This window comes from Punica granatum, chromosome 6, assembly GCF_007655135.1.
Source record: "Punica granatum isolate Tunisia-2019 chromosome 6, ASM765513v2, whole genome shotgun sequence".
NCBI classification, from domain to species: domain Eukaryota; kingdom Viridiplantae; phylum Streptophyta; class Magnoliopsida; order Myrtales; family Lythraceae; genus Punica; species Punica granatum.
The window spans coordinates 17,969,323-18,091,011 of NC_045132.1; the positions used below are offsets into that span (position 1 = coordinate 17,969,323).

The 121,689-nt window shown below is 37.2% G+C and overlaps 11 protein-coding genes and 1 long non-coding RNA gene across 19 annotated transcripts; 9 read left to right on the forward strand and 3 right to left on the reverse strand.

Annotated features, from left to right (window-relative positions):
• Positions 1–1,659: 1,659 nt before the first annotated feature.
• On the forward strand, positions 1,660–5,039 carry LOC116210292 (CBS domain-containing protein CBSX6). The gene is made up of 3 exons (XM_031544149.1): positions 1,660–2,264; positions 2,360–2,713; positions 3,827–5,039. Exons 2-3 carry the CDS (start codon positions 2,370–2,372, stop codon positions 4,782–4,784), a joined length of 1,302 nt encoding a protein of 433 aa, XP_031400009.1. The 5' UTR covers positions 1,660–2,264; positions 2,360–2,369; the 3' UTR covers positions 4,785–5,039.
• Positions 5,040–18,676: 13,637 nt separating this feature from the next.
• Positions 18,677–21,344, forward strand: LOC116210313 (auxin efflux carrier component 5-like). The gene is made up of 5 exons (XM_031544174.1): positions 18,677–19,678; positions 20,103–20,188; positions 20,362–20,519; positions 20,952–21,028; positions 21,131–21,344. The coding sequence occupies exons 1-5, from the start codon at positions 18,915–18,917 to the stop codon at positions 21,198–21,200; spliced, it is 1,155 nt and encodes a 384-aa protein (XP_031400034.1). The 5' UTR covers positions 18,677–18,914; the 3' UTR covers positions 21,201–21,344.
• A 10,177-nt stretch (positions 21,345–31,521) lies between these two features.
• Positions 31,522–34,542, forward strand: LOC116210142 (auxin efflux carrier component 5-like). The gene is made up of 5 exons (XM_031543959.1): positions 31,522–32,306; positions 32,389–32,474; positions 33,190–33,347; positions 34,023–34,099; positions 34,205–34,542. The coding sequence occupies exons 1-5, from the start codon at positions 31,606–31,608 to the stop codon at positions 34,275–34,277; spliced, it is 1,095 nt and encodes a 364-aa protein (XP_031399819.1). The 5' UTR covers positions 31,522–31,605; the 3' UTR covers positions 34,278–34,542.
• A 4,263-nt stretch (positions 34,543–38,805) lies between these two features.
• Positions 38,806–43,163, reverse strand: LOC116211675 (zinc finger CCCH domain-containing protein ZFN-like). 3 transcript variants are annotated; one of them, XM_031546146.1, is made up of 7 exons: positions 42,779–43,163; positions 41,742–41,902; positions 41,401–41,463; positions 41,053–41,172; positions 40,678–40,968; positions 40,154–40,483; positions 38,806–39,408 (listed from the first exon to the last, which is right to left on the reverse strand). In XM_031546146.1, the coding sequence occupies exons 1-7, from the start codon at positions 42,855–42,857 to the stop codon at positions 39,127–39,129; spliced, it is 1,326 nt and encodes a 441-aa protein (XP_031402006.1). In that variant the 5' UTR covers positions 42,858–43,163; the 3' UTR covers positions 38,806–39,126. The 3 variants fall into 3 exon arrangements, with proteins under 3 accessions (XP_031402006.1, XP_031402008.1, XP_031402007.1); XM_031546148.1 differs by lacking the exon at positions 42,779–43,163 and having other exon boundaries at positions 41,730–41,869; XM_031546147.1 differs by lacking the exons at positions 41,742–41,902; positions 42,779–43,163 and having other exon boundaries at positions 41,301–41,425.
• A 13,987-nt stretch (positions 43,164–57,150) lies between these two features.
• Positions 57,151–58,575, forward strand: LOC116211408 (tyrosine-protein phosphatase DSP3-like). 2 transcript variants are annotated; one of them, XM_031545774.1, is made up of 5 exons: positions 57,151–57,402; positions 57,572–57,665; positions 57,770–57,827; positions 57,982–58,025; positions 58,169–58,575. In XM_031545774.1, exons 1-5 carry the CDS (start codon positions 57,236–57,238, stop codon positions 58,427–58,429), a joined length of 624 nt encoding a protein of 207 aa, XP_031401634.1. In that variant the 5' UTR covers positions 57,151–57,235; the 3' UTR covers positions 58,430–58,575. The 2 variants fall into 2 exon arrangements, with proteins under 2 accessions (XP_031401634.1, XP_031401635.1); XM_031545775.1 differs by having other exon boundaries at positions 57,154–57,402; positions 57,982–58,071.
• A 173-nt stretch (positions 58,576–58,748) lies between these two features.
• LOC116211406 (probable WRKY transcription factor 20) lies at positions 58,749–62,494 on the reverse strand. The gene is made up of 5 exons (XM_031545771.1): positions 61,882–62,494; positions 61,612–61,779; positions 60,386–61,218; positions 60,130–60,288; positions 58,749–59,723 (listed from the first exon to the last, which is right to left on the reverse strand). The coding sequence occupies exons 1-5, from the start codon at positions 62,176–62,178 to the stop codon at positions 58,991–58,993; spliced, it is 2,190 nt and encodes a 729-aa protein (XP_031401631.1). The 5' UTR covers positions 62,179–62,494; the 3' UTR covers positions 58,749–58,990.
• Positions 62,495–65,563: 3,069 nt separating this feature from the next.
• On the reverse strand, positions 65,564–68,006 carry LOC116211407 (isopentenyl-diphosphate Delta-isomerase I). The gene is made up of 6 exons (XM_031545773.1): positions 67,655–68,006; positions 67,296–67,351; positions 67,112–67,203; positions 66,647–66,749; positions 66,391–66,528; positions 65,564–66,211 (listed from the first exon to the last, which is right to left on the reverse strand). The coding sequence occupies exons 1-6, from the start codon at positions 67,948–67,950 to the stop codon at positions 65,958–65,960; spliced, it is 939 nt and encodes a 312-aa protein (XP_031401633.1). The 5' UTR covers positions 67,951–68,006; the 3' UTR covers positions 65,564–65,957.
• A 19,387-nt stretch (positions 68,007–87,393) lies between these two features.
• LOC116212215 (E3 ubiquitin-protein ligase RING1-like) lies at positions 87,394–88,008 on the forward strand. The gene has a single exon (XM_031546783.1). It carries the CDS (start codon positions 87,394–87,396, stop codon positions 88,006–88,008), a length of 615 nt encoding a protein of 204 aa, XP_031402643.1.
• A 4,967-nt stretch (positions 88,009–92,975) lies between these two features.
• On the forward strand, positions 92,976–94,254 carry LOC116210467. Its single transcript, XR_004157502.1, has 2 exons — positions 92,976–93,141; positions 93,941–94,254. It is a non-coding gene; the product is annotated as an uncharacterized LOC116210467 (long non-coding RNA).
• Positions 94,255–96,545: 2,291 nt separating this feature from the next.
• On the forward strand, positions 96,546–98,245 carry LOC116210062. 5 transcript variants are annotated; one of them, XM_031543865.1, is made up of 3 exons: positions 96,546–96,707; positions 96,797–97,004; positions 97,936–98,245. In XM_031543865.1, the coding sequence occupies exons 1-2, from the start codon at positions 96,644–96,646 to the stop codon at positions 96,958–96,960; spliced, it is 228 nt and encodes a 75-aa protein (XP_031399725.1). In that variant the 5' UTR covers positions 96,546–96,643; the 3' UTR covers positions 96,961–97,004; positions 97,936–98,245. The 5 variants fall into 5 exon arrangements, with proteins under 5 accessions (XP_031399725.1, XP_031399728.1, XP_031399727.1 ...); XM_031543868.1 differs by lacking the exon at positions 97,936–98,245 and adding an exon at positions 97,359–97,815; XM_031543867.1 differs by lacking the exon at positions 97,936–98,245 and adding an exon at positions 97,428–97,815.
• A 5,832-nt stretch (positions 98,246–104,077) lies between these two features.
• Positions 104,078–108,439, forward strand: LOC116211226 (protein krasavietz-like). The gene is made up of 8 exons (XM_031545508.1): positions 104,078–104,239; positions 104,773–104,796; positions 105,411–105,516; positions 105,622–105,690; positions 106,213–106,706; positions 106,995–107,256; positions 107,509–107,717; positions 108,157–108,439. Exons 1-8 carry the CDS (start codon positions 104,235–104,237, stop codon positions 108,221–108,223), a joined length of 1,236 nt encoding a protein of 411 aa, XP_031401368.1. The 5' UTR covers positions 104,078–104,234; the 3' UTR covers positions 108,224–108,439.
• Positions 108,440–113,794: 5,355 nt separating this feature from the next.
• Positions 113,795–117,585, forward strand: LOC116212470 (riboflavin biosynthesis protein PYRR, chloroplastic-like). The gene is made up of 9 exons (XM_031547101.1): positions 113,795–114,211; positions 114,389–114,523; positions 114,639–114,738; positions 114,859–114,984; positions 115,066–115,379; positions 115,692–115,811; positions 116,094–116,339; positions 116,430–116,555; positions 117,018–117,585. Exons 1-9 carry the CDS (start codon positions 113,846–113,848, stop codon positions 117,297–117,299), a joined length of 1,815 nt encoding a protein of 604 aa, XP_031402961.1. The 5' UTR covers positions 113,795–113,845; the 3' UTR covers positions 117,300–117,585.
• Positions 117,586–121,689: the final 4,104 nt, after the last annotated feature.

Here is a 121,689-nt window from a genome sequence, read left to right on the forward strand (position 1 = left end):
TTATAACTTTTACACTTCATAACTAAACATATATTTATGGAAGGGATATCATAATTTTTGTAAATAGAAATATATAGATTTTTTCCACCCAAAATTAGAATAAGAAAGTATTCGCTCGTTGAGAAGTGTCACGTAACAATCATAACTTTGAATGATGTTCCGATGCGGTATCCTGTTTGAGTCCATAAAACCGATGACTAGTCTGTGAATAGGAATTCTGGTATTATTAGTTTTCTATCTTTATCTTGAGGAGATTGTATATAACTGACTTTAACAAAAAAAAAAAATTTGTGCACCAAAGAAATTACTAAAGGAAGAAAAAGAAAAAGTGAATAGAGTATAATGTAATGACATGTTTTCCTCATATTTTATTTCATGTCAATTATCATTCTCACTAGTAGGATTATTTATACTCTTTGTTTAAAATATTATTTTTATGCTAAGTGTGTATCTCATTTATAATTGAAAAAAGGACCAAAAAAATCATCAAAGGAAGTAAATAAAATGAATATTATATATAATTGAAATATAAAAAAAAAGACTTAGGTGGTATTGGCTTCAACTTAAAATTAATTGTTGAAAATTAAGGGCGAAATTTTATGCACCTAATAAAATAAGTGCTTAAATAATTAAATTAATTTTGTTTCATGAGATAAGTTTGAAAAATTTTACATCATTTGAGAACCTTTTTACATATAATTTTTTTTCAACTTTAAGCCCAATTTCTTTTTTACGAAGCAAATTTTTTTTAAAAAAAGAAATTGATTGAGCTAATTGAGAAGAGGAGGGAGATGGTGTGGCCTCGACGACAGCAACTACTGACTCAAGCAAGTTTCGTGGGCGACCTTTGGGCGGGAATGGCCGTCTATGAGGCCACCATTGCATATAATCTTCTCCTTTTTCCTCTTCTTTCTAAAAAAAATTTAATAAAATACTTCCTATTGGGCCACCTGCACGACTTATAATAAGATCGACCTGTCTTGGATGGTGTTCATGTCGATCGGGGATTAATCAAGCAAATCCCGAAATTTCTCATTGTAAAAAAAAAAAATGCAGAAAGAGATTGTGGTTGCCAACTAACGTATGCCCCGTGGTTGGCAAGATGCCCCGTGGCTTCTATCTACCTCTCTTTCTTTGAAAGAAAAGGGAGAAGGAGATGATTCTGGGTGGTGGTAGTTCCAACGATCTTGCCTTCGAAGGTGGTAGCCAGTGTCGAGGCCTTCACCTCCACCTCCTTAGGTTGTCACTCTCTCCCTCTAGCCTTGACTGGTCCTATGCAAAAATGAACTCATTTTGCAATTTTTAAAACTTTAAGGTCACGTTGTAAATATATAAAAAAATGTAGCTTAGTGGTTAAAGAAGATAAAAAGGTAATTTTTGAGTTATGTAATCATCAATAACTTCTTATTAAGGTAAGTATATAAATTTTTTACTTTACCAAATAATCTGTAATCAGCACTTAATTTGAGTAATTAAACCACGCTTACTAAATTGAGAGCATTTATTTAATAATTATTATTAAAGAAAAAAATGGATTTTTTGGGACTTTCCTTTCATGAATATAAAAATTAAAATTAAAAATAGAAAACTCAAAAGGAAAAAAAACCAATAATTCACCATTTTACTTGTTCTTCTTCTTCATCTTCTTTGATCCGTCTACTCTCGTCCACAATCCTGTCTCTCTCTCTCTCTCTCTCTCTTTGACTCTCTCTGTTTCTCGCTGACTATCTCTCTCACCCAATTCTCTCTCCTCAATCTCCCACCTTTCAAGCTCCATTCGCCGCCCCAACATCCATCGGACGGAAAACACAGACCGAGACAGAGAGACAGAGAGAGAGAGACAGAGAGAAGCTCTGCCTTCGATCTGTGTCGAACTCTGACCATCACCTTTGATGGGCTTTAACTCCTCCTCGTCCCCCGACATCCTCAATGGCCAAATCTCTCGGACTTAGCCGCAGCATCGGCATCGCCTCCCTCCTCCTCCGCCTCCTCATCGATTCCATCCTCCCCATTACCGCCATTAACCTCCTCCTCATCCTCCTCCATTCCCTCTTATAACTCTCGCTCCTCCTCCCACCGGCTCCTTGGGTTCCCTCAGCCTCCCCTCCGATTATTCTATTGGGTCGTCCCTTTTGAATATTCAATTCAATTCTGAAATTCCGCCGCTTCCGTCTCCTCCCTTGTTTAGTTTAATCTGCAATATCTCCTCCTCCTCCTCTCTTGCTCAGGCAAACCTCCGATTCCATCGGACCGTCTTGCCCCTGGTGAGTGAAATTGTCGGGTTTGGTTCTGCGATGGCGATTCTTGATGCTGACTTTTGAAAAAAAAAAAATTCATTTTGTTTTTGTTTTTTTTTTAGGTCAGGAAGCATGGCGTCGGTGTTTATACACCATGTGGTGGGTGATCTGACGGTGGGGAAGCCCGAGCTGGTGGAGTTCCTCGAGACGGACACAGTGGAGTCGGCCATCCGGGCGATCGGGGAGTCCACGGAAGGCGGGATCCCCGTGTGGAAGAGGAGATCGCATCTGGGCATGGTGGAGAACAGTGAGATGAGGCAACAGAGGTTTGTGGGCATCCTCGATTCTCTCGATATCGTCGCCTTCCTGTCGAGGAGCGAGTGCCTGCAGGATCAAGAGAAAGCCATGAAGACCTCTGTCTCCGAGGTTGTCGTTCCCAACCATTCCTTGCTCAGACTGGTTGATCCTGGAACCAGGTTTGGATGCTGCCTACGAGATTCCTCGTATTCTCTCTGAATTTTATGTCCTTGTCGGAATAGAAGTATATTCGTGTGCTGAAATCAGTTTGTTGTAGCTATTAGTAGCTCCTTATTCGTGAATCGAGAATATGCCAGGAGGGGCATCGGATGCCAGACGGAACCAGAAATCTTTTATCTTCCATATATAGGTTGTACAAACTATTTGATTTCGGATAGTTTTTTCTGAGGTTGATTTGTTATGTCGATAGTTTCTGTTGCTAATTGTCTTTTGCCTTACGTTTCATCCTTTCCTTTGGAGACCCAATCCTTCCATGTGCTATTGCCTTTTCTCTGTTACGTTTTGTATCAATTGATACAATCGGGTTTTAACACCTCAACTTAAGCATGCGTTTAGGTATCAGAACCCGGCTTTGAAATGCAAGAATTGCAGATTTTTCGATGTCTGTTAGTTCTTACTAAAAGCTTGGGGACTCTTGCGGAAGTGTAATTTGGAATTCGTTTTATGTGTTTTTGTGGAGATATAAAATGGGACTCACCATTGCGACATTGTTACGGCGTTGAGAAGTGCTTGCGGTCTATTCTAGCTGTAAGAGCTATTTGTCCACAGTTGCGCATTCTATGGGTGGTTCTCATCCAATATTTATGTTGCTCGTGACTTTCACACAGTAGCTCCTTTTCTGCAATTCTTTTATATGCTTGCCTACAGTAGTTTGGAGAAAAACCGAGCTGACAATTACGAATGGAGTATGTTGAACTATGTTCTATACACAGCTTCAGATGCGTGGGTTTTCTCATACTCTTTTACTGAGAAAATGTGGTGGAAGAGATACAAAATGCCCACAGGACTTTATGATGGAAATGGGTTCTATAAATCTTATAATCAGGAAAGAAAACAGAGACAGCTGTGATATGAATTTATCCTGTCAAATACTATCAACAGTCTACAAATGTTTCCTTCACTATGATTTTTAGGAGGTTGTGTTTGATAAATCAGCCCCTCTTTTGGGAGCATTGTCGAAAGATATAAAGCTCAATCTGTGATATGTTGCTGATTATTTTTACTTTCTTTCCCTCTTTCTTCCTTTGCTAATTCTTCTGTTACTGTGGAAGATTGATAGATGCCCTTGAGATGATGAAGCATGGTGTGAAACGGCTCCTTGTCCCAAAGAGTGTTGTGTGGAAGGGCATGAGCAAGCGGTTCTCTATCCTCTACAATGGCAAGTGGCTCAAGAACATTGATACCTCGAACAGCAGCAACAATAATCTCCTTATAAACACAAATCGCCCCTCATCATCTAATTCCACAGCCACAACCTCGCTCAAGGACAAGTTCTGCTGCCTCTCCCGGGAAGATGTGATCCGATTTCTCATAGGTTGCCTTGGAGCACTCGCCCCTCTCCCCCTCTCCTCCATCTCCTCCCTCGGAGCCATCAACCCGAACTACTACTCCATTGAGGCCTCTCTCCCTGCCACCGAGGTGACCCAGAAACGCCCAGAAGACCCTCGAGCTGTTGCTATTGTAGAGCCCTCTCCGGAGGGTCAGTATAAGATTATTGGCGAGATCTCGGCGTCAAAGTTATGGAAGTGCGATTATGTAGCTGCAGCGTGGGCCCTAGCAAATCTCTCAGCTGGCCAGTTCGTGATGGGGGTGGAAGACAATGTGAGTCTGAGGACACTCCCCGAGTTTCAGGTCAATTCAACAGCCACTGGAAATAATGGAGTGGTCAATTGGGGAGGAGTTGGGTCTAACAGGCCAAAGAAGTTCAGCAGCCGGAGCGTCGGGTTCTTCAGCAATAAGAGCCCAAGCCTCAGTCCAAGTCGGAGCATGTACAGAGGCCGAAGCGCTCCCTTGACTTGCAAAGTCACGAGCTCTTTGGCAGCAGTCATGGCTCAGATGCTCTCTCACAGGGCGACTCATGTATGGGTTACTGAGGAGGAGAATGAAGAAATACTCGTGGGCGTGGTGGGCTACTCAGATATCTTGGCCGCCGTGACAAAATCGCCGGCCTCCAGCATTCCTCCAAACCAATCTGTGGAGACGCTCGCAACGACAGAGATTCAGAGTTGAAGAATCTTGGAAGATGGATTCCTCCTTTTCTTTTCTTTTTGGTTATTTTCATAGAACATGTATGTATGGAGACACCTTCAGTTCGGTCCTGGTCTATTCCAAACAGGGTGGAGTTGGAGTGGAACTGTGATGAGACTTGGAGTTTAGGGTCATTCTCGGTCTTCTTTTCAATGCGTTTTCATGTGTATAAGATTAATTTTGGATTGTACTAATAAAGACTAAGCAAGTCATGCCATTGGATTGCTTGATGTGTAAGTACCCCTACAACTACTTGTTCTTGAAGCAATCATCTCAGATCGGGTCGATCCATTGCTCCCCATGTTCTTCAGTTAGATGATCAACATTGATTTGAAGGCTCTGAGAGGATTAAGCTCGATCATTGCTACACGATTTATTGGATTTTATGCAAGAATCTCCCTAGCCGGATGCTTTCTAGAGATCTCGGTTTGACAGGAGACTTAAATGGACTTTTGGAGTAGCTCTGGAATAATGGCCGTTGTTTGCCGTCCATGTCCATCGGAATGGAGGTATTGGATATAAACTAATGGCCCAATACTGTTATATGGGCTTTAAGATGCTTGAGAATTGATGCTCATACCATATTTTCTTTAATAAAAATAATGAGAAAATAGGGACGTAGAGTGGTCCACGTTTTCACCCAGGAATCAAGATGTTTTATATTTGATTCTCGTTAGTGGGATTGATGGTCAATAAATTGTAAGAGCAAGACAATAGCAGGATCCTCCTGGGCTATAACAGAGAACAGGAAAACTCATGTGAAGACCGCCTTGAAACAAGTTTATGTTCTTAGTCCCAAACTTCATTCGAACTTGATTTTTGATTAATCCGCTTGTTCAAACTTACAAAACACTTGAAAAATGCAGTTTTTTTAATTAAAAATTTTAATTTATTATTAATTTGATCCATAATCTATATATAATAATAAAATACGGGCCAACTCATAGGATGATGCCAAGTAGGACGAATCTTAACTTTGGTTGAGTGACTTTTTGAGTCACGACCTATGAAAATTGGACAAATGGCACAATGTTGTGATTCCATGTCATTTATAAAATTCGAAAAGTCTCTTAATTTACAAAAGTCGAAAAGTCACTAATGCACGAGATTCTAAAAGCCTCTAATCCATAACTCAAAGTAGTTGAAAAGTGTCTAGTTTAGGGTAGTCCAAAAATCTATAAATAGTAGACATATACCTCTTAGTTATTACTAGATGAAAATATATTTTCTCTCTGAGTTTTCGTAATTGTAGACCTACTGCTATAAGATTTTCCAATGCCTTTGTACCAAAGAAGGTTGGTAGCAGTGAGAGTTCTGAACAACTTTAAGGTAATAAGATTAGGATTTGCTCCCCTCATGTTGAAGGTTGCTTTTGCAAGTGAATGTGCCATACAGGAAATCGCTTTCTCCAATCGTTGTTGTTACATTTCCATGTTTTGAGTTTGTGGTATACTGATAAAATTAAGGTGATTCATGATTTTCTTATTGAATAAAAGTGATATTCTAATAGCATATACAGTAGTTGTGCGATTCAAGAAACAATATGGAATATGTTTGAGTTATTTGTTGATATTATTCATGCACTATTGCACTAATATGTTCAGGTGATGACATAACTTAAATTTGGGTAAATAACACAGTACATCAAACCCATATGAGGTTTTACCATGAGCGGGTTGTATCCATTGGACAAATATAGGTTGGATCAAGATTTGTTTCTCCGGAGTACTAAAAGCAAGCATGACATCATTATGAACAAAAAGTCCCAAAGTATGGAAACTCAGAAAGATGCTGACCCAACTTAACTGGGATATGATAGCTTCTTTATGATCTAACATTCTTGCCAATACATCACGTTTTTTTTTTAGATTTCCATAGCATGTCATATTTCTTAATAATTTCACAATATGTCTCGGATTGTTTTTTCACGCCATGTCGTTCCGTCAGCATTCCATCAAATGTTAGATGTGATGCTGACATGGCTGTGTTTTGAAGCCAACCCTTCTCTATTATCCTTTTCTGTTTTCCTTCCGGCCTCTAATGTCTTTCCTTCTTCTATTTTCTTCCTTCTCCCCCCTTCTTTTATTTGCAGACAGAACAAGGCTGTTTCTCCCCGAGCATGAATTTGCTTCTTCTTCTTCTTCTTCTTCTCCTTTTTCGACTTCTATGAGTCATACCACCAAACAAACATTCAATAACCAAAATATCATCCCATACTTTATAACTTACTCGACAAACATTAGATAAGCAAAATACTATTCCATAAACTTATAACCAAATATGTTCTATAGGTCTTACAATTATTTGAAGATACCATTCCATATCCTGACAACTTATACTACTGTATCAATTTGTAGTTTTTCCACAAAATCCAATCTCACCATCCACCATTCACAGTTAATATATACCAAAAAACAATCTCAACTAGTACTGGTCTAGTCCCAAAAAGCATCACCATCAGCAACTACCACCATCACATCTGATTCTTCTTGTTCTCTCTGTGTTGGTCATGGCTTCTTGGGTTCTGTGAAGTGCTCTCAGCTATGCTCTTATTCGAGGCTTGACTTCTCGCTACACTTGTTGGCCTCTTGGGGTCTCTTGGTGGAATGGAGTACTGAACTGTCCTCCATATGTACCCATGTAATATGTCTTGAATGGTTGATCAGGTCTCTGAACATCTATGCATATTATTAAGCACAAGCTAGTAAAAAACAGTATCCATGTATTGACCTAACGAAATGACACGGCTGAAAAAAAAATGTCTGAGACATATTGTGAAATTAGTGGGAAATATGACATGAAAAAAGTGACATAAGGTGTTATTTACCCTTTAAATTTCATATACGATGTTCAATTAATTGTGGAATTTCAATTGCATCATATATAAACATAGTTTTATAGGTTAGGTTGTATATCAAGAGGAACTACATTGGTAAAATATTATTTCAATTCTCATATAAGCTATCCTAACTATATATTATATCAACGTTTCTAATAATGATTATCGATTAATTTGTTATCACAGTATAATTCTAATCCGCACATACGCGCAGCCTATTAGAATCCCCGTTCTTAGTGAAAGATTCTGATTTTGAGGTCACCTCCGTTGTCGTAGGAGTGGATACCTCAACGGGGCTTTGCTTACGTGCAGATGGACGTAATTGATACGTCCAGTGTCTTCTCGACACAAGAAATGACAGCTCCTTTGCGGCCACACACTCAGTTTCAAGTTAGGGAAATTTTCATGATGGGCTGTTCATGAGATTATGATATGCATTGATTCTATAGCCATCAAGATCTCGCGAATACATCATGCATGAACCGCAAACTTTCTGTCGAGGAATAGTATTTCCTAAAACATCACATGTCCATGCGAGTTGACCTTGGCAGGAAGCAGTTAAACATCGACAAGTATATAGGAACTATTTAAGACGGGCTATGTGTCGTTGTAGCGTTGTAGGTACTATTTTGATTATGCTATAGGTTCGCGTCCTTCGTTGATTGATTTTTCAATCGAGCAATCATTCAAATCAATGAAAATCGAGGATGACCGGAACTGCCTGACCAGTAAACAATAACTATTTTGGAGCGATGAATGTTCGAATAGTAGTCCTCACGTCTCATCTCCGGGAGCAATAGTACCCCTCATGTATGCGAATACATCATTTGCTCTGTTGTCTTCCTCTCCGTTGATCTGAAACTGAAGGTCTGAAACACACCTATCTTTCTCCCTTTCCGGTTTTCTCTCTACCGCGCTCTGCTTATTGTGGGAAACCATATGATCGTGGAGAATACGCAAAATACATGAAAATAAATTTTACACAAATAATTACACGTCCTTATGGAAATCACAATTACGAAAAATCAAATTTGTAAAACACATCAAAATAAGAGATTGAATATGATGGAAATCACAAACCGTCGGAGATCTCAAAATCAATTGGCTCACAAAAGCAATTTTGTATCTCAGTGCACCAAAACTTTCGTAAAGCCTCGGATTTATATAGGAAATGAACTTTAAAGTTACACCATTTGAAATTATAAATGAATTCATTTCAATTCGTTTCGATTCAATTCAATTCAACCGTAAACTAATTATATATGTTATTTGGAATGTCAATGGATTTAATTGAAATGAATTAAATAATATTGGGATGCATTTTAAAACGCACTAATTTATCGAGGAATTTGAGATCTATATATAAAATGAAACTTTTAACAATCAATTGAATTGAATTTTAACCAAAATTTGTTGATTTTGGCCCGATTTCAAATCCAACACAAAATCTTACCTTTTTAATCTAATTCTTATATCTTTTATAATTAGTTCAAACAACAGAAAGTTCAATTAAGTTCTTGTCAAATGGATTGAATTCCTATATGAACGGGGATTCCGGACGGACTTGGTATTTAAAATAAAAATCAGTTGTATACCAAAGTCAATTGATCAAAAAATTGACGGTAAGCAATAAAGAAAGATTAATATAATACATAGACAGCGGCAACTTAAAACTCGTTATGAAATAATTTATATATTATCAGTAAATATTCAATAAATAAAATTTATACAGCACTGTCCATCTCAATAACGAAAAGATAGTATTATTATATAATAATTCAGATGCTGGAAGAGATACCGAAATATTCAAAGGATGAAAAATAAAAAATTAAATAAAAAAAGTTGAATGATTCATCTAGGCATCTTTGAGGTGTTATTCGAATCAGATCACAACTCTGATATCATGTATATAAAGCTAAACATGAACGTCCCCTATGTTTCAATGGTGGGATCCTGAGATCTTCCATATGTAAAATGTGCAGGTTAATGTTAGGCAAAGTAGCTAGGGAAGGGCATGCTTCATATGTCGACTCAGAATCGATTAAATCCTAAAAAACTCCTATGGATGTGCCTTTTTTTTTTCTTGGAAATATTACTCTTAATGGATGTGCCTCTTTTTCCGCAGAAAAACTACACGTAATAAAACGCCATTTGAAAAAAGTTTTTGTTACTCTCTCAAATTGTCATTTCAGAAGGCTCTCGGAGGGAGGATACACTGGAGATTCATAAGGAGAATATAGAAAAATCCTAAATTGAGAAAGAATTATTTCCCAAAAGAGTGTGTAGCGTAGTGGCGCATGATCATGTCGGATAATCAAGATATTCAAGATTCGATATTCAGTAAAACTACTTATGCTCTTTTATTAGTTATTAGGGTTTCTATCATATTAGGTCTACATGTCTCCCTTTTAACCATTTCTGCCTTAGGTTTAAAACAAAGAATGAGAACGTCAATTTATCAATAGTGGTTCTGCACTTGCTCCACTTATAATAAGGTTTTGGAGTAGAGTCTCTTATAATAGATCAGAAAGTTCACGATTGTGAGAGTTAGCTTCTCTAATCAAGTAGTTGATTCAACTTGAACCTGAATCAATCGGTACTCATTGGATTCCCGAATTTTATATATGGTGCAGACATACTGGGGGCGCTCTTGCAATTCAACTGGGATTTTGCAACTTTCGACATATATAATATTTAACCCTAACTTTTTGGGGATTGGAACAATGAGTGGGATTGTGCAGCTCCCTGGAAAATTCAATTTAGTAAGTGCTCTTTCAATTCAATTAGCATTCAACTTTCACTAATTCGCTCTCTCATAAGTGGAGCTCCAGCAAATACTTATGCAGGATATTTGGGGAAAAAAAAAAACAAGAAGAAGACTAGGATGTCTCATAATATCATAATCTTACGACAATACATGGCCACACGAATGGACAGTAGTATAGATTGGGATATAATAAACTCCTTTTACTTCTCTCCATGAATACGAGGAGCCGATGAAATTTGGGGATTAGCAAGTGCGAGTGTGCAGGTAAGGTACCAGTAGGCCGAATATCCTTGCTAGGTACATCGGAAGGTGGTCAAAATAATTGACCTCGGCTGGCCATTAGAGGTTTGTTCGACTAAGACCATAATCGTTTGGGAGTACCGCTGGCGTTTGTATAAGTCCATCAATGGCCACGATGGTTGCCAACTATGGTGGGAGGGTGGAAAGGCGGAGGTAGCTATGGTCGCACGATGATCCTCATCCAGCCCTATAATTTTTGTTGTTAATTCCATGTCGGCAGCTCAAATTTTAATATGACATATTCAAGGAAATCAGTGTTGTTAATATATTACACGGTTAAAAGAAAAAATACTGTTAGCATGGGTACGTTCATGTGGTTCAGTACATTTTCTTTTATTTTGGATTCAAATTTTATGAATGGAGAAAATTTATATTTGAGAGATCTTTACTCCTTAGTAGGTCTATTAAGTTTGAACTTAGTTGGTGAATATCAAACTTCCAAATAATAGGTGATGTAGATCTAAAAGTAACTTTTCTGGTTACAAAGTGATCCAACTAAGCCTAGAAAGTGAAAGGGGATGGGGAATCGAAGGAACAAGAAGAATTTTGCGGATGAAAATCAAAATTTTAATGGAAACGAATGAGAAGGTAACAAGGATCCGAGATATGTATATATAAATATATATATATATATATATATATATTATAATTTGTTATAAACAAAACGCGGTATCCATCCATCTGTTGCCATATTAGAATAGGAGACTTTACGTAGTGCGAGGATCCTTTTTTAGTTCGTTTCCATTGCATGATTATATCACCACAACATATGCTGTTGGTAACCTCGTCTATCAACTAATAATCTTGATACCATGTAATTTATATTTATATGATCAAAGCATCTTAAGTTACTTCTCCATCGCACTTTCCATGCATGTCTGCCGCATGACCGCAAGCTCTACTCTTCATAGCATTAGCTTATTAGCAATGGGGATCTCAGCCGTGCATTATTTGAGGGGTACGAACGCAAGGTCATTGGACGCAATTAGAAACACGAGCTAAGACCATGTAACCTAACATGCATTAGCTGATCGTACGCAATATGCTTCTTTTGATTCCCCTATGTTGTAAAGTGGTGCCTTAGTAATAATTAAGTAGTCTACCTGACGACGATACTAACGATACTAACCCGCACCACTGGTATGACCAAGTATAGGTGATTAGATTCTCTTACTTACTGCTATCATTAATAACTTGTGGTGTTTCGTGATGAGACATGATCATCTAACATCTTCTTATAGATTAGTGGGCTCCTATGTTGCTCTTGACTGTAATTAAATAAAGTCAAAATGTGATACTATGGTTGGTTTCCCGGTGAACTAAAAGGACAGGTAGCCCAACGCAGGTAGGTTCAAGCGGCTGGGCACCTCTTTCTTAAAGCAAAGTTTTAGTTTTAATTATATGAATGGAGAAAATCTACGATCATGAGAGTTTTATGCTTTTTAGTTTGCTGATTTGGTTCAAACCTGAATTAATCTGGGCTCACTGAACTCCCGAATACAGGTGTTGCAGACTAAAAGAGAATCTGCCTCAGGAAGTTATTGGGTGATCCTACATCGTCACATGGCATGAGGAAGCACCAATTAAATTGTATGAAACTAGGAACGTAGTACTAATCACTCGGATAATTGCTATAATTATTTTTCATTAATAAATTCTTATTGACTTTTTCTCACCACGTCATTTAAGGTAGGATATCTAAATTTTTTCACGAGGAAGGGACGAGAAATATTAAGTGGAGTAATCGTTGGACAGCATTAAAACAATGGTCAATATTTTCCATAATACGAACTATAAGTTCCCAGAACGTCAACACGGCAAGTTGATTGTCAAAAAGATTGTACTTTTTTTTTTGGTTAATGACCAAAAAGTATGAATTTTGACCACATTTTAAATTTTGGGAGAGAGTTTATTTTTTAGCAAAAAAAGGTACGAACTTAATTTTCTCGTTAAGTAAGACATCTGTGTCATTTGCATCCATTTTGCTGATGCAACGAAAAATGGTGCATACATGGCAAACAGTGTCACTCCATGTTAGCAAAAATAATGAAAATATAAAAAGATAAGAAAAGAGAGAAATGCTTTGATCGGAGAAACGGTGAGGGCCTTGGCTAGCCACCATAACCTCGATTGGGGTCGTCGGTGATCTCAGAGGGCATCGACCGGAGAGTGGTGACCAGGATCGATGCCCTATCTGCCAAAATCGAGATAATCCCCGAGGGTAGCGTCTGGAATTGAGGCCCTACCCACCGAAATCAAGAAAACTCATAATTTGATGATTCTCCCGATTCCGGCGGGTAGGTCCTTGATTTCGTCCACCACTTCCTTGATTAGGATCGTCTTTGCCCTTTAGGGTTGATCCTAAACGACCCTAAAGGGCACCGACAACTCTAATTTGGGGGCGATGGCCCACTGTTTCTCCGATCAATGCCTTTCTCTCTCTGTTTTTTTTCCCTTCAATTTTTTAAAATTTTTGCTGAAGTAGCAAGACACTGTTTACTACGTAGACTCCATTTTTTGCCTGTCAGCAAAATGAATGAAAAATGACACAGATACCTAACATAACAAGAAAATCAAAGTTCGTGTCTTTTTTTGTCAAAAAATAAAGTTCGTGCCAAAATTGAAAAATGGATCAAATTTTTTTTTTGGGTCAGTAACATCCTTTTTTTTTATATAGTTGTCAAAAAGATCGTATTTTCCTACTAATGAGTCCATCAGGCCCGTCTATTACAGCAGCCTTTCCCCTTTTGTTTCGAATAAAACAACCGCGGCTTAACGTGCTTTCTGTTTTATACTATCTCGAGTTGTCCTCTATCACTTGAAACTTTATTATCTTGAGTTGTCCTCTATCAACTGTGGCATTGCCTTGCTCTAACGAGAAATTCTTTGTTGATTTTATCTATTCAAGTGGCGTGAAAAAGAACTAATTAGAGATCAGCAAACTCATAAATGGGGTGTTAATCACATGAAGAATTGTTATAATTGTCGCTAATGGTAAGAATTCTATTGAATCTTTCTTATCACATCATTCATTATCAGTTATGATCATTTAAAAATTTCTCAGTCCCAACGCAAACTATTTTGGGTGGATTTTGAATTACTCCACTACAGGTTATAAACTCCGACCGCTAACAACTCAATTTGCCAACTAACACCTTACATCCCGTGTGGTTATCAAATATAGCATTTTTAGAATGAGAGCTTTTTCCATGAATTTGTCTATCATATATAGAGTAAAGAGCCCTTTCCAATTTCCATAGAAACTGGTGTATAAAGTACTTTCAAATGAAATTCAAACTCATCCACCATGATTATAGGTTATCACTAACCTCATATATATATATATATATATATATATATTTACTGGGGGGCAACGGTTCTAGGGTATCACTAACCTCGAATTACTTAGTTATCTCTTGATTATTAATTTAATTATTGATCAAATCGCCTTTAGTTCTCAGCCTCACTTTCCATGTCTACTGACGACAAGCTCAACTTTCTAAAACCACTAGTAGTACTTAGAATCAAAACATAAAGCAGATCAAAGATTCAAAAACACCTTACCTGCGCGAGAGCAAGTGGATTAAGCACTGGAGAGCATAAAGAACGACTAGTATTTTTTGCCATAAAGAAAACTAGAACTGATCAGAATTCTCAACAGGGCAAGTTGATCGATTATAATATGATATGGGGGCGTATACAAAGATTCCTGGTACTCTCTAAGCTACTTCTTGACCGTTATGTACAGCACTGTATGGGTCGACCATATATTGTGCGTCGAACATAATCCTTTTACACGAAACTTGAGAGATTAAACAATTGGTATTCATGTACGTGAAGAAGATCTTCTGAGAAAGATGAGTTAGATTGGTAAGATGGGCGCGGTCGTATTCTTGAAATGTGATGCGAGTGCACTACGCTTTGGTAAGACATCATCACTGAGACCAACTTTAGATCTTCTTTATGAATTATAAATGTTTTAGATATATTCTTTAATAGAATATCTTCTTCACTTTTTTCAATAAAACTCTAACTATATCTATTTGTAAATATAGAACTATAGAAAAGGTAAAGAACTCAAGTAATATTGTAGTTTCATATTACAAATCGATCAAACACTAAATTCTTGTTATTTTGTTTTATTATTTTTATACTGGATAAGTTGGTTCTTTTTATTTTAACTTGTTCAATAATTTGTGGCGGGATGAACTGAGCTCTACCATTATCTTAACATATTATATACTTCAAATAATTAAGAGTCAGGTATGGTTTTGTTCCTTAAAAGATATCAAAACCTTGGATTTGGTCCCTCAAAAATTTTTGCCGGTGTTTTCGTCCCTCAATCTCCATTCTATCTGATATTTTAGTCACGCCGTTAACTTGCGCGTGCCAACTATGACGGAAATCTTACGTGGCGGATGAGCTGGATCTAACTCCGTTAACCACCCCCCAAATTATCAAAAACGACGTCGTTATCTTTCTCGATCGAATCCAACGGTTAATATCGCTTAAAGGAAATGACAAATGCATCCAACGGTTGAATTCCATCCATCAAGTCCTGTTCATCGTCTCCTTCCTTCTTCCATTTCTAGGGTTGTTCATCAATGGAGTCCGAAGACCACCGCCACTTTCCCAGGTCCCCTCGCACCTCAACCTCCGTTGACGACTGCACCGACACCGCGCAGGGCTTCCCCGGTATCTCCCCGCCGCTGACCTACCACCCCATCAGTGCCCTGGCCATCAACCTCTCCCCGGAGTCACTCCAATGGACATCCTTGAGTCTGCTGCTCTCATCTTGTCTATGACTATGATTCTACTGAGTTGTTGGCCGGTGTAATCGGAGCCGATCTAGGACAAGGAGGCCCTCCTCGAATTCCTCAACTAGATCCCTCACTCCCCCCGCCTCAACTGGACCGTCTTCTCCTCCACCTGCGAATGGGTCGGCGTCGGATGCGATTCCAACCGGTCCTCCATCCTTATCCTCCGCCTCCCCGGAGCTGACCTCATGGGCCCCATCCCTCGCCCCGCCCCCCCACCCCCAACACCATCAGCCGACTCACACAGCTTCAGGTCCTCAGTCTCCGCTCCAACTGCCTATCCGATCAAGTCCCCAACGACTTCTCCAACCTCACTCTACTCTGCAATTAGGGCTTCGAATTTGGGGGTGCACAATTGCAATTAGGGCTTGTAATTGGCAGACAACGACGCCGTTTTTGGCATTTTTGGCATTTTTGGGAGGTGATTAACGGCGTTACGTCCAGCTTATCCGCCACGTGAGATTTCCATCATAGTTGGCACGAGCAAGTTAATGGCAGGACTAAAACATCAGACGGAATGGAGATTGAGGGACAAAAACCATGGCAAAATTTTTTGAGGGACCAAACCCTTGGCACTGGTATCTTTCAGGGACCAAAACCATACCTGACTCAATAATTAATTATCAGAAATAAGAAAACGGTTTCAAACATCATCAAATAGTATTTAATCTTCCAAATCAGTATATTACATAGGGAAAAGTATATATTTGGTCCTATAATTTTAGTCACTTTTCTATTTTCATCCTATTTTTATTTTATTTTTGCTATTTCAATCCTTTAACTTTCTCAGCTTTTATGTTTTCATCCTTCTGTTAGTTTGACTGGTAAGTTTGCTGACATGGAATCCAATTAAATAGCTCAATTGACACATGGACGCCAAAAATAGGAGATGAATATGTGGCAAAAAGGAGAAAAAAAAAGAAAAAAATGATAGTAATATTTTGTTTAAAAGAAGAAAATATATATATTTATGGAGGTTGCTGAGCATCTCGCCTATGTGGATCACCACTGGAGTAGGAGAAAGGAAGATCATAAATCGAAGAAAAAAGAGTATAAGAAAATAGATCTCCTTCACGGTTTTCACCACGAATGATTCAAAATTTGATGATCATATGTCCGAAAATTAATTCAAAGTTGCTTCTTTCTACTTAAACAAAATATGGGATGCTCTTAATATGAATTTCTATCCAATCAAAATTTTGATAATATTCAACTCTTATTTCACATTAGTATGCTCTTATGTATGAGGTATAGACAAATATATAAAAGAAAAATCCTAAATTTGGAGATTTTACTGGAATAATCCGTATATAAGTTTAAATTTTCACTCTAACACAGAGGATTACAACTCCCATCCACATATTATTCAAGGTTTTATCGGAAAAAGACCCAATTTGTGGGTTTCGAATCAAAAGAGGATGCGCGAACCCAACCCCACGAGTCGCGGCAGGGAGCATGGGACGGTGTTGCATGCGATTGTCCTCGGATCGATGTTGGAGGCATTGTTGCGAATCTCTTCTTCTCACCTCTCTTTCTCTCTCACTGTCCTGTTCATCGGCTTGGACATGGAGCAAATTAGGTGGGTGAAGAAGAAGAAAGAAAATGGAATATTATTTTTCATATTTCTTTCTTTTGTAATATTTATTTTGTAGATTTTGGGGTGAAATATATTTAGTTGTTGATTTATCCTTTCTTTATAGATAACGTTGCATCAAATAAATTCCATGTTAGCAAACGTAACAATCAAATTAACGGGAGGATGAAAACAGAAAAGTTACGAAACGTAAGGATGGAAATAGAAAAAAATAATAGAAATAGGATGAAAATAAAAAAGTGACTAAACCTACGTGACTAAATATATACTTTTCCCTATCACAGATCTAAATTATTTTAACTGTCATAATCACAATATATAAAGTAATTATTTTAGTATCAGTGCTCGTATTTTTTCGGTATTTGAAATGAAAAGGAATATTCCTACACCATGTAAGAATTCCTCACCATTAACTACCCACGTTGCATTCACCAAGTAAATATTGTTGGCTAGTTTGTTCAAACGTTTTGTTGGGTATCCCTCCAATTTGGAGGAAATTGGGCTCAAATCATATTGGGATTTTATTGGGCTTTAATAGGCCCAATGACCCAGTTTAGTTAGGGTTAATTTTCAGCTAAATTCGCTGGGTAAGAGGCGGCAGAATTGAGCAGCAGATCAGCATAGAATAACAGAGGGGAACAGAGCAGAATTCGGATCAATAAGGGCAGCGCGCAGCTGGAGATCAAACCTCGATCGGGACGTCAAACGAACTCTGATTGGGACGAAATTTTGACAGCAGCTTCACAACATGTGGGGCTAAGTTCTGAACGGTCAGAATTTCTATTCGAGCTCTGTAGGTACTGTTTCAGCTGACTTTGTGAACCACCCGGTGTGGGTGACGAATTTAGTGTTTGGGTGATCCAAGAGAGTGTTTCTCTTGAGTTTGGTGATCCAAGGGTTTACCCTTGATGAAAGACATTGTATAACCTTCATTTATGGTGGGTCGTTGATTCGGAGTTGGTCCCGTGATTTTTCCCTACATCGGGGTTTTCCACATAAAATTCTTGGTGTTCTTTTACTTTACTGCTTGTTGGTTGATTTGATTAGTTCCTATCTCAATTACACTAGTAGGGGAGGAAGATTAATCGCTGCGTTATTGTTTGATTGAGTACATCCCTTCCCAACATGTTTACCCCACGTAAAAATAATTTACAAAATAACAACTCTCTGATATATATATATATATATATATATTCCCCCGTAGGGACTCTTCTGATATAATTTAGTGAGACATTAATAGTTAATACATATATATTTGACCATAACATAAATCATAAAATATTCACACTCATTTACCTTGGTTTGCCTTGTCTTTTTTCGTTTTTGTGAAAATGAAAATTTTCATAGGCTCTATGGGAACAAAAAGGAAAATGCAAAATGAAGTGTCATGGAAGATCTTACAATTAAACCGAAGACTTTCTCATGATATCTCTTAAATCCAAATCGAAAAATAAATTCCACAGCATTAAATCTCCCCGGCTCACTTTAATTTGCTCTCCATGTGCTCTCCCGTCATCATCGCACTCAGTTTCACTTCAAAACATATTCCCGTTCCATTTCCGAAACCATACATTGCATGGTTTAAATGCCTTCAACCATTTTCCTCGAAGGTCAACTATGCCACTAATTAAGTTTATCAAAAATTTCCAATAACTCAAATCTCATTCTCAGAGAACTTTAAATAGCACCTCACGTTGAGATATCTCACCACACATTTTCCCACAAAATACACTCTTTGCGTGTAGTTTTTCTGACCCAAAAATCACAAAAGTGTGCTAGCAGCTAGAGATATAGTATGATCGGGTTTGAAGATATATCGAAGGTGGTGGTGGGTATGGTCCCACTCTACGTGGCCCTACTACTTGGTTATGGCTCGGTGCGCTGGTGGCGGCTCTTCACTCCTGAGCAGTGTGATGGCATAAACCGTTTCATTTGCCTCTTCATCTTCCCGCTCTTCAGCTTCGACTTCACCGCCAATGTCGATCCTTTCCTCATGAACTACCGGCTGATTGCCGCCGACGCTGTGTCGAAGGTCATCACAATCATGGGTTTTGCGCTCTGGTGGGCTTGGGCCCGGTTCGGCGCCGGTGGACCCAGGCCTTCGGGAAGCCTGAACTCGTGCGTGACCGGCTTCTCCCTTAGCACACTGACCAACTTGCTCGTCGTAGGTGTCCCTGCGATGAGCCCAATGTACGGCCCACTGGGCATGGACCTTGTCATCCAACTCTCGGTCGTGCAGTCGCTTGTGTGGTTCCCGCTGCTCCTGATGTTCCTGGAGTTCCGAAAGACGAGGATGGAGAGTTTGCAGATGGCTTCATCAGGTGGTGTGGGCGCCAACTCGACCTCGAGTGATGATCATCGGCATGATCAGACGAATGAGAGAGACATAGAGGGAACGGGTAATCTGGAGGCAGACAACATGAATCCTAATGTCATTGCCGAGAGATCGGATAGTTCCAGCAGGTGGGGTTTCATGAGAGTGGCAGGAATTAAGCTTGCCATGAATCCTAATGTCATCGCCGTCGTCCTCGGTGTTGCTTGGGCTTTGGCAGCACACTGGTAATTAATATATATTAATATATATCGACATGCATACATACACGTATGCATGACACGCATATTTATATGCTTCCTTTTTTTTTTTTTTTCTTGAAATATTTATATGCTAACTTATTATTTTACATATATACAATCGTTATAGAAATTGAATTACAAGTTCAGTTTAAGGCCTACACTTAAAAATTGAAAGATCTTGCTGTGAAATCTCAACTTAAGTTGATTCCCTCGAGGCCTCTCAATCTCTTGGAGATGAATAGGACATGAGAACTTAGAATAGGAGGAATTTATTTATTTAGTTATTTTATTTTATTTTCTCTTTTGGTTCAAGGAGGAATTTATATGCTTTTCGAGTTAAAAGAGACACCGAATTAAACTAATATTGGTATATTGATAACTAGTTGTTTTTGTATGTGATACTTGGTAGGTTGAAATTCAAGATGCCAGGTGTGATAAAAGGGTCCATCTCGATCCTTTCGCGCGCTGGGACGGGCACCGCTATGTTTAACATCGGTATGTAACTTTTAAGATCATCACTTACTGACTTCATTGTAGAGGATATTGGCAAGACAATTTTAATTACTGAGAATACTAATTAACCCCAATTGCATAATTGAACTAACTCGATCTCTTTCATCATCTGACATGTTCTGTTGTTCACTTGTTCTTATGAACTCTGTGTGAAGGTATATTTATGGCAACCCAGAAGAAAATAATAGCGTGTGGGAAGGGGCCCACGGCGTTGGGAATGATCCTAAGATTCATTGTTGGGCCGGCTGTTATGGCCTTCAGTTCTTTTGTCATGGGCTTGCATGGCGACCCGTTTCGTATTGCCATCATCCAGGTAATTTTTTTTTCTTTTTCCCGGTTACAATCATTCAGGTAATTTAGGTTGTCTCTGTTATGGATTTCTTGTTTCAAACTTTCCGCTGTTTGTATCGAGAAAACATCGAAAAATGAAGGAATTGAATTCATCCACAGCCAATTAGTGAAAAATAAGTTATAAACTTTTCAAAAAAAAGATGTATGGGTTGGTAAAATCTGGACTAGGGTGATCAGATGGTATTAGAAAGTTCCTTTTAAATGTTAGTTGTAAAGTATGTCTTAAACGACTCACGAAAGGTCCACTATACATTGGCATTGGGTGTCCCGATGATGAGATCGGGAGTATCACATCGAATTTAAACAAACAGATTTCAAATGACTTGTCATTTTAGATATGAAAATCATGGCTTTTGATGAAGTCTTTCTTATAACGACTTACATTTTCTTGCAGGCGGCGCTTCCCCAATCAATTGCTTCTTTCGTCTATGCTAAAGAATACGGATTGCACGCAAACGTAATTAGCACCGCGTGAGTACTCTGATCAAATCCAGTCCATCCATTAACCCGCCATGGATATGAGTTAATTTTTGCACTCTGCCTAACTTGTGCCTTGTTCTAATGATATTGCAGGGTGGTATTTGGAACGTTGGTGTCCCTCCCACTGTTGATCGGTTACTATGCAGCTTTGCAGTACTTATAAGATCTATGAATAATCAGCTTATATTAACTAATTGTAATTCTACACTTAGCAATGAAGGATGGACGAATAAATTCGATATCAGCAAGGTCTTATCTTTGTAACGTTCGAGAATATTATGATAAATCCTGGGAGTCTTTATATTTACCTAATCAAACGTATGCAACAGTTTTTTTGTCAAAAGCCTTTTTTTTAATCAAAGCATGAAGATCACCCATTTGATTTCAGTGGTAACTGAATTGTAATTGCAATGGGCCTCCTTTATAACAAAAAGAAAAAAAAAACAGAATTATAATTGCAAAAGAAATGAAAACCATTCCATAATCTCATCAACATACACCGGCACTAGTAGTATATATTTGCCCATGTTGATTTGGGAGGAGATGCCTTCTCCTTTCATATAGACACAAATAGGACGTTTGTTTGTGTTCATGTCAGCATTATTTAATGATCAGTCACAATTTAAACCATAAGCACTTAACGGAGCAAACATTTTAGAATTGAAAAAGTCAGAATAAAACTTATAGAACTCGATTTCAGGAAAAAAAAATGCTTACAAGCAGGGGCGGAGTTAGGATTTTCATCAAGAGGGGGCAAAAATGTTACTTAATAAAAAAAAAATTCGGGGGGACAAAATACTAATTTTACATAAAAAAAAAACATTCTAAGTTCAGGACCCCTAACTATACATTGGCTCTGCCCCTGCTTACAAGACCATTTTTGTAATTCTCCAATTTCAACCCTACGAACTCATATCATATACTCCCGTTCATCTTTGCTGCACTCTCAAACCTACCTCCTCGTCACACTTCCTTTTCTCAACCCCCCCATTCATAAACTTCGTCTATTTCATCAATTCCTGGGACAAAAGCACGTATAGTACAAATGAGGGTACTTATATCTATTATTCCATTTATTTGTAACAATACAACATTTCTGTAGAAATTTACATTGCCATATTGAAATTGTATTTTTCATCGATCCTATATATATATATGTGTGTGTGTGTGTGTGTGTGTGTGTTGTAGGTGTTATTTGATGTGGATTGATCGTGGTATGTGGTGGACCCATAACTATATATATTAACAGTCTTTTAATATGCCCTATAAGTGTTTGACAAATATTTTTATTTGGTATATATTCTCTTATTCAACTCTTTTCATAATTTTACATCCTTCTTGAATACGAAATGAGATATATCATTCGTTACTTTTACATAAAATGGATAAAAGTTGGGTCGATGCAGCGATATATAGCCTGACTTATATGAACGGAATAGCAAGTTTAATTATTAATCTTGATGTTTCCATGCATTACGCAAATCAGGAAGGCCACACGTACCGAGTCAGGGGGCACTCTGCTGCACGGCCTATTTTTATGTGGTGGCCAGCTCAAGAAGATGTTTGTTATTTCTGGAAATGTCCAATCCACTTAAAATTTTCTTTTTGTAATCAATAATTTAACAGCTTAATGCACAATCTATTTTCTATCTATATTGTTTTTCCTTTTTTTTGTCTTTTATATATATATATATATGTATATATATTTCGAACTTTTGAAAAAAAGAAAAGGTATTGAACGAATTTTGTCACCCGCAAGTTAAAGACACACGACTAATGAAACATCATTGATCGTCCGACCAAGAATATTATATATACCTTGTGAGATTTTAGAGAAAAGATACACTGACCGTCCGAGCTTGTAATTCAAGCCTAACTTTTGTGGAGGTGTAACTGAGCTGTTCAATGTAAGATTCGTGAAAGCGAGAATCTTGTTGACATGTTAACTAAGGTTGTGACCTTAGAGAAGTTGAAGCTATGCATGGCTTCAACTGGCCTTGGAACTTGAGGAGTTCGAGGATTGGCGTCGCCGTCATTTATGGATTATTTGTTGACTATGAAAATGAAGAGATAATTACATTCGTGTTCAGTCTCCAGGTAGGAGATTGTTGAGTTATGAAGCCTGAAGTACTGTGAATTCGGATCGAGATCGGCGATCCAACTGGTGATGTAATTAGGGTTGTTCCCTTTATAAACAGCAATTTATATCTCTTGTAACCCTAACTAAAAAAAAAAGTAGAATACCTAGCTTGACGGCACCCCCAGACGTAGTCAGAATTTCTGACGAACTGGGTAATCAATTTCGTGTGTCCTTTCTATTTTTCGTTCATATTGTCTTCCACTATCGTATATCAGTCGCAACAATTATGTCCTATGGAGAAAAAGGTAGCAAGTGATGAGTGTCTTTTGGGAGTTATTCTGATTACAACAATCTCAGCCATTTCTTCTGCTCTTGCTTGATTCAGTGTGACAAATGGACATGACCACGAAAAGCCAAAAGGAAAGAAAAAAAGGTATTTTGCTTGGATATTTATTTATTTTCCACACAGGCTCCCAATTTATGCTCCTCCAATCAGTAGGAATTTCATTTTCTAGAACAAAACTGGATGCCGAAACGTTGGTCCTATTATAGTTTTTCCCTCTCTTATTTTTTTTTCCGAGGTGTACCACGCTATCTAAAAGCCTAATGGATTTAAATTAATTCAGTTTGAGTCGGGTTGGTCCACGAAAGCGTAAAACTATCTCAGTATGGATTTTTTTTCATTCACAAGACTCCCAGCATCTTGTTTAAGCGGATGAAGTGTCGAACCGCTTAAAACAACCCACGTAGGTTTCTTGTTATTGTTTTTCTTATCTTCCACCTTTTTCGATGTGTACCCCAATTTTCGAAAACCTAACGGATTAGTTTGAGCTAGGTCAGCGTACTAAGGATGTAAAACTCTCCCAACATGAATTTCCTCGATTCACAATACTCGAACTGAGATCTTCAATTAAAAGGAACAAGCGTTGAACTGTTTTCACCAACCCATGTTGATTCTCTTCCTCCTTTTCTCTGCCATAACAAAACTCGGTATTCTCGAAGGAAATTTTCAGCAGGAATTTACGATGGATTTCCAATTTATTGCCAACAGAATTATGTCGAAAAATTTAGAACATTAAATTTATTTTCGAGGAATTTCAACCAAAATACCCTCTCTGAAATTTTTAAAAAACAAAATTATTTTACCAGTGATATTCCCTCAAAAATTTCTTAAGAAATATTTTAAAAAATCAAAATTATTTTTGAGGGAATTTTTTCAAAAAACTAAAAGAGAAATTCTTAAGGAATATTTCCGGGGAGAAAGCGTAAATAGACCAAAGATTATAGACAATGGCAAAGGTTCTAAATGATAGTCTCTTAAGGTAGATGTTACCCCGCAGGCATAGAATTATCGTATACGAATACTGTGGATTATTTCTAATTGTTGGGAAAGTGCGCCGATTCAAGGAATTTAGAATGAGAAGAGAGAAGAAATACCATCGAGATACACGTGGTAATATCCTCAAGGCGAGGGAAACATGTACCGATAAAGCAGGAGATTTCACTAGATCGATAAACTGGATATTACAACCTCGAGACCATACTCATGTTTCTTGGCCCCATTGCAAGACCCAATTCGAAAAGACTCCAAGAGAGTAAACTCGAGAATTTTCAGGAAGATTACCTATAATTCTCACACAACATGTTATCCTAATACAAAACTCTCTCCCCTTTAAAAAAAATACAATACATTCCCAATATCTCAAAAATATCCTAATATAATCCTAGGATATTTCCTCATTTGAAATATTTTAAAGATATTCTAGAATTATCTCTAACATCCCCTAGAGATAATTTCGCTATTTAAATATCTAAGAAATACAACGAAATCCATACAAAATAGGAAATATAATCTCAGTATAATCTGAGGTCTTGCCCATTCCTTTTTCGTGTGATCTCATTAACGCTCTGGTCTTCAGATTCTTCACTGAATACGAGACATACTCAACACTATTTATTATGTCAAATTATGAGCCACCAAATATGGAATATGTTCTTTACAAGCATTGTTATCATAACCAGACCGGACCAGCCGGTTCAACCGGTCGAACTGGGAACCGGCACCATGTTCGGTCCGATTCGCCTGAAAACCCAAATTGTAGATTTGAACCGTTGGACCCATTAAACCGGCTGGTTTTGAGTAAAATTCCATTGAACCGGGCAATTTATGGGTTTTATTGGTTTTTTATTTAGTGTAAAAATTGTTTGATTGTGTAAAGATTTGAACTCATGACCTATTACTTCCCATACCAAAATACTACGAACCAAGCCACCACTACTTTCATATTCCCTCTACTTTTAAGTACTTATTAAAATTCAATATTTATTTTGGCGTAAGAAATATTAAATATAGATATTTTCTTACACTATTATTATATTTTTTAAAAATCATCATACTTCTATCTTAATTATCATAATTTTTTAATAATATGAATATTTATTTTATTTTAATTAAACGTGCGGTCTGACCTATCGAACCCCCAGGTTGGACTCATAAACCTATGAATTCATACCCCTTCCGGTTCATCATCCGGTCCGGTTCTAATAACACTGCTTACAAGTTCTCCAGTATTACTGAAATGAAAAAAAAAAAAAAAAATATATATATATATATATATATAGAGGCTTTTGTACAATTGATGAGTTCCTTGCCACTAAATGTTTGCCCATATAAGTATCTGCAAGTGCACAAATTATGTGGTTCAAGCTGACAGATTTTTTAAGGAATATGTTAGAGGAATATTAAAAGAGTGCAAAATCTGTATATAATTTTTTATGCTTCTCTTCGCAAAGAATATAATCTTTATGTTCAGAGCCGTACTATTATTATTGAATATATGGATGCAAAAACATTACTCAGAACATTTTCGTGAATTTGCATGTCAGAACATCTTTAGGTGCAACTAGGTAAAGCATGGGTTCGTGGCATTTATTTCAGAAACTAATTAAAGAAAACTTGTTATATTTAATTGAAATTTTCAACATATAATTATCAAATCTCATAATTTTGTTAAGAATAAAATAATTAAAAAATCAAGAGATTTCGTAGATTCTGATAATAATTGAAATAGAGATCTCTCGTCTACAACATAGATGAAAATAAGTGTGAATATAAACAAACAGGAAAACCTAACGGAAAACTTAAAATTAGCTATAAACAAAACAATTTGGAATATAATAATTTAAATTTACAACAAGTGTCATTTTTATCTATATATAAGGAGAGAGGGTAAAATATATGCTTTATTAGAACTAACTCTAAATATATTAGTAAGATTGTAGGGGGAAAAATCAAGGACAATATATCGTTTTATACTGTCATTATACTATGACAGAAGTTTTTTTAATAATATATTTATTTAAACCATATGATACTAGAGTTAATGTTATAGATATAAAGACAAAAAGGAATTGATTGTGTTAATATATAGCGAAAATAATACCATACAACATGGATTTTTTATTTTCGATTTTCACATAGTAGCACAAATTCAAATAATTTTATGAACAACACAATTTTCTTTTTCACCGCACAACACGCCGTCGGTATTCCGTCATAAATTGGACGAAATGTTGATGTGGCGCTTGTAACAATTTTGCACAGAATGCAATTTTAGGGACCTAAAATAAATCAAATAAAATAAAAAATAATTTTAAAAAAGTAAAGGGCTGGTTGGGATCGGGAAGGAGGTCAAAGGCACCCCTGCTGGCCACCCACCTCCGATCGGGGTCGCCCACTGGCTAAGACCACATCTGCAACCTCAATCTGGGGGTCGGTGGCTGCAGGGGTGTTCCAACCTCCCAATTTGATAACGTGGGCTAACTAGAGACGATTAGTTAAATTTAATCTAAATAAAATATACATGGAAATTCATTCGACTTAAGAAAAATAAAACGGTAAAGACACATAACATAGAGATGAGAGTTTGCTAATTTAGTTTAGACAGTCGCATCATCGTTTCCGTCTTCAACTTTCATGCATTATAATTGATTATTATATGATGCAATCGTTTTGTAATTCGTTCGATAATTAATTATTCATGCATTCATTCATTCATTTTATCTATTAATAATAAGAATTCACCGATTTAAAAGAAAAAATTATACAAAAAACTAATTGCACCATAGAGTTTCATGCTTTGAGGAACCCCTGTCTGTGAAGAGCCAAGGCCTATATGAAGGACAAAAAAGGGCGAAGTGCCATGTTTAAGTGTTTCGGTTCAATATTTAATATTCGTAGACAAAAAGAAAGATGTTGTTTCAATATTCCGAGGTTTATTCTTCCTCAATTCCTTTTTCTTAGAAAGTATATAGTACAGTATAGTAATTAAATGATGGATCAGCAATTTGTTATTATGAGTAAGCAATCACCAAGTACGGCTGCTATATATTGTCTTGCACACGTACTTGGGCTTCTAAAAGGCTATATATTGAACCGCATAGAACATTCTGCTAGTAATTTGATCTAATCTTTCTGGGTGATTAATTAATTAATTTGACGCAACGTTGTGCACTAAACGTTGATGTCCATTGTGCATATTACATAGAAACTTATATATTATGAATAATAAAAACATGATCATTCCCCTTATGCAAAATCTTGGATTCAAATTTTATGAATAGATAAAATTTATATTGAAAGAGTTTTACCACTTAGCGGGTCGTACCGGTTCAAACTATATTCGTCGAGGCTTTTTGGGTTCAGAAAATCAGGGAACACACCATAAAAAATTCATACTCTAGCGCCTTATTTTCAAGATTATGTCCCTATATGTAAATCATTCAGATTCATAAGATATGTTTCGCGAGACTGGTACATGGTATTGCTATAAAGATTATATTTTCTGTGAGCCTACGGCTATGTACACCTTATTATGATCTCACCATATTAATGAAGAATTATGATTCTCTTTGTAGTTCAATACCATAGAAGGAGCTTATGGGCTCACACATAAAGGATTATGATGGGTTGGAGTTCTGAACATTGAAATGTCCTTGTGATATTAAACGATTGGGACTCACCACTACAGAAAAACAGGCCTCACCCGATGTTTTTGGCCCAACGAAAAGCAAAACGTTGGGAAAAATTGCCTAGAAAGGGTTTATTCAGACGTTTTTCAAAACGTCGGGATTGACCACCTTTTAGCTGACATTTTGAAAAACGTCGACCTTTGTTAACAATATGCGAACATTTTTAAGTTTAGCCGACGCAAAAAAAAAAGAGTAAAATGTAATTTGCCCCCTGACCTTTGAGCCTAGCGGCAGATTGCCTCCCGACTTTAAAAAGTTTGTAGAATACCCCCTAACCTATTTAAAATGAAGCAAATTGCATCCCCGGCTCCTTCTTTGGTCATTTTCCGGCCAAAAGATAACTTATTAGCAATTTATTAATTTGGGAACTAAGAAAATAGTTATAAAAACTAAAAAAATGGGAATTGTTAAAAAATAATCGAGAGAAAGGAGGCAGAGAAGGAGACGGTGGTGGGGGCAAAGATGGTGACATCAATAGCGTGGAGAATCTTTTGGTGGGGGCCAATGGAGGTGGCGACACTGATTTGGTCAAGGAGACAGCGACCACCGAAGGAGGAAAGGAGGAGATGTCTGAGGTGGTGGGGAAGGAGGGGAAGGGGCAGAAAGTTCAGGTGGGTCAGCATTGGGCTGATAAAGAGGGCAACTTGGCGGGGGAGAAGAAGACGGCGTAGCGGAGGGGAGGGAGAGGGCTTGGCGACTGGGGAGGGGACACAGTGGAACAAGAGGAAGCAGGGGTTAGTGAGACAATAAACATTTTTCAGTCAGCAAAACAAGAGCAAACAACGCAATCTCCATGAATGAATTTATCGCAGTCTCCATAAAAAAGATCTCTCTTATCACCTTCCTTACATTTGCCACTTAATCAAGAAAAGCCCAAATTCTAAGCGCACAAACATCCCCCCCTCGTCTTTATTTGGACATTCTTCTACCTTTTCTTTTTCAATTTTTTCATTTTTAAAATTATTTTATGAATTTAAAATTAATAAATTAATAAGAATTTTACTTTTGGCCGGAAAATGAATGGAAAAGTAATAAGAGGTGCACTTTATTTCATTTTAAATAGGTGATGGGGCATCTCGCAAAATATTAAAAGTCAGAGGGCGATCCGCCACTAGGTTCAAAGGTTAGGGGGTAAAGTGCATTTTACTCAAAAAAAAAAAGCCGCCTTTTGTTTAGCCTATCCCGACATTTTTGGAACTTTTCCCAACTTTTCAAACGTCGGTCTTTGTCATGGATGTTATTAAAGTCTGTCAACAGAATATCATTTCGCCACTAGATATTGCCAAATGTGTTGTCAAAGTACAAAAGTATAAGAAGCAATACGCTGTCACCTTATTATACAATTTGTTGTCATTGGTATTTGTGACTCATAATAGAAAGAGTAACGTGTTATTTCTTTTTGAAAATATGTTATCATATAACACAAGATATTATCGAGGATGATGTTGATAAAATAAATCTTTGAGATTAAGTTTACATTGGTCTTTAATAGTTATCGATGGACCCAAATTCATAGTTGTTCTTTATCGAAATACATATTTACTTACGAAGAATGTTTCAAAATAAAATTGGGGTTTTTACCTAAAATGACACATGGTTTACTCGTTTTGTCAAATCTATCACATGATTTACTTTTTGCATCAAATCTATCCCGGTATTATCTTTTCCGTCAACATATTACGGCCGTGCTGACGTGGCACATGGAGAGATAGTGGGCCACACTTGCCACGTGGGCGCCACGTCAGCACATCCGTTAGATGTCGACGGAAAAAATAACGCCGGGATAGATTTGATGCAAAAAGTAAACCATGTGATAGATTTGACAAAAAAAAAACATATGATAGATTTGACAAAACGAGTAAACCATTGGCCATTTTAAGTAAATTCCCCAATAAAACTTGAATATGTTCTATTGAGGAAACTATATGGCTTCCAGCCTTTTTATGAGATGACAATTTCGACTATTGGATCACAATTGATGCCATAAAAGATGGGAATAAATTATTGAGCGGAGTTTGGTCGGTTCGTACGTGCAGTGCGCAACTAATTAGTTTGAACTGAAAAATCAATTGCATGGATTACGTCATCTATGCCGACTTTTAATCTTTAGGAATTGATTCTCAATTATCATTTATGCGGCTTACGGCACTCAAGATTGAGGGACAATATAAATTCAGGGCATTCGCCTTTGCTGATAGTATAACCAAATTACTTATATAGGTCGAATATTTTGCATCATATTGCGAACCGGCACGATGAAAAAAATACTTCCTTACGCAAGTCCTGGCCATGAATACATCAAAGTACATGATAGTTTACCAATTTGATCATAGAACTACATAAAGTTCTTAAAAATGTATGTCAAAACGTTGGATGAAACTTGAAGTAAAACAAACATAAATAGTCATTTTGATTAATGCTTCTAGAAATTATTGGATAAACTGAATTAAATTAATGCCACATATATTTTCTTGTAATTCTTTAAAAAATTCGTAATTTTTTTATACGACTCCTAAATATTATAATTTCACTAAATAATAAAAATTCTGGAAAAATTTAGAAAATTTATGATTATAATTCAAACAAAATTGTTATATTTAATGATTCAGCTTAAATCGTATTTACGTGTACTCTTACGTCTCCGCAAATGGCTGGCCAAGACAAGCAAATTAATCTAGGCCGGACGAGTCGATTAAAGTTGCAGGCAAGATTGGTCAATTAAATTGAGTAAATATATATGGGAATGCAAATTATCAATTATAAAGATATAAAAGAAATATATTGTAAAATGATGGAAAATGTAATTTCAAAAAATACAATGGCAAAAAATAAAAACCTATTTGCAGAGGGTGATGGCTGGAATAATCGCTGCACCTTATTCTATATTCTATATAGAGAGATTTTATCATTCGTGCATTAAGACCCCAACGGGACATGAAAGCAACCCTACCCCTTCCATGCACCGATCGCAGCAAAAAAACTAATATCATATATTCTCCAAGGTATTCCCAATAGTGCATAGAGAATCCTATACACTTCCACTTAGAAGCCCTTTGTCTCCCTAATTCAAATACTAATAAATTATTCTAATTGAGAAAAAGGCTTGGGTGCAGTGGTACAAATCGTTGACTCATGGTAAACCATGAGGTTCAAGATTAAATCATCATTAGAGGAATTTCCATGACCCTTTACTTGGTTTTCGCTATTTTTGTGCTATGCCATATAGGCTTCCTTCTAATTAGAAGAATTAATTATTCCAATTAATGAGATGTATTATTTACAATAAAAATAATAACATCAGCTTTAATTTGTCTTTCGACCCTTCATGCAATATAAATACCCTCCTCAACATTCTCATTAACATCTCAACGTTCCCAGTGTCACTATTTCTTGGAAGAACTTGAATATATATTTATTGATAGCTCCTAAGAAGAACCAGAAGAAGCAAGAGCAGAGAATGATAGGGTGGGGAGATGTGTATAAGGTAATTGTGGCCATGGTGCCTCTCTATGTTGCCCTATTGATGGGCTACGGCTCGGTGAGGTGGTGGCGCATATTTAACCCTGAGCAGTGCGATGCAATAAACCATCTCGTATGCTATTTCACGCTGCCTCTGTTCGCGTTCGAGTTCACCTCCCATGTCGACCCCTTTGAGTGGAACTTTATGTTCATCGGGGCGGATGTCATCTCTAAAGTCATAATTGTGGCGGTGCTGGCGTTCTGGGCCAAGTTCAGTACCAAAGGGAGCTACGGATGGTCCATCACGAGCTTTTCCTTGTGCACCTTGACGAATTCGCTCGTTGTCGGGGTGCCCCTTATTAAGGCTATGTATGGCCAGATGGGGGTCGACCTCGTGGTGCAGTCATCGGTCGTGCAAGCGATCATATGGCTCACAATCCTCTTGTTCGTCCTAGAGGTCAGGCGTGCGGGGCTCGATATCTATTCCTCTTCTTCTGAATCTTCACCGGTGCCGAGTTCTCAAATTATATCAACAACTAATCCGGTGAAGGACTTGGAAGGTAGGAACGAGGTTGAAATGAGTAGCTCAAAAGCACGGTCCTTCTGGTACTTGATGCGTGTCGTCGGGCTAAAGCTCGCCATGAACCCAAACTCATATGCCTGCATTATCGGCATCATTTGGGCTCTCATTGCGAATAGGTATACCTACATGCGTTTATATTTATGTATCGGCGTGTCTCTTTCTATATGTTATGTTATATCGGATTAATTTGTGATGCAGGTGGCATGTTGAGATGCCAAGTATTATGGAAGGATGTGTGTCGATCATGTCAAAAGCTGGAACTGGCACTGCCATGTTTAGTATGGGTGAGACACCAGCTTAAATACCTTTTTGCTGAATTCCACCTTATATACCTCTTAACGTATACAGAACCATGCACAAATATATATGTATATGTTTTTCAAAACTGAAATCTCTTAATTCTACCAACGTGAATTGGTTCAAACAATTCGCTACTTGTTCTCTTTAAATAAGGTCTTAAGTTCGAGTCTTGTAAATGAAAAAAAATCCATGTTGTGAGAGTTTTACCCCTTAGTGAGCCAACTCGATGCGGCTGGATTAATCGGGGAACAATTAGGCTTTCATATACTAATGCTTTGTTTGGTTTCACAATGTGATTTTAAAATCACACTTTAACTTAATTCTACCCACAATAAAATAAAATAACTCATACAAAGTCAAAGGGTAGACCCCATTTATACCACTCTTTTTCCACAACAAAACAAAATAACTCATACAAAATCAAATGGTAGACTCTATTTATACTACTCTTTTTCAAAATCAAAATCTGATTTTAAAATCATCTTTTGAAACCAAACGCAACATAAAGTTCATGCCAAAAAAAATTTCTTAATTCTTAAATCAGAGCATATCATTGCACTATTTTCCTTTCGAAAGAAACAACTAATTAAATTATATCATCATGTCCCGTGAATAATCGTTTAATTTTTGGATCGACCTTGACGCAATATGTACACACCCATATATGCGTGTGTATTGGAATGGCATTCCATTTTGCAGGCATCTTCATGGCCTTACAGGAGAAGTTGGTGGCATGTGGGACCAGCCTGACCATATTCGGGATGGTACTTAGGTTCATAGCGGGACCGGTCGCTCTTGCCATTGGGGCCATAGCCGTGGGCTTGCACGGCGATGTTCTCCGAGTCGCCATCATTCAGGTACCTATTACATGCATGATCCTCGGGTGTATAGTATTTTTTTTTCATATTATTATTTAAGGAAGAAGTTTATTTTATAACTGTTTTAAATTTTCTATAGTTTTAACTTATTATATAACCATTTTTCAATTTATTCTTCTACTTTTAAGAAATTAAAAGAATTTTACGAAAAAATGAAAAATTCTTATATATACATATATATATATATATATATAATTGGCAAGAACCGTACCACCCCACAAGTGTTGCTTACACAGTCATTTCCACGGAAAAATGGGCAACTAAAAGAAATCACTTTCACCGGCAAGTGAAAAGATAATTAAAAAAAATGCACATCTAATATATATATATACACACACACTAATGAACGATATTATCAATCACTATGAAGGATTATAAAAATAGTTTGTGAGATAATTGTTTTGCACAAACACCAAAGGTCCGTGCGTACGTGCGGAAGGACTACAATATATAGTATACAAAATATATTGTATCCTCAAAAATTATAATTATAGTTATAAGAAAGAATATCACGACGCTTTTGTCTAAAATAAAATAAAAACGAATTTTCGTATGAGTTTGACAGTGATCTCTTCAAAAAATTTCTTCATAATCTACTTATTAATCAGAGCCCCTCAAGCACGTATAATTTGTTTCATTCATCCGATCATGCAGGCGGCATTGCCACAATCGATCACGTCCTTCATCTACGCCAAAGAATATGGATTGCATGCGGATGTGCTTAGCACGGCGTAAGCTCTTTTTCCCACATATATGATCAGTCAATTGCCGTAACTGATCGAATATAGGCTATTTCAAACGAGTCGGGGTCTCATTCCATGTTTACCTGATGACAGGGTAATATTCGGCATGATGGTGTCCCTCCCAGTGTTGATTGCTTACTATGCAATCCTGGAGTTCGTACACTGATATACCGATGTAGACAGAGATTTCACCAAGATGCCGAAGAGATTCTTCATGTTTAGTCGTCCTAATTAATTTAGTTTCCATCATATAATTGATATTTTCAACTTCTTCTTTGTTGTACCATTTTTGTTACCCTTTGCTGTGTTCAGTCTTAAAAAGTTAAGCATCGATCTCATGGAAAAACAATGATGACACATTCCCAACAAATCTTTAATTAATTTGAAATGTGTATAAATGGGCCTTTTTGAAGGTCTGAGTCATCAACTCATGAACTTTGAGCACTCATACGGTATGTTTATTTTATTTTATGACATATATGTCAAATGCATATTTAAATTAAAGAAACAAGTGTTCAGGTCAGTTGCTCTTTAATTCCCATTACTCTCATAAACTTTGGTGCTAAAGAAAAAAAATTAAACTCATGAACATTCATTTATAACTAAAAAGTTTATACATATAAAATATGCTCTATGATTTATCATTTTTCTTCGGTGTGCTCTGCTTGGTATATGGGAGTCTAATGGCTTCTAGGTAATTCAGATTCGAGTTGGGTCAGCCCCTTAAGAAGTTAAGCTCTTACAATCGTGAATTTTCTTCATTAACAAAACTCAAAATCGGGACTTTTTTGCTAAATTAAGGATAGGAGGTATTGAACCATCTAAATCAAGCCACGTTGCTTGATTTGTCCATAACAAGATTAGACTTTCCATACATTCAACTTAATAAACCAAGTGATCACCGGCGACACAATCACACTTTCTAAGCATAGGTGTATGCATCAATTCCATCGAAAAAGATCCCATGAATTGATACAAAATAATTTATCCGAGAAACTCTATGAACCTTGATGTTACAAAATACTCATTAAACTAACTGCCCGTTGGGGCGGATTAATTTCACGAAAGGATTAATATCTGAGTTCACAATTAAATTGTAATTTAACTCAAACTTGTCATTCAAAAAAAAAACAAGAAGAAGAAACTCAGACTAGTCATATTTTTTCTTAAAGTATTTTTTTTTTATTATAATGGAGGCTTATCGTATAGTACAAGAACAATGAAAGCTAAATAAAAGGATAAGAAAGTCTCACTGACGAGGCTCAAATCCAAAATCTTATGGTTCCAAGTGGATGACTTGAACCACTACACGAAGCCCCCTCCCTCTATTTTACATATCTGGTTTTTGTATTTTTGTTTCCTTCGAGATTTCTTTCTTCAGTTAGCTATGTACATATATATGTAACATATTATAGTTTTTAGATAGTAAAATAATATTAAATTAATTAAAAACCTTTTTATCAAAATATTAGATAGAAATTAATAAGTAAAATCATTTATTAAATGAACAAAAGTGAATAAGACATCATACGGATTTATGTGATATGATTCTCACATGAATAAAGATTATCATGGTTTAATAAAAGAAAATTTATGTTTTTCAACCTAAGTTATTCATATGTGGCGGAGAGAGAGTGAAAGAGAGGAAGGAGATGTAAAAAAAAATTTTAAATGATTTATTTATTTATTTTAATTGAAATTTTAGAAAATGACTTTTTTATTATATTATCCGAGCCATAGCACGACAAATGACACATCATTTGCTACGTTCATAATAAGTTACATTGTCAATCCAAAATTAAGAGAATATATCTTATTGTTACCTTTTTTCAAACTTTTGTATCGTTCATATAAACTTTTTATATCAATCATGGTACATTTCAAAATATTTTGTATGGCTAGTGCAATTTTCCCAAAATTTTATATTTAAAAAGAAATTATCAGAAAGATCTTCAAGAAAAAAGAAGTGAGATATCCAACGGAATATCCATTTAAAAACTAGATGAAATCCACGAAAAAAATGAGACTACACTAGCCATTAAAACAAGGTTAAACATTTTGTTATGAATTTATAAAGTATTAGTTATAGTCATGCATAATAATAGAATAAATTTTAATTCTTATTTCATTAATATATCGTACTATACGTGCAATGTACGCGCTTGCCTTCTAGTATGAATAAAAAGAAGAAAATCGGTCGTTGCACCACTTCGCAATCAAAGAGGAAATAACCTTTGAAGAAGGAGTTTTGGTGCTGTGACACAAGACGCCACCTGGAATCAAGAAGTCCTAGATTGGATCCTCACCGATGGAACTTATATACCCATTTATTTAGTTTTATTTCATTTCCTTAAACTAGGCTTATATACCTCTATTATTACCAAAAAGAAAAAGAAAAAAAAGGAGGGGTAATCTTTTGTACCTTCCTTTTTTTTCTTTTTTCTCCCCTCCAATGAAGGATCCGGAGCCCATTGTAAATTAAATGAATTAAGCAATACAAAACTGGGGTATGGGAATACCCACCAATGATACTATTGGAAAGTAGGGATTGAACGTATAAATTAAGAAATACAAAAGTGAGAGTATGCTTTCCAATGCATAAGGAAAAAAAACATGAAGTCCCCAAGAGAGGCTGAGTACCTTTAGAGCAATTCAATCAGCGAAAATATTTTCCCTCCTAAATGTATGAATGACATAGACCAGTTATTCCTTAGATTAGAGCCAAGGGGTGGCGTACATAAGAGACTACAGCGGAGAAGGTTGGAAGCACATCCTCTCCGCTACTATAAAGGCATCGAACAATTTCAGAGTCGATTTCCACGTCCTATCTGCTTTTGTATCTCTTCTTTAGTTTATAGAAAAAGAGATACTAACAAAAGAGATATATTAATGGGACATCAAAAATTCTAAGAAAATGAAAAAGAGATATGAGAAAAATAGTGTTGATAGGGGAAATGATTTTCTCGATAATTAAAATGATAGTATCAGCTTATTGCACAAGTCTAGCATATGTACCGTGAAAAATTCTAAAATGATGCATGGTGTTACCATGACTCTATGCCCCCTCAGCCATTGAATCCACGAAGTGGAGATGCAACGCTGGTGATGTGACGCTATTCGAAAGTTGCATTTAAATGCAACACGATCAAACAATGACGATCGTGTGCCATGGTGACCGCAAGTCATTGTAGAAGTAAATGAAAAAATCCACATGGTGAGTCTCATATTCCTTCTTTTCTTTCTCTAAAGAGGCACATATACCAGGTCACGTCCCATGCAACTCGACTCACGCTTAATTCAGTCAACATAAATGTGGCAAACATGCGAATAAATAGTAAAGGAAAAATTCACTTTCGGCCCTCAATCTTATGCTATTTTTTCACTTTCATGCTTTTTTTCTTTTTTCATTCTTATCTTTAATGCTACATAATTTGTTCACTTCAATTCTACTGTCAATTTTTCCACCAGAAACTTACTTTTCCATCCAATAAATTTTAATATTTATTATTTTATTAAAAACAAATTTCAAAAATATTAAAAATCAAATAAATAAATAAATAACTAGGGAATCAAAAGATGCCGATCGACTAGAATCTCTCAATTCCATGGGAGAAGGAGGCCCATCAATGGCCACCTCACCCCCACCTAGAAGGTTCTGGAATGGCCACCGGTGGGCCCTATCCCCTCAGAATTGAGAGATCCCAGTTCGATTGGGATCTCTCTATTCCACCGGAGGGGGCACATCTCTAGGGCCGTTGGCAACCGCAAAGGGGGTGGGGGCGACTACCGGCAGGGCGCCAGCCGTCAGAATTGAGAGATCGTAATTCTAGCTTGTCTGCAACTTCAGAGGCCTCCAGCGACTTCATCAGGCCGATAGTTTGAAAAAAGTTTTGGGTGGAAAAGTAATCTTTGGATGGAAAAGTTGAAGGTAGGACTAGAGTGAATAAAAATGTGTAACGTTAAGATATGATTGAAAGAAAAAGAAAAAAGATTTAGAACGGAAGTGAAAATGCAACGCAAGATTGAGGATCAAATTTGACATTTGCCTTAGAGATAGATAAATAGATAACCAAATAAATAAAGATTGCTCTTCCAACAGCCGGCGAAACAAAAAAAGATCGCCCTTACAACGAAGGAGATTATTATCCCCCTTCTTTTGGGTAATACAATGTTCTTTTTTTCACGGAGAAATGATGGTGGAGTGTTTTACTCATGGTTAGCTCAATAGTATTTAACCAAAAAAAAAAAATCTAATACTTCATATAATCACGGATCACCGCCTCATTATAGTAGATTTTCAACGTTAATTTCTTGGACTGTACATGGTATGACGGAGACATAGACTTCTATGAGTTGGAGGTTCCGTAACATGTTCTGAACTAATTTCATATAACGGGAATTCTAATGGTACATAGTATTTCAGCTCCTCCATACCTGACATTGGATGATTTTTCGCACTCCTCGAGATCAGTGCAGCAGAAGTTCTCGTACCTTAATCCCTGCAGCCTGCAGCAAGCAAAACTTCGAAGGCTGAGGAAATTATATAATGTTCAAACAGCAACAGTAATTCAGAAGCAAGTGTTGCAGATGTTAAGACCTAAGTATCGAAGATTTCCAATAAGAAACCACGCGATTTCATGCGGAAATTAGTAAGTAGAAGTCGACCTTATCAGTGTGCAGAAAACATCAACATATGAGCAAAAAGATGACGGGCTTGAAACAAAAGTAGTCAGTTGAATTCAAATCGGATACATTGGATTCTTCCAAGCAGATGAAATGAATGTTACGCATCAGGCTTTCCAAATGTGACACACTCTTAAATTTACAGATCAGCAAATCAGGATATTTCGGGCAGTTAAATTTGCCGCCCAAATCGCAATATCGGGAAGAAACAAAACTCGACCCGACAAGAGCAGCTGTACATCTCAATCGGTGTGATCACCACTAATAGATTATAACTCCTCCTCTCTGTCCTCTCTCTACCCTCCAAAACTTCTCTCGAGGGGTGTCGATATTTATCCCTCGGTGTCAATGGAGTCATCATTCGGTGGCATCTGCCTCGTCTCTGACAACGAGAGTCTCCTGGGCCTTCCCTGGCCTGCATCGACAAGCCCATCTGACGATAGGGCTAATGCAGTAGTTCCTGGGGATGATGCAAACAGCAGTCGGAGAGGGGAAATAGAGGAAGAGGATGCGGAGAGGTTGTTCCCAAAGATACCCATAGGGTGGTCGAACTTGCAACTCGGGCCGAACTTGCAGATACCATAACGGGAATAAAAGATGCACAGAGGTTCTCCCTGTTGGAAACACGAAAACAGTACTCAGTATTGATAACGAATGACAAACAGAGCAATGCATTCGTGATATTTCCTTATCATTATCTAGGATAGAATCAGGTTCTCATTATCTAGGATGGAATCTGTACTCACTTCTATAGTAACTTCAAATAAATGCCACTGGAAAATCCGAATACGATATAAATTTTGGCACGAAATCCCAACAGAACACCAGTGATTACATTGAATTAATCACCATGTCGCAGTGCTGCTTAAAGTTAGAAAGTGCAGATCAGTTTTGCACCCTGAAGCTTTACATCCACATCAGTTCGTATTCTGCACGTTGACACATATTTGCACCCAATAGTTCCAAGTGTGGGACCACTTATAGACTCGGAAGTTTTAAATTATCACTAATTTGCTCCTACTTTTACCTTTGTTTTACTAATATGTATACAATGCCTAAAGCAGAGAGAAAATTATATCTTTCACACTATTATATACATGAGTGGTCCATCGGTGAAAAAGGGATGAACCACAGCATTAAAACCAGGGTATTTATTCAGTTTGGATAAGGCATCAGCCAAGGGGTTCTATCGAGATTTTGGGTTGTTCTAGTGGTCACTAAAAAGTGGAATCTAATTAATGCTCTTCATTGACATATCATCGGTCTTGTGGAACAAAGTGGTCTACAGGTGAAATCTCAGCATGGAAAACAAATAATTGGCACATAAGTCATTTCTTGAAGTAACACCATCATACTAACCGGACGTAAAGGAAGGCCAATGGGGCTTAAGAGGCAGTCAGGAGGAGGGATCAGTCTTTCTCTAGGATGATGAAACTTGCAAACTGCACCGAACTTGCAATCGCCCGTCTTCATGTAGAATTGGCATTCTGGCTGACCTGCTCTCTCTGGAAAGATATTCTCCCGCTGCAAGGCATAGAAACCGAGCGGGACCGATCTCGATCTGTAAGGAGAGAACGGCCCCTGAGATCCTGCGCTCATCGTGTCGCTCTGATGTGAAGTTCCATACATCTGATTGCTTCCTGCCATTTTAAGCTGGTTATCTGGTGACGAGACAGTCCCTAATTGGCCCTGGAAAATTAAGCAATCTAAATGTATCATACAAAATGTATTAGAAAGAAGTTCACAACCAGTGAAAATCATAATAATGAGCAAACCCAAGGCAAACAAAACGTGTTACAGGATGTGCCAAATAACATGAAACCCGAATCCCCCGCAAACAGAAGAAAATGGGATTGTGAAACAATGTCCAGGTAAAGGCTTACGCTGTACGTATTCCAGCTTGGAACAGAAACCATGCTCTGGGGGAGAATGAGGGGAGCATAGCTTGAAGGGCCTTGCCAACGAGGACTTGCAATGAAAGATGCTCTCGACCAATTTGTGACTCCTCCCAAGTACGACTGCTGACTCGGAGTTGTAGGAGAGTGGAGAGAAGGGTAGACAGGAGACCCTCGTAATGAAACCATCATGTTAACAGGCTGAGGATGGTGGAACTTGCAGGTGCTACCAAACTTGCACTGCCCCGTTCTTAAATAATAAGCACACTCCATCTCATTCTGCAAATAAACAAGTACTAAATTAATAAGTAGGTAGTTAATAATAGCTTGTATAAGCATGTATTGACAGTGAAGTGTACGAACCGGACGAACTGGATAGCCTATAGCATTTAAGGAAACTTTTCCTGCAATACCCGCCTTATCTCTAGGATGGTGAAATTTGCAGGTGGCTCCAAATTTGCAGGTCCCTGTCTTCAGGTAATACTGTGCAACAATTCAACATAGCAATTAATCAAGATAATTCTTCAAATTCGAATGATTGTTCGTTGTTATTCCATAGACAATCCAAAAGGAAAGGACAACCTAAAAAAGAAAACGCACACCACAAGCACCTGCATGCATCTAATACGCATTATAGAAGACAGGGAAAAGTTCACTTTCATAAGATCTGATGCTGCGAGAGGAAGAATTAAGCCGAAAAATGACACATGCCTGACACTCTGGCTGCCCAATTCTTTCTGGGTACTCTCCATGCATTCTTGCATTAGCTATTGCCTGCAAGGGAACAAATGCTATGTGAATATCAGCTCTGAAAGATTGAAACCAGAGAAAATATTAGCCTAAACAGATAAATATTTCACAAAAGCGTCCCAATGTGAATTGTTCATAAAGAATGATGCCTCATTGTAACCTTAGAATGCGAAGGCAATAGCTACAGAGTGAGTACAGGCCAAGCATTATAACATGGGATGTATGATCTAGCAACCTAATTCTCATTCATGAAAGATTGACTAAGAGTTGAACAACAAAATTGTACAGACATTCTGCTATACCAGCTTCCTGTTAGCAGGGTGATTAAATCGGCATGTGGCCCCAAACCGGCAGAGTCCTGTTCTGATGTAGTAAGAACAATCTGGTTCCCCCGGTCGCTCAGGGTAGGGTCCACTTTCTACTGCTTCACTCGATGTTCTCAAGTTAATTTGCCACATTGAATCTGAAACCAAAGTATGACCATATTTAGAATATGTATCTCATGAGATCACATCCTATAATAAACTCGAGAAAGTGTTCAAATGCCTGATCATTAGACCACTAAGTATACCAAGTTACCAACTGAGTGATATCTAAGGACAGGAGAACTCGTTTTTCACTACATTAGAGGTGAAGAGCATCCCAATTATGGGAATAAAACCAACTTAATCCTTCCATACCCTCGAATCAATTTTCACTAACTGTACACTAAGATCTTAAGCCGTTACGAGGGGTCCAACACATGCCATTATAAACAAAATCGAATAGCCTGAGATAACTATATATACTCTTCGCAATGACCATATACAGTCAAAATGCCCGTCACAGATCAAATGGCCTAAGAGTATAATATTCATTTTGCGTTTTCTCTAGTTAGCGAAACCGAGAAAAATGAGTACAAATCAATCTTGAAATGCTAAAAACAAACATTGCCCAGGATCAGACTTTTTAGCTATTGTTACTGTAATTGAGCACTCAGTCCCGGAAACAAGCGCCCCTTTGATGAAGAGAGAATGTACGAAGTTGTTCAAGGATTGCAATAATGACATAGAACAGAAACAGATTATCGCGTCGAGCATCACGAGCTTCCGCCCTCATCTACGAGAAGCATCACAATTGCTGAGAGGTAAATCTACCAGTCAGTCTCTACGTTGATCAGCCGACAATGTGGGAGTACATCGGATCACTTCGATACCAAACACAAACTAAACGGCAATAAAACCTATAATTCGGATCAGACAGCGATGTCCTGAGCAGGGAAACGGAAAAGCGACGGGAAAAAACAGAGAAAGAGAGACAGAGAGAGAGAGAGAGGGAAGAGGCAATGAGAGACGAGAACCGTCGCTGAGAGATGGTGACAGAGAGGGTTCTTCCGTCACGGACGCCCGGGGCATGGGAATTCCGGCATCGTAAGCCATCCCGAAACCGCCGCCTCCATCACCAGCCAGTCTCCGTTGGAGCAGCCGCGGCGACCCCCATTCCCCCCCCTCAGCCGCCCGGGAGCCGTTGCCCGTCCCACCTCAAAGCCCAAAAACAAAAAGGATATGTACCCCAGAGAGGAAGGTCAAGGTGAGAAGAGAAACCGGCGAGCTTCTCCGCTGCACAGAGAGAGAAAGAGAGAGAGAGAGAGAGAGAGAGGAGAGAGAAAAGGAAGGGAAAGAAAGATTTCGTGTTAAATTTTTTTAGGGAGAGAATGAGATAGAGGGAGAGAGGCGTTCTCTCCTCCGCTCCACAAACAAAGGAATAAAAACCAACCAACCAAACCAACCCATCAACCCCCCCCCCCCCCCCCCCCCCCCCCCCCCCCCCCCCCCCATAACCAGACAGTCTCTGTCTCTCCCCTCTCTCTCTCTCTCTCTCTCTATATGTCCAAATACCATTCATCTGAAGAAACATTAGATGACATGCACTGACGTGGCACGTGATAGTTCCAGTCGAATGTACAAGAAATAAGTAATTGCCAATTTTACGAACAATATCTCCACTGATCGGATAGTTCAATTTTATTGGCGATGATCCGATACGGCGATAACCATTAAGGCTGTGTTTGTTTCGCCAAAAATGTTTCCATAGAAAAAGTATTTTTATTTTTCGGTGTTTGGTTTATAATTAGAAGATTAAACTTTTGATTCAAAAGACGAAAAAGGAGAGTTGGCCGCGGTGCAACTACTAGCTGCAACATAGGTTATGCATCAAATTGTTGGGGATGACAGCCTGGGGTCTGGTCAAGTGTTATTTAACAACGATTGCATAATCTAGTTGATAACATGCGTTGCACGTAAACTTTCCAATAGATATTTACGTGGAAGAATAATGTAATGGAACATGGCATAAGGCAGATGCATGCCGAAAGCCGTGGGAAATTCCCTTTTCCCAAATGCATCACACGAGATTATGTCTAGCCTTTCGTGTAGTATAACTTATTTGCTTTTAATTTGTATCTGTTACATTTTTTTTTCCCTAATAACCGAAAGAACAGTGAAAAAGCTCAGAAAAACTCTAACTGTTTGAGGTTCCCGAGGATATGAACGAGTCCATATTTCTTGCGAATTCCATATACCGAATCATAAACAAAAATGCTAAATTTTCCTAATTTTCCATATGCAAAAAATGCTAAATTTTTGAAATCCCCTTATTTCGAAATCCACTCTTATCTATCGAATAGTACTTGAATATTGAATAAATTATAATTTATGCCACTATTAATGAAATTTTACATTAAAAGAAATTAGATCGATTGTTAAAGAAATATAATAAAACTTTATCATTGGCGGGGCAAACGGACAATAGTTTTCCCCCGCACCTGCGAGTAGCACGAAAGTGGCTACTCTCCCCATCAAGCTGACACGTTCTCGATGCTGGTGGGAAGAGTGCGGGGCATCGTGATTGGAATACTTTTTTGCTTTTTGAGATGGTTGACGTCAGCTTTAAATCGGATGATTCTCAAGGGACATGTGTGGTGCTGTGAGGGCGCGTGGTGTGGCCTTGATTTGTATGGTCCCCCACGGTCGTGGGTCAACGGTCGAGCCATGGTAAAGATGCCGACTCCTTCCATATAAAAAGTGCCCTCACAGGCTTGTAAAATGAGCTCATATTCATGCGGATTGGGCAGAGTTGAAGCATTCACAAATGACATACCGATTGGACAGAATCAAAGCATTCACAAATGATAGGTCTGTAATTTTATAGAAACTCAGGGGCAATTTCAATAGCTAAGTGGGTCAACACGTTTTCCTCCGAAACCTTTCGGAGGAAAAATCATTTTTGTAGTAAAATTACAATGTTGCCACGTGTTAGTACTTCGGCCCTGCCAAATCGGCTTGACTCATGAGCAGCAGCTCACAAACTCAAATATGTTCATTCGTTCCTATTCCTAAATTATCCAAAACTCGAAACTAGAGAGTCCCGACTAACTTCAGTACTAAGCTATCTGAGAAATTCTTAAATAATCGTATCTCAAAATGATAAAGTGAGGAAAAACTAATTAGAAAAATTATGACAAATGCCTTGTAATTAACACTCTATTTCTCTGGCTATCGGCACCGTCTACAGGGTCACTTAGTTTTATTCAATCGGAAAATAATAAATGATTAATTTCGAATTTTTAAAACTAGTCTCAATAATGATAATGTCCATATTCATAAAATTAAATGAGAAAGAGAAACTGTTAGGACACACTAATAGGATATTCATACAAGAACTGTACCCGCATCACGAGCGATTTATGTTTTTTTTCTTCTTGATATATATATTAGAGTTAATCACATAAAAAAGCACTAACTTTATTCGAATTCTCAATTTTAGTCCGACCTTTTAAAAATAACACAAAAATGCACGACATTTAGCTTTAGTTACATTTTTAGCACCCCGTCAATTTTTTCCGTTTATTTTAACAATAACGGTTGGTATGGACTTAACGGTGCAACATAGCGGGATTAGAAAAAGATTCCATTGAATAAAAAAAAAAAGGAGGGCCGATGATGGGGGCCACTTCGGTAGCCACTACCCCCCTAATTGGGGTCGCCGTTCACCTTTGTTGTGACCGATGATTCCGATTAGGGCGGTGGTGATCACAATCGGGACCCCCACCGTCGGAATCGAAGGATTCCCAAATGTGGGGCTCTTTTGATACTGACGAAAGAGACCCCGATTGCGGCCATCACCCTTCAATCAGGGTCGTCGGCCACGCCACCGACCTAATTGGGGTCGCTGATCATGACAGAGATGGTCGCGCAACCCCGATTTGGGGTTGGAGTTAAACTACACTCAATTACCAAACACTACATATTATTTTATCATTTCATCATGTCACTCTTATTTCCCTAGCCCAGAAGAGAGCGATCTAGCATAACATAGATAGTGTTTGCTGAAGAGAGATTTTATTTAGCTTGTTCTGATCTGATTACAACTAAGGGGGAGCTTGCATTATATAGGCAAAGCTCAATGCATACAGATTTTATTTTGTCATGGGCAGTTACAGAAAGCGAATATTACACTACAAAAATCTTTCTAGTATAAGTAATATAGATAATATAATTTTACCTTTCTCCACTTTACTCTATTTTTCGCTCAATTCAACAATATAATTACTACTTTCTTATCTTTTTTATCCAATTTAATAATAATTTATCTCACATACTTTTCCTCAATCATTATTATAAATAATTTTTTAATAATAAATTCTTCATATTATTCATTATTTTTTGTCTTTTCTCAATTTTATAATAAATTCTCTTATATATTTTTTCTTAATAATTATTACAATCATTTTTTTAATAATAAAATTTTTCAACTGTTTTTTCTTCATATCGTAAAGTAGGGTAGACTAATAATTTTATTCCGAAACCAAACGCAAAATAAAATCCCAATTCCTATTTGATTCTCGCTAGTATAATATCTGAAATAGTGTTTTCATTACGTTTAATTTGAGTTAAAATTTCTTAAAATTTATTATTATTTGAAGATATCCACACTAATCTCCACATGGTATTCTCACAGGACTATTACCTTCACTTATGGATTTTATATTTAATAGATAATGTACGGACCCGAATGTGGACTCTCGTCGGGGCCCGCATTGCGCGCTTTTAGATCGCGCGGCTTGGGAGTGTCCACCTTCCCGTGGGGACGCGTGACGGACACGCGTGAGAGAAGGAGTCGCCACTTATCATTTTACGACCCGTAGGTCGAGGGCGGATAAGTTACCCGAGTCTAGGGGTATGGAACACCTAGTTTGTCGTTAAGGCATTGATCTGTGCGGAACCGGAAAATCTGTGTTCGGGGGTTCATGTTACGTGCGAGCCTATATCCCGCACGCCCTTTCGGTACTCTGGTTTGCTAGGCTTGCATTTTTGTTTTATTTACCGCATGAATTAGGCTGCACTCGGCTCACACGTTTTGACACCGTAACTTCGATGAATTAAACGATGTCGGTGGAGAAGCTGAGAGAGAAGTAAACCCGTGTGTCGGGGAATTGGTTCACAATCTTGCGTTACAGTTCATCGAACCATGGAGGTTGAATCCCTGCGTGAACCAGAACCGCGAGTTCTTGGATTTACTTGTATCTGGGCAAGCATTAGACCGATTCGATTAATTCGACTCTCGGACCGTTCGCTCACCGACTGGAATTCTTACAGAATAAATGTACAAAATAAAATCCTTACAATGCTCTCGAAAACAATAAATACAAATTACAAATGGCCGAATTCCAGTCGACTCGCGTTCGGTTATTATTCCACTCTAACTCACCGTGAGTTTAGGGAAAAAGACCGAAGAACTGAAATTCAATGGACGCTCTCACTGAATAGGGCGTTGGACCCTGTGAGTGTTGATTAGGGCGTTGAACCCTGTGCTCGATGATTAGGGTGTTGAACCCTAATATTATTCGGCCTAGGGATCAAGCTCGACCCGTATGGCAAACAAGTGCGGAAAGATAACACGCAACATGTTAATAACATACAAGGTGTTTTGTTTACCGAATGTACGTGGATTAACAAGTTTATTAATCCAAAAGTGTTTTTGCAAGCAAATGCCATATGCTAAGCAATCAAACACGTGCCAATGTTTTAGTATTCTGCTTTTGTTGGAAATTTGGAAAAGAGAATCGAATATCATGTGTGTAGATTGCTTTTATAGTGATTCGGTGTTGTGACACTGAATTACCACTAAATTGATCCAAACTTGTATTTTGACTCTAGATTTGGAACCTAGAGTTCCGCCTAACCATTTTCTAGGATTTGGTTAAGTCGAATGAAATGATTAGTCCGATAACTGTATTTTGATACAGAATACCCAACTGACATCTTAAACTGCGCTAGGATGTCGGCGAATCACGAAATGATGTTCTTGCCCTTGATTTGAAAATTTGTTTTCAGAAAAGGAGAACAACACAATAAGGATTTGAAAGTATGAGGGTTTTGAAAAGGGCATTAACACCGTTTTGTAATTCGTCGACGCGAGTTACAAATTAATGTCCAATTCGTGCAAAGTTATTTAAATGGAATGAATTAACCGTGTGAACGTCCCGATTAACCCGTTCGTGGAATTAATGCTTAAGATTATTGCCGAATACTTTAATTGTGAAAACGATTCGTGATTCGGCGACCAACACGAATCCGTAAGGATCGAGGATATTTGGTCCAATGACCGAAACTACCCTCGTAACCGAATGGACCCGAATGAGTCAACAATACCCGAATCCATGCATGTTTTGTTTTGAAAAGACATGTAATCGATGTTTTAACATGGGAATCGTGGAAATATCGAAATTACGCTTTCGTACAATCCGAGAAATGAATTAAACTCGAAATAAGGAAATCATTCTTGATCCAAAAAGGGCCAAGAAGCCCTCGGCTTCACCTTGTCAAAGATGGCCGAATACTCTCATGGCTCGATTCAAATCACAAAGAATTTCCTTGTCTTGGTTTAATCATTTTTCGCATGCTCAAACATCAAACATCATGAATAACACGTTTTGACAAAAGCCGGTATTACCATGATTTGATTAACTCATTTAAACATGCAAACATTCACAAACATGTTATTTAAGGAATCGATAAAATAATACCGGCTTCATGCATGCAAGAACAACAAAATAAACTCGGAAAATAACTTGGATCGGGTTAAGGAGACCAATCTTAACCCGAAAAGAGCAACTCAAGTCTCGGCCGTCCCATTTAGAGACTTGGCCGTGAGCTCACTTGCCATTTCCGGGTCGGGATGGTCTTCCAAACAACAATCCAAACCTTTTTCCGACATGCTAGCAAGTTATAAGGTAATACACATGCATAATATAACATAAAATTGCATAAAAGTTAAGTCTTGCAAGTTAAGTATGCATAAAATACCATAGTATTCCATAGCCATGCAAAAATATAAAAAGCCCTAACTCCTCTAAGTCAAGAGTGATTTACCTAGCCTCGGGATACGAGGAAAGAGTCGGGGAAGTGTTCGAGAGTCGGGTGACTCGGTTGAACGCTTGGAAGGATGCTCGGGTGCAAAAGATGCACGTTCGGGGAGCTAGGTGCACGGGGAATGCGGCTGGAATGCACGGGAGGCGCGCGGCGTGGCGGGGTGCGGGCAGGCGTGCGCGCGGGGCGCGCGGGCGTGCGCGGGGCGAGGGCGTGCTCGGGCAGGCGCGGGGCGTGCGCGCGGGCGGGCGCGGGCGTGCGCGCGGGCGGGCGCGGGCGTGCACGCGGGCGTGCGCGGGCGTGCGCGCGGCTGGCGCTAGCGGGTCACTATTCACCCGAGAGTAGCGATTTCACCCGAAATGCACTATTTGACCTGAAACAATAATTTAAATACTTCAAATGGAAAAACCAATTTCACCAATGAACTCCATGGGTCCAAAATGAGTGGGATATGAAGTTTGAGAAATTTTGAGCTTAAGTCGGGATGATGAACATCGGCTTCCGACTTAAGAACTCAAGGCTCTCTTTTGATCTTTTAGGTTTTCTTTTCTCTTCCTTCTAAGGGCTGAAGTTTTCTGGTTCTTGAGTGTTCTTGGCTATGGAGTTTGAGAGGATTTCTTGAAAGAGAAAGGTTGGAGAGAGTGTGTAAGAGGAGAAGTGATTATCTTAATCATTTTTGGGCCATTTATAGGCAAAGCTAATGACACAATTAGTAAAAGCAAGTGCTCTTAACCCCCATGCTTAGAAAATATCAAGCCTCATCCTCTTCCATTGCATTAATGAAGAAGAGATAAGACATTGATGAGCATTGATAGAGGCTTGAGTGTTGTCTTCAAACTCTTGGATATTTTCAAGCAAGAGTGCAAGTTGGCTTCTTGCATTGAAGAAGAAGAAGAAGCTTCTAGAGTAAAGGGTGACTCATCTTGAGTAGCCCGTGGGTCCCACGACCGAAGAGGAGAAACCGGGAAAAAGCTCGGGTCTCGATTGATCGCGCATTCGAAGTTCGTGGTTTGAATTGAACGTCGAATTATCGATATACGCGAGGAAATGGATTTAATGAGTCCGAGATTGGCATTTTCCGTGAGAAATTGCCAAATGTCTGTATGAGGCTTGGAAGCCGGTTTTGCTCCTTTTATGCATTCAGAGCTAGGTTACCCACTTCTGACAGCATATCTTGTATCTGCATCCCACGTCGGTCATTTTGACATAAATTGTCAAATTACGTGGGCCCTTGTCCCTTAAGCCGGTAAATACAAATATGGAGCCGGAGATGTCCTAGGAGGCCGAAACTGGATTTCTCAGATTGCTTTCTGAGTTTCTTGGGCGATCCGGAGATTACTGCGATCTCTGTTTGCTGAGATCGGGCCTTTAACGATATGAAAAGTGCATCTGAGACCCTTAAAGCACTGCTCGAGGGGTCTAGATGAGTTGTGTGATTCATTCCGACAATTCCACATTGAGCCTTGAGAAGGCTAGCATTGTGTAAGGTAAGCATCCGGCGTCAAGTTTCCCCAAAGAGGACCTCCGGATATGGATTTTCACTGAAAATGGCATTTTGTGCCCCTCGGAGGTTACTCGGGAAACCGTGAAGGGTTTTGCTGTCTGTTTTGCCCAATTGCGAATGTCCGCTGGAGTTTTCAGGGCAATGTAGTGTGAACTTCGTTTGCCGTAATTCCATCAGACTAGTCTCCGGTTACGCTCTTCCGAAGAAGGGTATGCCCGTTTTGTCATTCGGAAGTCATTCAGAGTGTCTGTATGGCTTCTAAAAGATAATATGAAGCATTGCTCGTGCTCTGTATGATTGAGGGGCATGGCCGCATCTGATATTTGGAATTAACTTTTCTTTGAGAAACCGGCATTTTTGGACTTCCACTGAAAAGTTGTCTGTATACAGAAAGTTGTTCTGTATAGAGCAGATGATTTGCAAAATGCTTTTGGGGACACTTTTCATCTGTTTGGCATTGGAGTGGATTTTTGGGGTCCAATATTGGCTGTCTTCCGATGATCGAGCGAACTATCGGAAAATAGAACTGTCCGTGTGATATACTGAAAATGCCGGTTTTGGATATTGCTGAGCTCTCTAGTCACTCTATTACTCTCTGGTGATCCTTGGAGTCCTTCTGTCATATGCATGTGTCATTTGCCCGATTTTGCCGACTTGAGGATGAATAGTGATTTTCTGCTCTGTTAAGTCGTTTTTCTGTATTCTGCTCAGGTTGTGGCTTGGATCATTACTGATATCATCGTTTGGAAAGGTGAGCCAAAATGGGGTGCTGACAGATAAAGGTATTTATTTCTGTACGTGTCAAATAAGTTCAGTAATTGTTCCGTTTGGATTCAAAGTGAAATTTTAAAATCTTACTTTAACTTAATTCTATCCACAACAAAACAAAATAACTCATACAAAGTCAAAGGGTGGGCTCCATTTATACCATTCTTTTTCAAAATCAAAATCACATAACGCATACAAAGTCAAATAGTGAGCCTCATACATATAATCATTTATACAGCTCTTTTTCAAAATTAAAATCTAATTTTAAAATATTACTTACAAACCAAATGTAATAATATTCCAATAACAATCACGGTGAAGTCAAAATCACCTCAAAAAGATAAAGATATCTGTAGTCAAATGTTTAGGATTATCATGATATGTTAATATTATATAGGATTTAATAGCCCAAAAAATCACAAACTTTTCTCAAATTAAGCACGAATTTTTTGAAATGATAGGTAAAGTCATAAACTCAACTTGCGATATCATATCTGGCAAATCGTCAAAACTTGACGTTTCTATCCTACGTGACAAACTAATGGCGCTCACGTGGACAATGGAAATCTGACCTGGCATTGTCGTATTTATCCCACTTGCCCAGCGTATGAAACGACGCAAATAACCCCTGATCCCTTCCCTTTCTCTTGCTTTGGACCGCGGCAAAATGGGAATTTCACCCCAACCTCCTTCAATCTCCATCTTCAACCGAAACCTCCATCTCCTTCTTCCTCCTCTCCTCTCTCTCTCTCTCTCTCTGGTTGCTTCTCTCTCACCTCATTGTGGTGACTTCTTGAGTGAATGCAGCGAAAGAGAGAGAGAGGGAGAGAGACGGCGACGGAGGGAGGAGAGAGATGAGAGAGGAGCTTTGCTTCGGTGTGTTCGGTGACCATCGAAAAATCGAATTGAGCTCTCATGAAAAATTCCGACACATTCTGAAAATTACACCAAAATTAGGAAATTTTGCCCACACTCTCTCTCTCTCTCTCATCGGTAGGGTTTGGGTTTTGGAACAGCCAATGATTGTCTCTCGTATAAAACCCCCCACCGTTTCGGTTTATGAATGCTCCTCTCTCAGGCTCTGAAACTCCATAACCGTCCCTTCCGTCTCACACCCTTTGCTCCTCTCCGTCTCTTCTCTCCGGTAGTTGCAGCGAAAAGGGTAAAAACAATCAGTGCAGGAGGAGACCCACGGCCCGGCGCTGTTGAAAGGGACAATGTCGTCGGCCGCTGCTGAGCTCAATGACTTCAAGATCATCAAGGAAGGCGAGGTCCAGATCCTCATGCCATAGCGGACCAAGTGAAAGGGGGGCAGTTTCGTGTCCATGGCGAACCTGAAGGCCGCGCTGGCGTACACGCAATCGGCAGTGAATATATAAATAATTAATCATACATATACACGTTTATACACGCAATCGGCGGGGAAGAAAAATATGCTCTGTATCCCCTCGGATTCTGATTAATTTAATCATACATGTACACGTTTATTTCTCTATGGCTAATAAATTCAATTTTTGAAAATACAATGAGAACTGGAAATATTCAAAAATTACACAGCATCCGTAACAAGGAAAAAAAATCGGCCCAATTGCTACTGACATGGTGATTGAGTCGATTCAAATTTTATCCCCCTATTGCTGGGGACAAGGACATATATCTCGGCCTGGTATACACTTTGCACACTCTAACAGGAGCGTGCCGGGTGACAGGTGTGGTTCCATTCACCTTTTATTTTTTTCTTAAAGGGCAAAGAGCCATGAATAGAACTTTCCCTATTTTTTATTTTTTAAACGTCTAAAAGCCTTTAAACCAGTGTTATTAGAACTGGACCGGACGTCGAACCGGATAGGGTATGAGTTCATGGGTTTATGAGTTCAACTGGAGGTTCAATGGGTCGGGCCGCAAATTTATTTAATCATAATATTTTAATATTTAAAGTAATATTAATGATAATTAAATGCATAATATCTATCTAATTTCATTTAAAAAATACATAATATCTAAAGAACAAAACTAATTGATGAAGAAATGAAGCACAAATAGATGTTGCCTGGTTGGTTAATGAGTGGGCATAGTTGTGCACATAGAGTGAGAGGGGAGAGGTTCAAATCCCACATTGTCAACAATTTAATAATTTTGTTTATATATTTGTCCAACCATTAAACCCATGAACCGGCCGATTCTGTAGGTTCAACGGTTCAAAGGTGGATTTTTGGTCTGAAGGTGGAACCGGACTGATCATGGTGCCAATTCCAGGTCCACCGGTCGAACCAGCTGGTCCGGTCCGATTTTGATAACAATGCCTTAAACTGCTCTTTGGCTATTTTTCTTTTTTTTTAATCTGCAAAGACACGTTTGGCTCTTTGTAATTGATTTATTTTTTGAGAAAAGTACAAAAACCATTTGTGGTTTGAGCTTGAGATAAATTGGATCCTGTGATTTTTCGAGAGATAAATAACAATATGTGGTTCACTTCGTAAGACATAATGAACCTCACTGTTAGTTTTTACATTACTTTTGGTGACTTTTCTTTTTGTTATTATTACTCTCAAACTTTTTACATTTTTTGAATTTGGTCCAAAATTAGGGAAAAAAAAGGGAGGGGGTTGGGGCCGCCGGTCGGCAACCCCGACCCTACCACCTAGGTCGCATGCACCCACAGAGGATGCTGGTAACCATGGAGGTGGGGTCGGGGTCGCAGATTGTTAGCCCCTACCCTCGAATCGACTAAGACCTCGAGTTTGAGATCCCGATCGATTCGGGGGGTTAAGGCCACCAATCAACGACCCGACCCCACCCTTGGGGTTTATGGCGTCCTCTGTGCGCATCGGCACCTCGGTGGTGGGGTCGAGGTCGTCGACCGGCAGCCTAAGCCCTTTCATTTTTTTTTCCATCATGTAACGTCCCACAAAAATCGGTTTTGCACAATCAGCGTCGACTTGATGGCGTCAATGACGAGATAACGGTTTGTACTATATTGAAACAATTTTGAAACATTTTGTACCATTAAGTAGCAAAAAAAACTTTTTGTACCATATTGAAACATTTGTAAAACTTTTTGGACCACCAGTGCAATTTATCCAATTGCAAAAAATTTGAAAATTTGATGGTAATAATGACAAAAATAAAAGTTTGAGAAGTAAAAGTGATAAAAAATTAATAATGAGGTCCATTATGTCTCACGAAGTGAACCACATGGTATTATTTGTCATTTGAAAAACTACATGGTCCAATTTGTCTCAAACTCAAACCATATGGGGAGATTTTGTACTTTTCCCTTATTTTTTAATTAAAAAATTCAACTTTCAGCCCTATAAATACCAACCCAGTAGCCTTCACACATAAACTTCTTTCTTTTTTTCTCCACTCAATTTCAAGATGGATCCACATGAAATGAATATCAATGATATTCTCCAATGACTTCAAAACCATTCTTCTCAAAAATCCAAATTCCCAATCTTCGGACTCTCAAAATCCAAATTTCCCGCAAAATCCAAATTTCTTTCCACATTCATATTATCTCCAAAATCCAAATCACCCAAACTTACGTCGTTCTTATTCTCAAGTTCCTTATTATCCATCCACCCAAAATCCACAAGCCTTTCAATTTCAATTCCCTATTAGAAATGCCGGTACATCCTCGACCTCATTTCAAGCACAATTTAGTGGTTTGGGATCGGAATCCATCAATCTCGAGGGGTCATATGAGCAATCTCCCCAAACGCCTATGAGTTCACCAATTTCTCAAATGCCCGACCACGACGAGAATACTAACGTCGACAATGATGTGGAAGATGGTGGGAGAGATCGTGGGAGACATGGTCAGAGATTGAACTAACACTGGAGCTGGGAGCAAGACAAGGTCCTCATAAGTGCACACTTGAACGTCTCAATCGATGGTAAGGTCGGTATCGGCAAAAAGGCCGATTGTTATTGGAGTCGAATTGAACATTATTGCAGAAAAAGCAATGCCGATTTGATGAACCGGAATGTTACTGCGCTGAAGAAACGATGGCAACGAATCAATATGGCTGTTAATAATTCGGTGGTCGTATGGAATGGGCGTTGCGTAACAGTAGGAGCGGTATGAATGATGACGATGTTAGAGACTTAGAGCGATGGCGCATGCAGAATATTGTAGAAGATCTGAGGGTAAGAAAACCGGTTTCGAGAGGCACTGAAATAATCTCAAGGATCATCCAAAATGGGCAAATTCTTTTACCACTAATAGCGGAAGATCCAAGAGAACAAAGACAAGTGCGTCCGGGCAATGCTCATCATCTTCAAATCTGGAACATACACACCCTGTCGATGATGCTGTGGAGTCTCCAGTTTGTCCACAAGGAATGAACAACAAAGCAGCCAAGAGGAAGGCTAATGGAAAAGTAAAACGCCAGGCACCACGGAGAGGTATGATAAATTGGAAATGCAAGTAGTTAGGAGACTATCTCTCATCGAGGATTTTAAAGGAGAAGGAAGGGGAGAATGATTATGCGATCTTTATGGCGAACACCTCTACCATGACTGAAGAGCAACGAGAGATTCATGCAACATAGGTCGCGAAAATAAGCCTAAGTACATGTAATTCTTAAATTCCAATTTCGCAATTCATTTCAATTTTCTAATATAATGTTTTATGTGTGTAATGTTGTCGTTAATCAATTAATATAATTTTTTTAATTCAAACCGAATTAGTTACAATTTCTTAAATTTTTTTTAAAGATCTAAAAATTTTAATTTTTGTATTAAAAAATTATTTTTAATCTGAAATTAAATTATATAATTAAAAAAATTAAAAGATTATTTAATAAATATGTAAATAAATTTATTAAAAAATATGTGGAGCCACAAATGGATCCCAAAATGAGTCTCCCTACTATGGGAGAGAAGGAGAATTTTCTCTCGAGGACAATTAAGGTGAGATTGCATCGCGTAGGACCCTCTGACTTAACATTTGTCCTCCGAATTGGGCCTCATTGTTGCGGATGCCTTAAATGCCACATCCAAGATGCATCTCCAAGTCAATCTTCATAAAGAGGCACCAAAGTCTTGCCTCCCCCTTCGACTTTTTCTCCCACACTCTCCCCCCAAATATATTTCATGGAAAATCTGAACATCGAAATACGTAATTCAAAAATTAAAAGTACTCAATACTTCGAAATCTTATGGGGATATATAGTACTTTAAACCATTGTTATCAGAGCCGGACCGGACAGGCCGGTTCGACCGGTCGGACCGGGAACCGGCACCATGTCCGGTCCGGTTCGCTTGAAAACCCAAAATGCACATTTGAACCGCCGGACCCATAGAACCGGCCGATTTTGAGCAAAATTCCATTGAACCGGCCGGTTCTATGGGTTTTATGGATTTACTATTTATTGTAAAAATTGTTTGGTTGTGTAAGGATTTGAACTCATGACCTCTTACTTTTTATACTAGTATACTACCAACCAAACAACCATTACTTTCTTGTTTTTTAACTCTACTTTTAAGTACTTATTAAAATTCAATATTTATTTTGAAGTAAGAAATATTAAATATATTTATATTTTCTTACACTATTCTCATATATCTTTGAAATCATCATATTTTCTATTTTAATTATCATAATTTTTTTAATAATATGAATATTTATTTTATTTTAATTAAACGTGCGGTCCGACCCATCGAACCCCCGGTTGGACCCATAAACCCATGAACCCATACCCCTTCCGGTTCATCATCCGGTCCGGTTCTGATAACACTTCTTTAAACTCAATATATCGAATCTTATCAGAATAAATCTTTTCTCTTTTGATTATATAGACTTCCCGATCCTATCTATGGAGGCGAGACCACTATCTTTTTATATGGCAAGGGACGAGGATCCCTATATCTATATAGACACACCGTTATAATAAGAGTCTTTTTTTTCGTTACATAACATAGTCCTTTTTTTTTATTGGTATTATATAATAATATCATAACATGTAGTCAATAAACACAACTATAGTAGAACATTGTTTAATAAAATACGAATACCCAACTGATCCCTTTCAAGCCGTACAAAGGAAGTCTTCTCCTTATAGGTATCTCTATCTGTCTATTTCTTCATTGACTTTGATTATTGAATTGAATGAACAAAGAGACAGAGGCCACAAGGAAGACATATCTGATGAAGCAAGACATGGTTATGGAGCCTCCACCCAACTTCTCCATGGTCGAAGATGCCATATACCGGTCGGGATTCCCCCAGCCACCTAACTTCCCCTTCCTCGAGACCCTCCAACTCCGCTCGGTCATGTAAGTAGACTCTTACCTGATCGGGCTCTCGTGGAACACTCTATCACTCTATGCATTATTGCGACACTTTTTTCCGTGTTCATGATCAAGAGTTTATTACAGAGCCTTTACTGGACTTCATCGATTCTTCTTCTTCGTTGCATTCTGATATATTATATTTTTGGTGCAGTTATTTGTGCTGCGAACCCTACCCCGAGGAGAATCTCGAGTTCCTGAAAGCCCACAACATTCAGCTCTTCCAGTTCAGCATCAAAGGGAAGACGGTGAGTCCTCACTATCTCCGTTCTGTCCTCGCAGAGGAAAGTGTCACATTTTCTTGTCTTCGCGATCGGAGTAATCGTTTATTGTGATCTTCTGGTTTCTGCAGGAGGCTGCCATATCTATCCCGCACGAAACTATCATGGAGGCTCTGAAAGTTTTGATCGGTACAAACCAACTTTGTATAGCATTGATCTTCGAGATATTAGTCCTTGTGTCTGAATCCCAATTCGGTCTCATTATTTATATAGCTAGCTTTCCATTGTGTCCTTTTCCCAGGATATTCTCTTTTAACGGTGAATTTTTTTCCTTGTGTTTCAGATGTGAGGAATCATCCAGTTTTGATCCACTGCAACGGCGGGAAGGCATATTCTTGTCCTGAAAATAATCCTCCATACTGTGATGTTTACGGTCATTCTCGGCTTAATTTTCTGTGACTTCTGATAAATTCGGAAGGGCCAGTCCTAATATATCTGAGAGCTTTTTTAATATCTTATTTTCGATGCAGCATCGGACGGGTTGCCTTGTTGGATGCCTGAGGAAGCTGCAGAACTGGTGCCTGAGCTCGGCCGTGGAGGAGTACCAGAAGTACGCCGGCCGAAAGTCTCGAGCTACAGACATGAGGTTCATCGAGACGTTTGACCTGACAAGAGTGCAACAGTGCCTCCAGAGCATCATATATCGATACCATGGCTATGGCGCGAAGAGGAGGCAGTTGCTCAACAGAGATGAGGCTATTATACTAACACTCGAACCCAAAGTTGCTTAGGGATAAGGAAAAGTGCCTAATGCAATGGATTTCCGAGTTTCGACCGTACCGCAAACACTTTTAGTTTTGTATTCCAAGCTGTACAGTCGTTCATTTTCATCTTGAACTCGACACTCGTGATCAAGCATAGAGGCATGATTAGGAAACCCGCTCTGATTGTTGTGCAGTATAAAAATTTTATGAGCGACGGAATACAAAAGTTCGATTAATTCTCAGGAACTGCTAGGCATTCAGCAGGGACACAACGAAATTCTTTTCAACCTTTCATATATTTTCTTTCATATATTTTCTGGTTTTGCGGCAAAAACACACTCCTCTATTGATTCCAAGGAGCTAAATGGATAACTAATCATATAAATGAATCAAGTCAATTACAGACAATGCAATAGGCGGTTCGCTTCACTTCACACACCAGAAAAGATTATTCAGAAGAACAATTTCAGTTCTATAACAAACAAATGCAAATCATTATTGGCGATGTATCTGTAGTAAAGATGATATGATCTTCTTTAAGGGAAAAGGGAAAACCAGCACAAACATTTGCCATGAGACGATGACTTGTTACGGAAAGCCCACGAGGGCTTGAGGGAACATCGCAGCCGGTGATGCAGAAGCAGGGTCCATGATGGGGAAGCTCGAGTCGTAAAAGTGATCGTCCTTCTGCTCCTGCTTCGGGGTGAGGAATCTCACGTCCTTCTCCTTCATCTGCTGTCCTGAGAGGAAAGACCGAGCTAACCCTGATGCTTTCCCGTTGTAGTCGAGGCTAGTCAGGGGAATGTTTGTAGGCTGGTTGAACTTGAAAGGCAGAGAGCTTGGGAAGTCCGGAACAACAGAAGTCATCGAACGCGCCTGAGGGATTGGGCTCGGGCCAGGGCCCAGACCAAATGAACCACAGCTCCGCAGTGGAGTGAACTTCACTGGGTACATGGAGGAAGCTCCGAACTTCATCTCGTTCCCAAAATTAGTCAGCAGACTGGCAGATCTAAGAAACTCGGTGCCAAACTCGGGCTTCCTATCAAAGAGCATGAGGTCCTGAACTTGAGACTCGGGCTTGGCAACAATATTCGGGTTTCTAGGTATTGCCAAGGCCGAGGATTGAGAATGAGGAGGTGGAAGTGGACCTAAGTTTCCACCTCCGCTTGGATTCCCATTTCCAGCACCGCTGTTTCTTGCTGCTGGAACTTCGTGATTGTGCTTCCCTTCATAGGTTGTGATTACGTATTTAAGGTCATGAGAGGCTCTCTCGACGTGCTTTCTCACCGAGCAACCAGCACTAGTGCACTTGTAGTAGCTCCTGCAAGATTAAAATGTGTCAAACAACAGATATGTCACCTCACATTGACTAGTTTGCGCTTTTGGATCATCGATTGAGCACAGTTACTCGATAATTCCATGTTGCGCCACGCTCATTTGCCTCTATGTAATCTATCAATTTCATGGATTAAGCTAACAAGCTTAATCCTGGCCAAAAAAGTAATAATAATAAAGTCAACAAGTTTAAAGCTTTCAGATCCATTGGCTGTGTGAAGCATTACACGACCGACTATTGGTTGTAATTCAGACTTCCACAGCATGAGTAACAATGTGGATCACCATAAATTGCTAACAGTCTCGCAATATTTCCGCATACCTGCCGTCTAGTAAGAGCTTGAACAGGTTGAATGTGCAATAAAAATGCTGAGCATGGACAGTGCAAATACCTCGGGTTTGGATTCCCTTTGACGACTTTCTGACCGTATTTCCTCCAACGGTACCCGTCATCAAGAATGTCTATCTCGCTCTCAATCTGAATGACAACTCTCGGCTCACGAACAGCTCGGGATGCCAAGCTCGAGTCCACGAAGCAGTTCTCAGACTTCCTAAGCGAACATGAAAGATGAGCACCGTTAAAAAGAATTTATAACTCATGTTCCTGCAAGAAGATTTAAACAGCAGCAATGGATTTAAGAATATAACCTCCGTTTTGATTCCGGCTCATCATCATCGGCTTCCTCCAAGGCTGAGAATAAGGCCCCGTCCTCCTCATCATCATGGCTCGCAAGCATGGACGAGAGCTCGGGGGTGTGCTCTGACTCAAATACGCCAACCCCTTTCCCTGGAGGGGTCGATGATAGGGGATCTGAAATCTCAGTTATGACAGAAGTCGGGGATGTTCCTTCAAGACCGACGGGCTTCACATCCTTATGACCCACTTGGACGTTTCTCCGGACAGGACCGCCCTCAGTATTGAAGGTCACTGTTCTGCTCCCTCCGTCGATCTCAGGCATGCTTTCAGTTAAAGAATAGACTGGCCCTGTGGCACCACGTCTCGGGAGCTGAGGTTTCGGATGGTTGTGTGCCCCCTTATAGATGATCTCCGTTATTTGACCATCATGGAATCGCTCAACCTTCTTTTTGACCTGACAGTTCGGGTTAGTACACTTATAGTAGCTCCTCGGATATTCGCTTCCTTTGACCTGTTTCTGTCCATATTTTCTCCAGTTGTATCCGTCCTCTGAAGTTTTTACCAGTCCGAGGGCATTGTAAGGCACTTTCGGGTCACCATCCTGTGTCCCGCCACCCTCTTCCTGAACAAATTCTTTCTCCATCAGAGCTGGACCGCCAGAATCATTACCACTGCTAACCTCTGAGCCCATATGGATCGGTTTCAGATCCGGGGTACCAAACACTTCTTCACTGGAAGGTGAATTCATGGGAAATTTCTTATGGTCCTGGGGAAGGTTCGGTTGGATCTCAAAATGCATCAAATTATTTCCGGGGAGAAAGTCTCGATCATGAGCAGTGGTCTCCTGCATTCAATAAAGCTTGTAAATACACTACCGGGAGTCCCGGACTAATCAATTCGTAGAATATATACAACCAGTTGTGGCAATCACCCAAAAGTACTAACTCGGGCTATCCGGGCAAGAGGTATGCCAATTTGACAGGCCTAGATCCAAAAACCTACAATAATCTCAGTCGCCTCCTTAGTATTACCATTTCTAGCTGCAGAAGCCATCACCGACCCGTATGATTACGCCAGTGGTTCACTGGTAATTATGGAATCTCTCCATTTTACAAAACCCGTGCTTCATTTGGTCGTCACGGTAGGAAAGAACACGAAAACCATCATTTCGTATCAGTAGTACTAACATCTGTATTAGCTCGTGAATCGTGACACGCATGTTGGATAATACTTTTACCTGATCTTCTCCTAATTCAGGGAAGCCCGTAAGATAGACAGGACTGGAGGGAGGCCTGACAGCGATAGCTGAGCTGTCTTCACTGCTTCCTTTCTCATCATCCGATCTTAGGATCGGACTGTCATCCAGAAATGGTGGAAATGAAAACGTTCCGGTGGTCGGAGACAGCTGAGCTTGACAACAATACACAGCTCATCAAAACCATAAATCGGGCAAATAAGCCACAAAAAGCACAGTGCATCATATCGAGATGACAGAACAAAACTTTACCTGAGAATTGGGGAGCATGATCGGGGAATCAAGCAGGGCAGTAGGGCTGATCCCGGGCGGAATAGTGAGGCAGGGGGAGGGTGTCCCCGACCCACCCAGAGAAGGCAGGGACCCCGACATCCTGAAACGTGCCGTGCTGATCTGCGCAACATTAAAGCCGCACTTAGCCGCCCGCCTCTCCGCAATACTGCCGGATAGGCTGACGCCTCTGCTGCCGGGACACGAACCTGGAACCGGGCTCTGCTCTGGCCTTGTTATGGACCCATTCATGGCATCAGCTGTCGCAGCACCTTCCATTCGATGTTGATGTGGAAATATATATGGGATAGACTAAAAGAAAAGAAATGTCGGATGGCCGATCGAGGAGTGAATGAATGGGAGTGTGAGTTTCAGCCCCGAACGGAGAGGGAGCTGAAACCTTTAGTCACAGAGGGGAAAACGGAGATAAAAGAGGAAGAGAGAGGGAGAGGGAGAGGGAGAGGGGAGAGGGAGTCATTCATCAGAGGAACTGAAGTGATATGGGGACTGTTCCTTTGAGGAGAGAAGAGGAAGAGAGTGTGAAGAAGAGAAGGAGGAGATGGAGAATAGATGAAGGTAAGAGAATCTCTTCTGTTAACGTTACCGTCTTTCCCTACACCATGAAACCGAACTTAGACTTTCTCCCGCTCTCCTTCCTCTCTTTTATTTTATTTTATTTATTTTTCTTTATTATCATTACATTACTTACTTAAATTAAAAATATTCATATTCAATTCAGTGACTAAACTCGTTTAGCGTTTTTCTTTCAATGGGATCTCATTCCAATTTCAAATTCATTTTCCGAATATATTTCTTTCGAATGCTATGACGTCAGTGCTAATCCTCTTTCGAGTTGAAATCATGTCCTTCGATCAGGCGGGAAGTCTGAGCAGATTAAAAACCTTCCACTGTTAACGGGATGAGCGCCATTAAATACTTGCTAATGTAATACTTATGATCAACCAATCATGACAATATCGCTGCCAAATTGGGCGGGACTCACACCAGTCTTGGCCATGCCATGCCATGCATGACCCCGGAGTTCAATATGATAGTGAGCTCGTCCACAAGCACCCACATGCATAGAGTACTACTTTGGAAGGCATCGCCATTCTCTGATCATATGGTAAGATGGACAATAGACGACTTACCAATTCTATTAGCGCATCGTTTTTCTTAATGACTTGGACAAGCGTATGCAGTCATGTAAGACATGAAAGAGTTTGATTTTGCAAGTACGTTCCCATTTATGGGTGGATGAAAAGACGAAAATATCTTTTATTCTTAATTTTAGTATAATACAATTTAAAATAAATGAGAGAATTCGAAAGATAACATTATCCAATTAATATTATTCTCCGGTCTCTCTTTCCTATACGTGTCAATCGTTTCTTATTTTACTCTCTTGCTCTCAACCTCATAATCTCACATTTTATTATATTATTTTTGTTTCTTTTTCATCTCCAACTCTTACTCTTTATTTTTCTCACCATTAATTTTTTTTCCCTCTTTGAAATCAATTCGTCCATCCATGAGCATTTAGGAAACAATCAATACTATTGTCGCGGGGTACGTGCTAGTAGAGCCTAGTGGTATAAGAAAGAAAGTACTGAAATTAATCTTAATTGAATTAATTAAGTAAATTGATAGATTTTAAAATAAATAAATAAAAACAGTTCATGAGAGAGCGGGAAATCCGGTTTGTTAATGGCCAGCCGCTGAAATCTGGAACAGAGCTTTGCAGATTTCACCCTGCAAGAGAGGGAGACACGTGTCAACGGCATGACCCACATGTTAAAATTTGGATTCCCAAAATAGAAAGTATCTGTTGTTAAAACACACGAAATCGAATCAACTTCAGTCCGATCTCTCTCCTTTTTCTTTTTTGGGGCCCTTTTTTGGTGTTAGATTTGCCCCCCCAGAAATTTGCTGCTCGAATTAAGGAAACAGAAGCTGATTTCCTGTTATCAATTGGGTGGGATGTACGAGCGAGATTGCTCAATGATATCGAACATGCCCACGTGTTTGTTTTTTAATAGCCACGTGCACGTCGCTCCGTGTTCGTAGAGCTAACTGAAGATGTTCCCAAGCCATTGATCGATCGGTTAGCGCAATCAATCTTGGTTTTGAGTTATCACTGTCCACACTGCTGAAATATTGATGTTCTACCAATATAGATTGATTTAAGTGATTCAATATTTTTTTAAGTAAGGTATAATGTTCAAGTGTTAAGGATAAAAATATCCACGATTGGGAGAAACTTCTCCTTACTGTATGACACTGCTTCAACTTGAAATAGTTGAGGCGCATTAAATATCGATATATCCATTGATTTATTTTAATTATTTTATTTATTTGGTTATTCAAAATTAAGCGTCTTGGGTAGTCACTTGTAGAAAAGCATGAGTGTTGGATTATTGAGATAAATCTCCTTAATTGTGGAGAGCCATGTACTTTAATTAAATGGACGCATTCATTCATTTCGTGAATGGATATGTCTATTTATTGAAAAGACACGAAAAGACATGCAGAATAATCTTAGCATGAACTTTTTTTTTCCTTTGTATAAAAATCATCAACTATCAATTTGATAACAACGTTAATATGACATAACTATATATGTTCATTTTAATTTGGTGTTACGTGACACACAACGATTAATCGAGTGGGTCACAAATTTTTTTAAAAAAGGTATTCTAAAAATTTTAAAAAAAAAGTGAAAACAAATAAAAGGCCGAAACTTTAGCGAGGAAGAGGGGAGGCGACTGGCAACGAGGGTCATCCACACAGCCCCCAGGCGCCGGGTTAGGAGGAGATTACATAGGTCACTAGCAATACCAATTGCTTAGGTCGAGGGAGGAGGAAGGTGGCCGCTGTCAAGGCCCAATTGGCCGAAAACAAAAAAAAAACCCTAACCCTATTGGGGGGTTATGGCTGCCGTCGAGGACTCACCACCGGCTCCTTGTTCCTTCCTTTGTCGATTTTCTTTCTTCTAAGTCCAGGCGGTTGGGTCCTCGTCATATGCCACCACTGCTCTTGTAGGGTCATTAGCAACCACTGACATTGCCGACAACCACAATTGGGGGTGGTGATCGGCAACAAGGTCCCTACTATCGACCACCTCCCCTCTTCCTCCCTAGGGTTTCGACCTTAGCGCTCTATTTATTTATTTATTTTTATTTTTTAGAATAGTTATTATTTTAAATATATATTTTTTCAAGTCCACTCAATCAATCACTATGAGTCACATGACACAATGAAGTACACGTCAGCAATTCTAATTAAAATTTAATGAAACGTCGTGCTAACAGCATTGTCAAATCGATAGTTGATGATTTTTTATGCAAAAGAAAACAGTATACGCTAAAATCGTTGAAATGTAAAAAATTTGAGATTTTTTTTTTATTAACTCAGATTCAATTTATGGTCATATGATATTATTATTACCAGAGGAGTCCATACATTGGTACGTTTCAGTTGACAATTATCGCCAAAAAAAGGAAAAAAAATAAATTAAAAGACTCCCTTAAGAACAGTTTCGACAATGTGCAGATCATGGGAGCGTGAAATAACCACGACGCCATCCCTGTTCTTTGTAGCTTAACTATTGTAAGAGATTACTTGCGGGTTTTACAAGTCAACATATCCACGAAGAAAATAGATGGAACAAAGAGAAAGGTCATGAGTCCAAATGCCGAATTTCATGAGATGCAACACACAAAGTACGTAACTCTACGGCCTTACAAATGAATTACGTAACATACATCATCGACACTCCTTAAGGCAATGAAAATTTGGGAATAACGACGCCTAGGAATAACAATGCCTGAACTAGAACACGACTCTGCCTGAACTAGAACACGACTCTGCCTGAGCCTTTTAGGTCAGATCTATTCGGAAAAGACATGCAGTATGCTAACCATTAAAACAGAAGGCCTAATTACTTGAGATCATCTTCTTCAACTTTATTAACAAGGAGCTACTTATTCAGGACTCTTCTCTATCAAACTTATTGAACGAACCTCTAGATGCCATGACGGTCAGGTAATGTCACGCTCTCAAGTCAACTTGTGAATAGTTTTCATGTCAACAGCTTCTTTCAGGGTCCCCTTCTCAACGTGATCCCACCAACTGAACAAGAAATTGTCCACCACTAGTCTGAACCAAGGGGACAGCTTCAAGCCTTCCTCCCCAGCATCAGCTTTTCTCAGCAGCTCTTTCAGCTGTTCCCGGTTTACATACCTAATATCCGCGACTTCATCATGGTTGGGGTGAACACCGACATCTCTTACAATGAAAAGCAAGTAATCAACTGCAAGAAAACAGCACGGCTGTGTTAAATACTTCTCCATGCAAAGTAGTTGGTAATCATGCTGGTCAAAACCGAGCTGCACAATGTTTTGGTGAGGTTAAGATCTCATTTTATCATTTCTAGTGGCATGTGTATTTGTAAAGGCAAAAGGATTTGAGATTTCGAGCAAGAATTGTTACGTTCGTGCTCTCCCCACTTCCCATCGGAGGGTGCCTTGTACAGGATTCTGCCTAAAGCGATGAATTGATCGACAGGGACGTCATCGGCAGGGATGCCCAGCTCGTCCAACAGCTTCCTCTGGGCAGCATTCCTCACTCCTGGTAAAACCAAGCAAACATGGCATCAAAGAACGAACTCCTCTCATTGAGTAAGAGTAAAGGAGACCCAACTGGGATACAACAGAAAGAGTGAGGCAGTGGATGAATAACTCCGTACCAAGGGCATTCTCGTCGATAAGCTCAGACTCCCGGTACAACGGGTGGCTGCAGCAGGTGTTTGTCCACACAAGAGGGAATGTTACCTTTGTAGCAGAACGTTGCTGTCCATGAAACAAATGAAGTTCCATCAGTTACAAATATTCACTTGTACAAGCCCTTCCTGTACAAGGTTACTACGATAAACACTTCCACACCCAATTATGCTGCCGTTAAAGCTAGAGAATTTCATAAACCACTAGCCTATATGTCATGATGGTTTAGATTCTCTGTCATTCTACTTGTACCAAACAGCCCACAAATTCAATGTCTAACCATCGGAAAAGCTTATCAAGAACAAGAATTTCTTTCCCGTCTTTTCTTCTAACGAGGAAGAGCAGAGCATAGAATAATCAAGGAGTTCTTAACTGCAAGAAGTTTTACTTTGATGTAAATTACTACTCTAATCCCATCTTATTCCACAGACCTGAAGAAGCAGCTCATACTTCGAATTGAACAAGAACACACTGAAAGCTCTATGCAACAAATTCTCCGATTCGATCTTTTCCATCAAGTGACCTGCAGAGTCCCGACACACGAACCAGCAGTAAGATAAATGATGCATTCTGCAAATTAGCCCCGGAATTTTGCAGCCAAACGAAGCTTCTTACAGTTATACTTCGATTCATGACCGACAACTCGATCGCTCTCATCGACAAGAATGCATCTGCCAGCACATAATGAAATCCATGGTGAAGAACAAGCACAATTAGATCCACCAACAGTATCATCTAGCACAATTAGAACAGCAGCATCAACTTTGAAGGAGATGCATTCCCGGAGTCTGACTGAAATCGACTGGGATCGGGCACGAGCAGCTCAATTTGCGGCGCGCGATCAAGCAATTTCAGGAATTGAAAAACGGAACCGAAGTTCTAATCGGCGGACGACGAGCGAAATGCGCGAGATCTCGCGGCATTCGCGTGGCCGAAAACGCACAAACAGAATACGGAAAGGTGAGAGAGCGTACTCGTCCTCGAACATGAGGCGTCTCTGGACGGCGTCCATGGCGGCATCAGCGGCGTCTCCCATGGTGGTGGCGACAGAGGACGACAAGGAGACCCTCGCTCGGAGGGGAGAAGAGGCGGAGGGGAGGAGTTCGAGAGGCCGGCGGGAGGAGGAGGAGAAGAGAGGGGAAGGAGAGGTGAGGAGGGAGCGAGGGAGGAGGCGTGGGGTGGAGTTAAGGAGGAGGCGGGAAGCGAGAGACGACGACATTGGAGGGGAGGTGGGGGTGGACTTGGAGAATCCGCCATTGCTGAATGACATCTTCTTCCACTTATTATTATGGAAGCGGACTCTGGTTTTTCCTTTTCCTTTTACCTTCTTTCTCCTTCCCTGATATAAAAATCCCATTTTTTGTCGTCTAATGTCCCCGTACAAGTTTGGGAATTTTCACGTTTGGTCGTGACTCGTGAGTCTCGTGATGTGCACTGGAATTTCAGAAACCTTTTTTATTAAATAAAAATAAATGGGACCTACTTATCTAATAATGCGATAATGTGCGACAATACCGTTAAAATTGACGAAAAATTTAATATCGTACTAGATTTAAAATTAAAATGAAAAATCGTGTTTTTCTAGGTAATTTTTAAAATATCGTGATAGAATCAGAAAAAAAATGTAAAGATCATTTTTTTTTGTTCTTAACTTTTTCAACAAATACCATTTTAAAATTATTTCAAATATATATATATATATATATATTTTTTTTTCTGTGAACCCCACCACCGTAATTTAAGAAAATGACATTTATCTTGATATGCCCTTCTTCAAAGAATATTGGCAGTAATTCAATATGGCAATTATTGAAATATTAGATTATTATATACATATATTCAGTAATTCAATATATTTATCAAATATAAAATTTTTATTTCAACCTACATTCCTTATTAGATACTAAAATGAGTCAATTTTCCTTATATAATTTAAATGAGTCAATTTTCCTTATTAGGTCATCACTTTTGGTAATCAAAGTTGTTCAGTAGAACATGTCCAAGCCCAGTTACCTAAACCAACTTTAGCGGAAGTTCGTCGACTGTACCCCATGCTACAGATGGTGTTTGATATGTAGGCTCCCCGATTATAACATGATGAAATTTTAATATATATATATATATATATATATATATATTTGCTTTTGAAAATCACCTAATATATGAAGGGGAAAAAGGGGGGGGGGGGGGGGGGGGGGGGGGGGGGGGGGGGGGGTGCCTTGAGGTGAGAATGCGAAAGAGACACCAAGACAAGAGAGAGCCTTGAATACGTGCGAGAGGGAGAAGATAGGTCTATGTAGAGAGAAATGTGGAATTAAATGGAGTGAATTAATTTATGCTTGAATTATCAAAATCTTTAAAATTTAATTTATTTTTGATTGGTTAATATTTTTTACATATTGGTAATTTTGCAAATTCATAATATTTCTTATAACAATTTCAGAAACATATACATAGCGTCTCTTCTTTTTTATTGATTATATATATAAATATATAAATAAGAATATAGATGTACTTGGACAGATATATATATGGTAGATGTTGATGTTGATGTTGGGGTTTTACCTTAAGAAGGCTGCCATGGTAAGGAGACAAAGAGCCAGCTATCACAACAGTTGTGAAAGGGACCACATGGGTGTGAACTCTATGTCTTAAGAGTTAAGAGCCAATTTGCTCATCGCTTTTGACCCCTCGGAAAATGACGCTCTCGAGGCGTTCGTTGCTACAGTTGGGGCTGACAATTTAGGCCGATGAGATACATGTGGATAACGATTATCGCGCACATGCCGTTGAAAGATCATGGATGGCCCATCATGACATGGTACTCATGCACATAATCAGATTAACAATCTCGAATAGAAAAATTATTAAAGAAAATCAAAAATTATACGTTGAGTATCATCATTTGTCAGCATAAATTTTGGGTCGAATATGATCCGATTACATATAAATAGGTTCAATAGAAGTACGGCATGGCATCCAAGTCCCGTCACTTGTTAACTAAACTTTTGGCTTAAATATGGGACCACGCCTTGAATTAAGTCTCCCACACATTTACAGAAGATAACTTACTTGTTGATTGACTTGATCGGAAATCTATGGATCGGAATTCCCTTGGATTCACACCTTTCTTTCTCCACGGGACGACATTCGCGGCCCTCTCTGGTGACATTATCACAATCTCCATATTCCTTTTTCCGGGTAACAAAGTTATTTCTTTGGGCACCAACCGCGTTCTTCACTGTGAAAAAGTAAAATATTGGATCCATACAGCCATAGCAGGTAATAAGAGCTTTAAACTAACCGGAGAATGGTAAATGTCATGGTCTTTTTGTATGGAAGCCATAGTCTCGATATATAGTCACGATTGACCATGATAAAATTCTCGAAGTCATCACTATAAACATACATAAGTGTGTATACATATACATATACATATACATATATATATATATATAAGGTTGGAGATATCCTTGGCAATAATTAGGGAGCGATCAAATACGAGTGAAGGGTTTGAAAACACAGCTTTTCATAAGTGTTACCTAATTTTTATATATTATAATTGATGATTTTTTTTCTTAGTTTTAATTCACCAATCCCCACATTGTTATACATTTTTTTTTCCTTGTGTAATAACTCATAGTTCATAAATAGTTGAAAAAAAATCACAATTGAAAGACTTTCACGCTTTATTCAATAATTCCTGCTCGGACTTAAATTAATGAAGACTCATTGAATTTTCGAATGTTAAATTGTGCCTATAAGACAACTAGACATTATAATTCATATCGTTGTTCAATATGATAAATATCTTCATTCCCGTGGGTTAGGCCCCATCAGGCCACCATATACCTCATCATATCCATATATACTCTTATCCATCCATGATATATGAAATCTGTCGTGCCAACTAGGAACCACACTGCTAGAATTCGCGTTAATTCTGACGAGCAAAGCCGGCGGAAATCCGTCAAAAACCGATTTTCTAGTGGATTTCCGACGGAAAATGACTCGTCGGAAAATTGGGCATTAGAAAGCTTTCTGATGGGTTTTCCGATGGGGAGAGACCTGTCAAAAAGCTTTATGACGCCAAGACCCATCAGAAAGACTGTTGAATTTCCATTGGTCTGGTAGTCGAAAATTTTCAACAGAATTTCCGACGTGTTTTATGATGACCTAGCCAGTCGGAAACAGCGAAATTTAAAATAAAATAAAATAAATAAAACTGCCGTGCGCCCCATTTTGTTCCTTTTATTCCGCCATTTCACTTGCACCGACCGAGATTCAAACACCTGACCTGCCCTTCCACCCCAGCTACCCCCTTTGACCAACACCTTAACCATCGAGCTACTGTCATTTCGGCTGTTTAATTGTATCTATTCTATTTACACTGTTTTTGTTTATTTACTAAAACATTGACTTTATATATTTAATTAATTATCTTTTTACTCTAACACGTTATATAACATGATTAACCGATGCTCACATCAATAATTTTTTATTATCACAATATAAGTAGTATCGCATGTAATTGAATGTCGTAAGGGGATGAACAAAATTCGGCATAATTTCCCATTAAATTATCGATATCCCATTTAACACTTCAACCTATTTACACATTTTTCAGATAATATTCATCCAAAATCACAATACATGTAGTTTCAACAACAATTCAATATGCATAAGTTCAAAAGATAGGCAATATATAAAGTCGAGAAAACATAAATCCAAAGACATAGCAAAAACTAATCATCGGTTGAGGATTCCTCGTCGAATTCCTCGTGAATCCTCATTAACATGCAATTCAACATACACAAGTTCAAAAGATGGGGAATATATAAAGTCAAGAAAACATAAATTCAAAGACATATCAGAAACTAATCATCGATTGAGGATTCCTCGTCGGATTCCTCGTGAATGTCATCATCATCCTTATCCTCGTTAGACTCCTTCGACTAACGTCTCCCCTTCTTGGATCAAGAAATATCTTTTTTCTTGGATTGAGTTTTCTTGTTCCCCTTACGGAATTTTTCATCTATGTTGTCACCCTGTCAACCTTCTTGCTAAGTTTGACTAGCAATTTCATCATCATGAATTGTTCTTGAGTTATGGGGTGTGCAACTGGTGCAGTCCTAGAGGCACTTTCTTCGTGGCAATTCGGACAAGGGGGGAGGTTGATGAGCCCATAGGTGCGTCCTTCTTATTCTTCCCGATGACCTTTTTCCATAACTCTGCTCCGGATGGATCTGTCAACATTTCATACTTTTCTTGAGTGCTGTTATGAGTCACATTTTCCTATAAAAAGGATAAATACAAGGTCATTACTCATGACGCTATATGAGAAATTCATCAATGGATATAATGAATCATTTTTTCATATATTAACTTACATGTGTCTCCTTCGCAAATGGACTAACTCACTCTTTAGTCAAAGTTTTCTTATGGTATTTTTCAAATATGGCGGGCACCGAAAGTATTGGACGCATAGTCTTCATTTGCAAAGGATTCATGGATGGATATTTATCATGACTATTTGTATAATAACAAAAAAAATGAAAATGAGTATTTTAGGAGACTCGCGTCTCAATAAGCATGTGTACCGAAAGATACACTTTTACTGCAGTGGACGGAAGCTCCGGCAATAGAGTTATGATCAAGCATGTTTATGCTTCCTTCTCGAGCAAATGATTACCCCTTCCATGCCTCCTCCAGCTTTGCCAAATGAGCTTTTCCAAGAAAGTTCACTATCAACTTGTTCCGCCAGTAGTCGCCATACAAACCGCGTAGTTGGGTGCCACACCTATGCATGTAAGCCTTCTTCATATATCCCTCATATCGCTAGTCAAAGTAAACCATTTTCTACATACAAATGATCAATTAGTTATCAATTTAACAACAAAACAAGTACAATGTACTATTCGAAAAATACATACCTTCCACTCTCCATATAAGAATTCATTCCCTGCGTCTGGGACATCCTTATGAAATTTCACTATCGGATGGCCTGATTCATAGAAGCGGTCGATGTGGCTCCTCAAAATGGCCGTAACCATCTTGGTGGCCTGAAAGGAATCAATGAATCTGCAAATATATATATATATATACACATATATACATATATGTTATTCAAATTAAGAAAGATAATTGTCATGGTTGTGCACTTTTAATCTTTCAAACAAGGCAAACATAAGACAAACCCGTCTCAGCCGTCCGGTATGAGAAATGGACACCCATTGATCATACAAGGCTCGGTAGGATAAATGATCGTACTATCTTCAGCAATATCAAACGAAAATCCACCGAGCTGAGGAGGTGGCTCATGAGGATTACTAGGTCCTACCCATGCATATTCATTAGGGCTAAAAGGAGGTACCTGCAAACAAATTTTCCACTTTACAAATAATCTATTTACAAAAAACACTTATATATGTAGACAATGAAGTTTTATTTACTTGTGGTTGATTATGCAGGTCTATCGGAGATCCATAAATATGTGCATTATGTGATGACCTGTTTGTCATCGGGGATGGTTTATGTGGTGAGGAAGTGCTCATCCTCGGAAGTATGTGGCTCCAACTGACCATGTCACCATCAGGGAGAATTGCATCACTATCGTGCCGCTTTTGTAGTTTTTTTCATCCTATGTTTCTCACTCATCTGCATTAGTAGAACATTCAAATGTTTTGATTAGTGCATAATAAAGTGAATAATAAAGTGAAAATTTTTATAAGTACTTGCGAAGGCAGCGGGAAAATGAAAAACAATAACTAAATTACCATCCCCATCCCCACCCCCACCCCCATCCTCATCCTCATCCTCATCCTCATCCGCATCTTCTTCAACTTCGTTATGCTGATAATGTCCTATATCTTCTAGTCGAATGTACTCTACAAGACTATTTACATCGACCAAGAGATAAATAGGGTCATATTCGATTATTAATTCAACGCGACGAATCTTCGTTTTGATAAGCAAGTTCTAACGACTCTTCAATTTCTACTTTTCCTCTACGCTTTTGTTTTTGTAACAATTTGCCATTGGGATCTAATTTTATCTTGGCTCGGGTATGACACATAATAAATATGTCTTGCATGATGTACAAGAATGAACGGATCGTAATCCTGAATCCTACGCTTGTGCTTAACCTTAGTGATCCCGGTCTCAGGATCCATCTTCGTTTCCCTGTCATTAGGATCGAACCATTAACAGAAGAATAAGATTGTTGTCTTTATTAGTAATCTAGCATATTCTAATTCTACCACCTCTTGCAATATGTTGTAATAAACAAGGCCTCCATCCCCTTTGACCTCCACAATTCATGGTCGTCTTATATTGGTCAAGCAGATTAGTTTGGAACTTGTAGCCATTAACGAAGTACGACTGGTATGTTGTCACATGTTTCTTGGGACCCTATGCTAGAGCTTGTAGTGTTTCATCGGTAATTCCATTAATCGAATTCAGTATCTACGGAAGGACGACCCTTCGTGTGTTAAGTATAAATAGGCTTGGAAATGTGCAACGTTCAATTTACAATTTGACTAATTAATATATACTTACCACTTTCCCAAACCATTCAACGAACTCATCCTTAGTCTTCTACCATACTTGATGTTGAGGAACATTCAAACTAGTAATGAATATACTACAGTATCAAATATGATTAAGTGGTTAGATTGAACCCGAACTATATCATACATATTACATGCAGAATATTTTGCCAATATATATTGTTTAGGAGTGACTTACTCAAGGTATGGCTTAACCTCGGGACAATTAAGTAACACCATCAAGAGAGCAGGTTAACGTCCAGGTTGATTAAAAACCCCATACAGTGGAGACGAATTGCTTGATGCCCCACCATCATTGTTACAAGGGACTCAGATCCTTATAATACGAACGTCAAATTTGAAATAATATGAGCAAAAATTTATTGTTTCCTGGCTCAAATATGATGCGCGTACTGACCCTTCAACACGAGTTTTCTATTTAATGCTTCGCTTCAGTTTGCCTATATATCTCTCGAATGGATACATTCACCTGAATTGCACGGGGCCTCTATTTCATGCCTCATCTATAATGCTCCATACAATCGAAAAATGCAGGTGGAAAAAATCCTTTCCAACTTACACAAGATGATGGGAATGTTGCATGTCTTCGTGCTTTGAGGTCGTGGAACACAAATCTTTGAAAAAATTGCTGAGCTCCATCGGGGGTTTTCATATGTGATCGGGCAGGTCCCTAAATGCAATAGGCAACAATTATTCCATGAAGACGTGACAATCATGACTCTTCCACCCTTGGAAAGTACATTGATCGATATCAACTGATTTTGCTATATTGGACGAATTTCCATCGAGCGTCTCGAGATTGTCGATCCATTCACAAATCTTGCATTTGTGAGGCTGTGAGAACATATATTGGGCCTTGGGCATTTGAAGTACTCCTTTTCTTCCTTCCACCAGATAAAGTTTAGAACGGTTGCATATGATTTCCAAGTCCATTCGGGCATTAATGTTGTCTTTTGTCTTACAATTTATGTCCATGACGGTATTAAAAATATTGTTGAAAGCATTCTTCTCAATATGCATGATGTCTAAGTTATGCCGGACGAGGTGATCCTTCTAGTATGGCAACTCCCAAAAGATACTTTGCTTAACAAAATTGTGATTATTCTCATAATCATTAGTCTTGACATGCCTTCATTCTTCCGTCACATTCTTCCAGTCGAACATCCGCTGACCATCTACTACGGAGGGCAGCTCATCTTTCTCTGTCTTTCTTGCCCTGAAGTTCTTTTGTCCTTCCTATATGAATGTTTTTCTAGCAAGAACATTATATGGCAATCGAACCAACTGTTCTTTTGAAGTTCTGCATTGTCGAAGCATCATAAGTGATGAACCCAATTTGCCACAGCTCCTTTAGCTCATCAATAAGTGGTTGCAAATAAACATATATCATATGCTTTGGATTTCTGGGCCCAGGTATGATACATGTTAGTAACATATACTCTGTCGTCATACACAGTTATTGAGGCAACTTGTATGGAACAATAACAGCAAGCCAGCATGAATAAGCCTTCTTCCCTCTTTCGAAAGGAATGAACCCATTTGAACATAATTCGAGCCAAACATTACAAGCGTTCGATTGGAAATTGGGGTTTACCTCGTCGAAGTGCTTCCAAGATCTCTTATCGAATGGATGACACATAACATTATTAGGACGACGATTTTCGTAGTGCTGTCTCATATTGCCTGCTGAGGTTGGAGACGCATATAGCCTTTTCAGTCTCGGGATTAGAGGCAAGTAGTGGAATTTTTTTCTCTCCATTACCTTAACCCAACCTTTAGCATCAAAACGACATTTGTACCTCTCGGCACCATATAATTTGCACCTCTCGGCACCATATAATTTGCACCTAATACAATCAGCATCATCCTTATAGTACAATATATAGCTTTTTGGACAACAATAAAAATTTACGGTGCTCAATCCAAGAGATGACACTAACTTCTCCGCCTCGTAATCGTTCTGAGGAATCCTATCGTTCATCGGAACGAGACTATATATAATGGCCAAAAGCTCATTGATTGCACCTTGGGGGCAATTGTAATTACTTTTAACGCTCAGTAATCTAGTGGCGATACTCAATGCAGAGTATTGGTCCGAACCCCACCATACCGACTTATTATAATGCTCCAAAAGTTCATAAAACTTTTGGGACTGTGGATTTGGCTCCTCAACACAGCAAATATCGGAGACCCTAATGCATTTCATGTCCATAATCCTGCCTCACCGCATCATAGACCACATCTGTGTACTTATCTAATGGACTCTCATAGGAACTAGAAGTCGCATAAGGATCGACTTCCCCATGATTAGTCTAAATCCAATAGTTAGGCCTAAAACCATGTCTATACAAATGTTCTTGAACCTCAACGAGTGGTAAATAATACCCTTTCTTCCAGCATTTTACGCACGGACATTGAATTTCTCTCCCTACACAATTCTCTAATTGGGAAGCGTGCTTCAAGAATTCCTTCACCCCATCAAATTCTTTTCATACTTCCATGATTCTGATTATTTCTATTTTACATCCATTTTCACGATGTGAATGGATATTTATCTAAACTTATTGATTAAAAAATACAAAGAATTAAAAAACACATCAATTAATCAATCAATCAATCAATCACATAGGCACAAATAATAACTAATATTCAGATCTCCTTATTACGCAGCAACAAACAATACAAACATAACCAATAATCCATAATGGGAAGGCTCAACCACTTCCCCATATTCCATCCTCCTTCTCCACATTACTAAAATGGCGAATAACTTAGGGTCATGTACAATCAATCTAACTCAACATTAAATTAACTTTCAACTACAAATCAAGTATATGTCATATATATAAACGTAATTATTTGACTATACCTTCAATGTGGCTTAACAACAAGTGTATGGGGGGTCAGACTCCCTTAGACGATTCATGGACCTATATAACAAAAAAATTATAATTAGGCAATTTCACATATATACTTATACATGTATATATTCATATTAACTAGATTCTAACTTCCATCAAATAAACCTTTAATTTTTCATCAAATTAAATAAATTATTTTTAATTTTCATCATATAGTATCATAATTACATATTTTTGTTAAATTAATTAATTAGCCGAAATCTTAATTATAATGTAATTAAATTTTTTATTTTTCATTTTAATTTTTAATAGATAAATTATAATTACATTGATCGAATTTGTTATTGTCTTCCCCGTCGACTGCCACCCGAATGACGGAAGGATTGTTTGACAAAAAGAAGATAACTATATGGTCATTGAACGATAGGTAAACCTAAGTTTCATTTTAACTAGATATTTTGCCTGCGCATTGTGCGAAGCTATTAATCATGATAGAATTTTGTGTATATATATATATATATTATTTAACTATATCTTTAAAAAAAACTTATCATTGTAAAATTCACTATTTGATCATTTTCAAGTCAATGATGAGAAAAAAAAGTTATCCATCATATTGAGTTACCTTAATTAAATACTTAATTTACATAAAAAAACTATTTTTCTGTTACATAAAAAATTATTTTATTTGGTGAAAAACCATCAGTAGATATATTTTATAAATAATATTATTAATTTATTGATTAAAAATTGATATAATAATATTGATTAAAAATTGAGAAAACTATCACTGTCATCCATTTACTTTCACATTGCCACCACTTAAGTCCCTCATCAATTTTTGCTATCAATTTGGCTTAAACGTTGGGGTTCCATCGATCAATTAGTTCCAGCCGTCAATGTCACTAACGGATGTCTGACGTGGCTGCCCTGTTGGACAAAAAGGTGTCAAAAAAATAATTTTCTAATCTGACTTTATAAAACTATCACTGTGATCCTTTTACTTTCCTCAAGCCACCACTTTAGTCCCTCCTCAATTTTTGCCACCAATTTGGCCCAAACGTTGGGGTTTCGTCTATTAATTTCATCATCGCTGTCAATGTCACTAACGAATGTTTAACGTAGCTGCCTTGTTAGAAAAATGTGGTCAAAAAATTATTTTTAATCAAAGTTTCCAAAACGAAGTCGCTTTTGGTAATTTTTTTGAAAAATTATTTATTTATTTTAACTGATGAAGGGGTAGGCCCGCCGCGACCTCCCCAAACCAAGGGGTAACGGTCGACTGGGGAGGCCTCAATCGGTCTCCCCTCCTTCTCGAGTCTCTCTATTTAACTCTTTCGGTGAAGGTGATGTTGTTGATCGAAAGAAGAGATGCATAAGCTCATTAGAGAAAATGAGGCTGCTCGAAGGGGCCTGCAGTTGAGCTGCTACAATGAAGAAACACCTGAAAGATACTGAAGAGGCGACATGAAGCTCGCTATAGTTCTTAGGAAAGGGAAATTGAGGCTAGTCGTTAGAACTGGACACGAGGCTGAACTAAAAATGACTCCGGAGCTCCTGATACTACTAATCCGTCTCCTTATCCGATTAGTAGTATCAGGGGCTCCGAAGTCATTCTTAGTTCAGCCTCGTGTCCAGCTCTAACGACTAGCCTCAATTTCCCTTACTTAAAAGGTATAGCGAATTTCAGGTCGCCTCTTTAGTCCCTTTCCAGTGTTCCATTGTAGCAACTAAGTCACAGGCTCTTCCGAGCAGCCTCCCTCCTCTCCAACGAACTAATGCATCTCTTCCTTCGATCAGCAACATGACCCTCACTGAAAGAGTAAAACAGAGGGATTCAAAAAAAGGGGGGGAGACCACCTGGGGCCTCCTCGGCCGGTCGCTGCCCCTTTGGTCTTGGGAGGTCTCGCTAGTCTACCCCTTCATCCGTTAAAGTAATAGATAAATAAATAAATAAATTTTCAAAAAATTACCAAAAGCGACTTTGTTTTAGAAACTCTGATTAAAAATAATATTTTGACGTCATTTTCTCCAACAAGGCAGATAAGTCAGACATATGTTAGCGACATTGACAACGATGACGAAATTAATAGACGGAACCCCAATGTTTGGGCCAAATTGGTGGCCAAAATTGAGGAGGGACTAAAGTGGCGGCTCGAGGAAAGTAAAAAGATCACAGTGATAGTTTTGGAAAGTTAGATTAAAAAATTATTTTTTTGATACCGTTTTGTCCAACGAGGAAGTCATGTCAGACATCCGTTAGTGGCATTGACGGCAGGGACCAAATTGATCAACGGAACCCCAACGTTTAAGCCAAATTGATGGCAAAAATTGATGAGGGACTTAAGTGGTGGTAAGGTGAAAATTTAGAGATGATAGTGATAGTTTTCTCTTAAAAATTGATATATTAAACTCATAAAATTAAATTCAAGATTAATCAAATTCAATTAAATTGTTAATTTTTTTATTTGGAATTCAAAGTCTTAACATGCACTATCTAGTGCACGTATAATAATCACCCTGTACCCAATTATCAAAAGCAATATCTTTTTTCAACTTTACTGTTTAATATATTGATGATTGATGTTGATTAGTGGTCGCTGTTTATATATTTATCATCATTCCTATATGAAATTTGGTGATGCCTCTTAATTGATGTAGACGAGTGGGAAAATAATAATATAATATTATATAATGACATTATTAAACCCATAAACCTTTATAAATGGGGTCTAAGACCAAAAAAAAAAAAAAACAAGGGACAGATCACCGCTTGTCCTCTAACAGTCCAACTAGCGCCATAGTAGTTCTATACCGTGTCTAATCAGTATATCATGAGACACTATTTTTAAACACATAAAAAAAGTTTATTTTGTCAACAATAATTTTTCATAATACTTTTAAAAATCAATAGGTGTTAAAGTGATTATTATATTAAATTGTGACATTATCACGTGATATACTATTATATATAAGAATTTTTTCCCTGTTCTACTATCCCTCAAATCTCCACTCCCTGGCTGGAGTACTCTCTCTTCACCCTCCCTCCACCATCTCCACCTCCACAACCTCTACTCCCTCACCTTCATTGAGCTTTGAAGTCAGTCAGTCACTGTCTATATATGTCAAGGAAACTAGCTGAAAGACCCGCACATATGCACGGGGCTAGTTGCTCGGGTTAAGAAAATAATTGTTGGATAGTATGGCGACAATAATTATGAAAAAAATTTATATAGACGACAAAGTGAACAAGTTATAGTCAACAAAGAATATATTTCTCACTACTTAAATGACCAAAATAAAAAATAAAAGAATAAAAAATCACTAATCTTAAGAATTATTACTCCCCAATAAAATTTAAATTTCCATTTCCATAGTAAGTCAAGAAGTAAAATAATATTTGCTGAAATCAATAATATAAAAGTTTCTGTAATATCAAATAATTACGGGAAGTGAATCATAAAATTTATCTAAAATATGGACTTCCATATTGAAAAAAATTTGCTCTAGTTTTTCGTATTATTAGTGTAAGGTCTACCTTCCAAGAGCAACCATCTTGTGTACACAATTGGAAAATATGTTAAAATTTTAAGGTGTTGTAACAATATTTAGCTTTTATATAACTAAAAGACTCACCTAATTGTTGAAATCTTCTTTGATTTGACATAAAATTCTATTAATTGTTACATTTTTATTGGTGGTGACTCTAAAAGACACATCTATTTTAAACAGTAAATAACAATAATAACATTTAATTCAACGTGAATGTAAAACATAAATACGTGATTCATGGTGTTCCCTTTTGGTTTTCAAAAGCGATGTGGTGGCATGAAATTGTACCATTTGTCATGTCCTCATTAGTTGTGATATGAAGGTCAGGCAATGCAAGTACTCATGGTACTTGAAGACGCATCAACCCGACTTTTATAATTGTATAGAGATGATAACGATAATAGTGACCTCCCTGTAGAGTTGAAATTAGGTGTACCTTTTATGGTATTTAGAATTAAAATTGAAGTGGGATGCATTAAATATAATTAAAATCAAAGATTGAGTAGTAGTGATGCACGCCATCGCTTGATAATCGAAAGGTTTCGGATTCGATACTTGATGAGATTACAAATACTCATTTTTTAGTTATTAGGATTCATATTTTATTGTACTATACTCATAAATATCCATTGTATTTTTTCATATGTAGTTTCATGGGTAGAATAAACTGATCACTCATCGAAATTAGTTTTACCGTTAGTGGAGGAATACTTTATGCTCTCACAAAAAGGTTCATATATTGTTTTGCCGCATAGATCCTCGTTTAACTCCTTTTTTTATCCACAATTCTACATTAATTTATATTATTAATTTATGCATTGATCGATAGTAATACTTTTCAGAAGAGAAATAATGCTTTTGCAACATCTGGAAGACTGTTAAACTTTCAATATTGAAGTACAAGTCTCTTTTTTTTTTGGTGAATTAAAGTACAAGTCTTTTAAGGTCTCTCGAAATGTATATTTCGAGATCTGAAATAAGTTGTTCAAGGAATTTCTTTCTTTTTTTTCAGAAATGATATCTGAAAATAAGAGTTCATATGATCTGAATTCAGGGTTATGTTATCAACAAAGGAAGTTCACAAACCATATGAAATGTAACGCGTAAGATGTAGCGTCTAGGATGGATCAACAATTTTTTATGAAAAATATCATTATAATTAATTTTAACTAATAATTCACAAGAGAAGGAGAAAAAGAAGGAAAACGAAATCACTTTACATCTGTTTGGAAGTAGTTGCTGAAGTGGAAGTACTAAAATGAAGTTGTTGATAATTATTGATGGTATTAAAGAAGAAGTGCTAGAATCCCAACAATTTATTGGTGTTCAGTGTGGAAGTAGAGTTATAACTTTACTTCACTCAATCGAACATAAAATAGTTGCAAAAATTAATATAATAATGGATTTAGAAAAAAAATATATGTGAAAATTTATTATGGTACATTTAAATGACACATCCTATAGTTTATAAATTGATTCCGCTCCTTTAAAAATTAGTCAAACCACCCTTCATTTTGCTAATTTCTACTTTTTTTTCCTAAAACCAATCAGATTTAGTTCGGATAAAGAAATAAGGTAACAAATCTTTTTGTGCAGTTCCGTACATGAGATTCACATGGCAAAATGAATATTCTCTTGGTGCCACGTCAACGAAAAGAGGGGTGGTATGTGATTAATTTTGAAAAGAGGAGTGTCGCTGACCATTTCACAAATTATAAAGTATATCGTTGAAATTTATCCAAATTTATTATAAAATTAGAGAAAAAATATGAGTAGTTAGGAGAATTTAATATTAACTAATTAGTTGTAATAATAGGTAAAAAAATATGTGAGAGAATTTATTAAAAAAAATAGTGATTGTATTGTTGAATTAAAAAAAGAATATAGTGGAGCAAAGTGGAGTGGAATAAAATTATTATCGTCAAATCAAATAAAACCTAGACTTTATGAAGCTAAAAATGGACTATCAATCAATTTATGCTTAAAACATGGTACAAGTCGAAACATCACCTGTCCACTTGCTTTACACGTGTTCCAACAAAAAAAAACTTGCTTTACACGTTTTCCAGAAAAAAAAAAAACAAATTTTTTTTATGGAAAAGTCCATTGAAAAGAACAAAAGCTTTCGCTGGGAAATATCAGATGTCCGAAAGATTTTGCATGAAAACGTCGATATTCGACAGATTTCGGACTGAGAAAAGTTTGCTCCGACGACTGTTGATTGAAATTTGATATTTTACTTTTTAAAAAAAAATTTACGACAAAAACTGATTTTTTTGCTGAAAAATATTATGATGCTAGAATTAAAATTTTCATAACAGAGAAAGAAATTTTAATGCAATGGCGTAAGTCATGATCGAGAACCATTAGATTTCATGTTGGTTTCTCGTTAGTGAAAATTTCATAATTTTTTATTTAATTTTTGCAATTCATACTTAAATCATGAATCTCTTTTATAAAGCAATGATAGTAATAGAATGAGTGGAATCTGTCTGCTCAACACAATTAATTTAGAGCAAAGAAGTACAAACCAAGACGCCGAATTTATAAGTCCAATGCCCCATCCATTGGGCTAAGAGACGTCTTAAATTGCAACATTATTATTTATGTTTTTCGTTTGAACTTTATTTCTTAGATTAGTTTCTACTTTTTATTCCATTTAAGTTTTTTTTTGGGGTGAATTATTCCATTTCAGTTTTTACTCTTTCAACAAACTTCCAATTTCAAATTTCCAAATAGTTTTGTACAGGGAACTTCTATAATAAATTATTCGCTTTTTAAAAAAGATTTCCCCATTAAATTAATTATTTTTCGGGAATTTCTATTTAACAATAATTTCTTTTTCTTCTTTAAATCTTATTAGTCTCTGGAAGAAGTCTGTCGAATATTACCTTCAAAAACTTGTAACATATTTCCGATGACATTTCGACGGAAGAATCCCATCAGTTATGCCAAAAATTTTCGTAATGTGGTTGTGTCTATTTACAACTTAATAAAAAAAAAAGCTTAAAAGTCAATTACAATTTAGTTATCTGAAAAATGAGTAGGAGAGAGAAAGGTGAAAAATAATGGCATAATCATTTAATCAAAAAACTACTTATTGAGTATAGAAAAAAATTCTAATTTAATGAAATAAGTTACCTTTTATTTATTCGTGCTCTACATTTTTTTCATTTAGTCATTATTAAGTACTTAATTTTTTAATTACTTAATTTATCGAACACCATTTAAATTCTCGAAAAATTCTTACTTTGCATTATGAAATGAAAACGTACTTATCAATTGTCCCACTACACTTCCCAAACGCTATGGTGCTCCATTATATGGATTCTCTCGTGACACGAGTGTGTGTGCTTTGATATTTTCTAGTAACGTTTTACGGTAAATGAGTGAACTTAGAAAATGTATTAATGTAATATACCTGGACAGAGTATTTGTAAGTTTCCTCGTCGATGTGCGAAGATATTGCCTCATTAAGAAATCTTCCACGATATTTGGTGTCTGCATGGCTAAATCTTCTACGGCTTCTTCAGGCCTTGATGTCTTTGGGCCTCCAGTGACCCTCGTGGTCTTTGAGCCTTTAAGCCTCTAGGCCGAGCGGCCCATAAATAAATAAATATATATATATATATATATATATATATATATTTCATCGAAAGGTAATTTAGCCCGAGCCCCGTCAGCGAGCCATGCCTACAAATGTGATTTTCGAATGAAAATAGTGCGCACAGTGGAAAGCTATAGTTATTTAGTGGAAAATACATCTTGTCCTTCATGAGTGAGAAAAAATGGAGACCGAAAAAACCAATATGGTTGGTTCAAGCGGTTTGCTCCACTAAGTAAGGTCTTGGATACGAGTGTTGTGAATGGAGAACATTTATGCTGAGAGAGTTTTATGCTTTAGTAGGCCTAGAGGTGGATCCACTCTTTGAATAGTGGCGTCAACTGACCCCTCTAAATTTTGACAAATTTCATTAGAGGGTTTATTAATTACAGAAGAATTTTTTTTTTATTTTTGTCCAAAATTGGTGTTAGGAAACTATCAAAGAATTGTGGTGTCAAGTAAAAGATAGATCCACTTTATTCTTCAATTCTCTCTCATATGTAAAAAGAGGAGGTAAAAACTTAGTGTCAACCTCAAAAGAACCCCAAAAATTTCTCTATTCTACATGATATACTACAATTTTAGCATCATCCTAGTTTCTTTCTCTTGTAATACACTAGATTTCACCCAAGGACACAAGATAAAGAAATAGCCCCATTGAGTGGATCTTAATGTAGTGGCATAACGTGCCGACTCAAAATAAAGAGTTCCGAAATTTGATCCCGGCCCACATAATTATTGCGGTTATTTGGTACATCTTTCGATTATTCTTGTACTTTTGTCCCTTGAACCCACTGGCTTGGGAGTCCTAAATCCGCCCCTGAGTAGGCCAATACCATTTGAACTGGATTATTAATTAGGATTTATTGCACTTCTGAATATCTATATATACAAGAAAAAATGGAGACTCAAAATTATGTATTGTTATTATAAGAGAATTCCTTTTTTATAATCGGGGATAAATATCCTATATTCAAATTTATTGTGTCTAAGCAAAAAGAAAAAAAAAGAGAAGTTTATTGTGGAAAAGTCAATTCATTTGACTCCATAAATGTGACCAATATTACCTATATCTATCCTATTATATAAACTCAGAAATGAGGGTAGTTGGTCTCACTTTCACTTGTCAAAAATGTCCATATAACTAATTATTCAATTAATAAGAAACATTGAATCAAGGTTAAAAAATTAAATTTTAAACATGACTACCCACCATCTTTCTCCCACATTCCTATTTCATCTCCATTTATTTCTCTCTCCTATACTCTTCTATCATCCATTCGAGTTGTGTTCCGTAAATGCTTTTTAGTATTTATTTTTATATTTTTTGATGTACTCATGGCCTTCTTTAACATTGTTTTTCTTTTTTTTTTTCTCCATCTCTTTATAAAAATTAGAAATATGCTCAAAACACGAGATGTGGAACAGAGAAATAAAATCGAACGCTAGATATATATGATAATAGAATAGTTTGTCAAAAAAAAAGGAAATTTATAATATGATATGTTTTTAAAATGTGTCATAATTTGGAGAAGTTATTGGATGATCCTACCTCGTCACGTGGCATGAGAAAGCACCAATCAAATTGTGTAAAACTAGGAACTTGATGTTAATTACTTGAATAATTGTCATAATTAGTATTTATTAAAGAATTCTTATGGTTCTTCTCCACAATTTGTGTTTACTGTGGGATAGGAAGTGCCAAAAGATATCCTTTTATGCCATCATTTGCATATTCTATCGCAACATTCATCAGAAAATATCACTGTAAAAAGAAATTGTGTTTTTTTTTTGATAACCCGAAGTGTCCAAACTTCGCCCGACTAATCCTCAGGGCTCTGTGAACCATCGGTGACGCACAGAGCAAGTAATCACTCCAAAGGCGTTCCGGTGGCCCCAAGAGGATTCGAACCCGGGATTGAGTGCAAGTTTAGGCGCACCTTAACCATTAGGCCAAACCCCTTAAGGTTATAAAAAAAAAATTGTGTGAGTTTCACAACTCAATCACCATTTTTATTGTAATTATTTTTGGTGGTTTTTCACAATTGACACTAGAACATTACGTGACAATTCATGATATATCGCAATACAAATGCCACTATTGCTTGATACTTGTATTAAAAGAATATTTTTCATGCAATTTTTCTCTCTCCATATTGTTAATTTTGGATAAAAATCTAATAAAATATTAAAAGTGCATATATAATTGTAGAAGTATGTATATCACAGCGCATAGTGGGGGCATGAACTCTAGTGAGAAATAAAATTAAGAAATCCTCTCACTTATTCTAATAAATAACCAAACTATTGATTTGAATGTAATGACCAATTTTAAAAAATAAAACTAAAAAATAATTTAATTTCTAAAATTTCAATTAAAACATTGATGGAGTATATATATATACTGATATTTTACAATAATGTGCAAGCAATCTCACATTTGAGAAGATTCATGGGTTGAATTATTATGGAACTTTTTCCTATATATATACCATTTTTTTTCGGTGTGAACTCCGGTATTCAGAAACCCAATAAGACTCCGACTAATCTAGTCAAGTCGGGCCGGTCTACTAAGGAGTAAAACTCTCACCGTGTGAATTTTCTACATTCATAAGGACTAGAAATCGTGACCTTATTTAAGCAGAACAAATGCTGAATCACTTGAACCAATTCACGTTGGTTATATATACACCATATTTAATAATATGATTCTAGGTTCAAACAAATATTTCACTGAATTTTATATCCAATAAATCTCCAAAAACAGTTTGAGGAGACAAGATATATGAAGAATATCATGTTTGCCTCTTATAGGATATAATATATATTGATTAGTTTGAGCGGAAAAAAGAAAGATAAATTACTTGCTTCAATTTTCAACTAAAATAAAATTTTCTTTACAAATTTTCTTATTTTTATAAGAGAGGCTCCAAATCTAATTTTTTTTGGTGGAAATATCATTAATTAATATAAGATTTCAGAATCCAAATAAGAATCCATGTGGTTTTTAGGCGGCATGCATCCTATTTATAAGCGTATGCAGTCATTAAATCCAATTTAATTTCTTTCTCATACTAACAAAAATCAGCCATCAATTAAGCATAGCATAAATTAAGCATAGCATAGATATGCTCAACAATTCTCCTCCGCCCTCACCACCTCCCCCTCCTCCGCCTCTCACTCCCTCCGATACCAATTTTGGCCGCATCGCGCCCTTCTGCGTGTTTTATTTAATTTTCCTCTTCTTAGTGATCTTAATCGGCCTGAGGTGTCCATGCCAGACCGACAATGAAGCCGCCAACGATGATGATCCCGACCTTGAAATAGGCAACGTAAGGGCTCAGATTCCTCCACCACCGGTGCCTCTAATGCTGGGCGCAGCTCCGATTCCTACTCCTCTACCACCAGATGGAAACCCCGAGACGCCACTGGAGCTGGATGTGGAGGAATTCGTCGGGCTTAAGATAGATGAGAATGGGGTATGGGAAGGAGAAGAGCACATCGAGTGCGCAATATGCCTGGAGGACTTTAACCAAGGAGCTGAAGAAGCCTGCCAGGCGATCGTCCTGGACTGTCGCCATGTGTATCACGTTGCCTGCATCCTAGAGTGGCTCCACACGCACCACGAGTGCCCGATATGCCGCAGGTACGTGCAGTTCCTCTGTTTGGTGCTGATCCGTCCTCGATCCAGCCCTGAAGCACAGACAGGGGATTCGAAGAGCGTGTCCCAGAATATCAGCTAACCTCTAATATTGCTGCACTACACTAGGAAGAAGAGTTCATGCCTTCCATCCAAATTTAGAACGAGGAATTCATTATGTTTCAGAGTCATTGGTAGATCTTGAATTGGATTATTATTTCACCAAATAGATATTCAATGTCGACGATTGATTGATGCATTATTATTTCTCGAATTGGACGGGTAGAGTACGTACGGCGCATAACCCTTGAAGAAAGTTGCCACGGCATGTAGCTTATAGATTTTATGAGGTTAATATAAGATCGTATATTACTATATAAAAAACGATGTGATCCCATATTGTTTACTAATATGTGAAAAGGAAATTTATAGAACTAGAGTTCTTTTTTTTTTTTTTTCTTTTTCGATTACAAAAGGAGGCCCATCGATCTAATATATATAGGGAATTATAAATCTAAGTGTACGGACACTCTTACTGGCGAAAATAAAACTTATAACTTTTTTATTCTTAGATAAAAGTATGTGACGCTGTGTTATACTTCCTTTCTCAAAATTATATCGGATATTGCTGTTTTATTAGTTTGGAATCCCTCGTGCACTTTGTTATTTCCTACTACAGGACATCCTTCACTAGCAGAAAACGAAAAAAAAAAATCCTAATGGGGTCCATTGAACTAGTCTGTATACAATAAATAAAATTATGGTCAAGTTCAGGATCATGACGCGTAAGGCTAAGGTGCTCTCTTTTGCTAAGAGACTTAATTAATCACTTTTTAATAATGATAGCTGAATTGACACTATTGACCTGTCTTGAATTTTGACACGATTTTGTTACCTACTTTCTACAATCATATTCATGTCTTTTAGTTAGGTAATATCTCAAAAATTGTATTTGGAATATTACATATACAAAGAAGAATATAGGAAATATTATATTGAGAGAGAATCGATCGATATATATATGTGTGTGTGTAAAATTAGGGTCAAGTTCAGGATCGTGACGCGTAAGACTAAGGTGCTCTCTTTTGTTAAGAGACTCTTAATTAGTCACTTTTAATAATGATAGGACAATTGACACTATTGAGTTCTACCTTAAATTTTGACCTTATTTTGTTACTAATTTTTAAAAATTAAATTTATCTTTTAATTAGGTAATACCTCGAGAATTGTATTTTAGAATATTACAGATACAGAGAAAAATATAGAGAATATTATGTTGAGAGAGAATCAAGGTATATATGTGTGTGTCGAGAATTTTGATGTAAGGTGCGGGTAGAACGCCTAGTGAGTGAGAGCTTGTTTTTTAGGGTTAGGGCTTCTCTTTTCAGTTTGGCCATTGTGCCTATAAGAGACGCATTCGCTTTGTACCACTCCACTATTATTGCGCAATAAGAGGTCATGAGTTTTCTTTATCTGAATATTTCCTTAGAGGGCGTTTGGTACGAGGCAATTCATGTGGATTATTGGGAATTTAATTTTAAATTTCTTGGATTCACCAGATTACTATATTTAACTGAAACAGATTACTAGTAATTTGGATGCCTAAGGCAATCAACTTTCTCACTCAGCTCATAATGTACTTACCTAGCAGGGGAGTGAATATCTAAATTCCTAGCAAGATTATCGGTAATGTATAAACAGTTCACACCAACATTACCAGTAATTTTAAAAGTGAAAATCTATCTCAATCTAAATCTAAATTACAAGTAATTTATACTTAGATATTGAATTGGATTATTCTTTCACCAAATAGATATTCGATGTCGATGCTTCATAGTTGCATTATTATTATTATTTTGAATTGGACGACTAGAGTACCTATTGCATATGACCCTAAAGAAAATTGCCACAGCATGTAGCTTCTAGATTTATGAGGTCAATGTGATATACGAGGTCGCAGATGTTACGTGTATATATTTACAACATAAAAAGTGATGTTTATTATTATTCCGTGCAATGCACAGAATAAAGCACTAATTTATTTAAAAAATGAGACATAATACAATGACACATCATTTCAACTAAGAATTAATAGGTTTCATGATTATTTCTCGCCAATGAAATTATCTATACCCATTTATCTAGATTTCTAAGTTCTTATACATATACTGGGCCGATAAAACTCAATTAATCACATATAGGAAGATCAATTTCTTATTTAGAATACTAGTATTTTTCCTTATTAAATGCAATTTCAATAAAGTAAAATAAATTTTTGTATAAAAATTAGAGTAATTTTTTTATTATCATTGTGTAAATTTTACGATTAAATAATAATTTTACAACTAATAGTCTCATGCACTGCAAGAGCTTATTTTAGTTATATGTATGTATTTCGTATTATATTGCATTTTATAATATTAAATGTAATAAGTTACATATATTAATAATTTCAATATTCAACATGATAATCAATTTTGTATATGAAATGTAAGTATTAATCTAATGAAATTAAAAATGTTCAATCTAGTTTTATTAATATATTTCATTTCTTAATATTTAATGCTTTTTTGGTTAAATTTTAATAACTTCATTAAATTTAATGGTTCATTTTATTTAATTTTAAAAAGGTATTATATCTTTTGTTAGTATTTCAATGTTTCAAATTATATTATTTTTATTCAATATATTCAAATTATATTATTTTTATAATTTTAAAATAATATTTATCTTTTCATACTTTTTCAAATGCATTAGGCATTTATTGCGCTTCAATTTAAGGCAGGCATTAATTTAATAAAATTAAAAGTGTTCAATACAGTTTATTCAAATATCTCATTTCTTAATATTATATACTCTTTTTTGGTACAATTTTAAAAACTTCATTAACTTTAATGATTAACTTTTGCTTTCTTTATACAAAAAGGTATTATATTTTTGTGAGCATTTTAATGTTTCAAATTATATTATTTGTTCAATGTTTTCAAATTATATTATTTTTATAATTTTAAAATAATATTTATCTTTTCATAGTTTTTCAAATGCATTAATTGAAGGGCATTTATTACGCCCAAGTTAAGGCAATTATTAATCTAATAAAATTGAAAGTGTCCGATATAGTTTTATTCATATATTTCATTTCTAAATATTTATGTTTTTTTGATAAAATTTTAAATTTTCATTAACTTTAATGATTCATTTTTGTTTACTTTAATAAAAAATTTTGTTAGCACATTTTAACGTTTTCAGATTATATCATTTTTATTCAATATTTTCAAATCGTATTATTTTTATAATTTTAAAATAATATTTATCTTTTTATACTTTTTCAAATGCATTAGTTAAAGGACATTTATTGCGTTTCAAGATAATTTTACTAATATGTAGATAAATTGTTTTGTTGCAGTCGGATGTTGCTGTTTTACTAGTTTGAATCTCTTGTGTGCGCTATGATTTTTCCTAATTCAGTATATCGACTTCAATAATGGAAAAACAAATCCTAATAAGGTCCATTGAACTAATCTATATACTTGCCCCCCAAAAAAGGGGGAAAAAAAGTAATCTATATACGAAACATAAAATTAGGATCAAATTTTCGATCGTGACGCGTGAGGTGAAGGTGCTCTCCTTTAAGCTTTTTATAATAATAACTAGATGACAAGTCCACATATACTGATGATGATAAATTTTCGTTTAAAATTATTTACCATGAATGGACGAATAGCTGAAAATGATGTGTTATAATAATATACTAACTTATATAAGAAAATTCTAAGATGAAGGAAAGAGCTTTTTGTACTTCTTCTTATTGCATTATCAGTACTATTTTTACACATAGTTGTACTTATAAATTACAAAGAAAAAACTTATATTCTCGTAAAAGCCATGTACAAAGGCGGAGAATTTTCTATAGAGTAAAGAATGAAATACAATTAAATTGGTGAGCTATACATAAAAGAGTAAGCTATCCAAATATGTTATCGTTAAAATCACTATGTAACTGCAATGGTCAATCCACGTGATCACCTTATTGTTGTTCGTAAGATGATCCACTGCAGGAAACCAATGGAATAGCATAGCCATCACTATCTCATCTTCTCTTATTTGCATCTCCATTAACTCGATTCTGAAATGGAAAATTGAACTAAAATGACGTGAAAGCGGATACAACACGCTTATATAACTTTTTAAATTCCATAACTAATATGAATAATGATAAATGAATTCTTAATGTTTATAAAATTAATGACAAACTTTTAGATCTTCACTTTATAATAAATTGAAGAGGTGGACTTCCGGACTTCTTTGTGACATGGCACCATATATTTGCATCGTGTGTCGCAACTTTATCGGCGATCAATCACAAAGTCACTTAATGGAATGTTGGCTTTGACCTTCGTGACCTCGACTTTTATAATTGTATATAGATATAGATATAAATAGAACAATTGACACAAGATTATGATGTCATGGCACTTCTTTAGAAGTTGATGAGAGATCAGTCTTTCGAATGTAGCATTTGGTTTTATGATTTTTACTCTTACGGTGCAAAACCCGCAACCAATCTCATAAATTAGTTTCTAAATAGTATATTTGAGTCGATAGTATTCATTTAAGTGTTCTTTAGTTTATATTGGTTTCGGATGGCCAGTGCATTCAAGAGTGCCGAAACTGTTTAAGTCTGGAAGGTTTGACCATATTTTGAGATTTTTGAAAATGATTAAATCTTGAGAAACTTTTTCCCGATAATTGTTCTCCCATATTTATAGATACCAAATATGATTTTTAATGAATTTTCCAATGTGTTTTACCTTAGTAGATTTGCATTTGACATTCGAAAAAAATACAGAAATTCTGGTTTTATTCTTTGATTGAAAATTTGACTTTTGATTCCTTTCAGATTTGATTTTTCAGATATTTTTATTGAATCCAAATGGGGTATTTTTTTATTTACATGAAATATCTTAAGTAAATGGTGTAAAATAAAGGGCCTCTATGAGGGTCAGTCTGTCTTTATAATATACTTAAGTGTTAGTCTATAATTTTTGAACTCGAGGGTCGTTCTCCGAAGACTAGCCGACCTTCCCAAAACTTAAAAGCTTGGAGGACCTTCGTTTCAGCTTTGTCCTTGCATCGAAATATCAGAACAGGAGAGAGAGAGAGAGAGAGAGAGGGCGACTTGGGCTGAGCACGAAATCGAATAAGAGACGAGGGCTAGGCTTGGCGTTCTTCATCGGTAAGTTGGTAATCTATAGTCTTAGGATAGGTATTTACCGAGTTAAGTGGAGTCTAGGGTTCTTTCTTTCTAATTTGATTGAATTTAATTTCGTATTAAGCTGGAGGAGTTAGAAAGGATGAGATTGCTTAAGCTTGATTGGTTCAATGGAGGATTGAAATTATGTGTATATTCGATGATTGGAATTGATGAGATTGTTTGGGTGAAAAATAGGTCTGTGATAGTTGAGTTCTGTTAAAATTAAGGCCATTATGCTACTGTGATGTGTGTATGTATAGCTGAGCACAATTGATATATTGAAGGCTGAGTGGTTTGGGTCAAGATTCTGACATATGACTGATTTATGATATACCCATATTCTGACATAAAGGTATCGAAAGAGTTGTTTCGCTATGTTCGACTGATTTGTGTAGCTTATATATGAGTATACACGTGTCTAAATAGGCCTCCAATGAGAGGTAAATACCTCGGAAGGAATGAACTAAGTGTCCCCAATAGGGAAAATTTATAAAGTGTATGCCAAAAGGGATGATTGGATCACTGGCCAGTTGTCATTCATTGATGAGTTCTGAATTATGATCCGTGACCTTGGTTATAAGTTAATGCCTTCGTAAATTATGGAAGGTAAGTGATCTTACTCCTTGATTTGGGAGGAACGACTGTTGAATTGCTTTGTAAGTGTGGCTATGATTGTTTTAATCTTCACCTACTTGGTCTCAATATTCGTGCTTCGACTATGCATCATCAACTCACTGAGCTTTAAGCTCATCCCTTTATTTTAAATATTTCAAATCAGTAGAGGTTCGAGAGATCGGGATAGGGCTTTGTAATAACTTTTTGGAGAAGGTCAAAGACCCTTTTTGAATAGAAGGTACTTGAACGGAGTCTTTCAGTCCTTGGTGATCTTTTTGATAGAGACTCATTGTGCAGAGGTTGTAAAGAGATTAAAAATACTCTCCAATGTACAGCTATGTCATGTCTAGAGGTTGAGCTAATAGAACATTTATAATGTACTCTGTATGTTGTAGTTTGTTATGAATGATCAAACAAATGTATGTTGTAGTTTGCTCTGAATGATCAAACGAATGTATAAAGTCCTTTTGTTTTAATCTAGCTATGAGAAAAGTGATTTATTAAATTCAAAGGTTTTTGCACGCTTCCGTAATTGGAATTGATCAGCCATTATCGGTCATTAGGATAAGGCTCGATCTCAGGTCGGGACATATGGACACCTAATATGAAAATTCTAAGAAAAATTAAACTGGAGATGAGTAAAATCAATCATTTATAATATATAAAAATTGAAACATGAGATGTGCTTGCGCCATGGAAGTCAAATTACTAATCCTCTGCTCCACATTAATTAACTTTGCAATTACGGCTCAATGAACATTTCTTGCATTTCTTTTTTTCTTTCATTATAATAATATATCGTTAAAGAATTCTTTTGAAAATTTGAAAGTTTTCTCTATAATTGAAAATGCGACTCGAGACATGGGATACATTTTTAAGTTCAATATATTTACGAGACGTTTGGTACGTGAGAATCTATGTGGATTTCCTAAAAAGTTGATTAAATTCATCGGGCCTATATGATTCTCATGTTTGGTTGGACCATAACAATTTACGTCCTCACCTGCAAATTTCAACTCAAATGGTAAAGTAGATAACTATTGGGGTAGGAATGTGGATTCTCACCTTAGTAGTATAATAATGGGTCAATTGCACCAGTGGTCCAAAATGTTTTACAAATGTTTCATGATGGTCCAAAAAGTTTTTTTCGCTACATGATGGTACAAAATATTTCAAAGTTGTTTCATGATGGTACAAACCATCAATTAACATTTTGCTGACGTGGCACATCCTATATGTCACTTTTGTTACGTGGAACCAATTATAGTGCGTCACGTCATTTAAGACAAAATAAAATTTTAAAAAGTCCAAAAAAATACAAAAAATAATTAAAAAATACAAAAAAAGAGTAAAAATTTTGAAAAAAAATAACAATTATTTTAAATTTTTGAAAATTTTAAAATTATTTTTGAAAATTTTAAAATTATTTTTAAAAATTTTAAAAATATATATATATATTTTTAAATAAAAAAAATACAAAAAAGAGTAAAAATTTAGAAACAAATAAAAAAATTATTTTAAAATTTTGAAAATTTTAAAAATTTTAAATTTTTTTTTTTTTTTTAAATAATTTTTTTATTTTTAAAAATAATTTTAAATAATTTAAAAAAATTTAATATTTAATATTAAAATTATTTAAAATTTAATATTAAAATTTTTTTAAATTTAATATTAAAATTATTTTAAATTTTAAATTAAAAGTTTTTAATTATTTTTAAAAGTTTTTAAAATTTAAAATTATTTTTAAAAGTTTTAAAATTTTTAGAATTATTTAAAATTTTTCGGCCACGTCAGCAAGGAGGTGACACATAGTAGCCACATCAGCGTCGGCTTGACGGTGTCAAGCTCGAGTTGACGGTTTGTACCATCATGAAACAACTTTGAAATATTTTGTACCATCATGTAACGAAAAAAACTTTTTGAACCATCATGAAACATTTGTAAAACATTTTGGACCACCAGTGCAATTTACCGAATTTTTTAATAACTTTTTAGACTTACGACCTTAATTTAAAATTTAAATTCTTTTGTAATAAGATTACTTCGTTCTAAAATACATTTCAAGTAACATTATTCAGTCAATTTTAATTGAATCCATAATACATATTTCTCAAGAAAAATAATTCATATACAATTCAAACAAGGGCTAAAGAGATAGATCCATGGGATTGGATCAACATTTCGATGAATCCTACACCACCTGACTACGTGAAAGAAAGAAATGGAGTTGTTACTAGGAGTGTGCATGGATACTGGGTATACTTGGAATCGATCGGAACCTACTCATTATGGTAGGGTCCGGGTAGCCCGTATTGAAAGTAGGGTAGAGTCTGAGTACTAAAATAAAGAACCGGTAAAAACGGGTTCCAGTTGGTTCTTGCGTATAGGGTACTCAGAACCGGAACATGAATTGATATATGGATCCGGATAATAATTTCCCCATTATATATATATATATAATTATATTCAGATATTCCTATATTTAAAAAATACAGTCACAAATTCAAAAAAAATCTAAATCTATGTCGACATTTTGTTTTGCATAAATTACTAATTATGGATATAATTTTGGTTTTATATAGCGAGACAAAAAAACTTACAGGTTCCAACATGGTATCCGAAAACTGTGATATAATACAGGTTAAAGTTCTGGTTCTGTGACTCAGTTGGGTAAGATCTAGTTTCAAAATCTTGAAAATTATACCTTACAGGATATGATCTGAGTATTGTACAAAAATATGATACTCGAACATGCACACTCCTAGTTGTTACTGCACACAAGTCCCGTAAGGATCTCTTTTTTTTTTTTTTAATGAGTAAAAATAAATAAAAGTATTTCCTCGGGCTAAAGAGAGGACGGATTACAAAAATGGCGAGAGAAAAGAGTCCCGGTTTGAAGATCCTCTGGCTCTGGACCATCGGAACCGCCGCCGGTAACCTACCACTCCCTCCCTCCCTCCATCTCTATATCTAAATGTATGTTATCTATACAGTGAGTGACCCTTTTGCCGTCGGGTTGCAGTTTTGGTCACTTTCGTGGTGAAGACGAGACTGAGGGACATGGAGAGGTTCATGAATGCCCAAGAAGATCAGAGCCCCCACCAACACCCGTCCGCCCGCGACTCCATCATCCTGGACACCCAGCCGGGACCCGATGAAGCTCGCCCACAGGACAAGGGGGTTTAGGCTCGGCCGGGGACTTCTCTGCCTCCGCGCACAATGTGTTTGTCGTAAGTTCTGAATGACTTCCGCCTCTCTATTGTGCAGTGCCCTGGGCTTTAACTGAAAATCGCTTCGAAATGCAGTAGTTTTCTCCGGTGATCGGGCTGTTCTGTCTGATTTTTTTTAATATACTGATCATGGACCGAACTTTGGTATTTTTTCTTGAGCTGATGAATTAATTCAACTTTGATGGATGGGCGTGTTGCCTCGTCTCTAGGTGATTGCTCTTGTTAATGAAAGCAGTGGTTAACGAGTAACTTGAGCTGTTGATCGAGTGGAAATTCGATGCCACGTGCTCCCGTTGATTGCGTTTTTAAACGTATTATCCCAATCCTGATCGTGCTAGGACTGTCCTGTGGCAGCTTAGACCGGTACAAGAATCACTTCGTGCAGGTTAATTTCAACATGTGATGGAGTTGCTAATGAATTAGGAATGAGGCGGTCCAATACTGCGGCAGTTATCTCCCCTTTGCTGTTACCCACCAGTGCTATCCTAGTTTCCCGGAAATTCCAGAATTTATATTGGCGGGTCATTCCTAGTTTCTACATCGTATGGTTATATGCTCAGAAGCGACAGATTCAGAAGGACATAGCATTCTCTTCTACTTCGTGTCTAAGTTTGTTAGCGCTGTACTTAATTCATTTCCAAGTTTTGTTTACCGTTAGTCATCGTGCTCCGGAAGGCAAAGTTGATCGAACCTAGCTATCTATCTTTTTCCTCATTGAGGTAAGCCCTTCTGAAAGAACATAACTGTCGGCGCTTGCTGTGATTTACTGTTAGTCCATGTCACGCTAATGGATGCAAGATTTCTGAGTTTATGATCCCGATTGATGCACGATTAGTCGGTGTAAACGTTAGTACCCGAACATAGTGTTCTGCTCTCGTTCAGGGTTACCAGTGTCAGAGCTCTACTTGTTGAGATACCATCTTTTTTGCAGTTGTATGCTCGTCCATGCACATGCATAAGATTAAGGCGTTCAGTTGATGCCATGGAAGATGATCTACCCGCAAAGCCAAACAAGATGGACTGGACTGTTAGTGGTATCGAGCATCGTATATCATAGCATTCCTTGTGGCAACCACTGTCCGTTTATTCATAATATTCGATGATGCTTCCGGTTTCTCATGTAATGAATCAAACTTCTAACATGTTGAGTATTCTTTAACTGATGAAAGACAGAACGCAGTGGCTTCACTTATAGGGCGAAGGATTGGCCAATGAAAATGATAAACTCATCAGTGAGACTATTCATGTCGTTCTCCGACTTATTAACTAAGTTCCATTCTTTAGAAAGAAAAAAAAATTGTTTCGCTTTCTACTATTTAATTAATGGCTAGGGGATGCCTTTTCACAAAGAAAAGCAGGCTTTTATTTTTTATTTTTCAATTCTTCCTTTTTGTTCTTAAATCATTGCTTTTCTATAAACTATAAAGTATGAAGGCAAAGAGGAAACATGCTTGTATGCAAATTTTTTAGTTATGTTAAATAATATTTTGTTTCACTGTTAATTTATTTTAAAAAATTATGTCCACGTTAATTTCAAAAAATAAGATCCAATATAAAATAACTCAGAGAAAGGTACCTTCACAACCATTCTCCAATATTGTTGCCAAACAAATCTGAAATGGGAAAAGGTGGTTGGATTAATTTATCTACCAGAGGCGAATCCGCACTAGATACTGGATCATTAAAAAATATAATTTTATTTGTTTATTATGATATCTGAAATCAATATTCAACTATAAATTTAATAAAAGAATTGGGCATATACTATTTCAAATTATTTTATAATTTTAATTACTAGATACTGAAATTTAAAAAATAAAATTATATGTAAATAATAATTAAAATGAGCAAAAAAAGGAGCAATAATTTTTTAGAAGTAAAAACGGAAATATCCAAAATAATGATAGAGGAGAGGGAGAGAAAAGTACGGAATATGCGAATGTGTGCGAAGTTTTTGCTTTTTATGAGTAATTTAATACTTTAATCCTAAAAAGTATATTCAATAGTATAGATAGAAGAAAATGTGAAAATTTCATTTTTCTACAAAAACTCATGGAACATGTGGAAACTATGTTCAACTTTTTTAAAAATTTATTAAAAAACACAATTTCAGATTTGCACAATCGGGAATCGCAAATAAAATACTAAAAGCCGAGTCAAAACATCGTGTATCACGTCGGATGAAGGAGACGTTTCCCTGTGTGACCCTTCGTTCGATTGCCAATAGTCATGTTATAAGTGGCACAATATTATGTTACTACATCGTCTTACAGAGCTGAAATTGATTACAATCATGGAAGAAGAAAATACTAATATAATAAATCTATTAAATTGTTCATAATTTACTAGGTTATTTTACATTTTCATTGAGGTACTTGCACAAAAATATATAATTTTCAAGAAAATATATTGGTTGAAACACTTCAAAAAAATATTAAATTCTCAAGAAAATATACAATAATAGTCAATCATAATGTTTAATATAAACAATAATAAAGATAAAAATCATTTTTTTAGGGTGATAACAATAATTTTATCGATTATCACAACCATTCTAGCGCGTATGCGTGGGCCCCTTTATCTAGCACATATATACAGACAAAATTGACAATTTGGTCCTTGAAACATACACCTCACGGCAAGTTCGTCCCTGAAAGATTTTCTGTGTAATAATTGGTCCGACCGTTTGAAACATTTGAACCAATTGGTCCTTCCGTTTGAAAGATTGCAGGTCCCTGACGAAAACGCCTCTAGACGCCGTGAGTCTGTCAAATTGGTCGCCTCTGCTCCTCTTCTCGGTTTCCCGCTCCAAATTGCCCCAAATCGAGCAAACCCTGCCTTCTTCCAATTCAGTTGTGAACTTCCTCCAGCCGCCGCAAGATTTCTAGTGGTTGTTTTTCAGTGAAAAGCCCGACTGCCGCTGTGTTCTGCTGCCCGAACTTGCGGGTGTTCTGCTGTGTTGTTTTCCAGTGAGAAGCCCGATTGTTGCACATGGGGAGCAGGTCAGTTCAAATCTTGATTAATGGTTTTTCGTTTGGGCGGTTTTGGTTTGTTTATGGGTTGTTCTGGGACAAATGTAACGTTTTGCAGCCAATGCATAAACATTCTAACTGAAGGCATAAATAGATATAACAATGAGCTTGCATTCTGTATTGTATCGCATATGAAGTAGCCAATGCTTAAAAATTAAAACTGGGAATCAAGTACAGTTGAACACATGAGATGATGGAGAGATAGGAATGTAGAAAGAAATATCCCAACACAAATATCACCTAACCCGGTTTTGAGATACCAGAGAACCCGAGAACCAGAGAAGAGCATCCATGAATCGCCTGATATAGTTCAATGCAATGCCGTATCCCTAGTTTCTATGGAACTGGTCATAGCAATGTTCTGATGCCTTGGCTATCGAAAGTCTGTTGATTGTCTGTGTGTTCCATTTTTATGGAACTTAATCTGACTCTCATTTGCCTCTCTCTCTCTCTCTATCGATGACTATCTATTTATGCTTTTTGTTTGGTATTAGATTTATATTTACTATATTGTTTGGTTTTATGAAGGAATGATTATGAGGTTGGTGAGGAGGATAATCTTGAAGGATATGATGTAGATAGGCATGAGGATAATTTTGAGTATGAAGGTACTAAACATGTAGATTCAGGGGTTTATTGGGATGAAGAATGTATCTTTTATGACGATGTTGAAGGTCATTTGGGTGAAGAAGAAGAGCATCTTGGTGATTGATTAGATCTGAAAATGGGGAGGAGATAGTTGTTAAATTATCACCAACAACAGCAGATATGGTTATATCCAGTGACGAAGAGGAAGGCTATATTTCAGAAGAGTTAGTGGACAAGTGTATCTCTGATGATGACAAGGATGAAAAGGAGTTGAGAAAGTACCTCGAGTTTGATGAGAATGTCACGTTTGGGGAGGTTCAATTACAGTTACACATGTTATTCCCAAACTTAACTATGTTCAAGAAAGCTGTGACAGATTATAATATAGCAATAGGAATGGTGTTCAAGTTTGTGAAGAATGACAATGAAATAGTTGGGGCAAAGTGTAGATCGGAAGGGTACAAATGAGAGATATTCTATTCTTGGAGTAATGAGGTGAAAACTTTCAAAATAAAAAAGTTTGTGGAGCCACATACTTGTGCTAGGGGGTTCAAAAACATGCAAGCTAATAAGAAGTGGTTGGCTGCTCAATTTGTTGATGAATTAAGATCTTACCCGACAATGTCAGCACATGATACTTTTGAGTGGTTTAAAAGGTATAGAGGTATTCACGTGGATGACTATCAAATATACAGAGTAATGAGGTTGGCCAGAAAAATTTTAGAGGGATCTGAGAGGTTGCAATATCAAAAATTGTGGGACTACTATGAGGAGCTTAGGAGACGGAATCCTAATTCTACATTTGGTTTGAAAGTACATAGATCTACTCTAGAGCTGCCACCAACATTTGATAGATTATACATTTGCTTTAATACAAATGTTCAGGGGTTTAAAGAAGGATGCAGGCCCCTCATTGGGCTGGATGGGTGTTTTCTAAAGGGGTATTATGGAAAACAGTTACTGTTTACTGTTGCTCAAGATAGCAATCAACATTTCTATGTAATTGTAGTAGCTGTTGTTGAGCAAGAAAGTAGGGATACATGGAGTTGGTTTTTGACAAATTTGTTGGGGTATATTGGACAATACAGTGACAATGATTGAAAATTTATATCAGATCAAAGAAGGTACCTATCAATTAACTATAATTTTTTAATATTGACTAAAACTAGAATATTATTTGACAATAAAGATTCTTGCAGGGTTTGACTGATTCCTCAACTGGTGAAGAAGCCGTGGACTTTTGGACATATTGCTTTGTCCCACTCCAATGGCTTCCCTCACCTCCCATATCTTTTGTGATTCATCGGGTTGTTATCTCTGCTTGCACTGTCTCTATTCTCTCTGCATGTACTGTCTCTGTTCAATGTTGATTCCAAATGGGCTAAGAATCTGAACAGCAGGACCAGGAAATTAAACATACATGTGTTGAGAATACAAGCACCAAGCACTTGCACGGAAACAGACCAAGCAAACACACGCAAACATAATTCAGGTACCTAAACAGAGCACCTAAACAAAGCACCAAGCAAATGCACGCAAGCAATTTTACGAACATATCTTGTCAAGCACATGTGCTGAGAATTACAAGTACATGTGATACCAAGTTCAGCAGCAAACTTCAAAGATAAGTAAATACCAAGTTCAGCAGCAAACTTCAAAGATAAGTAAACAAAGCACAACATTTCCATTCAGATGGAAACTCTTCAGACCAAGTTGCAACCAAGTTTCTTACAACAAATAGGAAATACATACTTCAGTAGAGAGAGATAGAGAGAGAGGGATAAGTAAACAAACTAATAGCCCTTCATGGATGATCATGCAGACTCTCTCAGGTGCTAATCAGACGTCATATATTGAATACAGTTACCTAATCAGACTATCAAAGCAGCACATGTTAATATCAAGCCACTACTAACCAAAATAATGAATACAGTTACCTATTTGTTGGATACATACAATACAAGGAGCATGCTTCTGCTTCCAAAGGTTTTGAAGATGGGGAAGTTCCAATGAAGAAACCTGAAAAGAACTAAGCAAATTAGAAGAAGTTTGTATGTCTCCACCCTCAATTTTACGAATAAAAATCTGGACTACTGAGCACCTGTTTCAAAAAATCACGGGCGACCAACAATCACACTTCTCAGCGACCAACAATCAGGCCTCTCACCAGAAAACACCCCTTCGAGCCATCGAACGAACAATGAGGAAGCATCACGGGCGACCAACAATTAGGCCACTCACTGGAAAACAACGAAACAGAACACCCTTCAAGCGATCAACAATCAGGCTTTCCAGAAAACAACAATCAGGATTCTCACTGGAAAATAACGTACCAGAACACCCGCAACGGATGATCAAAACACTATCAAGTTCCAACTCCCGCAGAGGATGCTCACGGGCAACCAACAATCAGACTTTTCACTTGAAAACAACCACTAGCAACCACGATTTCAACTTTGAATTGCGGGCGAGACACTAAATTGCAGAAATCTAGAGGCGTTTGGGGGAATTTGACGATTGAATCGGAAATAGGCACCTCAATTAGGGTTTGCTCCTCAATTAGGGTTTGCTCGATTTGGGGCAATTTGGAGTGGGAAACCGAGAAGAGGAGCAGGGGCGACCAATTTGACAGACTCACGGCATCTAGAGGCGTTTCCGTCAGGGACTTGCAATCTTTCGAACGGAAAGACCCATTGGTTCAAACGTTTCAAACGGTCGGACCAATTAGTACACACAAAATCTTTCAGGGACGAACTTGCCATGAGGTGTATGTTTCAGGGATCAAATTGTCAATTTTGTCCATATATATAACGTGTAGAACTAGCCCCTTTTTCCCTTTCGGTGCTTGCTTGACAAAATGTTAAATTTCAAATTTGCCCCCTCAAAATTTGCATCAGTTCTCAATCATCCTCGAGTTGCCTCAATAATCATCCCTAAGTTTAGGATGATCCGCATTCCATCCCCTTTCAAATACGAATACATAAGTAGGAGGAGAATGAAACGCTATTTAATGACAAAAAAATATCATTATCGGATTGAATTCTTGCTTGAACTACTATATTAGGACATGACTCATCAATTCCTATGCCAGATTAGGAAAAATCCTAGTAGGCACAATCTTAACTTAATGCTACTGATTTTCATAGAATAAGGGTGAAATGAACTAAAATTCGCTTTTCTTTCTTTTTTCCTTCATGAAGATGGTTGTCCGGTCAATATGAATCAGGAAATCTGAACAGGCTAACGACTAATTGCCACAATATACGTCACGGTGAACCTAAACTATAGAGTGATATATGGAAGCATTTGAAATTGCGGGCAGCATATTGAGCTCAAACTTCGAGGAGCAAAGCGAAATTAACTATAAAATTAAGTCAAAAACTAAAAAAAGGAAATATCTTTGTTTGTCGTTCATCTCTCTCTCTCTCTCTCAGTCTGAATGAATCTCAAATCTCAATAATTCCTTCGTGTCCGGACACAGAGCATCACCCCTTCCTCTTTCTCTCTCTCTCTCTCTCTCCCCCTTTCCCAATTCTCTCTATCCCGACAAGCGCTGATAAGCAATCTCTCAGGACTCGAGCTCTTCTCTGATCTCCACTTATCTTGGTTTATGAGGTGAGCCCTCCCTCCCCCTGCATCCTCCTAACCTTCTGTCTTCGATTTTCCTTTGGGCATAAATGGATCTGTTCGTTCTGATCAATTCGATTTCGTCTCGCTTAGTGATTCTTGTGTGTTCAGATGGGATTGATTTGATTAAGGGTATGTTGAATTGCCTTTCTTTATTGTTTGTTATTCACTGAATATCCCACTTCCTTTTTTACCTTTGACATGCCACTTTGGAATATGCCAAGAACCCAACTTTCCCACCTTTGATCCGTTTGATTTGTCACCGAATTACTCCCCTTTGAATCATAGTTATCTGATTCGCGTGAAATTTTTCTGACTATGTATTGCTTGAAGCTTTCTTGGTGGATTATGTTTGTCTTTGATGTGTCCCAGTTCAGTAATTCTTGTTTTATATGCTTTTAGTTGATGAGCTTGTTCAATAAAGTTCATGACTTCAGTGAGTTTCCGTGGAGTTTTCAGTCAAAGTTATGAGATTTTGTCAATGGGAGTGTTTAATGACTTTTTTATTTGTTCGTATGCAGCTCGAAGGAGAAACCCACTCTTGGGTATGTTTTCTTCCTTTTCCCTCTCATGTTCGATTTATGTTCTGTTATGTTTTTTAAATCTCGAAGCATACTTTCATATATAGATATCCACTCGAGACTCAAGTTGTCTGCTATGACTCCCTAATACACTCTTTTGCTGTTATTGCTGTGTTCTTTTGCTGTCGTTTTCAGTACTCTATACGATCAATTGGGAATCAAATATGGAACATCTTATTTTTCAGAAAATTCGTCTTCCCCGGGATATATGTAGTCTTTTTAACTTTAGGGAATCTGTCTGCAACTCTAATAATTGAAGTTCTAGTTCAGTCCATAGTGTGTTACTACGTCATTATTTCTTCTTCTGGCAAATTGGCTACTATCTGACCTGTTAAACCCCCGCTAATTTCGGGCCTTTAGAAACCGTATCTGCCTATTTTAAAGTAAAGGCAGCAGACTGATACTGTCATGAGATACAATATTTTTCTGTAAGGATCTTCTTCTGATTGTTATAGCAGGATTTTTAAGATTGCACTAGCAGATTTACACAGCCCTGCCACTGTTTTTCCCTTATTGTTTCAATATTTTCGAGATTATTGGCCTTACTATCTAGTGTTTCCTTGTTGTTTTAACCACAGTGGTGCGCGGATTAAGACCCGCAAACGGAACATCGCAGCTCCTTTGGACCCTGCAGCTTTTGCAGATGCAGTGGTCCAGATTTATTTGGAGAATGCTGGTGATCTGGTAATCTACTAATTTCAGCCAAATGATGTGATGTTATTCAATACCCACTTTAAGATTTTAACATTTGCTCCTTCCTTTACTTAATTAAGCAATTGATGGTGGCAGGAACTCGTAGCCAAGAGCATTGAATCTTCCGACCTGAATTTCTCAAGATATGGTGACACCTTTTTTGAGGCAGGCCTCTTGAGAGCTCTGATAATTCTTTCTTTCCATTGAATTTGTTTTTGGCATGTTCATTGTGTTGATATGACCTGCAAAAGTTGGGCCTTGCAACTATTGACTACACATATATAGTTTTCAGATGTGTTAATGACCGAGCAGGTTTAGGTTTGTAAGTTGAGATTTCATTGGGTCTTCCAATACCATCAAATAAAAAGCTCCAAGGGTGCCATATTCTAGAAGCCCAAATATTGAATAATTCCTCCTCTTATCTGTTGTGGGTCTTTGACTATGTAATTACAAATTTAGCAGAAAGCTCATAGGACCCTCCATCATTGTCGTGTTAGTTGTAGCATTTTTATTTTTATTTTTGAAAATTTGGATATTTTGGGGTTGGGGAAATTGCAAAAATAACAATTACAAGGTAGAACTGTTTTAGATTTCATTTCACTAGTTGTTCTATAAGCTACATGTGTCCTTTTTGGTAGAGTACTCACCATTTTCGTCATGGTAGACCTAAAGAAGTTGCCTGTGCAGGTTGTGTTCACTGGAGGGCGTACCCAAACTGGAACTATCAAACCTGAGGAGGGGGAGCGCCACCCTTACTCTGTTCTAGAGTGTGAGGCCAGTCGAGAAGTGATTTTGCCATCTGTGATATACATACAGAAGATTCTGCGCCGGAAGCCCTTCCTCATTAAAAATCTCGAAAATGTCATGCAAAGATTCCTTCAGTCCTTGGAGCTCTTTGAGGAGAATGAGAGGAAGAAGCTCGCCATATTCACAGCCCTGGCCTTCTCCCAGAAGCTGTCTGGGCTCCCGCCCGAGACTGTATTCCAGCCTCTGCTCAAGGACAATCTCGTGGCCAAGGGGCTAGTGCTCTCTTTCATGACTGATTTCTTCAAGGAATACCTCGTAGATAACAACCTTGATGATTTGATATCGATACTGAAGAGGGGCAAGGTGGAAGACAATCTGCTCGACTTCTTTCCACCGACAAAGCGCTCTGCTGAAATTGTTTCTGAGCATTTCAGGTGAGTACAATTTCATGACATACTTTTTGGTTCTGATTTCTTGTGGAGCTCATCTAAAAGTTCTTTCTTTGTGAAATGGAGGCACAACTTAATAGCTCTTTCGTTTTGTTTTAACTTTATTCTTCCTCCAAACACCCACAAATTTGGAGGATTAGGAAATTGTATATGCATATATAAAAGAAAATGTTCATTTTTCAAACTCCGTTGAGTCTTCCCATGTAAATAAAGCATAGAAACGGGTAGAGAATTTAAATTTGCCAATTCTAAGATTGCTATTATGATTCTCAGCAAAGAAGGGCTGACAATGCTGGTCGAATACAATGAGAAGAAAATATTTGAGGTGAAGCTGAAGGAAATGAAATCTTCCCTGACAACTCAGATAGCAGAAGAAGTCGATGTCGATGAAGTCATCGAAACTTTGAAGCAGCAAGTCCGAGATGCCAAATTTCCTGATATTGAGGTCGTGCGCATGTTGTGGGATGTTATCATGGATGCTGTTCAGTGGTCAGGGAAGAATCAGCAGCAGAATGCCAATGCTGCTCTGCGTCAGGTACATTCTGTCATATGGCTTCTCATTTTGCAATATTCGAAATGGGCACCTTTTTCTTTGTTCGAGTTGCTTAAGCTATGTCAAGGTAGTAATGCTTTTCCTGTTTGGTGATTGTGATGTGTTTTTGGATGGGAGTATGAAACTTGTCTTTGCTTTCATAATAAATGAAAAAAGTAATTTATATTTCAACCAAGAGACATGGTGAGCATTCTCGTTCATACTGAACTTTTGTTCGATTTTTCTGTGGTCCAGGTGAAAACATGGGCAAAGCTTTTGCATGCTTTCTGTACCAGCGGGAAGCTCGAGCTTGAACTTATTTACAAGGTCCAAATTCAATGCTACGAGGATGCAAAGCTGATGAAGTTATTCCCAGAAATAATTCGCAACCTCTACGATCAAGATGTGCTTGCTGAGGACACCATTCTCCATTGGTTCCGCAAGGGAACAAACTCCAGGGGGAGGTGCGCAACTTATCTTTTCCTTATGCAGTTTGTTGATTTAGTACATTGTTTTTTACCCTGCCTTTGTAGCTTCTTGTTTTTTACTTTGTAATGAGCTCTTGCCCCATTTTCCTACCGAAAAAAAAGTACATTGTTTTTTAAATTGGTTGATTTCGCCTTTTCTGAGGAGATATGGTTGATGTTACTTGGGAAATCCGACAAAAAAACTGCAGGAATAGAAAGATTGTGAGGTGGTAATGTTGTTAATTGTCTTAGTTTATTTATATATAACAGTATTAGCAATTTGTGGGACGACTAGACGCGTTTAGAAATGATTGAGCATGTTAAAGAAGTATGACTGTGACGTGATAATAGAAATTGGAACCCCTTCTATACACCTTGTAGCATATAGGGATCATTTTCCTCCTATTTGACGAATTTTGCTCTGAATTTGCTGCAGGCAAACCTTTGTGAAAGCCTTGGAACCATTTATCAATTGGCTTGAAGAAGCAGAGGAGGAGGATTAGGCAGTCCCAGGACTTAACAATAACACGGGACAGATACTACTCTCGTTTAGTGGCCTTTCCTCTTTTTTTCACTATATACATCTTGAACTTTATCGTTCTATGCTTAGTTTCGGATATTATGCCTGCAATGACAATATGATGATGATGACTACTGAACCATATGTCAGCGATGATTTATGATCAGATTTCTTTCCCAAATACCACCATTTCTCTTTACTTGATGCGTTCAACTTTTGAATTTTTTGGCTAGAATCAGTATGCCGACCCTCTTCATTCCGACTCAGATGGTGTGCTTGGACCAGAGTATTTTTGAATAGATGTGGAAAAGTGAACGTATATTTGTGAAAAAGGTCTTTATGTTTTTAGCAATTTAGATTAAAAATTCATTTTCATGTTTCAATTGTTATTAAAATAAAAATAAAAAGTTTATGGTTTTAAAATGTTACTAAAATGAAATTTTCACATATTTATTTTTCTTGGTTACAATTTGTTAAATTTATATATTTGAATAGTCTAGAAGGGTTGCTGCCGACCTGCTTGCTTAACTTTCATGGGGCTGAGTAAATAATTCGGTATGGAATTTGATCTCTTTCTGACCACCTCAATCTTTGGGGAGGCCATATCAAGGTCTACTATCTTCTTAGTCAGTGTCAGTGGCTAATAATAAGATATATGATTGATCTGTGTCACAGATAGTTATGATGTAAAGTCTTGACTTGTTTGGGATTAGGGTAGAGTAGAGTTAAGTTAAGCTCAATTCACCTCTAACTTTATATATATTTAATTGGATTTTAACGATTGTGTTGTTAAATTATGGGAAAAATTATGAAAAAGTAATGAATAATTAAGAAAAAGTAATAATTGTACTGTTAAATTGTGAAAAAAAATGAATAGTTGAGAGAATTTAGTATTAAAAATTAAATTTAATAATTAAAAAAAATTAAAAAAATAGAAAAATAATAATTATGTTGTTGAATTGAAGATAAGTGTAGTTAATTGAAATAGAATGGAGTAGAATTAAAAAAATAATTCTAAAACCAAACATGACATTATAATTTAGGATATGAATGTAGTGCTCCAAAATTTAACTTTTATTCAATTTTCAGAAAAAAAAAATTTAATAATAAATTCTCTTAATTATTTATTACTTTTTCACACTTTTTTCTCATAATTTAACATCACAATCATTACAAACCAATTAAAATTAAAATTCAACTCTAAAGCAAACACACTATAATATTTTTGCAATCAAATAAAGTGAAAAAAAAAAAGTAAACTGGGAGAGGGACGGCGGGTTCCTGATGGGGCGCCCTCCTCGCTCTATAATGAAGAGAGAGAGAGGAGTGAGAATGTCGCCGGTGAGCTCTGATACCGGCAGTAACCTTCTGACTTATTGAGTAAGTTTTTGTAGGGTTAATAAATCAAATGAGTATACCGAATGTAGCGTGACCCAAAATGATTAAAATGATGTGTTTTTCTCTAAGGAATTATTGTTCAAGATTTATAGAAGTACAAGGCTCGAAACCTATGATGGCCACAATGTAAATCCTGACTTGGTCGACAATGCGACTCTTTTTAGTAGCACAAAAACGAATGAATATGCAGCTAGTTTTGATCATTGAATTTTTGAAACATATCACGACGGCTGGATCCTGCTAATTAAGGGTAGATATAGCATGATTCAGCCAATCAAGAAGTTTGCAAAAAGATGAATCTTATTAGGAGATGAGGTTATAAACATTTTGATATCGATTAATCTTATTAGGAGATGAGGTTATAAAAATTTTACTATCGATTAATAATGTTTACTTATACTGCTGCTTTATTATAATGCCGCTTTATTGATCATCTGTCAAAGCGATTTGCAATCCAAATCAAAGTTAAGGTGCGATGTACGTACTGCTTTGAGATGGAAGATTAGATGATTAGTTTCGAGTTTCCTCTCTGGTTTTGAAGTCTCGAGAGATGGTATAATCAAATTTCCATGCTCATATTTTTGCTCACACTTGAAGAATATTTGATGGACCAAAAGCCACAACAATTCATATCAATTGCACCATAACAAGAGATTCACATCACACTTATGTGAATGAATAAAATGATATTCTTTTTACATTACATACCAAGAATCAGAATGAGCTACAAAGGAGTGTTGAAGAAGATACAGCCTAAAGATCTATATTATTCATATGTTCAATCCCCTCTGCAGGATCTCTGTGGATGTCGACCGAGTTGTTTATACCTCGTCCGTATGCTGCAGCGAAGTTGGCGATTAGGATCTTGAGACAATTACTACGCCGATCAGCAACGGATCGTACTTCACCATTGAGCGGATGCTGGGAGAGGAGAGTTTTCCAAAATCTCTTTACATAGGATTTTAGGGAAAATTTTCCTCTAAACAAAGCCTAAGGGAAATACGTCATACATGACATGAGGCATATTGCTACGACTTCTTGTTCAATAAGAAAACTTTTCATTTTATGATCATATGGAGAGAAGAAGTACCACGGTCATGAGATGGTATCATGGTCGAAACAGAGAAGAACGAACTGGCGAAGGTCTTCGGGATGGAGGAAGAAATACTATAAAAATTGAAAATGATGATTATTGTAGGGCAGATTAAAGGAGTAAATAAGGTTCATGGGCCTCTTTTGTAACCGAAAAAGGAGTAAATAGAAGAGCATTATGTTCGGATTTCCTAGCTTGTAATTATAAAGACCTACAAAGGAAAGCAGCAGCATCATGCATTTCGATCTTCTGATGGTGTCATCGTACTTTAGCTAGCGAGGGAGAAGATTGCTCACGCCGGCTGAGCCATTCTCCAACCTGTGCCTGTTATTGAGAAAACATATGTATGCTTGGCTTGGGGCTACTTGGTGGAGGGATGCTTTGTATAGCATTCTGATGTTAGGCCCGAGGAGTTATATTTCAGTATGTCCATATTTTAGATCGGGATTTCACCTGCCATCCGTAGATTATAGCTCGAGTTACATACGATCCTCTTCGGCCGGATATTTCATTCTCTCTTTAGTTTTGTAGGTAGTCCCATCTTATTATGTCTTTGATATTCAGTAACAAGTGATGCGACCATCAGATATGAAAAAATAGGTACACACGAATTGCTAGCTTATCTCTTCAGACAATGCAATATTCTTTTATTTGAAGTGAGATTAATTAATTGTGTAGCTAAATTCTAATTGAAAACTGAAAAGCGAAAAGCTGCAAAAAATATGTTTTCAACGATTATATCACAAAATAAAACAGCTTCTAGATAGACAACATATGTGAAAACTAACGTTTTTAGTTTTTTTTTTATTTCTAAGAGTTAATTCATATAAGGATTTGCGATACTTGAAGAGCTCTGGTGTGGACAATAGAGCACTAATAAATAATCACTATAGGTAACAATAAGGTTATTTCAAGCAGTTCAACACTTATTTTCTTTAAGTAAGGTCTTGGGCTCGAATCTTGTGAATGGAAAAAATCTTTAATTGGGAGAGCTTTACTTCTTAATGAGCAGACCCAACTTAAATTGGATTAGTCAAGACCTGTTAAACTTCTAAATACCAAGATACACACCAACAAAATAACCACTCTGGGTACCAATTTACTGGATTGACCGACTAAAACTATACCTCGAGATGACCTATATATATATATATATATATATATCTGAAACACTTCACTTGTTGGACAACTTTTAAACAGTCATACTCTTTCTCACAAACAACCCATGGGCCTAGACCATTCTCTAAAATCTTCTATTTCTCCTCCGTTTCATCACCACTCCGATAGCTTAGCTCTATCTATCAAGCTCATTGTATGTTGAGAAGGCCAAGTTGGTCTAAGGCGCAAGATTAAGGTATTAATTTATTATTAAGAAAGTAATTTGCATGCCCCTTCCAAAATTTGTTTATACATATTGTTTGTGGATTTTGACATATTAGAGAATGCAGTTTTCAATTTTCAGTCTTCCGAATAACTTCTTTCAAGTCCAGACCTTATTGATTCTTTTAGGTAATGCCTTACCTACAAGGACTTTGTGACAATAGAGAGAAATACGCATTTGCAAAGCAATTGAATGAAAATGAATTACGATGTTTAATAACAATATGAGAATTACAATTGGAACATTAAAATATAACAAATTCGAAACAAAGTTACAGAGAATGACATGCTCTGCTTTCCATCGACATATGTTGTTTAGGCTCTGAAAAATCTTGAATCAAACTCGCCCAAGTTCAATAATTTGAAAAAATTGTAACCATGTTGACATGCTCGAAAGCAAATGTCGTGGGAAGGTGACAATCTTCCTAAACAAGGATTGATGGAGTCGTGACCGTGTCGTTGAGGAATATTTCTACCACCACAGACTTTGAACTTGAGTCGTTGGGGGATAAGCTATGCCACTACAAGTTCGGTTATCTAAATTACCATACTCCTCAGATAAGATGGAGGATGCTCTCGAGCTAAACTAAGCTAAAATATGTCAATAGTTGTGTGTTGAGTTTTTATTGTTGTCTTAAGATATCAACTAGTATTTATAGGCGTCCAAGCTCCCCTGATTGTTGTGCTGGTTGATTTGAAGTGGGGATCGTGGGCAAAGTGGCAGAAGCGAACTTTCTTGCTAATTAAAGAAAGTCTTTGCGTGCTCTCCACTCCAAGTAAATCCGTCAGAAAACGTTTGAGTCGCTATATATAGTGTAATATTACCTAAATATAATTATGGCAAATGCATATTCAATGCCATCACTGCATCTTTCATCAATTTGTTTCATTTTGCATAGGTCAATAGAGGATTTTTTTCGATGATAATATAGACGATTATTTACTTAGAGCTACTAAGAGTAGGAATATTCTTGTTTCACATATTTTTGATAGCATACCATATTTAGAATAATTAGGACGATAATTAGAATAATAATTAGCATTTAGCATTTATTTGCATTCATTTAACGTTTAGAATAATTAGGATAATAATTTCTATGGAAAAAAAACATATATGTCAAATACAAGTTTCAATTACGTTAGAGGTTGAATATCACAACTATATTTTATCTGCATCAATATCAACAAGAAAATTACATTTTCTCTGTGAATACCATTACATTTCATTCTATTTGCACTAATTTCATTTTAAACCTTTCCTTTGTACAAAAAATTTAGTTAAATATAATCAAAATATAAATTTCTCAGCATAAATTTGATATACAAAGTAAAACAAAGTTCAATCACATATTACAACATAAATAATTTAACATTTACGTAAATAATATTTCTTAATAATATATGTTTAATTCTTCATAACATTAACTGCTACTTAGTACAATTACGTATTAGATTTCTAGGTTTGCCTGTGCAATGCGTAGCTACTCAACTAGTTCTCTTAATATTAAAACTTTTCACATCAACCGAAGATGATTCCTAATCATATAAAAGAGTACTCGTCATATGACGCGAGGAAGTACCTAAAATATTTCTTATAATTACTTACAATAAAACAAATGGAAAACGGCATGACAACGGCATGCCGTTGCCAACTAGCAGATGTCATGTTTCAGTTCGGATTTTCAGATAAATACAACAAATCCTCTCTTATTTGGTCAAAGTCAGCGGAAAAGAATGGCGTTGTCGTTCTTCACCCCGCCGCCTATCTTCTGCCGGCTCACTGCCGCCACGGCCACCAGCAGGTCCAGCCACGGCAATTGCACCCACGCCCTCGAGGCCAACTTCGTCCGCCTCGCCGCCGATTTGTCCGACAAGTCTGCCGGCCTCACCTCCCCTCACCCCTATTTTGGCTGCGTGATCGCCACACCTAGCGGCAATGTGGTCGGGGAGGGTTACTTGTACGCCCAGGGCACGAAGTCGGCGGAGGTTCAGGCCGTCGAGGCTGCCGGCATTGACGTCTGCAGGGGCGCCACCGCTTACCTCAACATGGAGCCCGGCGACTGCCACGGCGATCACACTGCCGTCTCCGCTCTCGTCCAGGTCTGTCCAACCAACAACCAAACGCCTCTTTTCCGTTGATAGTAATCAAATACTTCAAGAATTTGATTATCGGAGAAGAAGAGTTCGGTTATATTGAGCTGATTAGGATCAGGTTGGACATTGAAAAGAAAATGAGCTTTGATTCACTGGGTAGTTGACATTTAGTATAAAAACTAGGCAGGAATTGCAAGAGTGGTAGTCGGGATGAGGCACCCGCTTCAGCATCTTCGTGGAAATGCGGTGCTTGCATTGAGAAGCCAAGGAGTTCGGGTTGATGTTCTTGGAGAGGATCTCCTGAGTAAAGCTGTTGAGGTACTGCTGCAATTCATGTAATATCTCTAATTCATGTGGAGCTTTAGAATATCTGCCAAAATACCATTTTGTGGTATAGTTTGTGTTTATGGGTTTTCGGTGTCACATGCTGCAGGAAGCGCAGAGGTCGTGTCGCCTGGTTAATGCTCATTTGATATATAGAGCAGCTTCTCAGGTCCCGTTTTCTGTTCTGAAGTATGCCATTACCCTTGATGGTAAACATTCTACATCTCGATTCTTCCACCTCAAGTTCTTATGTTTTTCTTGAAGCATAGAGAGTGGAATTAATTGAGAATGCCTAAACACAAGGGTGCTGCCTGTCTGATTGGAAACAGGCAAAATTGCTGCCAGTAGCGGACATGCTGAATGGATAAGCAGCAAAATATCTAGACATCGAGTCTCTGAACTGCGCAGACGTTGTGATGCAGTTATTGTGGGAGGAAACACCGTACGTAGAGACAGTAAGTACTTTATACTAGAAATTTCAACTTTGATTGGATAAGCTGTTATTTTCTTGCTCTTTGACTGTAGCTCTCAAACAGATCCACGGTTAACTGCGAGGCATGGAGGTGGGCACATGCCCATGAGGATCGTGATGTCACAGACTCTCAATCTTCCACAGGAAGCAAACCTCTGGGACATCTCTGAAGTGCCTACAATAGTGGTGACCCAGAAGGGTGCTAGGAGGAGTTTCCAGAAACATTTAGCTTCCAAAGGTGTTGAGGTTGTGGAGTTTGATTTTTTAAATCCCCGGGATGTCATGGAATATTTCTACGACCGTGGGTACCTTGCCATTTTATGGGAGTGTGGAGGAACGCTGGCTGCATCTGCTATTTCGTCAGGTGTAATTCACAAGGTATTTTCTTCTTTCCTTCTACTGTGACACCCTTCGGCTGAAAACTTCTGTTTTATTCTAAAGAACTAGGATGAATTTAACTGCTTCATTTTTCTGATGTTGAAAGATTTGAAATAATGGAAAAATGTCTTAGGTTGTGGTTCTTGATATATGCCTCTGATCCAAAATGTATTGTAATGTGTCTTAAAACTTTTGTGTTCTTGTTATCCCGATTCTTCCATAGGTGAACTTGGAAAGCACTACCTGTTTTGCAGAATCAAACACACGGTTGCATGTTACGATAATTGAAAGTAAGATTTGATCATTTTGCAGGTATATGCATTTGTTGCTCCTAAAATTATCGGTGGAAGGAATGCACCATCTCCTGTGGGCGAACTTGGGATGGTGGAGATGTCACAAGCCCTAGATCTGATTGACGTTTCCTATGAACAGGTTTGCGGTTTATTTGTGTTCTTCTTGTGCTTTTTTAGCTTTTAATATATACTATAAATTGAGATGTCTATGAACGAAGAAAATTTTCCAAATTAATTGATCCTTTTGGAGAAGTGCAAAATTTTCTCATGTTCCTTCAAATAGCTTTATCATGCATCTTCCAATCTAAATATGCTGAGCCCGAAAGCTGAAAATTGCTGAAGTCATTTGAAGATCCTCTAACAATGCCATCTGATTTCTTCATCCCTCGGGAATGAGTCGAATAATTCTACTCTCTCTCAGGTTGGACCCGACATGCTTGTCAGTGGGTTTCTTCAGCCAATTCCAGACCTTACACCTGTCATGCCATCAATAGACGAGACTTCTGCAATCGACCACACCATCACTCCATGTGAACCAAATGTCATATTCTTCTACAAAGCATGGGATCCTTATGGGGCTTTCTCTAACTTCTCTCCTCATCCTATTCGAATGCTTGATGAGAATGGTGACTATGCCACTTGGTCGAGTGTGGAGCACTTCTATCAGGTGGTGTATTTCCCCACTTTTCTATTCTACGCATTTAAAATCATTGATGGGTCCTCTGGAGGAACTTTCTGAAAACTTTTCCCTTTTTAGGCACACAAATTTGTTGGAGTTGATAATCCTCGGGCCCAAGCATATGTTGAAGAGATAAGATCCGCAAAAAGTCCAGAGGAGGCAGCTAGGTTGGGGAGGCTTGTGCAGAGGCGGCATCCTGATCTTGTAAGTACAGTGGCATCCTGATCTTGTAAGGCTTCTGTACTTCAAGTGAATCATGATTTTTGGCACCCTATAGGATATTGATCAACCAAGCTACGTGTTCATGATTTAATTGGAGTTCCTCAGCAGGTTCAAGAGGATTTGTAGAAGTAATATAGAACATCTATTATTTAAAAATAGGAATTCAATTAGCTGAACATAAAAGTGGCCAAGGAAAGGAAGACTGGATAGATTACTTGGAGAATTAGAGCCGAACTTTGTTTCGGGACAATTAGGAGCAGAGCATGGTCCTGATAGGTAGGATATCGTATGATTCATGCGATCCAAAATAGACCCGAGCATTGCTCAACAATGGAGAGAGAGAAGTGGTTTTCCCATTGCTCAGTCAGACCTTTGATAAATTTCAGTCGGAACTAAACGCATATAAATTATAGACATGTTTAATGAGAGGAAATTTTGGTGCAGGTGAGAACCAATTGGGAGAGTATAAGGATCAATGTGATGTATCGAGCTTTAAAGTGCAAATTCTCAGTATACCCTCATCTGAATTCCATGCTGCTATCCACTGTGGGGTCTGTTCTCGTTAAAGCTTCGCCACACGACCTCTTCTGGGGCAGAGGAAGGGAAGGGGAAGGCCTGAACTATCTCGGCAGGCTGCTGATGCGGTTGAGGTCCGAGTTTCTCGGAGAGCACTCCTGCTCTAGCGAGAGCGAGTCTTATCCACATGATATACGGAACACTCAATAGGGTAATCTATACTCGGTAATTTCTGGTCAGTTCATCGACTGTGTACAGTAATATGATCTGAATTTTTCCTGTAACATGGATAATTAATAATTTCCTGGCGCAATCCACGGGAGTTTTCCCTGGAGTAAAGGCGTGTTCTGTCTTGCAGCAGTCTTAAATGGCTGTGGGAATGATAATGGCATTGTTTTTATTTGTCTCAAACTTGCTCCAGAATGTATAATGTGAAGGCATTAGTGGGGTTTGCGGTGCTTTCATGATCATGAGTAAGAATGAAGATTGAGATCCATCCAGTAACCGGCTGCTTCATTTTTGGGTTTTGTTAATATATGCCTCAAGGGATGACAAAAGACGGTGCGACTTTGGTGAAAGAGAGAACTGCCGTTTCTTTTCTTGTGGAGCATCTGGCGAAGAAGAGAGCCATGGTGCTCTTAAAGGACTGCAGGTAATTATAGATTTGATTACATGAAGTGGTATGCACATGATCACATTTACAGTATGAATTGGGCCGATTGGGCTGTGGTGAAATTGGGCCAATATTTTAAGCCCATTCAGGCCCAGTTTCATGCCTAAGCCCGCTCGAGCGTTACCGATTCCCCGGTTCCTAAAATACTGCTTCGATTTTCTGAATGAATAAACCAATTGTTAGTAACATGATGTTCGTTAGATCCTGAAGGAAGACACGAACTGTCATTTTAATTTAACTAATTGAACTGCATGTCTGACTAGAACCGGACATCTCAATTTCATCGTTAGGAACATAGAGATTGAAACCATAGCTGGGCAACATGGAGTGAAGCAATGGCAGCTTGAAACCGATAGAGACAATATAGAACGATAATAATACAGCTGGGAAGTTTTATAATCATCTTCGTTTGGAGGAGTTAAGTGGGGCCAATTTCTGAATCTTCGGACGCTATACCGAATTCCCGACATGTGATCTCGATCGCGATCAGGCCAATCACGTACATATAGGTCGGTCAGGTTCATCTCAAGTGTTTCCTAGGAAAAGTGTTGGAGGGCAAACTTAGGTAGCTGTTAGATATCCCACTAAGTTGATAAGTATATATTGAGAAGTAGATTCGTACATATCCAATCTAACAGTTTAAGCACGAGAACTGTTGGAGAATGGAATATTTGGATGGACAGGCAGTGAGATTACAAGCTGACCATCATGCCAAAAGTGAATATGGACTCTCTGAAACTTTTGACGGCGAACCAGAAAACAAAATTGAATTCAAAATCAAAGAAAAGAAGAGAAGAGAGTCTGGAATTTGAAGTTTGTGCTTCTCAATTCTCTCACGGTGTCTGCCTACTTACACTAATTGGGATATATCCAACGTCGCTTTCTCTTTTGCTGATTTTTTTTTCCTAATAGTGGTGGACAGAAGTGATGATAACATTATTACCTCGTTACGTTTGAATTTTCATATTCAATCGCGAACATATCATACAAATTGAACAACGTTATTGTATCGCATGTCGCCTTCAATAAGTCTTGTTTTGCGCCGGCAAGAGGTGAGTCATGAAAGGACCGGGGGAGAGACATGAAAAGACACAAATAAGTTTTTTTTTTTTGGTTGCTTCACTTAAAAAAAGGAAGTTCTCGTTCACGAAGGTGTAACATAGTGTAGCACATGCCTAATAATTTAAAGATTTTAAATTCGATTATCGTGATAAGACTTTTTATTTACTCGAATTGAATTTATGGACCTCTTTTGTGACTGAAAAGGAAAAAAAAAGTTCTCAAACTTGTTTTTGATGTGTCTTCAGTCAGATAATTGGATATTTATCTTGATGATTCAAATTTCAAAAAAGTAACGGAATATGTTTCTATTATGTATAATTATTTTCTGACTCATTCAATGGGAGCTCTTCATTCATTCAACGAGAGACTTTTTGTGAGCTTTTTTTCAATTCATGATCGAGCATTCATTCACATTCTCTGTATTAATACATTATGTGATTATCAAGATGAATTTCATATATAATAGATAATACGTACGTCGAAAACGAGATGGAGAAGTTACTTTTAAATTTTATCCTATCAACTATCATGAATTCAATTTTAAATAATTAATTATAAAATGCAAATGCATGCGCAACGCGCGAATTATGTGACTAATATTGAAAATACTCCATCAAACTCGATACCAAGCCATAGATATAGATATAGATATAGATATATGTATCCTTATTCCTAAAATAAAATAATGGCGAATAATTAACTACTGAATTTGTACAACCAGTAATGAGTTTGTACAATTTTGTTAAGCTTATGCGCGAATGGGCTTATTCATAATTCATAAAAACTCAAGCCAATAGAATGGTTGAAGTTTTATTAACAAACTCGGGTTTTGAGTAAATATGGACTCTTGACGTGCTCTCATCTAAAGGAGCACTTTAAAAACTTGTCGGCGATAACTGACTGTGATGTTAGCAAACTTGTACGCCATCGCGACTTATTCAAGGGATAGCAAACACAAAATGGTTTCTAACTTTTTCCGATCAAATATATGTTCTCGGAAGCCCTAACATTAACGCTTATTACTTAGACATGCATTATGAATCTTATAAGTACGTAATATACAATCCAAAATTTGAAGCCGATGATGAGGTGAATAAACTATCTATTTATTTATGTTCCAACTATGCCTTCTTTTTTTTTTCTCTGAATGTTCCAATCCAATTGTACTTGTCTTTATAACATTTTTAATTTAAGATTTTGGTCCAGACCACCATCACGTAGGCAACATGGACAGCTGTAAAATTGATGTCCCATCTCTAGAGTAGGGGAGGTCTTAAAAAGAAGCTCTTGGTAGAGTGACGACAACACCCAAAAAGAAAATAGAGCGTGTTCGAATTCCATAAAATTCACTAATTAAAAGATTAAAATAATTTTAAATACTTCATTTTTAAAAATTATGGGAGTAATATTCTTCGTAACTTCAAATACAAACAAAAAAATCTTAGTCGGATTGTCACCTTTCAACAGTACACACATGCTAAATATTTTCAACTTACAAAAATCGTTATTATATTGGAATTAAAATAATAAATAATCCACAGAAATTTATTAACCACTAATTTCTATTACCTACCCAATCTATTCCTATATTTTCTCTCCTCTTCTCCCTCGTTATATTGGTACACGTACAATCACAGAAAGTCATTCTTTTATAATTTTCAATTACAATTTTATTTTTTATTGGTACTACTATTATTCCAATTATTGTTCTAATTAACTACTATTCACACTATTCATTTTTTGTCCTATTGGTAGCTTATTCATAGATCTCATACATTGTACAATTTTATGAATCATTAAAATGACAAATTACATTATAAATTAAAAATCTTGAAAGGCATTAAAAAAAATCAATACTGACTTCGGACGGTTCGAAGTCTATAATTTAGATAAAACTAATATATATTCCTGAACTAACTCAAATTGGTCATCTTGGCCGGTGATTGTTCTTGAATTAAAAACTACAAATTTTGAACCTCCTGATTGAAAACTCGATATCCATTACTGGCAATACACTACGACTATAGAGGATTCCAATTCATTTTCTGTACCACGTGCTATACCGATCAGTACATGCAATAGCAGCCCTTAGCTAAATTATTCATAGCACAGCTGCACAGCTCTAATTTAGAACGACCAAGGCAGAGCTTTTAAAGCTGCCTGTGAACATTTTCACCGAGGTTTATTCACAAAACGCAATAAGTGGTCACATTTGTGCCAACTTATAATGTAAAAACTATAAGAAGAAATTCTATTTGCAATCATTCTGACATAAGTAGTGTTAAATAAAAAAATAATATGAGTTTTCCCAACATGTGAATGTGTCACATGGATGTGTTTCTGGTCTATTTTTATTTTTAGGTTTTTCCCTAATTTAATTAGTAAAGTAGGTTTTGTGAGGGCACCTAAAAATTGTAAGGTTCACCGAAAAAAAAAAAAAAAAAGAGAGTAGGTTTTGCGTAGGAGAATGCGTTTGAACATGTGTGGTTGTGGAGGCCAAACAGTGAGCGGTGCGAATGGAAAAAAATTAATGATCGGTCAAGTTTTACATAGTGTTTGACAACAAAATTAAATTTGATTAAATTTGATTATAGAAGATGAAGAGAAAAGTAAATGAAAAAAAGTATGTGAGCGAATTTGAAAAAGAAAAAGAAGATAAAAAAAAGTAATGATAGTATTGTTGAATTAAGGAAAAAATATTAAATAAGTGAGAGAGTTTAATATTAAAAATTAATTATAATAATATATGAGTAAAAGTATCAGAAAAAATTTGAAGAATAAGTAAAGAAATAATAATTATGTTATTAAATTGAGAAAAAAATAAAGTAAAATTAAGTAAAATCAAATTTTTTTACAAACATATTC

Coding starts and splice junctions, on each gene's coding strand:
- LOC116210292 (XM_031544149.1), top strand. CDS start 2,370: ATGGCGTCGGTGTTTATACACCATGTGGTGGGTGATCTGACGGTGGGG. Junction 2,714..3,826: donor CTGGTTGATCCTGGAACCAG/GTTTGGATGCTG, acceptor TTACTGTGGAAG/ATTGATAGATGCCCTTGAGA.
- LOC116210313 (XM_031544174.1), top strand. CDS start 18,915: ATGATCGGGTTTGAAGATATATCGAAGGTGGTGGTGGGTATGGTCCCA. Junction 19,679..20,102: donor TGGGCTTTGGCAGCACACTG/GTAATTAATATA, acceptor GATACTTGGTAG/GTTGAAATTCAAGATGCCAG. Junction 21,029..21,130: donor GCAAACGTAATTAGCACCGC/GTGAGTACTCTG, acceptor ATGATATTGCAG/GGTGGTATTTGGAACGTTGG.
- LOC116210142 (XM_031543959.1), top strand. CDS start 31,606: ATGATAGGGTGGGGAGATGTGTATAAGGTAATTGTGGCCATGGTGCCT. Junction 32,307..32,388: donor TGGGCTCTCATTGCGAATAG/GTATACCTACAT, acceptor TTTGTGATGCAG/GTGGCATGTTGAGATGCCAA. Junction 34,100..34,204: donor GCGGATGTGCTTAGCACGGC/GTAAGCTCTTTT, acceptor ACCTGATGACAG/GGTAATATTCGGCATGATGG.
- LOC116211675 (XM_031546146.1), bottom strand. CDS start 42,857: ATGGCTTACGATGCCGGAATTCCCATGCCCCGGGCGTCCGTGACGGAA. Junction 40,969..41,052: donor TAGGCTATCCAGTTCGTCCG/GTTCGTACACTT, acceptor GTTTATTTGCAG/AATGAGATGGAGTGTGCTTA. Junction 39,409..40,153: donor TTGGCCTTCCTTTACGTCCG/GTTAGTATGATG, acceptor TGTTTCCAACAG/GGAGAACCTCTGTGCATCTT.
- LOC116211408 (XM_031545774.1), top strand. CDS start 57,236: ATGAACAAAGAGACAGAGGCCACAAGGAAGACATATCTGATGAAGCAA. Junction 57,403..57,571: donor CTCCAACTCCGCTCGGTCAT/GTAAGTAGACTC, acceptor TTTTTGGTGCAG/TTATTTGTGCTGCGAACCCT. Junction 58,026..58,168: donor TCCACTGCAACGGCGGGAAG/GCATATTCTTGT, acceptor TTTTCGATGCAG/CATCGGACGGGTTGCCTTGT.
- LOC116211406 (XM_031545771.1), bottom strand. CDS start 62,178: ATGGAAGGTGCTGCGACAGCTGATGCCATGAATGGGTCCATAACAAGG. Junction 61,780..61,881: donor TCATGCTCCCCAATTCTCAG/GTAAAGTTTTGT, acceptor TGTCAAGCTCAG/CTGTCTCCGACCACCGGAAC. Junction 59,724..60,129: donor AAAGGGAATCCAAACCCGAG/GTATTTGCACTG, acceptor TTAATCTTGCAG/GAGCTACTACAAGTGCACTA.
- LOC116211407 (XM_031545773.1), bottom strand. CDS start 67,950: ATGTCATTCAGCAATGGCGGATTCTCCAAGTCCACCCCCACCTCCCCT. Junction 67,204..67,295: donor TCATGAATCGAAGTATAACT/GTAAGAAGCTTC, acceptor GGGACTCTGCAG/GTCACTTGATGGAAAAGATC. Junction 66,529..66,646: donor TATCGACGAGAATGCCCTTG/GTACGGAGTTAT, acceptor TGGTTTTACCAG/GAGTGAGGAATGCTGCCCAG.
- LOC116212215 (XM_031546783.1), top strand. CDS start 87,394: ATGCTCAACAATTCTCCTCCGCCCTCACCACCTCCCCCTCCTCCGCCT.
- LOC116210062 (XM_031543865.1), top strand. CDS start 96,644: ATGGCGAGAGAAAAGAGTCCCGGTTTGAAGATCCTCTGGCTCTGGACC. Junction 96,708..96,796: donor GACCATCGGAACCGCCGCCG/GTAACCTACCAC, acceptor GTCGGGTTGCAG/TTTTGGTCACTTTCGTGGTG.
- LOC116211226 (XM_031545508.1), top strand. Junction 105,691..106,212: donor ATGGTGACACCTTTTTTGAG/GCAGGCCTCTTG, acceptor TTGCCTGTGCAG/GTTGTGTTCACTGGAGGGCG. Junction 107,718..108,156: donor GGAACAAACTCCAGGGGGAG/GTGCGCAACTTA, acceptor AATTTGCTGCAG/GCAAACCTTTGTGAAAGCCT.
- LOC116212470 (XM_031547101.1), top strand. CDS start 113,846: ATGGCGTTGTCGTTCTTCACCCCGCCGCCTATCTTCTGCCGGCTCACT. Junction 114,524..114,638: donor TCCTGAGTAAAGCTGTTGAG/GTACTGCTGCAA, acceptor CACATGCTGCAG/GAAGCGCAGAGGTCGTGTCG. Junction 116,556..117,017: donor AGAGGCGGCATCCTGATCTT/GTAAGTACAGTG, acceptor ATTTTGGTGCAG/GTGAGAACCAATTGGGAGAG.